Source organism: Barbatula barbatula (genome assembly GCF_947034865.1).
Source record: "Barbatula barbatula genome assembly, chromosome: 1".
Taxonomy (NCBI): Eukaryota; Metazoa; Chordata; class Actinopteri; order Cypriniformes; family Nemacheilidae; genus Barbatula; species Barbatula barbatula.
In genome coordinates this window covers 35243233-35387411 of record NC_136766.1, presented here as the reverse complement: position 1 = coordinate 35387411, position 144179 = coordinate 35243233, and the positions used below count along the sequence as shown (strand labels likewise).

At 39.1% G+C, this 144179-nt stretch overlaps 5 protein-coding genes across 10 annotated transcripts in view; 1 reads left to right on the top strand and 4 right to left on the bottom strand.

Annotated features, from left to right (window-relative positions):
• Nucleotides 1-19666: 19666 nt before the first annotated feature.
• Nucleotides 19667-33311, bottom strand: minar1 (membrane integral NOTCH2 associated receptor 1). The gene is made up of 3 exons (XM_079456484.1): nucleotides 31039-33311; nucleotides 25814-26068; nucleotides 19667-22450 (listed from the first exon to the last, which is right to left on the bottom strand). The coding sequence occupies exons 1-3, from the start codon at nucleotides 33277-33279 to the stop codon at nucleotides 22253-22255; spliced, it is 2694 nt and encodes an 897-aa protein (XP_079312610.1). The 5' UTR covers nucleotides 33280-33311; the 3' UTR covers nucleotides 19667-22252.
• Nucleotides 33312-50262: 16951 nt separating this feature from the next.
• On the bottom strand, nucleotides 50263-113386 carry adamts17 (ADAM metallopeptidase with thrombospondin type 1 motif, 17). The gene is made up of 24 exons (XM_079466878.1): nucleotides 113223-113386; nucleotides 111036-111382; nucleotides 105088-105256; nucleotides 96280-96452; nucleotides 96063-96146; nucleotides 95381-95535; nucleotides 89722-89765; nucleotides 83254-83359; nucleotides 79252-79392; nucleotides 78299-78449; nucleotides 76258-76359; nucleotides 75974-76119; nucleotides 75534-75703; nucleotides 74252-74379; nucleotides 72513-72633; nucleotides 72264-72338; nucleotides 68440-68520; nucleotides 67326-67483; nucleotides 64880-65042; nucleotides 60936-61071; nucleotides 58344-58548; nucleotides 56013-56165; nucleotides 52745-52922; nucleotides 50263-52106 (listed from the first exon to the last, which is right to left on the bottom strand). Exons 1-24 carry the CDS (start codon nucleotides 113293-113295, stop codon nucleotides 51952-51954), a joined length of 3414 nt encoding a protein of 1137 aa, XP_079323004.1. The 5' UTR covers nucleotides 113296-113386; the 3' UTR covers nucleotides 50263-51951.
• Nucleotides 113387-117638: 4252 nt separating this feature from the next.
• cers3a (ceramide synthase 3a) lies at nucleotides 117639-129013 on the bottom strand. Of its 3 annotated transcripts, XM_079470005.1 has the most exons (12): nucleotides 128857-128939; nucleotides 128247-128431; nucleotides 125992-126175; nucleotides 125770-125887; nucleotides 124274-124392; nucleotides 123598-123655; nucleotides 122821-122871; nucleotides 122303-122395; nucleotides 122053-122181; nucleotides 121694-121800; nucleotides 120954-121107; nucleotides 117925-119092 (listed from the first exon to the last, which is right to left on the bottom strand). In XM_079470005.1, the coding sequence occupies exons 2-12, from the start codon at nucleotides 128278-128280 to the stop codon at nucleotides 118961-118963; spliced, it is 1179 nt and encodes a 392-aa protein (XP_079326131.1). In that variant the 5' UTR covers nucleotides 128281-128431; nucleotides 128857-128939; the 3' UTR covers nucleotides 117925-118960. The 3 variants fall into 3 exon arrangements, with proteins under 3 accessions (XP_079326132.1, XP_079326131.1, XP_079326133.1); XM_079470006.1 differs by lacking the exon at nucleotides 128247-128431 and having other exon boundaries at nucleotides 117639-119092; nucleotides 128857-129013; XM_079470007.1 differs by lacking the exons at nucleotides 128247-128431; nucleotides 128857-128939 and adding an exon at nucleotides 127171-127206.
• Nucleotides 129014-132722: 3709 nt separating this feature from the next.
• lins1 (lines homolog 1) lies at nucleotides 132723-142663 on the bottom strand. Of its 2 annotated transcripts, XM_079469982.1 has the most exons (10): nucleotides 142504-142654; nucleotides 142377-142427; nucleotides 141658-141946; nucleotides 141410-141499; nucleotides 141191-141323; nucleotides 139147-139701; nucleotides 138834-139011; nucleotides 137892-137978; nucleotides 136270-137588; nucleotides 132730-132826 (listed from the first exon to the last, which is right to left on the bottom strand). In XM_079469982.1, exons 2-9 carry the CDS (start codon nucleotides 142409-142411, stop codon nucleotides 136979-136981), a joined length of 1977 nt encoding a protein of 658 aa, XP_079326108.1. In that variant the 5' UTR covers nucleotides 142412-142427; nucleotides 142504-142654; the 3' UTR covers nucleotides 132730-132826; nucleotides 136270-136978. The 2 variants fall into 2 exon arrangements, with proteins under 2 accessions (XP_079326109.1, XP_079326108.1); XM_079469983.1 differs by lacking the exon at nucleotides 137892-137978 and having other exon boundaries at nucleotides 132723-132826; nucleotides 142504-142663.
• Nucleotides 142664-142702: 39 nt separating this feature from the next.
• The window catches only part of asb7 (ankyrin repeat and SOCS box containing 7), a 7447-nt gene continuing 5970 nt past the window's right edge, over nucleotides 142703-144179 (top strand). The window contains exons 1-3 of one of the 3 annotated variants that reach the window (XM_079464924.1): nucleotides 142703-142791; nucleotides 143551-143620; nucleotides 143893-144146. In XM_079464924.1, coding sequence (XP_079321050.1) covers nucleotides 143574-143620; nucleotides 143893-144146 — 301 coding nt within the window. In that variant the 5' untranslated portion in view covers nucleotides 142703-142791; nucleotides 143551-143573. Of the gene's footprint in view, nucleotides 143215-143550; nucleotides 143674-143892; nucleotides 144147-144179 lie in introns of all 3 variants that reach the window. The other 2 variants (XM_079464926.1, XM_079464925.1) reach the window with 2 other exon arrangements.

The window sequence follows — 144179 nt, the reverse complement described above, 5'->3', positions numbered from 1 at the left end:
TGGCAAATTGGCTGTTTATTATTACTTATAAAGCACATATTCTGCATGACCAGACCCTCCATCCCTAATCCTACCCAAAACCTTAACCCAACAACTACATTACTAACTATTAATTGAGGAGTTATTGAGGAAGAAAAGTCGTAGTTGATGGTTTGTTAATAGCGAGGATTGCCCCAGATATTGAAGTGTGACCATTTGATTGACTTAGTTTCATTCCTTAAGCCATTTTGTATTTAGATATGTTATTTGGTTATGTGTTTTTGTGTTGCACCAGTTTGTGCATTGAAAACTGCATGATGGCTTGTATTTTTGCCCATTCTACGAGCATAATGCTGAATAGAGGAATAAAGTAAGGAGGAAATAGTCATGAATTAGCTTTATAAAATGCAGGGTTTAATAGCATTTTAACTCAAATAATGCAGCTTTTCCACCCTTTGAGCACAAGATGGCGCGAGTGTATACTGTTTTGAAAAGCTTCGAGTACGAACACTTTATGAGGGGAAAAGTCTCCCAGATGGAGGTGTGATATCAGCTGTGATTCAACAAACACAAATCAAACACTTGGTCCTGAAGGTTGTTCTTACCTCATTCTTTATGTAAAATCGTCCTCTGGTGAACAATTCTATGAACACTTCTTGTAATCCAAGATCAATGTTTCATACTGATTTCAAAGTTGAGTATTCATTAGTTTATATATAAATTGAAACAAACACTATCATGACAAGTTGATCGTTTAATAAACCCCATGTTTTGAGTAGCGATGTTTTGGTAGTGATCACAATATTTAATTTTCACAGCTGAATCAGACTTTTATGTGAACACAAATAACTAAATATGTTGCACATACGCAGCCATCACATGAAGCAAACACACATCTGACAGTAAATATCTCATAGAAAACCTACAGCTCACATACTACATCACTGCTAAAATACTTATGATCTCAACTGTACGGAGTTCTGTTTATTTCCACAAATAATAAAGGATTAAGTTTGACTTTTTGTCACTACCGAAACAATGAGACCCAGTGATACATGTGGACAACCCAGTGAACATGGCAAGCACAGATCTGTACACACTAAGAAAACATTTACTGCTAAATGATAAGACCGATCTACTGACCATGTAACTATTGAGGGACACAGTAATAATTCTTTAGGGGTGTCTCAGCCAATGGCCCAAACGTAGAGATAGAGAAAGAGAGAGAGAGAGAGAAAGAGAGAGAGAAAGAGATAGAGAAAGAGATAGATAAGAAAAGCTATGCAGTAAATGTCAAGAACGAGATGAGAGTGTGAGACATAAAAGCATCAAGTGTGAAAGAGAGAGCGTGTGAGACGAATGACAGTCTGTAAATATAATAATATTGAATATTATTCATTAATTCTACCATTACAATAAACACAATTATATTAAATATAATAATTAATAAAAGAATCATTATTTTTAAATAACAGAAACATTTCACGTAAAGCTGAAAATAAACTTGAAATAAACTGCAGCTTAATTCAATAACAATTTGAACCCAGTGATGTTTTGGTAATAAAGTTCTAGTTTATGATCTGTAAAGCTCGTACCCTTAAGGTCAATGGCAGCTGTGTATTTTGCACAGGAATACATTAGGATGTCAAATTTGCATATATTTTACTGAAAGATTTTCCGAGCCCTTTGAGACCGCGATGAAACTTCTATCTAGGACAGCGTGCTGAATTATTTAGAAAGTATTTTCAATGAAATCTACAATTCGATCTAATTCCTGCCAGATCATTACGGATTGGAACGCTTTGGCACAGTCAAGCGCCTCTCAGAAAATCACATGGGGATGCTTTTGATGGGTTTTTTTAACTGATCCCAGGCCTGTCCTTGCTGTCCCTTCCAAGAACTCGTTTCATGTAGGCTATTAAGAGTAAATAAGCTCCACGGCTGCGACCGAGGCCTCAGGGGGTGATATTGCTCCTCAACGCTATAAAAAATTCATCTCCGCTGTAGCACCCCCTGCGTGGACTGACTAGTGCCTAAATGGCAAATGACCTGCTTGGATCTCCATCGTCCTGTGTACAGCGTTCTGGTGCAGAGGATCTCATGGGGAGCGCGGGTGTTCACCTTCGACACACTTCCATAAACTGATCTCTGGAGTAAACATGTTAAAAAAAGATGATTTCAGTCATTTTTTTGTCTAATATAGACACTTACCTTGAAATATTGATCAATAACTTACTGTCAGTTTTTCAACAAAAACGTGACAATTAGATGAAAACGATAAAATAATTTTATACTATTTTATAAGATAATATAAAGCCACAGGTGTAATCTAAGCATTATGACGAATGTCCGAGACAGTATTGTCACACGTCGAATATATTGTGTCTGAAATCATTCACTCGTTTTCATTCACTTCTTCACCGTATAGTGGACGATTTAGCATCCGCTATATAAGGAATAGTGAATAGTGAACAAGCGAGCCAATTCAGACACAGCTCAGGCTTATGTAGAAAGAAGGAACAAGCGAAACTAGACACAGGTGAGAGTGATCAACACAGCAATGGATTATGGGAAGTGTAGTGTGTAATGGCAGTCCGGGTGATGATCGTGACAGGCTCAGTGCTTGGTGATAAAGAGACAAAGTCAACTGTTGGGGTATCAATTGACGTATGCTGGGTTCTTTTAACCCATTGTTGGGTGAAATACAGTTTAAACATTTCAGGGTTTGTTTAATCCAGTGCCTGAGTTTGTCTTTTGTTGACCCAATGCTGAGTTAACCAAAATCCCGGTATTTTTTACAGTGCATTTGCTGTTTCTAAATGCCACTGTAAAATACCTCAAGAAAACCATCCGGTCCTCACACAGAAGATCAATAAAACTCAAAACCATTGCTTATCACCATGGGAACAATTCAATGAACGTTTTCTACAATTGAGCTTCTGACGGCGAGTCAAATTTCAACCAAGCGACTCAATAAAGCTTGTTATTGCTGTAACTTCTCCAAACTGCAGAAAGATGTTCAAACGGCAATTGGGTTGCATTCCTGGAAAATATAACTGGCACCAGCTCCAACGGCGGAGCAATGAATTCACATCATATGTGGAAACACTTAAACTGTCTCGGCTCAATCATACAATTTCTGCAGCGATTGCGCGCTAAAGTAATCACTTGTCTGCTTCACACACAGAGGACGAGCCATCCGCCAACAACCACCATGTTATCTCATTTTCATACAACGCTGCTTTCAGAATAGATGTGAACGTATTGAAACAAGGCTGTTTATTTAAATGACAAACCCTGATGTTTAGTGCCATCTGTCTGTTTCAGCTGGCACCGATCGACAAACAGCCGTATGGCAGCAGCCAACGCTGGGTCCTGGATTGGTGCCCTGCTACGACGATCCGATCCCATCATCGCTCCGTAAGGTTGATTGTCTCACACACAAGATTGATTACAAGGATATTACAAGCAAATGGGTGTTTCTGAATCACGCTGAATACATTCTCATTAAACAACATTCATAATGCATGAGCCAAGACTTCTGGATTGAAGTGGCCTCCTCAGAATACGTGTTTGTGACCTCAGCTTTATTGCTGGTTTCTAATTTATGCTAAATACATCCAGTTTAAAACAGATCCAATGTCAATTAAATCATACAGATACGGTTGGGACAAAATAACAGGAGTTAAAAATAGAAAGCTGGCAATGTATATTTGGTTTGTTTTTGTAAAAGGAAAACAACTCAAGGTTGTGTGTTGGATCTCAGGGGATTGGAGATACCTGTGTATAAATGTATAGGATGATGCAATGTAAGTCTCTTTGGATAAAAGCATCTGCCAAATGCATAAATGTAAATATAATAGAAAAGTTCAGACAGATTGGATGAAATGCATTAAAGCTGTTGTGCCATACCGTAAACAAACACATCGCTATGCATTATATACCATTTTAACTTTGTGACTTTACGAACCCAGTAAGTATTATATTACTATGGTGAAGAGGAATCTGCATGACGTGGTGCACAACATTTCTGTTTCTTCACTAAATGATAAATGTTTTGTTATGAGTTTTTATATGTATTAGTCATTCGTAGAAGCTGTACGAACTATACATATTTTTTTAGAGATGATGTAACTTTAAGGCCAAACGCTCGGGCGAACTTGTACATTCTAAATGCAAGGAAAACAAAACAAAATAATAATTTTAGCTCGCAAATGTTTTTTTCTTCTTTTGGCTGTGAAAGGCCTCGTAATCTTCGCTTGCAGATGAATTCCATGACGGAAATAGCTGCTTAATGGTTTAATCCGGCTGAACACTGAAGGCGATGGAAAGTCTCTGCGACGAATAAGATCTCCTCTCACTGTTAATGTATTCAGCACCTGGGGTGACGTCTAAAGTGGTGTTTTTATTAGTACTAAGGGACCCCCGCTTGAATGATTCAGATCGATTACATTGGTAATGATCTCAAATCAGCAACAGCCAAGAAGAACTACAGGCAAAGAGCATTTTCTAGACGACTCTGTCTGGTCATGAGCATTCTTCTACATATCTTTCTCTGTGTTCATCAGAACAAACACATTGATACACATTTGGAACAACTGGAAGGTGAGGGAATGATGTAATCATTTTTGGGTGAAGTATCCATTTAATTGTTTGACCAATTCAGTTCAATAGATTTTTTTGACTTGCAGTTAAATGTAGGTCTGTTCGGCTTTTTTTAGACTGTGGAAGCAATGGAAAAGAGGTAGTTAACAACTATAATAATACAATTTAGACAATTAAAAAATAACAATAGAATTATAAATAAGAAATTACGTTTTTGCATAATCTTTTGCTTTGCACATGCAGGAAAACTCAATCTTTTGTCAAAGAGACATGTGTTGTGTTGCATCTACAATGAAATAATGAAACTAGTGTCACCCAGAGGACTGCAGTGACTCGTGAAAGATCTGCTGTTTAGTCGTCTGGTGTTGCACATGCAGGACTGTGTCCTATTTATCAAATGGCCGGCGTCATTCTGAGAGACGCTGCAGTTAATAAAGGTCACTGTAAAGAGGTGTGACCTGCTCTGTGACCTGCTCACATAGAACAACAGACTGAATTGTGGGTAAATCCAGAGAAAGTAAACTTGGATAAACTATATTTCATAACCTGTTCGGCTTCCTCATCGTGTTGTTTATTTTCAAATGCCTATAAAATGGATTACAAGTCTTTAATCTTATGAAATGCCACCTTTACATTTTAAATCTCAATTGTTTGAGTTGTGTACTTTTATCTTTTATATGTGAATTTTAAGCGAGCACATGATCAAAATCAGGTTCCGACTAGAGATAGTCGGGATCACCTCTACGCATGGCTTGGGCTCTGGAACCACACTCCTCGAGAGAGGATGGACACTTCATCACTCTGGAGTTGCCCATGGGGAGAGGCGGCGGGCTGGTGTGGGTCTGCTTATAGCCCCCCAGCTCTCCCGCCATGTGTTGGAGTTTACCCCGGTGAACGAGAGGGTCGTTTCCCTGCGCCTACGGGTCGGGGTTAGGTCTCTCACTGTTGTTTGTGCCTACGGGCCGAACGGCAGTGCAGAGTACCCGACCTTCTTGGATTCTCTGGGAGGGGTGCTGGAAAGTACTCCGACTGGGGACTCCGTCGTCCTACTGGGGGACTTCAACGCCCATGTCGGCAACGACAGTGACACCTGGAGGGGCGTGATTGGGAGGAACGGCCCCCCTGATCTGAACCCGAGCGGTGTTCAGTTATTGGACTTCTGTGCTAGCCACAGTTTGTCTATAACGAACACCATGTTCAAGCATAAGGGTGTCCATCAGTGCACGTGGCACCAGGACACCCTAGGCCGCAGGTTGATGATCGACTTTGTGGTCGTTTCATCTGACCTGCGACCATATGTTTTGGACACTCAGGTTAAGAGAGGGGCGGAGCTGTCAACTGATCACCACCTGGTGGTGAGTTGGATCCGATGGCAGGAGAGGAAGCTGGACAGACTCGGCAGACCCAAACGTACTGTAAGGGTCTGCTGGGAACGCCTGGCCGAGTCTCTTGTCAGAGAGATATTTAACTCCCACCTCCGACAGAGCTTCAACCAGATCCCGAGGGAGGCTGGAGACATTGAGTCCGAGTGGACCATGTTCTCCGCCTCCATTGTCGAAGCGGCCACTCGGAGCTGTGGCCGTAAGGTCTCCGGTGCCTGTCGAGGCGGGAATCCCCGAACCCGGTGGTGGACACCGGAAGTAAGGGAGACCGTCAAGCTGAAGAAGGAGTCTTATCGGGCCTGGTTGGCTTGTGGGACTCCTGAGGCAGCTGACAGGTACCGGCAGGCTAAGCGGACTGCTGCCCGGGTGGTTGTGGAGGCAAAAACTCGGGCCTGGGAGGAGTTTTGTGAGGCCATGGAGAAGGACTATCGACTGGCCCACGAAGAGATTCTGGCAAACTGTCCGGCGCCTCAGGAGAGGGAAACAGTGCCCTACCAACGCTGTTTACAGTGGAGGTGGGAGGCTGTTGACCTCAACTGGGGATGTCGTTGGACGGTGGAAGGAGTACTTCGAGGATCTCCTCAATCCCACCGTCACGTCCTCCATTGAGGAAGCAGAGGTTAAGGGCTCAGAGGTGGACTCGTCCATCACCCAAGCCGAAGTCACTGAGGTAGTCAAGAAACTCCTCAGTGGCAAGGCACCGGGGGTGGATGAGATTCGCCCTGAGTACCTCAAGTCTCTGGATGTTGTGGGGCTGTCTTGGCTGACACGCCTCTGCAGCATCGCGTGGCGGTCGGGGACAGTGCCTTTGGGATGGCAGACCGGGGTGGTGGTCCCTCTTTTTAAGAAGGGGGACCGGAGGGTGTGTTCCAACTACAGGGGGATCACACTTCTCAGCCTTCCCGGGAAAGTCTATGCCAGGGTACTGGAGAGGAGAATACGGCCGATAGTAGAACCTCGGATTCAGGAGGAACAGTGTGGTTTTCGTCCAGGCCATGGAACGCTGGACCAACTCTACACCCTCTACAGGGTACTGGAGGGTTCATGGGAGTTTGCTCAACCAATCCACATGTGTTTTGTGGATTTGGAGAAGGCATTCGACTGTGTCCCTCGTGGCATCCTGTGGAGGGTGCTTCGGGAGTATGGGGTCTGTGGTCCTTTACTAAGGGCTGTCAGGTCCCTGTACGGCCGAAGCAGGAGCTTGGTTCGCATTGCCGGCAGTAAGTCGGACTTGTTCCCAGTGCATGTCGGACTCCGGCAGGGCTGCCCTTTGTCACCGGTTCTGTTCGTAATTTTTATGGACAGAATTTCTAGGCGCAGCCAGGGGCCGGAGGGTGTCAGGTTTGGGGACCACACGATCTCGTCTCTGCTATTTGCGGATGATGTTGTCGTGTTGGCCCCTTCAAACCAGGACCTTCAGCATGCACTGGGACGGTTTACAGCAGAGTGTGAAGCGGCTGGAATGAAAATCAGTACCTCCAAATCAGAGGCCATGGTCCTCAGTCGGAAAAGGGTGGCTTGCCCACTTCAGGTTGGTGGAGAGTTCCTTCCTCAAGTGGAGGAGTTTAAGTATAAGGAAGACCTAGGACACGCTGGTGGGACTATGTCTCCCGGCTGGCCTGGGAACGCCTCGGTGTCCCCCCGGAAGAGCTGGAGGAAGTGTCTAGGGTGAGGGATGTCTGGGCATCTCTGCTTAGACTGCTGCCCCCGCGACCCGGCCCCGGATAAGCGGTAGAAAATGGATGGATGGATGGATGGATGATCAAAATGTAACTAAATGAAATGTACATCATAACTGCTGTTGTAAATTGTAAAAATGTTCAAATATAAGTTCATTTGGTTACACTTTACTTAAAGCCTTTATGCAGAATGCATTATAATTGTTCATAATGTGTGTTGTAATACAAAACATTTCATTATTAAATCAAAATAATTATAAGCAAATAAAAAAAGTGTAATGAATCACTAATGCATTATAAGGTGCATTACAAGGCATTCAAATGACTTTTATAATGCATTATACATACTGTTTATGCTTTAATACAGTGTTTTATGTAAAATATGTTTCGTGTAGGCTATATGAATTACCACAGAAATCATGTATTTTACAGTATTAGACACTAGAAATAAGTATTTCACATAGTATTTCATTGACATTTCCCAGAATGCTTTGCATCATTTCATAGTCAAACAACATGAAGTAGGATTGCATGATGGATAGAGAAACCTAGAGTTTGTAATGTTACGTATTCTACAGGTATAGAGATAATACAGAAAGTAGTTATAATTATTCACTAATAAATGAATGCACTTTTCCTTTTGTGTATTCCCGATTAAACGTATTTTTATTGCTAACACCAGTGTTGAAAAAACCCCATTATCCCATGGTCTGTTTGAATACTTGATTCTGATTGGCTGGATTCAAACCGTTTAATGCACAGGTAGTTTGCAGCACTTCACAGAGACAACCACCCTTCACTTCATTTAAAATCCTTTAATGCACAGCTAGCCGTGTATTATCCCTCGTGTCTTAGTAAATATTGTAGATGTTTTTTGTGTCCGTGCGTGCATGTGTTGTTTTTCAGTCTATTTCTCTTCCTGTCAATTTGAGATTCAACATTCAATTCAAATTCCCATTCATGAACTGAGCAGAAGCACCTAAATTCTCACATTCTGAATATTGCCCATCCAAAATGATTCATACACATATAATTGCATTATTTTGACAGTATGAACGGTGCAGGTGTCTGGTTAGACACTCATGATATTAATACATCAGAAATAAGCTGATGAGAGAAACGATAATATTAAAAAGACGTATAAATGAGGGGGAGAGGAAACCAAAAGTGAATGTGTGCAATAACAGGTATAGAATGATTTATGGTTTTCAAGCTATATGCTTTAACAGCAGTACAATATCCCAACCTTAGGCTCATTTGCTCAGCGCTAGTAATATTACAGGCCAACATGGAGCGATATTTCAAATTGGTCCCATTTGTTTCAATTTGTCACAGACACTGAGTTCCACATTACAATGCAATAAAAGCAAAGAAAGACGCGTCAGGACGGATCGTTTATCCTACTGTCATTCAATTCTTCCTTTTTGCTTAATATAAAGTTATTATTAGAATTCAACAAAAAAAAGTCCAGTGTGTGGAAACACTTAAATTTGCCTTATATATGTTTAGTGTCCAAATTAGATTTTCGTTTATTGAGTGATTTGTCATAACGTGAAAGAAGTGCATTGAGTAAATAGAAAAATAGTAAAAATAGAAATGAGACATATAGAAGTTTACATTATTCAATATATGTCCAGATAGGCGGTGGCTTCCCGCCGTGGTCAATTTCTGTAAACAATATCATGCTGTCTTTCCAGCTTTGCCCTCGACCCCCTGCAGTTCTCAGAGAGGAGGTTTGTGTCGGGGCTTTTCCTTAACATGTAGTTAATGCACACTCCTCAGGTGAAAAACATTCAACAGCACAGCATGAACACAACAACAACGACAACCAACACAAACCTGACCGCATTCACAAGTGCCACACATACACCACCTTACACAAGAGAATGTGTGATGTTAATATACTTCTTCTTCATTAAAAATCTCAGAACTGTATTTAAAATGACACTTAAACTGACAACAAGCCCAAACCATTTACTAAATAATGTCATACAAATATGTAAAATATTAGACATAACATTGGGTTTCCTATTTCAACATATGCTTTCAAAAACTTCAAAAAAATAGTTTTTAAATTGTATTGAAGTAGTACTGAGACGGCACTGCTATCGGTCACAGAATCACTGTGGCCATAGCCAAGGTGGAATCCAAATCCTCAGCCCTGATTCTGCTAGACCTATCTGCAGCGATTAACAAGGTCAATCACCAGATACAGCTAGCAACCCTGTCATCCTTAGGAATCTCAGGCTCCCCTCTCTGCTGGTTCCAATCCTACATCTCTGGCAGATCCTTCAAGGTGTCATGGAGGGGCTCGCTGTCCACTGCTCACCACATGATCTCTGGGGTACCTCAGGGATCTGTGCTTGGACCTCTGCTTTTTTCCATCTACATGACATCCTTGGGACCCATCATACGGACACACGGCTTCTCGTATCACTGTTATGCTGACGACACCCAGATCTACATCCCGTTTCACCCAGACGATACCACTGTAGCAGCTCGCATAACAGCCTGCCTAGATGACATCTCAGCTTGGATGAAAGAGCATCACCTGCAGCTGAACACGACCAAGACAGAACTACTCTTGTTTCCGGCACACCCCACGGTGCAACACCATCTCACCATCCAGCTTGGCAATACCACAATCACTCCTTCCAAAACAGCCAGGAACCTCAAAGTCATATTTGATGAACAGCTGTCCTTCAATGATCACATTGCAAAGACAACGCAATCATGCCGATATTCCTTATTTAACATTCGAAAGGTTACACCCTACCTCACTGAGCATGCGGCACAACTCCTTGTTCAGGCCCTGGTCATACTGCAATGCTCTCCTTGCTGGTCGTCCTGCAAAGGCTATCAAACTACTTCTGCTGGTTCAAAACTCAGCAGCACACCTCATCTTCCAACATCTTCCTCATGTGACACCGCTTTTCATCTCTCTCCACTGGCTACTGGTTGAAGCCCTGATCAGATTCAAGTCACTGATGTTTGACTACAGGATTGCGTCAGCATACTTTCACACCCTACTACACTCCTACACCCCATCAAGAACCCTGCTTTCAGAAAACCAGCGGTGTCTTGTAATGCTTTCTTAAAGGGGGACTAAATCCCTTTCCGCTCATTCTCCTTCACAACTCCTTCCTGGTGGAACATTCTTCCCAATGCGGTCCGGTCAACCACATCTCTCACAACCTTAAAAAAACGACTTAAAACACACCTCTTCTGTGAATACTTGACAGACAAATTATGAAAAAAAGTAAACTAACCCTCTCTCTTCTCTCAACAGGTAGTGGTCTAGCTTTTATTGAAACTAGTATCTTTGTATTAGCACCTATAGTACTATTGCTCTTTGTATGACATATCGCTTATTGATCCCTGAACTCTGTAAGTTGCTTTGGATAAAAGCGTCTGTTAAATGACTAAATGTAAATGTGGTAACATAAAAATAAAAATTTACTGTATATACCTAGTTATGTTAAAGTAAATGTAAAAGTATATTTTTATAAACAAAAATGTTGGCCAGTTTAGTCCCAAGAACACTTACACGTATACTACGTTCCTACACATAAAGTAAAAAACAAACTTGAACATTACTTAAGTATATTTACTAAAATGACGTGGAAGTGTGTTTTACCTTCTTCTTGAAATAAAAACATCTTTATATTTATCTTTATATTTATTGTAATTTTGATTTATCTAATACTTTCATGTGAATATGTGCTGTTGTACAAACAAAAAATACAAAATGAGACGAATGACACATGCTTCCATTTCCCAAGCTGCACTGAAAAAGAGCCAAAGTCCCAAATATAAATGAGATGTCCTGAGCATTGTGCAGTGTAAGCTTTCTTATGTTCTGTGTCGATGGTTAACATCATACTTTTAGTTTACTGTTTATAGACGGTTTCATCTGAACCACATCAACAAGCATTACTGCGCATGCACACTTTTGTGACCCCACCTAAACTTCCAGTACACGTTCACAAATAATAGAGCGTCTGTAGATTATATCTGATAACAAGCAAAAGAAACCGACAAGAAACTTGGCTAAACTTGTCTCTACAATATTTGAATTTAGACTGCGATACCAAACTCAAACGATAGATGTCAGTGTACCATACGGGTTCTTTAAATGGGACCGAACTACAGGACCAATTCAACAAATTGTTTATTTAATAAAATTACTATACAGTACTATTATAAATTCCTATATACACAAAATAAAATAAAATGTAAATAGTTATATTATTAGACACTAGCTAAACACAAACTGGAAGTTAAGTGGGGGTCCGATGAAACGGTCAATATATTTGCCTTTATATATGCTACTCTGTTCCTATCTCTTTTTATTAAAACGTCTACTTGAAGTCAATTTCAATGATCACTAGATCAGCTCCACTTTCACATCCACTTTTTTATTCACATGCCAAAGCTGAACTCTATTGTAACTATATAATCGTATCAAATGTACGCTTATAAGATGTCAAACCATGTGAAAAAATATTTCATAAACTACTAAATCAAAAGAGAGAATACAACAACAAGCCATGTATTCTTGGAAAACTTCACTGCAATGATCATTTGAAGTATTAAAGGTATTTCTCTAAGGACAGCGTGGTATGATTTTGCAGTGTTGCTGCATCTGTAAAGCATTTTTATTTTCCATTAGAAAGCAGCTCACCGGGGTAACATTAATGGCTGAAATGTGCAGAACGGCCACTAATGTTTGTCAAGATGTGACACGTAGAGCTTCATTATCACAGCTGGACATTGACACAGGTTAGAGGTCACTTCAATTGAGATTTTAACAGCATGGAGGAATGAAACTCTCTTTTTCACACACACACCACTTACTGTTCACTGTCGACTTTTCACGTTCTCTTCTCATTTTACTAAAACAACGTTCAAAAGATTGGGGATACTTTAGTATTTTTTTTAATAACAGTAAACTCATCCATGCTATGAAATAACCCAGTATAACTGTCAAATACTACTACTTACAACTAGTTATTAAAATAAAATAAATATAAAATAATTTAGAAAATAATAACAAAAATGAAGCACAATACATAAACGTACTGTGTGTTTCTATGAACTGTGTGTAGAATCTACAGAAATGTTTTATTGTCATTTTCTTAAGGAACTTTGAGATGCTTTTTAAACAATATTGAAGATGTTCACAGCTATCCTGACCTCTAACTGGTTCCTTAAATCCATTTCAAACACCTTTTTGCTGAAATGAAATGTAATGAAACTAATTCCTGAACATTTTCACGATATATTTAAGTCCGGACCTTAAGCGTTATCCCTTTAGATCAAAATTGTCAAAGAAACTTTTGAAGCACCGTTGAACATTTTGATACCATTTAGATTCTTTTCACTTACATATCTCATGAAGATCACAAAGCGCAGAGCAAACGATGTATTTATTACAGCATCAGAACAATAATATAAACTCCTGTAGGCCATTCAGAGACTGGATGACCCAACGCAGATGAAACAACCTTTGACAGCGTCATTACCTTTGTATCGGAGACATCGCCTGCTGGCATCTCTCAAAACACATGTTATCTAATGTAAATATTATAAATAAGCTTTGAAACCCTTTTTGAGGAAACCTTTAAAGGGTATTTAAGGTGAATACTGTTCCCGGCAGCTGCTGTTTATAACTTTTTGTGTTTTGGACTGTTCGCACAGATTGGTTTGAATCGATCAATATAAGATGGCACAGACCTCTTTAGGCCGAGGCACAGCATCTCAGTCGGGTAGAGGTCAGGATTCTAGCACGGACGAACCAAAACACAATTCACAGCATTTGCTTGTATGCTTTGTGGCATCACCCGCCCGTGCTGATGCTTAAGGTCAGAAACTGCTGTTGAACTTCTGCTGTAAAACATAATGATGCACTTTTGAATTCACAGACTGTAAGACATTCAGACCTCAGGCAGCGTTATTGTTCCCTTTCCCTGACAATGCTTTACCACTTATTCTCCCACAGCGGTTTTTGTTTGTTTGTTTTGCAACAGTTCTGACATTTCTTCTGTGAACAATTACCCTTACAAAACCAAAAATGTATGGGAATAAACTAGGATCGTTCAATATAAACAAATATATAAACTATATACACATTTCCCTATATATATATATATAATGATTTAATATATTGACAGTTAATACTGTAAAATATGTTGGAAGGGCAGAAATGCTTTTGTAACATTTTCCAGCTCTGTGCATCTCTTCTTTAAGAGTTCTCATAGGATCAAGATACGCTTGACGGAAACTAAACCTTCTTGAACCGGTTGTTGTAACCCGTCTACGTGTGTTTTATCTAAAGGGCAGATCACTTACGCAGCACACACTTCATCTCCTTTATTAAAGAAGCCCTGAACCCCAATTAGCTTTTGGAGAACTCATTAACACACAGATTTATTTTCTTTTGTAAAACAAGAGTACAGCACAAGAACTGTTTGTGTGTTATTGGCTTGTTCCTGTTATGCCCTTTTAAAGTCACATTTTTAGAAATTAAGACCATTTCCAAAGGAAATCCTGTTTATGTTTGTGAATGCATATTAAAACCAGTTTAATATATAAGACTGGTAGATATTAAACTGGCCATGTAAATGTATTCTTCTTTTCACTATTTGCTTGTTGACATTATGATCTGCAACGTCATTTTGAGTTCAATCCGTTTCCAAAAATGTTTCAGTTAAATGTGACATTCACCTCGGGCTCCTTTTCATACTTTAACACTTGAATGTAATTACATATTAGATTAAACGCAAATGTGAACTTAAATGCAAAACCATAAAATAAAGATGTGCTGGTCCATAAAGCACCTTTAATATCCGTAGAACCTTTCTGTTTCACGGCAGGTTCTTTAGACTAAGAGAGGAAAATGTAATTGTTGAAACACATGAAGAGTCTGGAGGTGCAAAATGAATGTAGATTGTAGAAGTAAAAGCATCTGGATTTGAGTAAATTTGATGAGAAATGTTCTTGACAGATCTGAGCTCAGTTTGACACACTGTTGACGTCTCTTCTCAAACTCTCTTGACGGACACGTTTGTCAGATTTCAAATGTATTTTGTACTGCCTGTGACACAAAAATAGCACCCTTTCCCAAACGCACTTTCCATGAATCTAAATTCAGCTGTGCCAAACTGTAGGTCTCTCTGTCAACCGTTGTATTAGATGAGATGAGTGACTGACAGCAGACATCTTTCCATGCATGCAATGTTTTCATAGCATCGCTGTATGGGTCCAGATCATATAAAAATGGAAAATGGTTCGCTTTCAATCTTCCCAACATTAAGAGATGTTTGTGTGAGCTTCACTGTTACTGTCGCTCGCATTTCAGTAAAGTCAAACTCTTTACCAGGTCACAAACATCATTATAGACTTAAACAGCTGATTTTCAGAAGGGTAGTGCCCTTAAATAAGGTCTGGCACGGCTGATGTGGTGCACACTAGGGAGGCTGTTTACTGCTTTCTTCACTAATTAAAGCCACTCGTGCAGTCAATTACACATTTGTGTTAAAACTAAACTCTTGCTTTCTCTTTATCCTCTTGTTGCCAAACTATTTTAATGACTAAACATTAAGACATTATTCTTCTCAATGACCTCCTGTGACTGCTCGCTCAGAAAGAAGGATGATGCAATCTTGGCTGTAGAGATCACATTACCCACAATCCTGTGCTGAAAATGTATTAAAACCGTGTATAGGCGGCAGTGATGCTGCGAGTTCAGTAATAAATCACACGGACGTACGATGAATGAAATTGAGATGGTGGGCACACATGCTGATAGGAGGGAGACCTGTCTGCTGTGTGGATGTGACACATATTTACACGAACAGATTATAGCACTACTATAGAAATAGTCAACGAATGGCGTTATATGCTGAAATAAACTGCACACAAACTTATAATTATGAAGCACTTCTAGCTCTCGTTCGCAATGCAGAGTGCAACGCCAACATCAATTCCCAAAGAACACACCAACTAATAAAATGTACCTTTAATGCATTACGCATCATCGTGCTTAAAAGCATGTTCCAAAAGCATAAATTCAACTTGTCACATGAAGTGAAATATTGCTGCAACATATTTGCATTTTGCATTTAATAAGGAAGCATCTGAATAACACAACAGCTGAGGGTATGAAACACCGAAACAAATGATCACTTTTGCAAACGTTTTTTGATCTTGTCCTAGTTAAATACTTTGAGTGACACTGGATTACAGTTTTTCTCGATTGTTTACACACAAATATTGGTACTTGAGACACAATGAGCACAACATGTAACTCATTCACCAACCCCCTGAACCAATTCTGCTAAACTACAAGCACAATTCCTGCTTTACACTCACATTGCAGATCTAAAACACACTTTTTTCATAACACTACACACAATTCTCTGCATTTGGCACAATGTTCGGGCAGAAAAATCTCTTGTTTTCACAAGGAACACACTGCCATTCCTATATGAACACTGACTCATCACATGTGTAAACACATGACTGAATACAGACCTTCTGAGCATCTTATTTTGTGCAGTCGTACCAACACAAAGAGCTTCTCCATTTACAGATGTCTGTTGTGTGTTTACTCAATCGATCTTGAGACAGTGATCCAGCTTCACTTAAGCAGGATAAATGCATCGCTCACTTTATGAATCCTCTGTGTGAGCTTTATCAGAGTTCATGGACAATTAAGCGTAACATGACAGCCAACCAGTGCGAGCATGAAATCATTCTGTCCATTTTTAATGTTCTCTTGAGAAATGTTTGAACTTCATTCCTCTCATTCATAAATCATGAACGTTTCTATTAGCCGGGAAGATAAAAGAGTTCTGGAACGCGTTTAGACGTTGTGATCAGAATTTCTGTTCAAAAGACAAACAATGCAAAAGGTTTTGCTCGTAAACACATTTCTCAAATCAAATAAAAAAAAGAGCGTCTCTGTAAAGATTTAATACACACACAATAGCAATGTGTTTTACACAAACTGCAGCGAATGTAATAATTCGTGAGAAAACTGCTTATTCATACTGTATCTTAATATGAGTGTTGCTCGCAAAATCTCTTGCGTGATGTATAAGAGAGCAAAACTTGGTTGCTATGGCAACAGCAAAGTTTAATGCGGCGGCATGTGAGATGGCATTCCATTAACATGAATATCTGTGTTCTTCAAAATAGTTTTCTCTCTCTCTGTCCGAACCTCTAAGAAGGAGGCGGTATTGAAAAGCTGTTGAAGAATAAAATGTGTTAAACTATGGCTTGGGCATCTCATTACAGCTGTGCGGTCAAAGGTCATTTAGATGCCATATCCACTTCACGATGAATGAGAGTCAGGCCAAGTTTATCATATTAATCCCCTTTGAGTAATTATTCATATTCATGGACAATACGATTAGCCTGAGCTAACATTTGGCCACAGTCCATTGCCCCGGATTTGCCTCTCTAGAGCTGTGAACGAAGACATTAGATAACAGAAATCTTAATGATTTCTAAATCTACAACATCCCTTCCAAACATATGATGGTTTACTTTGGGAGAAACGCTGGCGGTTGCAAAACAATATACAGTAGATATAACATATAAATAAGTACACAAAACATATTTCCGTTGTTTTAGAAATGTTGTCTAATTCATGAATGAATGATTCCTTTAATGAGCCGCTCAGACGAATCAAGTGACTTTATCGTTGCTTATTTAAATAGTTTTTAACTGAACGATTATTTCAATTGTTGTTATTATTATTACACAGCTCTCTGGAAATACTTGATTCTGATTGGTTGCAACCAAATGCATCCCGAAAGTTGTTAAAATAAACATTTTCAGGGTGACCTGATCACCCCGTTGGGTTTATTTCCCGGATATTTGAACAGTTTTAACTTTAGAAAAACATTTTATTGCTGTCAGATCGATACTTCACATACAGTATCTATGTTCTATTAAAACATTTTTCATTACTATGAAACTTTTTAACAAGACGGAAGAGCATCGTAAATCATCCAAAGCATTTTATATTTTCATTTAAATAATGTATGTACATTTAGAATGCAATACTTTTTACCCAACTGTGAAGACTTTCGCTGCTGAGAAAATTAGAAACGTGAAAAAGGACGATTGGTCCTTTATTTTGTTTTTTTGCAAACATTTAACCAATAAAAAGTATTAAAAAGAGCTCGTGGATTTATGTTTAATTATTAAATAATTGCCGTTCCTTTTTCAGTTTTGGAGATACGAGCTATCAGTTCGACTGCGGGGATATTTATGATTGGGCTCCTGGACATAAAGACTGGAAACATTTTCGCTCATGATTTGATGTTTGGTCACAATAGTAAATGCTGAAGAGACTTTTCCATGAAAGAGATCTAATGAAGAGCACCCGACACGGTCATTGCTTTAGCATGAGAAGAATCTGTCCCGCACTATAGGATTTATCTACTGTAACATGACTGTCTCCAGTGCGACTGTATATGAACACAGAGAGTATTGTGACTTTAAGCTACTAAACCCACTTCTCCAAGGTCAAAAGGCAAGATTTAATGAGCCAATCAGTTTGAAGATAGAGAATGTTAATTGCTTTTTTATTATTGGGTATATTACACGACCATAAATACATTTGTCATCAAGCTATGATTTTATTTTTGTTGTCTTACCCAGAAAGCACCAGGTTCCACTTCATCCGATTCTCCAAACGCCGCACATATTGGAAGCTGAACAGGGAAAAAACACAAATTCTCTGGTTTGTCATGTGGCATTATCTTGACTAACGCAGATGCCGCCTGCAGATTGCCGGTGTCGCCGCTTCCCAGCTGCTGTTTGTGTCAGGATGATTTTGTTACGCTTGAGGAATCTTCCTCTGCTTAGCTCTGCAGTTCTCGTCTGCCTTCACATGCAAGAAAAATACAACTCCAGCATCCAATCGGTCGGATTGTACACTGCTGAGACAACAATTTTATCATTTTTTCATCTGCATCTTCAGGAAGATTTTCCTAATTTTGCTGTAATTATGTATAGGCCAATATTTACCTATGAAGTCATTAATAAATAGTTAAAGGGGTGATTCGCCGGACATTCGTGTTTTTCCCATGCATGTATTAGACACGTTAAATTGCCAAAATTTAGAAGCGAACGCTCACCCAGACCTGCCTGAAATGCCTCCTGTAACTACACCCCGGAGAATCTACGTCAGTTCGTAACACGATTTGACTAAGACCGCCCAAATCTAAACGCAAGTAAGGAGGGCGTTCTTGTAAATCTCATTGTACCGTCGCTGGCGCAGCCATGTCATGGTGAAGATAACTCCTCTTTGTTTGCCCTGCCAAAAGACGATACAACACAAAACTAATGGTTACATTATATTTTCAACACTGTTCAAGAGAAGTCCAATCCAAATGTTCAGGTTTGTGCAGAGCATTTCACCAACGATTGCTTCACGGATCTGTGAGAGATCAAGATCGGCTTTGCACGGAAGCTTTTGTTAAAAAGTGAGGCAGTTCCAACAGCTAAAACTCTGCAAGGACTGTCGTACATTGGCCCCGCCCCTTGTTCTCGCCCTTAGTGTTTCATTCCCCTCACCTGCCCTTTGTATTTACCCTTGTTAGTTTTCCCCATTTAAAGCCCTCGTGTTCACTGTCCTGTGTTTAATTTACTGCTTGCCTCCATCGTAGGTTTTTGTTTTAATAAAGCCTTTATTGCTACCTGCTGTCTGCATCTGGGTTATTCCTGTCAGTGCATGACACGCTGCTTAATAATTCTGTTAACCAACAGCAGTTTGGCTATTTTTGGCTTATCAATCTAAAACGCAAGAACTACATAGAAAGCTCGCTTTTGATCTATTTTTACATTGACACCCTCGAGCTATGTAAAGATCTTTATAAGTCACCTCAACTTTAACTCCTAAAATACCATCATTAAATATTTCATATTCAGAAACCTGTGCTATATGCTGGTCAAATACAGGGATACATACATGAAAAATAACAGGTGAAGGAAAAGACACACGTTCAACTGAACAGTAAGAGATTTATTAGAATACATTTGATTGACACAATGCTCTTTGAACCTGAAGTTATGTACAGGGTTCTACAGCGTGCTACTACACACAGCTCCCGTGTCAAAGGTCACCGGCCCGTTGAAGACAAGGTCAAATTTAACAGCCAGCTTGATCAAAGGAATAGATCCCCAAAAATGACAATTCTGTCATTCACTCGTAATCATGTTGTTCCAACCCTGAATGCTTTCATTTATCTCCACTGAACACAAATTGAGGATTTTTGCTAGAGATTTAAGAAGCGACCATGAGCGAAAATAGCAAAAGGGTTTAAAACAACACAACGGTGAGTAAATAAAATACCAGATTTGTCTTTTCGGTGTGAACTATTTAAGTAACATAGCAAAATTACAGTGGATATGAATGTTTATAGTATGTATTTGGAAATCTATTCATTGTTAAAGGCGGCATTGTTCACAAACTATATAAAGAACAAGCCTCCAATCGACAACAATCGTTCTTGCATGTGACATTCTAGGTCTCCAGACACCCTGTCTACACCAGACATGAGGGGTGCGACGCGACACGACAAATGCCTTCTTCGTCGCATCCAGTGTGGACAAACTTTAAAATTATAATGGGTTCTAGTGACGGCCGGTGTAGATAGGGTGTAATATTAATAAATATACTCTGTGTGCAAATCCAAATGAACACTGAAAGATGAAGTGTGTAATTTCTGCACCGCTAGCATCAATGCAACGATGTTGACTCCCACCAGCCGCCATTCTCACTCTACCATTGGCTAGACAAAACCAGGTAGCCACGCCCCAAAAAGGTTTGAACACCACAGTGTTTACACTATTTCTGCATATTATAATGGTATAGAAGGAAATAACACACTTTACCCCAAAATGTCATGCTACCGACAGCGCCATGATACAACACGCCAAAAAGGCAGATCATTGTTTTGACCAAAATACACAAAACGGGGGATTAACTTCCCCAAAAACGATGGGAAAACCAGTAACCCTATAGCATTAATGCTAACACTAGTAAATGATAACCGGTTATTTCGAATGTTTTGTGTCTTTTATGTTCTCAGGCTCTTTTCCAAACCCTAGTGAGTTGCCTCGTGAGCAGCAGGAATATAAGGCATCATAGACACACTACCTTCACTAAACCAATACGTTAAAATGCCTTCAGAATATAATCAGGCTGTCTTGTATGATTTGTACTTTAAGCCAAATTCTAAGGCAGCGGTTTATTCTTAAAGGAGAAAATAATGCTGCCATGCACTGAAGATCATTCAAAATGGTCACAGAGCGAGAGAAATGTCGATTATACAAATTCGATCAATACTAAAAAAAAATATCTCTATTGAGTAGGCCTAATCAAATTTTCTGCAATGGATTTGTGTGTGCTAAGTTTTGTTATGCTTGCAACATTAGCTTAGCAACATGCTAACACCACACTCGAGTCAAGTCTCCCATGTGGGACAACTATTCGTGGACGATGTTGCTGCCTATGTAGATCATGATAAATCGTTACTTTTGAGGTTCTATCTCGGTAAAGCCGCTGACTTAGAAGGCAGCTGCTTATGTAGGCAGTAAACAGCAAAGCAGCTCGCTAGCTTTTGGAACAGAGCCAGAGCGTAATACCTCAAAATATTGGATTTGACCAACAGCCAGTTTTTAATCATCTACAGCTCGACTTCTAGGTTAGGCAAGCAGTATGTCTAACCTGAATGGCGTATGTTGACAGTAATTCAATTGAAATAAATCAAAAGAGTGCAAAAAAGCATTCCACTTTCACAAACAAACTGAGCTTGCTGAAAGTGATTCGGCGATTCAAGTATATTATGCTTAGTTATGATATAACAAGGCAAAAGGATCATCACAATCAAAATGTAAGCAGCTATGTGCTACAATGTTTTTAAATTGCTGTATTTGTATTGATTTAGATGCAACTGAACACAATTGTAATCACACTCAGATCCCTCACACGATCATTTCCATTTTAATATGTGGTCTCACTGAATGCACGTAGCACGTAAATTATATTAGCTTAATGTCTGAATATAGCTTTTATAGAAAAAGACATTGCACAACCCAGCCATTCCAGCGTTTCTCTCTTTAAAACGTTCCGCTTGCGTAGTAAAAATAACTCTCGGAAAAAATTCTCATAATCATAGTAAAGTAAAAAATATAATACGCTTAAACGTAAAGCTTTCCCTTTAGTTTCTATTGCAATACCAGAAAAAAATGGACAAAAACCTTAGCAGTACGTACATTGCATGTTGGACTAAAAAACAAGTGTGCATCTGTGAGCCTTTAGTAAGGTTTTCTATCACATAACAAATTATTTCTTCAAGGTATAAATATTAACTACTATAAATAAAGAGACAAACATAAAAATGTCAATGCCTCACAATGAACTCTTTGTTGTAATACACTTTTAAACAACATTCCTGAAAAAAGGCCAGTGGCTGAAATTAGACCTAATCACAAAATCTTAAATCGAGAAGCTCCACAAAGAGTTCACAAACGTCCCAGGTAAGAATACAGTAATACCAACACCACCCAAAAAAAAAACGAGAAACCTCAAGACTTCATGGTGCAAATGGGCACTACGATGACCAGAATCACAGTGCAGGCAGCCGCAGCGATCAGGGCGCCGATTTTGCACGCCTTGGCCCTACGAAACTCCGCCTCTTTGCGTTTTAACAGCGAATCGTAGCCCGGCGTGTAGATGTCCTCCATCCAGTACTCCAGGTTGTTTGGGTTGAGCGACTCCTGGACCTGCGGACGGAATGAAAAAAGGTGAGATGTTCTGAGGAGATTGTGATTGTGAAATAAAGCCAGTGGAAGATGAATGGAGCTACGGTGAGATTACTGAAGCGACACAGTCGGCCGAGATGTCATTTTTTATCATATTGCTATTTGAATTGAATATGTGGTGAGCGAGTGGGACACAGAATGTCCTAGAGAGGGTTTAAAACGGGCAGCCATGGTTGGTACACTAATACTTATACATTGTAAAATGTGAGGTCAGAAACTGGTTAAGCAAAGCACGACAAACAATTGATCAACTGTCGAGGGTTCATTTGAAACCACCACAGCCAATGTCGGCGACACATTCAACACAACGCCTTCCTTTTCAGAAATTCCAGGCGGTCGAGAAATCAATGTCCCGTGAGAGAAGGTCAGCTCATTGATCGTTGGAAGTCTTCGAGCAGAAATGTTTAGACTTTAATGGTGTCTTCACATAGGACACTGGTTATTTTAATACCATCGCTTTAATGTCAAGCTAGCAGGGACGGAACTAACGAACATAAAAACGCTCAAAATGATGCACTGTGAAAGTGCTCTGACAGGTTTAAAGGGCTCGCAATAAAAGACTCCATCAGATCGTAAGACAGGTGCAGTGTTTATGTAATGTCTACTGAAACAGAAGAGGTTGAGGAGGGGTCAATGGAAATATCGAGGGGTCTGCCATAGTTTTTTTCTTTAAATATACAATGTGATGATTTGCGGCTTTCGGTGCAGACCAGTGTGCAAGTTGAGGGACGTTGAGAGAAGTAAAGTTCAGAGCGGCTGCTCAGGTAGAATCCGTACGGTTAAGAGTTGTTCTACAAATGAAATAGTTTTAGACATTATTTTAAGGTCGAAATACTACAAGGTGTTGCTTTAAGTCGTAAAAAGTTAAGTATAACTCGATGTGAAATGAAATAAAAACTGGCCAACTATGCAAAATGTTACAATTTAAGAAAAACTCAAATATAAGGGGGAATTACAAAAGTATATTTAAATCTAAAGTAAATAGTTAAATGAAGACCAATATTTAAGTGTATGTACTTTTGTGTGCCGATTGCCAATTGGTGTTTCATTCCCGAATTTGCTTCCCTTCTTTTGATTTCCTGACCTCTCTTCACTATACTATCCAATAAAGCTATAAAAAGCTGAAACAGAAAATGATGATAAAATGACTTGTAGGAGTACACTATAATATGTCTGGCCTGAAAGCAATTCTATATTGGCTTGATACCAGAAATCTACACGTTTCTCATATTGTCAACTAAAGATGACAAGCGACCATGTATGACTGATTTCAAGGTCAACTTTCTGATGATTTGGGTATTATTTTATTCAGATAGCACCTTTAAAGTATTTCTATAGTATTTCTGCCACAGACAAATCTCCCTCCGCGATAAACTGAGACTAATCCTGTATCAATACTGCTGCTGAGTAAGGAAAACGAATTCAATGATCTCCTATAGAAAAGACCATCTTGATTCTACAGAGAAGAGAATCAGCAGTCGATGTGACCCTGCCTGCTTTGGTTAGCTATATGACATTCTGTACGTGACTGCTAATGTGCAACTGCGATCTGATCGCAAAGCAAGAAAAATAGTGTGAAATGTCTCTTAGTAAATGTGTCTAAAAGTTTATTCACTTTAAGGCCAATCGGCATCCTCGAGGACTAAACATTAACATCAGCACCTTTAAACGCTTCAAATAGAAACACTGATGTAACTCAGGGAATCATGCACATTCAGCAAAGACAAATGCGGTACAATGATCTCCTGTGAATTACTGTCTCTAGGTATTTATTGTTGGAGCAACACAATTTTGAGAACATTAAAGTGATAGTTCACCTAAAAATGAAAATTCTGTCATCATTTGCTCGCCCTCTTGTAATTTCCAACCTGTCTGACTTTCCTCCTTCCGCAGTACACAAAAGTAGTAGTTTGAAGAAAGTTGGTACCAGAACAGCGCTGGACCCCATTCCCCTCACTAGCAATGCCAAGGTTGTGTGTTGGATCCCAGGGGATTGCACATACTTAGAATCAAATGTATAGGATAATGCAATGTAAGTTGCTTGGGATTAAAAGCGTCTGCCAAATGCATAAATGTAAATGTGAATGGGTGCCGGTTAATAACATTCTTCAAAATATCTTCTTTTGGGTTCTGCAGAAGAAGGAAAGTTTGAAATGACACGAGGATGAGTAAATGATGAACGAATCTCTTTTCTGGGTGAATTATCCCTGACCCACATACAGTGGCCAAAAACTCTGAGATTGTAAACATTTCACTGTTAACCCAGTTGCAACCAAATCCTCTCTGTGCCAGACGTCTGTGAAGAAATTGGAATTGGTTGACACCGTGGCCTGAGAATATAAAGCAGGTCTGGAGAACAGCCTGCGGTCTCGCTAATGGGCAAAATAATCATAGCAACAGGGCTGAACCTACAACACAGGTGTGAAGATGCAGAATACATCCTTACAAGCCAGGGAAGAACTGCTGTTAGATTTACTGTAATTGATACCTATATTGTTGAGGCAATAAAATAGAGAGTAAAGATTATGGCTTTTATATGAAGGATGTTTGTGGAGTGATGTCTTCTGCACTATAGCCTCTTATTTTGAACATGTTTGATAGCACATGATTATATCAGAAGTCCGACGGCGATTCTGGCCGCAAGAAGAAAGATGTTATCCGATAGAAGATTAAAAGGTCAATGTGATATGCTATTTATTTGCATATAATGGATAAAAGTGTAGTTCAATTAGCTTAACCTTATAAACCACGTTACTTGAAGTTAAAGGTACAATGTGGGGATTTTGTGGCACCTAGAGGTGAGGTCGCGAACTGCATGCTCTTTCGAAAAACCGACAAAGTTACACTTTAGTATTTATGATTTATGACGCCGCATTATTACAAATATGAGAAAATATTTGGCTTGTATAAAAAACTTTGGAACTTTTGGAATGTTTTTCCCTGGTCGAAACGCAAATCAAACACCATTCCGCCTCAACTTCAATACGTTGACTGAACCAGGCCAAAAACTTTCAAAGGCATTCAGTCATTCGCTGTCAACGCTTTGATGATTTTAATACGCTTTATTAATATTTCACAGCACGCAAGGTCACCTACGGCACTGATGACATCAATCCACACTGCAAGTATGTCAAAAAGCATTATTTGAATGAAAAACCCAAAGCTCAATTCCCACATGCCTTACCCTTTAAAGCTTATCCCATCTTATTATAAGAAACAAACAACCTGCCACAAGCAGCCAACACCAAAGACTTGGACATCAGTGGACAGCGATCGGACAAACTGTGAAGGTCAAAATCAAAGCCGAAAACCTTCATCTCTCACCTGTAAGTCTAACGCGCTGAGCTTGTTCTTATCTCCTGAGTTGCGTTTGTACTCCTCGATGGTCCAGGACGGCTGGGGACGCTTGCCGTCGGTGAGGCCGGTCAGTCGCAGGTCCGTGTAGAGTGGGCTGCTCTTCACGTGAGATTTGACGGCGGGAGGGAAGTGATGCGGGCTGAACACCTGCTCAACCAGGTAGGAGTCCTTGGGCGGCTTTGAGGAGCGATGCGCCTGGTGAGCGTCATACTGTCGGTCTGTCTGTAGGGGAGAAATGGGAGGGAAGGTCACGGGTAAGGAGGCACCTTATCTTTAAGCTGCACTTTTGAGAGCAATAACGCAGGACACGAACAAAGAGTAACATTTCAACCTCTCTCGTAACTGAATGCAGGAGTCTTCCGTAAATTCAATAAACTACCACTTAACAAAACCACCTCAGCAATCCCATAGCAACACCCTGGCAACCGCCCACAACTTCTCAGCATCGTTTCTCCAATAACAATCAAGGAGAACAAACTTCAGAGAGCCAACAGCAGAGGGACACGGCCGGCAGGTGTAAACTGACTGCATCAGCTGTAAGAGTCGCATGACACACAGCGGGCCGGCACCGCATGGGTCTAAGTACCCATAAATACATGACAAGCTGTAATTTTAGTGTTGTGCTTGCAGGAAAGATTCTGGTCTTGTTTGCAGAGCGGAGAATGTTTTTAATATCTTTAGTCAGGGGCTTACTCCCGCCCTGAGGGCCACCAAACTGCTGCAGCTTGCGCTTTTCTAAGATTTTGTTATTATGAGCTAGTTGTAACTTTCCAGAGTTAAGTGTTATTACAGTTTTTCTCAATTGTTTACACACAAATATTGGTACTTGAGACACAATGACCACAACATGTAACTCATTCACCAACCCCCTGAACCAATTCTGCTAGACTACAAGCACAAATTCTGCTTTACACTCACATTGCAGATCTAAAACATGATGATTTTCATGACTGGACTGAAAAACATTGCTTGTGATGTGGATGAGGTGCTGTGGTCAGACCCAAACCCAAGAGAAGATGCATCATCGTTTTTTACTGTAACTGTATACAGTCAATTCTTCTGTTGTTTTGTATGTACACCACTGTATGTGCCACTTTGCGTTAGTTGGGATGTACACTGTACATTGTTTTTGTTGGAAAAATCAAATATATTTGTTATCGTGTATTTGTGTGTTCTGACTTTAAAACTATTTTATATATATATATATACAAAAAATATTTTACAACACACTTATATATGTACTGTCTGTAGTAAGTGTAACACTGAACCAAATAAAGTCTTATTAAAAGATAATTTATATATATGAAGACTTTGTTTCCAAAATGAGGTAACTCTGTTTTCAAAATAATAAATTTATTGTGTTAGTTGGCTGTATTTTTGAGTTATTATGGCTTAAATCAAAACAAACCAACTGGAGTTTGATTGATATTAATTGGAATGCACAATAGAAAACATGATTTATGGAATTATTTTGTAAATAGTGTATATACATGAAGTATTTGTGTTTCTTTCCTCTCTCAGAAACAACACCTGTTCTTCTCTCGCTGTTTAAATTTAAAAGGTGTTACTCTGGCTGGCCATGAGCTCAGGTGAAAATGAAAAAAGCCACAGGAGCCGGACTGTAGACGGGGAGTACAGGGAGTGTAATGTTGATCCACCCCCCCACCTACCGACAGGAAAAGACTCATCAAACCACCACAGACCTCTGAAAGTGAAGCACGGCACATGTGAGGACACACCAGCTGAGAGGAGGAAGATCTTCTCTTGGTGGAATTTATTGAGAAATACGGCTCGTGTCTGAAACTGATTCATGACACATATCAAAGCCATTCTTCATTTCTTCTCTCAACTGCCGCTCTTATCTCGCAGTTAACTGTTTGGCATCGCAGATTCCATCTTTCTCATGGGAACATTTGTTGCAAAAATCATTATGATATATCATGTTCCATGAAGATATTTTCAAAATGACCAACTGTAAATATATCAAAACGTCATTTTTGTGAGTGGATGCTGCAAAATCACGAACAAAAATGGTTGGAAATATGGCTACAAACATCGCTCGATACTTGCCCGCTCAAGGCTTTCAGGTTCATCTACTCCACCACATCATTCCAGCTGTAAGCCAATAGAGAGCTTTAAAACAAACCTGTTTCTTCTTAGCGATGGCCTGATACAGCACCTCTGATGGACAACTTTAAAGGCCATTTTCTTAACGTTTTGACATTTTGCACCCTTGTTCGTCCAAATATCGTCCAATCCCAAAAAACCAAACATCAATGGAAAGCTTATTTATTGAGCTTTCATGTGACGTATGTCAACACAAAACTATAGATCGCTTCATTAAAAGAGACTATAATTGATTTAATTCTGGACGGAATGAAAACATGCAAAACTCATCCAAGCTTGTTTGTTGAGACTGCATTAAATCCATTACTTCTTTGGCGTATGGCGTTCAAGACTATACAAATGGCAAGTGTGTATGTATCTTCAAAATGTCCTACGTTGCTAAAAAAGTAAATGTGGGTTTGGAACAATATGAGGCCAATAATGTTTTGGGGATGTACTAATCCTTTACGTTGAACGGGTACACGTAGTCAAATCGGAAAGCTCATTGGCATTACCTTATGTACAAATGAAGGGAGTCAAAAAGTGTCCTGCTAGCTGTGCCAGTACTGACACGAGCTTATCGCTCGGCTAGCTGGCAGCCTCATCTCAGTTTAAAAGGAAACTTGGTCAAGGGCAACACTGTGAGAAGGCACAAATGTTGTGCTAAGAGCCCCGTGTGGAAATGACAGTTCTCTCAGGTCTCTCGTCCATTTCTAGTTCAGCTTCAATGTCTGTGATCTGTCAAAATAGATGAATCACAGACAGGATGACACAGAACGAGAGTGGTGGGACGCGTACTATAACATATGCATTAACCCAGAAACACATTTACCAAAACTGCTGAACAGATGCTCGGAAAATGAGTTGTTTGCATAGAACCCCATTGACAGCTCTGACTTTAAAACAGGAAAGCCTTTAAGCGGATGCGGAAAAGGAAAACACACGAAGAATTTCTGAAAAGCTTTACGTGACGATTGTGTATACAACAGTGATGTGCATTTATCAACCTGATCTGACTGGACCTTGTAACAATCTTACAAACGCCTAATTCATATGAATTTGAACAATGTGCATTGCAGAAAAAACTTACAATTATTAGAAAAACTATATTAAGGCCCCCAACCCCACCCCTATACATCACTGGCACCAGTGTTGGGCGTAACTAGTTAACAAGTAATTAGTCATTTAATTACTTTTCTCCTGATAAAGTCAAGTAAGGGATTACTCTTATTTTTCCGCGAATTTAATTACAGTTTCTTCTGATGTAATTGGAGCCAAATACCGTGTCATATATACACAATAGTGGAAATGACATCAAAATTCTGAGTCACACTTTGAAATGTACGCTTCCGTCTCACATTGGTAATAGTCAGTTAATAAGAATACTTTATGTAGTTTTATATGATTTATTTGAAGAGCTCTTTCATGTCTATCTTTGAATCACTTCTAATCACAACTAATCAAGATTGATGTAGGATATAGAAAGTAATTAGTGAAGTAATCAAATACTTTTTGCAGAGAGTAATTTGTACAGAAATACAACCTATTGAATATGTAATTGGTAATTATTAATTCATTAATTTTTCAGAGTAACTTACCCAACACTGACTGGCACAAAAGCAAATCTTACTAAAACTCCTTAATACATACTGCTATTGATATTTGATCTCGTCGAGCATGTTCCCACATTCATTACGCCTACACAGCTGAAATGACATGAAACCTCAAAAGAGTCGGAAACGCAGAGCAGGTTCTCCCTGTTGTGTGATTTCTCATTAATGTGAATAGAGTTTGATTAAACGTCAATTCCCTGTGCTGACATTTACTCAAATGAACTACAGCTCGCATCGTCCCAGAGACGCAGTGACATCCTTAAAAAGATCAGAATGGACGATACAGGATCTGCCAGCTTTCAACCTGGGCTAAAGGCCAAACCTGAGAGGCAGTGGAGAAACAAATATGTAAAAAGGAATGTGTCAGTGTTGGTTACGTGTACTCTACTGTTCTATAGGATTTGTTAAATGTATTAAAGATATAGATGGAATAAGGCAATAACAAAGTAGCATACTGTAAGAGAATAGAGACAAATCAAACTAAGGAAAACAGAGTGGAATGGAAAAGCGAAAAATAAAACAATTTAACAGAAATCCCTAACATGTAGTCTGAGTCATCAATACAGTACGGTTAAAATACAAAAGTATACTGTAATGTTTACTTTAGGAAATAATAGTGACATTCCAGGATATTAGTTTGTAGTATATGGTATCTAGGCCTGCCACGATTTCCAATTGTCGTTTTACGGTTACAATGGCCAAACGATTTACAGTGACAATATGATCATGATATCTTTAAAAATGTTTATTTAAAGTCATCTTTAATTTAGTTTATTTGTGTTTTCTCAGTTTTTGGCCAACACATTTCTTTTACAATATTATCAGATGTGTAGAATCAACACGATATCAATGATCAGGGTTTTAAATATCAAGGTTTTTGACCATACCGGTATAGTATGACACCCCTATATATTCTATATATTGTTCTGTTTCTTAACCTTACCATAGTAAATATTAAAGTGTACTGCAGTATTTTTCATTTCTATTTTAAGACGTGTTTAATAATCAAAAGTAAAAATCAAAAAACGTGATGTGATTTTCTGCAGTGGCCTGTGCTCAATCTCTGCCCCCGTCTGGGCTGGAAGTACTGCGAGACGTAGGAAAGAATAAGCGTGTTGTGTGATAATTGCACCACTGGAGACAAAACTACGGCTGTGTTGATAGAGATGTGTTATTAAACACAGCTTGTTTCCTATACGAAATGGCAGCGAGTATTTGCCAAGCAGTGGCGAAGGAAGCATTAATTGAAATAAAGACCATGTACGGAATCTAAATGAAGATACAACATTTACTGGAAACTACATGTTACATCATCTTGACAGATATGACAAACCATTGTTTCAAGAATCTGTTTTTTGCAGTTGGGAGGGGAACCACTATTTAGACAAACACTTTGAAAGATTACATTCTAATATAAATCCAGGGTGCCAGACTCAACACATGGCTTGCAAAGTACAAGTACAGGTATGTTACCTCTCTGGATTTCCTGTGTCTGTCCTTGGCTTCACCATGTCGCTCTCTTTCCTTGCCTTCATCCGCTGTATGGCTGGAGTAAGAAACCGTCCTCCAATCTCGAGGCGAGTTAGTGATGCTGGCCACTTTAGACTCAGTGGCGCTGTTCTCCTCGGTCAACGACCTTGACGAACGGCGTGTGAACATGCTTTTCCTCATCGCCTTTACCCTCAGGCTTTCGCTCGCGTCGGCCTCTGAGCAGCACCAATCTGGACTTTTATCCACCTTCATGTTGTGTCCCGTGGTGTGACACTGGAACACATGAGGCGAGAGGTTCACATCAGTCTTAATCTGTTCGGCAGCGCCGCTGTCTGGCGTTTTCCCATTTGGCTCTGGTTCTTGAATCTTCTCGTCGAGTTTATTAAGTTTGGAGAGCACCTGTGAAATCTCACCTCGCACCCCTGAAAGAGATTCGAGTTTCTTTTCGATCTCCCCGATCCTGAGAACCAGCTTGCAAACGCTGTCTTTGAGGTCACCGTCTGCTGAGTTCTCCAGCGACTGGAAAAGGCGGTCGAGCTTGATGCTTGTTTTGCCCAGCTTGATGGTGTTACATTCGGGCGAGCTGTCACCGTCTGATTTTGTGACCTGAGACAGTGAGCCATTGCTGTTGTAGCACGATGAAGGCACAACGCCGATAGAGTCGCATACGCTCATTTCATCAAGAAAGCGAAATATGTCGCTAATATCGTCGCTGATGATCTCTGAATCTTCATCGGCGTGTTTGAAGGGCGGCCTCTCTCCATATTTGGCATGACTGGTGTAATCCTTTACATTCCTGTGTTCGGGTTTTTCTGTCTGTGTACCTACACTCATACCGTTTTCTATGTTACCTGACTGAAACGACGGCGAGTTGATGCGCTTGTCCTGGTACCTTTTGCCAACCTCTCTCTTTTCAATACTGGGCCCACAAGCTACAGAAGTCATGTCTTTTGTTATTGTTCCATTGGACTTCTTGGAGAAACCTGAGGGGGAGGCAGTGGGTTTTTCTTTCGCACACTGGAACTGTTGATCGTCTTCCCTGATGTTGAGGTTGTGACGCTGATTGTCCTTCACCACTTTGCCGTTCAAGAAGGACCTCTCAAAGTCAGGGCCTTCTTCAGTATTGAGACTCAAGCTCTTCACCGGCCAGGCTTGCTGTTTGCCATACTTGCTGGAAGTCCTCCTGTTGCTCACACACTCAGAGATTGTGGTAGGTCCGAAATAAGTGGACGCTTGCAAGTCATCCAGGCTCTCGTGCTTCACGCGTCCTTTGTTCTGGATGGGCGAGCCGACGGGTTCAAAGTAAGGGTTGCTGTACGGCAGCTCAAAACTGTGATTGAAGAATGTGGGAGGCTTGTTCAGCTCCCTCCGGTGGTAATTTCTTCCCGCTTTGGAGTTCGCTCTGCACTCTGCTGTAATCACACGTGGCGAAAAGGCAACAAGGTTGTGAAAATCCTCTTTAAAAATATTCCGCTTCTGCACACACGAGTCCACGGTAAAAGGCTCACGGCTGGACACGAAGACATCCTTCATCCCTGTATTGACATGCAGAGAATCCTGGTCCGTTGACTCACTATCAATGTCCATGGGAAAGTAAGTGCTCTGCATCTCACAACGAGGACTGATGCTGGAGTACTGCGGCAGATGCTGTAACTTATCTAGTGACGCTGCTCTACATTTCAGATCCTTGGTGACTCCCAAGTGGAAGTTGGGGTCTGAGGTTGGTAAGTATTGCTGGCAGTTGTTGCACTCGGACTTGGGGCAGGGTGAATTCCGAGACACATGATGACCCCTGGCATCCAAGAGGTTGTACGCCCGATCGTTGTCATTGAATTTATATACCTCCGTGTCGGATCGACAGGACTCGAAGGACTGGTTCTTGTGAAATTTGGGCCTTGGAGCCATTGGCAGCTTGTCTTTGGCCATACCTCCGTTCATTTGGATTAGGTTAAACATGGTGACGATATCCGCTGCCACCATGAGCTTCTTGGACTGCTGGTCCTCTACCGAGCACCTCATCTTGTCTTTAAACAAGGTTGCGGGGAAAGCTGGATCCAAACATGCCGTGTAGAATAGCAAACTCCTCAGCTTAGCCAAATGGACCAGATCAAATCTGGCACAGAGGGATTTACAGAGATCTTGATATGAAACTGTACTGTACTTGGTATCCAATTCCTCTAAAATCCTCATGAGGAAGAGGGAGTACTCTGGCATGGCATCCATTGTGGTTTTGAGTCTTGTTTTCGTCAGAAAATGACAGCCTGCGGGAGACAGATGAATGATTAGCAAGCGAGAATTGGGATCCAGCCAAAGATAATGATAGAAACACAAGAGAACAGTGGTCTGTGAAAATGTAGCGGTCAAAGCAATAAATTGCTACGAGACAGTAACATATACCACATGCCCTACTTATAATTACCCGTAGAAACTATTCCAAGTGGTTATTATGAAATGACCATAGTACGTTTGTGGTTCCTTTGGTTTCATTATAAACAAAACCAAAAAGCAATAGTTACTAAAGTTAAACCATGGTTACATTTGGTAAGGGTATTTAATTATTCTGAACATGCTTTTTATTCCCAGCTGCAAATGGTAATTTTCTAACTTGCATCTATCACCTTCTACATGAAACTATGGTTGGCATCAGTATGGAAACACAGAATAATTTCTATTGTGCACTGTAACGTGTTACACATTTGAACGGTGTATGTCCTTGACCAAACAAACAGCAAAAAGAAGCGAAAAGCAACACAAAATACAGAAATCTGATACATATGCGAAACACATTTGTTTATATATGTCCTTTTATCAAATTTCTATGGAAAATAAAACAGCAGATGTAATATATTTAAGCAGTGAGATCAGGGGAAGGCGAGAAGCAAATGCACTGTGAGAAGAATGTCCTATGAGCACATGCAGCTGTGCCGTTTCAGTCGCATAATATAAGGTGCACAAGTGCGAGAATGCATGAATAAAACCACATCGATCTCCTCGCATTAAACAACAGCGAGGATTTGATGCTTACTACAAATAGACGGAGAAATCGATCTGACCGTGAGACTACGCTACTGGACGAAAGATCCTGAATAACTTAACAGAAAAAATACAGGAAAACTTAAATGACTAAATAAAATCATTCATTAAAATGAAGCACAAACTCACATCCGTTTACACAGACACACACCTATTCCACGGTCCCATCTGCTGTCCTCTGGAACGGGCTGAAAAACTCGACGGAAATCGTTCAACTACAAAAAAAGTGCATCGTTAATCCACAGACAAGTCCCGACATCAGCATCAGCACCAGCATCAGTATACACCCGTGCGTGCAGTGATGGGGATGCTGTAGAATGGCCGTCCGTATCCCATCCGGATTGCGGGGTGGGAGTTTGGCGAGCAGGAGCAGCTCTCTCTCTCTCTCTCTCTCTCTCTCTCTCCGTCGCAAGAGCTCTGGGAGCTCAACTCGTCTTTGTTTCCACCTAGAATGACGTCATTTCACCTTAAAAGCAAGCACGATCTAAACAATCCGAATTGAATTCTCAGTATGCGCGCGTCGCGTTGTGTCGAGAGGCATCAGAATGCGCAGTGACGCGCAGGGATGCGGAGGAACGCGTTAAACGCAATACCTGCTGATTACAGCTTCACTTCGGTTTTCAGTATAACATCGAGTCGTAAATACAAAAGTATTTAGATGTAAGTAACCATAGATCCATATTCTTGTTATATTAAACTAAAACATCGGCAAGTTTTTAAAGAAGAATATACTTTAGTATTTCCGTACTGGAAGACAGTAGAGCCCCTCTCAAAACACAATAGAAAAATGTATGGATTTAACGGGAAGCCTGTAATGGGAATCGTATTGGTTTTGATGGAATCTAGAATGGATTCTTCTGGTCTGTGGGAAGATTGAGCTCAAACACAATTAAACAAAATTAAGCAACTTCGAGTAGTCTGACAAAATAGTAGCCTATCATTTAAATGTTGAAGCCTTAATGTAAATACATGAAAGTTATTTTGACTTTGATTAGAAAAACGAAAGACATTTCCAAGAAAGGTACAAGAACGGTTGTTCGTGGTAAAGCATAATGCCTGCAACACGAAGGTCCGGTTCAATCCTTTGAAACACATGACATGAGGAGGTAAGAATGTGTGAGTTCATAAACAGAGAATAAAAATGACAATATTTTTATAATATTCAGGTTGTTTTGGGAAAACAAAACTGCAAAGGGATTTCTAGATGGCGCAAAGGCAATGGGGTCGAGAAGCATTTCCAATGAGCTGTGAACTGCCAAATAAAACATTCGCTTGGGTTCAATGATACGATCGCAACCCAACCTCATTCAGCAGCCGCCTGGAATACAAGTTTGGGAATTGATGGGTTCATAAAATGCTTGGCACGCTAGAGAATACATCTGTAATGATCATTTATTAGACGAACTGCATGTGTTTACTGGATTTGCATAACGCATATAAATAACTATATTCTAAATCATGCATATTTACATATCAACCTTCTATTGTCACAACGGCTTAACATGGTTCCTTCGATGTAAGTATTGTGTACTGTAAGTATGTGTAATGATGAAGCTTCTAAGATGTGAATTCACATAAAAATGGCATGCATGTCCACTTCAAGATTCATCATGTAATGTTTTCTCAACCCACTGGGAATGTTTTCATTACATTCATTTGACAGCCGTTTGACTATCGGGGACTATCATGTGACTTTCTTCACATTAACATCAGCTCCCGACAGTGCTATTATACGTGTGTGTTAACATTCGCCTGGTGTGGCCGTGGAATGAATCTTGTCATGTGCTGACGGTCATTAAAGCATTAAAACACACAAATCAAAGCTCATTTTGAGACCGTAATATTCTGTATATTCAATGTTTTGGTCCCACTTGCCAGAGAGAGAGAGTCTCCTGGGGCATTCATTTAAAATATGAATGATCCAATGAGAAATGATACAACATACAGCCTACAACAGTGCTTCTCAACTTTAACACTGGTTATCAAGCAACGGTGCAACACAGTTTCAGGATTGTTTATTGCACAACGATAAACACAAATGCAAAAATATCAAAGGTGGACATGTGATGAAAATATAGTGAACTGCGTGCAAAAGTTGTAGTTCAGTTTATTTTTCACTTCAACCTATTTTTGGATCATGATCTACAGCAGATTCAACTGAGAACTACTGCCGCATAAAGCCGGTGGCATACTTCTTTTTTTCAGCCTTACAAAGTATACTGCTTTCCACTCATATGCGTACACACCAAACGGCAACCTTCCGATCTCTCTCGTGAAGCTTGAACTGCAATTCATTGACTGTCCGCTAGAGACTGGCTTTAAAAGAGAGCAGAATCTTAAAATGAGAAACTTTTGAAACAAAATGTGTATACAGCCTGGTAAAAAAATATTTTGGTCTATATTAAAGCAATAAGAAGCAGCGGGTTGCATTTTATAAGAGCTAAGGGACCCATTACCTGTTACCCAAATTCACTCGTAACCCACTGCTTAATGGGACTTATTGCTTTTATAAAACCATTATTCCGTATCAGTGGGGGCGCTGGGGGGGGGCTTGATGGGGCTATAGCCCCGTCAGAAATCCTCTTAGCCCCGGCAAAGCACCTCTACTAATATATTCAACGAAGTGTCTATTTACACTGATTGCAAATAGCCCGTCTTGTAAGGAGGCTGTTTACACTGACTTTGCCTACCAGTTTTCACAACAGTAAGCTAGCGTCTCCTGTAGCGTAGCGAGTAAAGCCAGAAAAACACTCATTCATTATGTTGCAGGTTCGAATCTGCCTCATGCCTACTTTTCCCCATCACATATCAGATCAAAGAGCCACCTAATCATGAATAATCCCACTGATATTTATATAAATATATTTAATTTCTTAAAATATGATTACATTATTGATTTTAACGTAATTAAAAACAAGCTGATAACATCCGAAATCAATCAAATGTATTTGTGGATGATGTTTGATGGGCATCAGGCATCAAGACTCAGCCTGTGAGTTTGTGGTTGGCGGCCCAGTTGAACTTTTCCGTTGTTTTGCCCGCCGTGGCCAATCAGATGTGTTGTTTTTGTACGTGAGCGAGGGTGCTATCTGAGCTTACGTTATAGTAATATGTTACAGAATTGTAAAACTACAACAGAGTATATGGAGTTCGGGCCAATTGTCTATATATTCATGCAGGAACTGGGCATACTTTGTATGCGAGGTAACAAAATTCCAGCAGTACATTTTCCCACGTGTACGTTTAAAAAGGGGACTTTACTTCAGTCTTTACATGAATTTTATTAAAAGTTTCTAGAGTTACATGACCTAAATACAGGAAGGAGCTGTCACCTAATCTGTTTTTTTTTCAGTGTAGATGGATGACGGTGCTAAACTGGCCCGCCGGTAACCATCCCACAACATCTCTGATGAATACTCTTCATTTTCCAGCTGACTAAACGGTGTTAACTGAGGACAGACTCAGTGGATGTTAATTCATTCCAACGTAAAAAACGTCAAAGTGCCGCGAGATCTGCAAGTGAGAGGTCGAACTTCTGAGATCTTTTATCAGAAGGGTAAAACAATAGTATGTGACCGTGTAGTTCCTAGCTGTCTTAAATCAATCTTAAGTGTTCTTTCTAAACAAAGAGATAAACCTTAGAGGTCATGATACGAGAATTGAAAACAGAAAATGCGAAACCATAATGCATTGCATCACATGACTTTGAGTTGGCCAAAAAACTAAATTGCACAAATGATCAGTGAGATAGTAAATTAATGAAAAATGATATTTGCAGGTTGAAAACTAGCCTAGTTTTCCTAGAGCATACTTCAAAGTGTACCAGTATACCTATTTGTTTCCTTGTAGTACTGTAACAATCTACGGACAGCACTGGACCCCGTTTGTAGTACGGACACAAAACCAATGCAAGTGAATGTGGTCCAGTTATTAACATTCTTCAAAATATCCTCATCTCTTCAAAACTTTAAGCCAGGACTAAGCCTAAGTTAAAGGTATAGTTCACTCCAAAATAACAATTCTGTCATCATTTCCTCTCGTTTAGCAGAACCAAAAATCATAAAGTTATTTCTTCTACTATGGGGGTCCAAGAACTGTTTCGCTGTGTTCATCAGAACTAAGACATGTATACAGATATGGAGGAGAGGAAATGATGATAGAATTGTCATTTTGGGGTGAAGTATCCCTTTAAATATAGACAATTGTGTTGTTTGTACAATCATCAGTCTTAAGCCCTGCACGGGAAACCATCCCATAATCATGCGCATCATCTTCATCTGGTTTTCTTGACTATAATATTTTATGTCAAATCAAATTCTGCTGGAAAGTGAACGAATTACCAATTCAATTTTACTCACATTTGTACATCCCTAAACTCACTGCAAAAAGCATACTTAAATAACTTTACGTAAGTAAACAAAACCGACATTATTTTCATTGAAACCAAATTCTTTTACTGTTATCAGAACTGAATTTGGCCGGTGAATTTGCTGTATAGTATTTCCAGTCAGAAACAAAATACAGAAGAAGGGAAAATCTCATTTTAGACAGTATTTCATTACGCAAAATGATTGTTTGGGACTTCAAGTTTATAAAGTAATAATGAATGATATCAAATCCCACATTTCCTAGTATATTCCCATCGCATAGCTCCATTCTAGTATGAAACAGCACTTAATAGCCAATATAATTCCATTATGCATGTCCACCGGGTTTCAAACAGCATTTCGTGTTGTTTTTAATGTTTACGCCTGATGTATTGTCAGCCAAATGTCAATAGTCTAAATGAAGAGACTGACCCAGAGCGGACATGTGTATGTGTGACGTATTGAAGTGTTAAAACCAATACATACACTCAAGTGGTCTCTCCTCATTTCTTCTCACTTGTGACCCCAGTTCGATACGTCTGTTTGTGTCATTAGCGGACCTGAGACGAGTGCGATTCAATCTGACACAAAACCCATTATTCTGCTCAGAGAAAACATCCGAGGACTAATCTTCAGTAAATCGCAAGTTCTGTTGGGAATCAGGCGCTCAGGTGCTTTGAAATGCATCTTCAATTGATGATGATTCGCTGCCGGTGAAATCCTTCAAATGCCAAATGACCGTAAAGCGCTAACAGCAGGAAATACTTCATTTTAAAATGCGTGAAAGCTGCTGTAATGAGCTCACAACAACAATGCTCCTCACAATCTGAGACGTTTGCATCATAGAGTGATGAGAAGACATTCCCTTCCCACGGGCACCACTGCTCTAGACAAAGATGTGATGTTTCATCCTTTGGTTTGGTCAAATGAGGACAAACGTCACGGTTGGATTCAATTAACAAAGAATGAACAGAGACTTTAAAATAAACGCTCTATAAAGAGTTCTTTGCATGTAAAAGCATAGAGCTGAAGCGATTATTTTAAAGGTGCTGTGTACAGTTTGTCTAGTGGTGAGGTTGCGAATGCATCTTTTCGATGCGCTACGGAGGCTGAGAGAGGATGAAGATGTCGTCACCGAATGAGATAACGTAGGCTATTTACGAAACGCTACTGTAGAAACGACATGATGAATTCCTTGCGGTGCATGTAGCTCATTCTATGGTAATAAAAACATAACGCTTCATTATGTCAGCTCTTTACACACCTCTGAAGACATTATGTTGAATTTCTGTCAATAGATCCTCCAAACAACCACACGCTGGCCCTTTATATGCCAGCGTTACTAAAAGTGTAGGTTATGCGTTGAAACAAGCATGTTTGGAAAAGTTTAGGCGATGTTGAGTTTGTCCATACTGGACCACCCATAGGTCATGATCCAACCACATCAATATTTTAAATCAAGTTATATATTCCATAACACAAGCCTCTGATTTGTGATGTTTCTGTAAACTTTGACAGAGAAATCAGAATAACTCACATCATTCCCAGTGACATCGTACAGCTTTATTGTCTATGTGTTGTCTATTTAATGATGTAAACACTACTATGGGAGTCAATGGGGTCAAGAACTGTCTGATTATAAGCATTCTTCCAAATATCTTTCTGCTTATTCATCAGAACAAACACATTATACAGATATGTCACAACTGGAAGGCGAGTAAATGATGACAGATTTGTCATTTTTGGGTCCCTTTAAGTTTTTCACAATATTCTTTCTCCGTATCAACTTATTTACATTACGTGATGTTTTTTCCTCACGTTGTGTAATTGGGTTTAGAAAAAAGTCACTCAAATGAAAACTCTGATTATCTCAGAACTGCTCAGAATGCAAACAGAATTATATCATCCCAACAAAAACACAACATATCTTTGTACTGAAGTTATCGTGATAAATAAGTCAAAGACACCTTGTCCCCACGATTCAGCTGTTTCGATTCAGCGATGTATATGTGTTTATTTTAAAGCGTGAAGTTCTCTCTTTCGGTTCAAGGTTTGTGCTTCATTAAAGGACGTCTCTGGATTTAATTCTGAAGAGTCCATCTGACTGAGAGCTGTTCTATGAGTCAGAAGTGCTTGATTTAAAGCACAGCTCCATCTCTATTGCTTTTCACGCCTCATTAGACGTCTCGTTTAACACTGATGGAAACGGACAGCTTTAACACACACCAGTGCGAGTGTGTCCTGCTGGAACACAATACAGGAGTCAGAAGTGCACCTGAAGGAATGAACAAGACTGCAGCGAGAAATCCAATATTGCACTACAACAAAGTGTGCAGTACACACACACACACACACACACACACACACACACACACACACACGCACGCACACTCACACGAGTGTTGTTCCAGCTTCATTTCCCACAGTCATTAATCTAAAGAGGAAGGAAAGAGCATTTCCACAGAGATCTTAGCTTAAGAAGACTGGTTGCCTGGTTCTGTGTAAACTGATAGAGGCTTATAAATAGAAGAAAAACACCATGTGAGCCTCACACAGTCATGACAAAAAACACAGAAACCTTCTTAAAATTATTTGAATGATTTAAAAAATAGATCGTCTAAAACAGTCCCAAATAGTTGTATAATATTATTTGTCAGGACCAAGGCTTGAACTCTGGTCTCTGGTGTGAGAGTTTATCAGATGACCCACTAGGCAGTATCATTACATTTAATGTTCAGTTTTAAGCCTTAACCTACCTAGTTTATATATTTTATTTCATAAAACAAGACTAAAGATCTTAGGTCGTAATTTAAGATGTTTTAAATATTTTTTACTAGAAAACAAGACAAAAATGCTCAGGAAGAATGTTATTTTTTGCAGTGATGCTGTGCTAATGCCGTCTCTTCTTGCTCAGTTTCAATCTCAAAAGTCAAAGTGTTTGATTGAAGTAATTGATACTTATAAGAAAGTTGTATTAAGCAGACATTAAATCTATAAGAAGTTACTGGCAAACCTGTTGCAAAACTACAGCAGTGTATCATTATTATTATGATCATAATCATCATTTTTATTCTCATTATTATTATTAAGAATAATTACAAATAGAATGCATGGGTTGTACATAATCAGAGTCATATGGGTTAAATTCACCCCAAAATGTTCATATTTCAGACAATCACGGGTTCAAAAGTTCACAACAACTCAGCAAAAATGGGACGACCTGGGACTAATATGAAGTAAGATGTTTAACATCTTTATTTCTGACTCAGGTTTCATTGGTACAGTATAAGTAAGACTACCGTTGAACATTCGACGCCGGAGGAGATTGCAAGGTCTCGACAGGAGAGCTCAGATATCGATTCGGCTGAGCATCATATGAAAGTCTGAGAGACAGAGGATGGAAATGACGTGTGATGAGGCTGGACGTCATGTACCTCAGATGCCCGTCTCTGTCAATGTGAGGGTCGACAGACAAACGCGACTAAAGATGGAGGACGTTCATGTTGTGTAACATCTGTTGTAAATGATAGAAAAACACAGAATCTTTCTTTTATAATTGAATCACATACTTTAACTGACGGAAGAACAGATAAGTGTTTGTGTTTCTCTCTCAGGTGGAGTGAGGTTTTTATTAAACACACATCGGATTAGGTAAACAATCTTTTTAAATGTTTGTCTGTGTTGTGTATTTTTATTCTTATTTGAGTATGACTTTGAGATTAGGAGGGTTGAGAAATGTTTTGTTTGCAGATGATATTGATAAAGTCGATGGGATTTGAATGAGATCTCAGAGTCCTCGGACGACCTAGCACACACAAAATAACAGCGTCTTTATTTCAATGAAGCAAAGCCCCAATACTCTGTGTAGAACAACACTGTATTATTCAAACGTTATATGTATTGTGTGTAAGATCAAGAGGAACCCCATAAACCTGAAAATCACCCCGAATTTTAGAGTGCAATGCTACATTTATAGCGCTATTAAACAGCAATATTGTCCAAATTAACATAAAAAAAGATAAGAAAACAAGAAACTGCCCTTCAGACAATAAGTAATGACAATAAAACACCCTAACAACCACCCACAATGCCCTGACAACCTGTCTCTCTCTTTCTCTTTCTCTTTCTCTCTCTCTCTCTCTCTCTCTGTCTCTCTCTCTCTCTTTCTCTCTCTCTCTCTATCTCTCTCTCTCTGTCTCTCTCTCTGTCTCTCTCTCTCTCTCTCTCTCTCTCTCTATGCACGTGACGTCTCTTTTCCTCTTGAACACGCCCAAAACACCCTTTCTTGAGTGGCAAAACACTCCGAAAAATGACAGCTTACAATATTTGAGGAAAGGCTTTGATTCCTTTGTACGCCGCTGGGATCACCATGAAGTTTTAGTGCCGGTTTCTTTGTTTCTCCAATTGAAAGCTTGGGAAAGTGACGTCAATGCACAATCTCATAGATCACTTATCACTTCCCTCAAATGTCTCTGTGGTGTTGTGTTTACATTATGGAAGTCAATGGGGTTCAGTATTGTTCGGTCATCTGGGTACTTCGTAATATCTTCTTTCGGTTTGAAATGAACTTAAAATTCCTTCTGAAGCCTATTTGCTGTAATTCTTAATGGTTTTTAAAAAGAAACAAATCCGTCTCTCTCATCACATCCTTGACTTCTGAATGCTGACAAACATTGAGCAGGGCAGATGGCGCTCATTCATTATCCTGAAAAGCTGTCACTGTAGGGGAGAAAGATGACAGGTGTCAGCGGGTTACCCGGCAGGTCACATGTCCTCCCATGTCTCTGAAAGATGCTACTGTCACTCCTCCATCCAATTCAGATCAAGGAAAATATGATTATTACTGTCTGTTTCAGCACAAAGAGGTCTGTATTCATTTGAACTGGCGAGGAAATATTCAGTGTATACTGACGTACAATCTGTACAAAGTTTCATGGATGATGTTTCATGAATTTATGTACAATTTTGTGTTGTAAATTCTTTTGTCCTCTATTTAAAATGTTACTGACAAGTCAAAACCAGACTTGAATGCCCTGATCTAAGTAAAAAATAAAAATAGGTTTCATAAAGCTTAGCAACCCTACTGATTGTGATTATACAGCAGCCCTACGAGTCAAGCGTTGATCAAATCCATCCTCTAGGAAAACAGAGCGGAGATTGGTGCTCTTCTTCTTCTTATGCGTTAACGGCAGTTGACATCCAGCGAATTGGTGTATTACCGCCACCTTCTGCAAAATTCTGTGTGAAGAATTCAAAGGTATAAAACTGGCAAGAAATTCCTAAATGCGTGCAGTAAGTATTCAAATGTATTCATATAGCCTATTTTAATACAAATAAATGAAATAATACTAAACTTTCTTTTTTATCAAATCGATAACAATACAGTGCTGTGCATTAGATTTCAGCAATGGTATAATGTGCATATATAACCACATCATAAACTCAAAAACAGCCTTTGATAGTTTAAAGCACTAATTTATTGTCAATAAACAGCTTTAGAATTTGTGTTTTAGATATTCAATCTATAACTCAGAATAATGTGTCGTAAGATGCAATCATCACTGTTTGCATGTTAGCCTGGACCACACGTGACGAAGGGAATATTAAGTCATTACAGCAAAATGCAGAGAGCATCCCATCAAATCATTCTCTCCGTTCCAACAGAATAATGCAAAGAAGACAAAGACTGTGTCCTGAGCACTACCTGCTCATTAAAGGGATGCTCTCGATGTAGACGTGCAATATAAAAATGAAGAAAAATAATAAAGTTAGAGGTGAAAATAACTGTGACAAGGGCCAGTTGTTTCAACGCCATTAAAAGTATGTTTTCCCTCCCAGCAAGCAGCCTCGACGTCTAATAAAATAATTTCATTAAAATGAAGGAAAAGTGAAAAATTAAAGCTACAAAAATGATTTAAACATTTATATCAAACTGAGTCCAGAACACAGGACACAGATGGTGTATACGTCCTCCAAAATATCACACACTGGACCTTTAATTGTCTATCCATTACAGTCACTACATACAACCAAGACAGGCATAATTCCCAGACACATGATCATTTATTAACATCAAAGCAGAAGGGCTTATTTTAGAAATCACATTAATGATGTCTTAATGAAACGCTCAGGTCAGGGAAGATCATTCACATTCCCTTTCATTTCCTTAGAAGCCTTTTCATGTGCGTTGAGGTGCGATGTTTACACAGAAAACATGTAAATAGCATGATTTAACTGTCATCTAAAAACCAGAATGAATCATGCTATACATCTATGCTATGATATACATTTACTGTATACAGTATATATGTTGAAATGTATGCAGTTGTAATAACAAGATTTGTTCTGAAGCCCAATGCAAAGCATAAATATGACAATTTTAAAACTGTCCCACAGCCGATACGTAATGACAAAAACACCCTAGCAACTACTCACGGTGTCCTAGCAACCACATAGTAATGCACTGGTCTGCTGGTGGTTTCTCACATTATGCCGTGTAAACACTTCACTTCTTTGCTAAACAAAAAAACGAAGGAAATGTTTACGGGGAAGATAAAGCATCTGACCTATAATGCATCTATATGGTATAAAGATACGGGGCCATCAATTGCAAAAGTAATGTTTGTAGCAAGTTTGATGCTTTTGGGGATTTAGTTTTATTGTAGTTTTCACGCACATCACCACAGAGCTTAACAGCTGAAGGGGGAGGGGCTAACGGATGCTCCGCCCAAGCCGTCTAACATACTTCATTTAAGAAGGATAGTCACTAGAGGGCGGAAGCGCATTCAGATTTTAACTGAAGAGGGTTCATGGATTTGGAAAAGAGAAAGACCCACATTAATAAACTATTGACGCTGCAATATTTCATGATTTTTTTATTTAATTTCACTGGGACTTTAAGCTTTAACTAATGATAGTTCTAACACTTTCTATTTCGTCTAAACAATTTCACATTCCATCAGCCGGACACATTCTGTCTAGTCGACAAAACAATCTGTCATTGCGTTTTATCGCTGCAATGACCTTTGGGTGCATCTGTTTCTCCATCACTTGCTGGATTTATAGCCGCATCCGTCCCGTATAACGCAGCATATTGGTCTTTATGTCACGATTCATTCTATCAGAGCTGAAAGCAAGAGAGAAGCAGGTGAGAAGAGCTGCTGTTAACCTGAGGAAGAGAACAACAGTCATCCGTCATGAGGTTTCACAGATGAGACTCACGACCTTAACACATAACTGATAAAAGAAAGTATGAGAAAAACTGAATCTGTACTTCAGGATTAATATGATTGATTTCTGTACTGTAGCTTATACAATAACAAGTCCTTGAGTAAGTATAATGTGTATTAAATGCCATTTATGATGAATATGAGCACCCGCAGCTTGTGGATGTGAATGATTCTTGACATGGAGTCTGATAATGGATTGCTGATATATGGCAGTGACAGCGTGGATGATACGGAGGGATGAGTGGGTCTAAAGTGCTCTTTAAAGGTCACTGTCTGTAACCGCCTCCCCAGAGCATTAACCTAAGTTCTGTTTACTATTTACTTTAACACCAGAAACTCAACCCTGTCCAATAAATATATTATTACAAAGATTACAGAAAAGCTATTTCAAACCTACCCGCTGGAACTAAGTCATACTGTAGAAGCATTGTGATCTGTTCTTATGTAAAGAAGTCAATCTTTTATCAAAGGTGTGTACGGTATTTCAAAGGAATTGGACGAGGATTTGACGAGGCGGCTTATTCGTGTGAATCTTTTGTTTTTACTTCTATGTAAGTAACTTTAATGTTTTTCTTAAAGTCAATTATTCTAGTAAATGATATCTAAGTCTCCCGCTGGTTTATTTAGGATATTAGTGAACGCTTGACTGAAGAGATGTGTCTTTAATCTAGATGTAAATTGAGCGAGTGTGTCTGATGCTGGAATAGTGTCAGGAAGGCTATTCCAGAGTTTAGGTGCTAGAACATATAGACCTTGTGTTTTCTGTCAGCTTTATCTGTCTTTGACTTAATCATCCACACCATTTAAATGAAGACATCGGCCACAAAAATCTCACAAACACTGTATTCTGGACCTCTGTGGTTATGAAACCATAAAAACCTCTTTACGGACAATGCATCCATCCGTCCACTTTGTTTAAGGTGTGAAAAGATGATCTTGACATCTTCTTCAGGGTTATTCAGTGTGGGCTAAATGTCACATCACCTCGGTCTAAAGGGCATTATCACAGCAATCTTCTCCTCCCCGTTCCATTCACAAACGGACAGAAGCTGATGGACTGCTGGGATCTGTATTATTCCTGTCGTGTGAGGTGAATTGAGGAGTCCGGAGCGAGAAAGCGGTCAGAAATGGCAGATACACTATATAATAGGTACATCAATCTCTTTCAGATGTAATAATGGCTTTCAAACAATGCTGCTCACATTTAGCCTATTTTAAACAATCAATTCATGCCATAGCATTGTGGAATATTTGATTTTCAACGGTTTTGGGAGTTTTTTGTCATCTTAACGTTATTGCGTACATAAATGGAATATTTAATTCTTATATAACATTCATGCGAAACACAAGTGCATGAGTCAGACCAAACCTTATTTGTGACAGTCATGTTTTACATTATATATGCCAACGCTCAGCGGAGATAATAGTTGGCGGTATTTACACAGACGTTCTTTTCTTTTGGACCCATTGGGAGGTCTTTACAACAAAATGCTAAACAGAAAAAGATTAACACTTGAAACAAAAGCATGCATTTAGGCCGTGGAAACCTCTGTTGCATTTAGAGGTTTTATTAGGGAACGCCGTCTCTGTGCACTGAACATCACCGAGCGTTTGATACTATAGAGAATATGACCAAAGTAAAGTTCTCGACTTAACAGAGGTACAGTTTAAAGTTGACAAAGCATGAATCTCTTCTTTATGTGAAAGTATCTGACTTGGTATGTGATTATCCAATGCATCGGTTTTATCGACATGCCACCATGAACCAGACGATTTTGATTTGTTGTCATCTAGATGCATACGACAGCCTCATTGATCATAATGGGAATTTTGTTGTGCTTAAAACATTGAAATGCATGAAAACTGCATAAACGTGTCAGCGGAGAACTGTCTGATTTCTATCTATTCATCATTGGAGACAGTTTTACTACTTTCTTACTGTCAATCGCATTTTTTCTATTTCACTTAATTTAAATTTTGTTCAGTGGTGAATTGCTGTAATTCATGAAAAAAATGAGTTCAATTGCTTAACCTATTTTGATGAGTTAAGGCACGTAAAACATTTAACCCTAAATTCTGTGCTTTTACAGTTGAGTATGCTCGGTTTCTATTTAATGTCAATTGTCTAATGCAATAAGATAACATTCATCAGAAAAAGACTGAATGGTGTTACTGACCCAGATCTTATTGATTTGCTTAAATGTATTATCCACGATATCACCAGGAATGTGTAGTATAACAGACAAAGTGCATTTAACAGAGTAAAGGTGTTTAGGAGGTGTTAACATGAACACAAAAGAGCATTCTGCACACTGAAGCCCTTGAACGTGCAAGCGACCTTCTGCTGATGTCCTTCATGGTCTCACTGTACTCATTACACCGACAGGTTTACAGGTAAGAGCGGCCGGCCGTGCTGCCATTCGTCATGAACACGCTTACAGCACATCTCACTGTGATATGTTCACAGCGGTACGGTGAGATAACCGTCAGGATGAGCAAAATACAAACGTGTTGTAGAATGAGCGGTGGAATTAGGTTCGGTGATGAAAAAACGATAGATTTTGACTAGCGTATCTATCCAAACACATGCTGAGAAATCGCAGCAGACCGTGTGATTTCGAACACACTGTTTTTGCATACAGAGGTATCAGACACGCTACTCATTTTGCATACTATTTAGTATGGAAGTAATTATAATAATTCATTACATTTATATAGCGCTTTCATTTCTTCAACCGCCACCAATGTGCAGCATCCACCTGGATGATGCGACGGCAGCCATATTGTGCCAGAACACCCAACACATAGAGACTCATTGGTGGTGAGGAGACCGAGTTACAAAGCCAATTGGTACGTATCGGGATTAATAGGAGGTCACGATGTGCTGTGTATATCGGCGAATGGGCGAATTTAGCCAGGTTACACCTGTACTCCTAGTCGAAGGACATCCTGGGATTTTTGAATGACCACAGAGAGTCAGGACCTCGGTTTAACGTCTCTGTGGCGAGCAGGGCGGGACGAGAGGCCGGTCACGTGAGTGATAACAAGCGTCAGCTGTGAGTGCACCGGTCTCGCATCTCTCACGGAGGAGCGACAGGGCAGTGCGAGAGAGGACCAGGCTTGGACATTATGTAGCGTTTTATTATGTCGACCGTGAGGGAGCTTCCGGCATTTTACGTTTGTTTTATTGTTTGTTTATTTAATTAAAGATTGTTTTACGTTCGCCGGTTCCTGCCTCCTTCTTTCCTTTTATTGAACTCGTACAGTCGGGAAGTGACCATTTTACACATTAAATCATGTAAGAGATACACACAAAATCATCCGAATACACAATATAAATTGTTTATTAGATTTTTTCGCATGAACAGTTTGCGATGTTTAAATCAGCACCGTTAAAAGTTGCAGTAAATGTAGCAAACATGTGCACAAAAGTACAGTACTGGAATACAAGTTTCACTACAGCTGAATACCATATGAAGCAGGTAGTTACATTTTTATGTATTAAATAATCCTGACATCAAACAAACAAACATGTTTTCTTTAAATACATACAGAGGTACAAGAACAAAATGTGACAAAAAAATTATAATTTCACAGTTGTGAAATTTGTCAAGCACCTGTTGTAACCTTGAGCTTTCAAGGTCTCGAAATCAACAATCTCAGAGGCACAAACACACACACAAACACACACACACATAATGCAGTGTTGCCCTTGGCCATGTGGCTGTTTTATGCATTGTTATATACTAGATGTCCCATTAGCAGCTGTTTCTATGTCCGCCATATTGGAACTTGTTGCCAAGTCTGTTTTTCCCATGGAATTGTGTTATAACTGTTGTTGTGGATCGTTGTTTTTTTCAGAGGGGAAAAGTGGAAGGAATTTAATATTTAGCTGTCAATCTTAAGATGGTTTTATTCGTGAATGTTAAGTTCTTTGTTATTTATGGCTTGTCATGATTGATTTTGTTACGAAAATCGGGCAACCCTGAAAGCCAGTCCATTACTATTCAAAGTATGATACACGTGTACGATTATAGAAAACTTATCCCATTGTTCAGGAATTGAATTTATCTGTGAGTGACGTTCCAAGATGGCGGCCACTTCTACATGGAACGCTCGAATGAGGCATCTAGTTTTATATATCTATGGCAGGGCTGTCCAAAGTCGGTCCTGGAGGGCCGGTGTCCTGCAAAGTTTAGCTTCAACCCTAATCAAACACACCTGAACCAGCTAATCAAGGTCTCGGTAGGCAGACTAGAAACTTCAAGACAGGTTGTTGAGCCAAGTTAGAGCTAAACTCTGCAGGACACTGGCCCTCCAGGACCGACTTTGGACAGCCCTGATCTATGGTTTCCTGGCATTCAAATGTGTCATCTTAAATTCACATTCTTACCACATCCCGACCTTTTTAAACTCGTGTGTGCATACACGCAGATGTAACAAACTTGTTATTACCTCGTTGTATGATCAAAAATGCATTTGTTTATGAAATTGATGGTCATTTAAAAGTTAAAAGTGCTAATTCATGTTCAAGTGTGAAACTCTGCTTAACCCAGAAGTGTCTTTAACCGGGAGTAAAAGAAGAGTATGAATAGATTTATTGTACACTATGGAGACATTATTATCTTTTTCACACGCGGTCTATACGTGTATACATACAGCATATTTCACAAAGTGAGAACTGCAAGAATTCCTCCGGCTACTAAATGCGTTACTTTCTCATATGTTTGAATCGGATGTAAAGACACCAAACGGTGAATTTTAAGAGCAGCTCTCATTGTGAAAACACAGCACCATCAGACAAACACATGAATCTTAAAATCAGACCAACACACGACACTGAACCTTAAAGAAACAACTGTATACTCTCATAAGACAGAAAGTCGAGTGAACATGTTTTAGTGATGCATTTATAACATTGAGAAGCAAAGGTTTTGTGTAAAAGAATATAGATTTATAATATATAATAATAATTGAAAACAATGGAGTAAGAAAAATAATCTCGTTTTTCCCTCTGAAGTATGTTTATTTTTCTTACCTCACTAGCAACTCAGTGAACTTTGATATTTTTAAGTCGTTTTGCTTATCGTACCATAAGAATGTTTAGATACTTGTACTAGAAAAAACAAACCGATGTCATTTTTACAGCGCGACCCCTTTAACATTTGATGTTTTTCACCTTTACACTACACGAGAGCTTCATTTACATAAACAAAATGTATAAAACAACACAACAAACATGTAAAACGTACACAAAGTGTGATTAATAATGTGATTATAAACAGCATAAGGGTCAAAGTTCAATTGCACCATGAATAATGAAGACGACAACAAGCAGTCACATCGCGTGCCGTCTCCAAATGAGCCTCGCAAACGCACTAAAGAGAAAGTCGGGTCACTTTTGATCGGCTTTAGTGCATCAAGATGGCTTTTCATCAATAATCATAACATCAGGCATTATTTTGTCTCCGCTCCGAAACACTTCATGTATCAAGTGGAATTCGTTTGCTACCTATGAATGAAGTTTCATTCAAGAAGCTTGCAGGCACCTCGTGAGGTTTTTCTAACAGAGACTATATACCAACACAAGAAATCAAATAAATGTGTTGCGAACGCTTTTGGCCAACCAGTGGCCTTTAGAAAGCAAACCTGGCTTGTTGTTTTCTCTGAAATACGATTCATAATTCAGCTTCGCCCACAATGCCACAAGCAGGCCAGTGCTGCGCCAGGTTTCATTTACAGCAAAACAAACATGAAACCCTTTCAAGTCAAATCAAACTCGGAGGCCAGAAACATCCATTACGCAAGTACGCAAACTGACGTATTTAACAAGCGATACAGTGGTCTGAAGACAGGGGGCGATAGAGTGACCTTCAGCATTGACTACAGGTCACATGATGCAAATAATAATTAGAGATTAAATTGATTATGAGTTATTATGTGAAGCATGTACTGTAAGTTAGGTAGCCCGGATATGCGGAGGTTATTAAAAATGATAAGACACAACTGACCAATCAGAATTGAGCATTCCGAAGCGTCAGATAATAACGTAACGGCACAATAACATCTGTGTGCTGTCCGTGTGTTGTTTTGTGAATCACAAGCATACTTGAATAATGAATGTTTATGTCCTCGAAAGCACGCTTGCATTTCCCACGTGCATCTTATAAGCTGATTTCATTTTCATTCATCACAAGAATATGACACATTATTCTGGACTGTACAAACGTAACGGGCAGAAATGAAATACACCTCTGCGTGCTGGATCAGGAACTGTTTGTTGGCATGTTGTCGGTGTAAAAGTCTCTGCAGGTTTGGCAGCAGCGTTGATACCAGCGCATGTCCTGGCACAGGTTCTTCTCTCGGATCACCCGGCAGTACACCGCCCACTGGTCACCTGTGCACTTGTACGTCAATGCAGCTGTCAGGAACGACACGAGGAAAAGTCACAGCATTTCATACGTGAAATTATATAGAAACCATTTCTGATAACATAAACCAACGATACTAATAGTAACAAGATCTGGCGAGGAATGCAACGCTCAAAATGGCCGCTGTAGCGAAGGAAGTCCCGCCTTCCGGTAATGAGCCAATCATCAATCAATAAAAACTGATGACTCTCGGGGGCGTTGCTCTTAGCAAACCAAAATTGTGATAAAGTTCAAGTCACGGTTTATTATTTCAATTGTGATTTTTGCCAGCGATTTTAGAAATATCTGCCTTCCCCATTCAAGCACATTAGACTGCGGAAATAACCGCGCAGAAGCTTTTGCAAACATGGCACAACTTCCGTAAAAAGACTTTGCATAAACACAATATAACGGCAACTGCTATGAATTCGTACATACGCTGGTGGTTATGTTTAGGCTTGATTATTATTACTTTTTTGTAATAATAATTTTGGCTCTGTTTCAAACCCAGTGAGCTTTATATGGTAATGAACAGTGAACGCTTTAACCTGTTAATATTAATGCTGAAATAAACAAACATGCTTCTGAAATATCACAATAAGAGCGTCGTGAAGTCTTTCACATCGTAAATAAAATACAAAAGTCTTACCGAGTCGAGGGGACGTGATGGTGTTGACGTTGACTTTTACGTTACACGCCCCCTGATGACACTGTCTGTATGCGGGGGGCTTCAGAACTCCTGGACAGTCGCTGCCATGGCGACCGGTCACTTTGTGCATGCATTGAACCACTCGGGATTGCAAGCCCCGCCCACATGATGACGAACACTGAAATTGACAACACTTTCACTTCCACATCCATATGTCAATCATTATGATTTTTTATGTGATTGTAAAGTGTTACAATGTTTCATCAATCCAAACCAGAAACTGATCACAAGTGTAAATTCATGGGTCTTGAAGAACTGCAAACGGTTCGAAGCATTAAAACAGATTTTGTGTTTGTTGCAGCATACAGTACATGTTGTTTGTGCAAACACACCGGAATGACATAAAAAGATCAAAACATGTTCAGACGTTCATGTTATTCTAATGAGCACTGAATCTGCAAGCGAAACTCCCACTTCACACTGTTCTGAAACAAGAACATTTATTGACATCTCTCTCTACGAGGACTTTAGAATGACATTGCTTCTTATATATATATATATATATTTAGAAACTTCCAAAGCTCGGTTTTTACAAACTTTTACAAACATCATTGACTACAGTTAAATGGTAGGTGCCCGAGAACTCTTTGTCACATATCTCACTATGTGTTCAACGGAAAAAGAAATACAATCTTTTTCCTACTATGGTAGTGGATGATGTGCCTGAAGTGAACATTCTTCCAAATATCTTTCTCTGTGTCCCCTGGAGAGTAAATGATGACAGATTGTTCATTTTAGGATGAACTGTCCCTTTAAAATGATTTTTAACTCAATATGTCTAATCGCAACACTGATCGAATCAGATTTCCAGAACAAGACCAAAGGAGGAAATGTTTTGTAAATGAGCAGGAATCTGATCATCGGCCGTGATCGCCCAGCACTCGAGGGTTATTCCACTAACAACACGGCACTAGATGTGTCCGATCTTCAATAGTATTACTACTTGGAAACATAGCTTTGTGTGCTTATCGTAAGTGATGTTTAGATGTCAAATGTAAAAGTTAAACGCTCCCTCATTTGTATGACAAGAGGCATCTGTCAAGTGAATCAATTTATATTTTGGCTTTGTTGATTTGACAACATTGACTTTGGATTGGTTTATCGTGAAACATTCAGTTGGTCCTCACTGATGAAAGTGAGCTGAGGATGATGATGTATGTATATCACATCTTCCTCTATGAATTCTCTCGGTCACTCTTATTATACTGCGATGCATGTCTCGCCGTCGCTCGTCTCTGAATAAATTGCCTCCGGAAAGCAGCGTCTATTTATCACATCTTTTGCAATAGATGTCTGTGTCAGACAGACGCAGAGGCGTTCATGGGGGTTTAAAATTCGCTGGTAAATTTAAAGGTACAAATACTCAACAACAGCGAAGAAACATTGTTTGGCTTTAAATCATGTCAAACTGATTTCACACAATTAATAAACAGAATATTGAATCGCCACTCTGTGCCAATACACACAACGTGGTCAATAAAAAGAGAACAATCACGTCCAGAATTAAAGAGAAGAGCAGCCAAAGCCTTTGTTTTTGTTTTAAATGGTCTGTTTCTATAACGCAGTTCATCCAGATTAAATGAGTAATATTCATGTGTGTTTAGATCCTGTCCGTCCACTGCGACTCTGTGGATTCCATTAAAGAAAAGAGAAAACAGACACAGAAACATCACACCCAGACTCAGTAATGAGCGTCAGATCTGCTTTCTACGGCTGACTTCACAAGTCAATGATGCAGAACCCTGTACTGTGAATCCGGAGCCAGGACACATGTGTTAAAACAATGAAACGACATTTCACCCTCACTTACAATCAAACACGTGTTCGTATACTTTGAACGTGGTCCCTTACTTAACATTTTTCAGATATGTAATGTGCTAAATTTGACAACTCGACAAGCAAAGTTTTTAAATGGATAACTTGGAGAACCAGCCTGGCAGTTACTATATATATATATCTGAAAGGCACCTCGTGTTGTGATTTTTCAGTGTTGCTTTCATTCATAAAAGAATAATCGGCTGCTTGTAGGAAGTCAAAGATTTCATTACAAACTTCATACAAAACTAAATCAAATGTAGTGATACTGGGAACCTCAGTGCTGTAAGTTCACGTAGATGTGTGTGCTCTGCGAAGCCAGTGCTGTAATGTGGCCAGAGTTTTTCCCCCCGGGAGAAGCCTTCAAGGTTATCTGAAAAATGCAGAACGCAGCAGGGTCCCAACAGGGAGCCCAGCGGACTCTCTGACTGAAGGTAAATAAAGGAGATGCTGAATAAACCTTTTGTGTTTTGAAGGGCTGAGAAAAAACTTTTTCTCCACTTATCTATGACATATTATTTCATGCGAGCCATGGGAGTCAGCTAGCGACTCTAGAGAAGAGTCATGTGAGATGGACTGAATTTGTTTATGGTGCTACACATTTATTTAACGTTCTCTGTCAATACGTTGGAAAGCATTTCTATGATTTATTGAGATATACCATTAAACCTAGTGAGAGTCACATTGACTGAATGATGATTGTGTTCTTATGAAACATGTTTTGTGTAGCTGAGCTGGAGGCAGAAATCACTCTTATTGTGGAGGGCCACCCAAGTCCAATTCCCCAAAACGCTCTTTTCTAATGAGGTGAAATTGCAGCTCAGTGTCAGTAGATGTATTAGAGATCGAGATCTCACAGAGTTTCAGTCTAAATAATGATTTCATTCATTTGATTTGACATTTGCTGTGGCAGCTACACCTGCGCATCGTCACAACGGCTCTTAAAGTGACAGTTCACCCGTACCTGATAAATCAATCATTTACTCATCCTAATGTCATTTTATACCTGTACGAGTTTCTTTCTTCTGCAGAACACAACAGAAGATATTTTGAAGAACGTTGATGACCAAACAACACTGAACCCCATTGACCTCCTTTGCATTTCTCAAAATATCTTCTTTTGTGTTCCAATGGAGGTTTAGAATGACACGAGGGGGAATAAGCGATGAATAAAGCACCTATCAGAGCAGTAATTGAACAGAAAATATACATTTTTGTTTCTTAAATAGAAGAAAATGAGACCCCATGACACATGGTTTTGATCTAAAGGGGGCCTGACAGAGTTTTGAGGTCCCTCTCAATTTGAAAAGGTCCCCTGCTTTTAAAATAACGGATCGCGTCCTGCAACATTTTAGGTTTTGCTGTCTGTGGGATAAATATGTTTTAACGCTACCTTCGACCATTCGCCGGTCTTCCACACGTAACATTTGCTTTGATCCTCACAAGTCTCCTCCTCTGGAGGGCGAGACGCTGGATCACAGAGACCCTGAGGATTTCTGCAGGTCACCGTCCTCGTCCTGCTGCCTCGACCGCATTCAGATGAGCACTGTGAGAGAGAGAAGGAGAGATTACAACATGAGTGAACTATTGGGCGGAAAAGCAAAGGACGGAGAAAAACAGAGACGTAAACAAGAGATGCAGTGAGGAGAGAAAGAGTTGTGGTCATTAAAACAGGCCTCCTGCGGAGCTCCATTAAAGCTTCTCTCGGCTGACTGAATCCACTTTAATGAAGTGCTTAAAACAGTGAAAAGAACACCACCCAGACATCCAGAAACAGCCACAGTGCCCTCCGCAGGCCAGATCCTCTCAGCTCTTCTAAACTTTCATCCAATCAGCATTGTGTAAACTGAGTCTTGGGTTGGTGGTGTGGTTTACCGGGAGAGAGCGACATAATGATATGTTATGATTAATAACCAGTCCTGTAGTCAAATTATAGTCATCCATCAAAACCATCATCAGTCAGCGGTCCGTCTGCTAATCTGTGGACGGATCTCATCACAGCGTCATCTTTATATATACACATAGAATTAATATGCAAATGTTGACGTGTAATCTAAACACCATCTATATATAGACCTATTTGCATTCTGATATTAAAGCTTACTTTCTCAATGCCAATCATAAACCGCTGAAACTTTCCTGTCAGTTAAGCGATATCACTGAGTCTGTTTACGTGTACAATAATCATTTGGATATTTCAAAGGACTGAATCACAGGAACTGTTGAGAAATGTCATCATTCTGATTATGAGGAAAGAACTGTGATGTTTTTACTGCACATCACAGCAAAAGAATTATTTTCAACATCATTTTACAAGATCAGTTTAAAATAGACGGTTTCAACCCTTAACGTCCGGCTCACGTTCACAAACAATAAAGCGCCTGTAGACGATTTCTGATAACAAGCAAAAGAAACCGAGAAGAAGAGTTACTCGGCTAAACTTGTCGCTCCTATATTTTGAATTTAGACTGTGATACCAAGATCAACCGCTAGATGTCAGTGTACCGAAATAAAGGACCCATTCAAGAAATTGTGTATTTAATAAAATGAACATACAACAAAATTCAACAAACGTGTTTTTAATAAAATTATTGTACAATATAATAATAACATAAACTACTGTTAACATAAATGCAGTTAAATAAAAATATTTACAGTATTAACTTCTAGCCAGACCGATAAACAAACGCAGACCGGAAGTTAACTATATAGTCTATATAGATGGTTTCAACGGCAACAACATAAGCAATTGTTATGTGACCCAAAGGTAAGTCCTGGTAGACCTCCGCAGAGAATCACTAACTCCCTTACCCTCACTGTAGTGTCCATTATTTTAGTTGTTATATTATTAGACTGAGCAACAAACACACATGGGAAATTAGCTTCGTGTACATCCGATTAAACCATCTAAGGCAATTCTATTTAAGGCAAAAACTAGTGTACGTAAAAAACTGTGTACAGTGTGATGATGGTTATTATAGTTTTTATTTTTAATTCGTTTTGTGATGTTCATTTGTATTTCCGTTTAGTTTTAGATCTTTTAAGTGGTGCTTAAATAGATTTGATTTAGTTTTTTAAATTAGATTTTTCCCCTAAAATGTATTTCTTTTTCGTTCATTTTGCACATTATAGTCACAGTTTAGTTTTCGTTTCTTTTTGAAACTTTAGTTTTTGTTTTATTTCAGTTAACGAAAGCGTTTTTCATTCAAAGTTTCAGTTCTCAATTACGGTAATAATCCTCGGTCAGACACTGTAGAATCTGGTCACCGGTTTGATACGCTCATGTCAAATGCAAAACTCCTTTTCATAGAAGTATTTAATGGTTATGCCGTGGTGTCATGAACATTGAAATATGACGACAATACCTATAACCTTATGCAAAGAAAATGGGCAAGTTGCACAAGATGGAGCCGGTGAGCTTTTGCCACGCTAGGGTTGGCAAACACATTTCCGGTCGTATAACGCTATCGAGATGATCACGTTCTTCTTTTTATCTAAAAAACACCCATATTTGTCGGCCAAAAATCCTCCTTCTTCTACAGTGTTATACCATTTTTGTGTGCCGACCCTGGAGTCCAGAAAACTCACCGGCGCCATCTTGTGCAACTAGCGAATTAACTGTCAATTATGAAATCAATATAGATTAAAAACATATTGAATAATACACAAGGACGCTTTTCATATTTTGATAACTATAAGCACTGTGAATGCCTTGGACACAAACCTTGGACCACTCGGACGCCTCCCACACGGTGAGACAGTCTCGGCCCTCACAGTGTTGTACGACGGAGGGTTTGGAGCTGACGCAGTACAGGTCTCTGGTGGGAATGTGCGTGCCGTTCTGAAGCTGGTACACGCAGCCGACGTCCCTCCGCTGGAGACCTTCACCACAAGATACTGAACACTGTCCCCACTCACCGGTTACCCACCTGACAGGATGACAAAAGAGAACGTTAAGAAGATATTTTGAGAAATACATTGAAGAAAAGCATTGAAAGCCTGAGGATACAGCCATTCAAACAAGACAGATTTGTTGGAAGGGAACCTTTTTTCAGTTCTGTAAACGCAGCATTTCCAGCAGGACGGTTGTTATGAAAGGTCTTATGTGATGCTATCTGGAACACTTTATGAGGAGGTCACGTGAAGCTGACGTGAGTCTGATCGAGCACTAGAAAGACTAAAAGATTCAAACGGAAACTCTCTGCATTCAGAGAAGTGGCTCTTTCCATAAATGTTGCATGTGTACGTTTTGTTTTTGTAATGTATATACTGTAAATCAATAAACTGCAGATATTGTGAGGTAAATAAATGATTTTTTATGCCCTTGTATGCGGTTGCGATGTGACTGATCCTAAGCAAACTCCTGCATTTCTGTTCTAAATAAACGTGGAAACCCATTCCGCGAAGCTTCAGAAGAAAGGTTTGTTGCTTCACGTTGCTTTTACAGGCTGTTTGGAATTAGTTTGTGAGTTTTGGATGTGAAGACAGACAGTGTTTATGCGTTATGCACTCGTCGCTCGAGCTGTTTACATGACTGCAGGAGACATTTCACATATCGAAAGACAATAACACAGTGAATGTTCTTCAGTGTTCATATATGAAAGCTGAATGACTGACACTGAGAATCGTAAACAGCATTTAAAAACAAAGCAAAAGTGGATTTAAAGTCAACGCACAGTAACGGAAGAGACTGTTTTGCAACAGGAGAAAATGAAAATGGTGCACTTTTTTATTCTAGGCTATTTTGATTTTAAACGTAAATAATAATCAAATAATTAACATTAACACAATTATCAAATCACTAAATATTGCATCGCTGATCATCTTTTACAAACTTTAAAACGTCTGTTCATCATATGTATTACTAAGTGGCATACGATTGGTAATAAAATAAATAAAGAACAAAATACAAATATATAAAACATTTAACAAAACTTAAATCTTTCTCTGCCCTGTCTAATAAAGCTTTTAAAGGTTAAAAATATAAACCTATGTGAAAAGGTAAGATAAAGAGAATATTAAGAGTCTTACAGGTGACCTGGACCGGTAAGCAAACAGCCTGAGCAGTTTTAAACAGGAAACAGCACCGTACGTCATTTTCTACAGAAAACGTACAAATGTAGTCGACCCTCTTTATAGGTCACGCAAATCGGCCTCGGACGTCCAAACAATGAGATAAGATTGGAGGTGTTGGGTAGCGGCCATCCTATAAAAACTGCCTTTCATGAACGTGTTGTGTGATGTGAACCATGCCTTCACGTGTCAGAACACCTTGCGTAATCCATCGGACCATCAGATAATTGTTTGGAAATGGAGAAAAACTCTGTAAAGTGCCGTTAATGCAGAATGCTTAACAATGTAAAAGAACAAGTCGGCGGAGCAGCTGCATGTTACATCTCTTTGATTTATTTTCATGCTGCGGGATACTGACTCAATGTTTTTCATCTTCACACTGAACAGAAAGAGGTTATGCATTATGTTATTCATGCGTGTAATACTGCTTCTTGGGAGAGAGAGAGAGAGAGAGAGAGAGAGAGAGAGAGAGAGAGAGAGAGAGAGAGAGACAGAGAGAGAGAGAGAGAGAGAGAGAAAGAGAGAGAGAGAGAGAGAGAGAGAGAGAGAGAGACAGAGAGAGAGAGAGACAGAGAGAGACAGAGAGAGAGAGAGACAGAGAGAGAGAGACAGAGAGAAGTGGAGAGAGAAACAGAAAGAGAGAGAGAGAGAGAGAGAGAGAGAGACAGAGAGAGAGAGAGAGAGAGATAGAGACAGAGAGAGACAGAGAGAGAGAGAGAGACAGAGAGAGAGAGAGTCACAGAGAGAGAGAGAGAGAGAGAGAGAGAGAGAGAGAGAGAGAGAGAGAGAGAGAGACAGAGAGAGAGAGAGAGAGAGAGAGACAGAGAGAGAGAGAGAGAGAGATAGAGACAGAGAGAGACAGAGAGAGAGAGAGAGAGAGAGAGACAGAGAGAGAGAGACAGAGAGAAGTGGAGAGAGAAACAGAAAGAGAGAGAGAGAGAGAGACAGAGAGAGAGAGAGAGAGAGATAGAGACAGAGAGAGACAGAGAGAGAGAGAGAAAGAGAGAGAGGATAATTGTCATCCTGTATTCATGAGCATCTGCCCTTTACACTTCTGCAGAGTCACACATTTCTGTTCATAATATTTCTGTGTCCTTCTGCAAGGATTCATTCACAACACTAGATGGAAATAATCATTTGACTCTTTTAACTGGAAACTCTACGTTCAAGTGACTTGATTGGAGAACATTTAGCACGTTAGATTATTTAGAGTGTAGTGAAAGAGGACAGAACACATTCATACCTGTACTGGCAGAGGTGCGTGTTACACTTTCGTATCTGTGGCGCTGGTCTGTTCTCTATCTGACAGTAGCTGGCGTTCACTTGGCTCATGGTCTTGTTGAGGATTCTCATGCATGACACCACAGTCCTTCTCTCTCCTGAAACGATAACCAGCATCAGGAAAGAAACACAAGACTGTGAGCGTGAGCTGTACACGCAGACTAATTCAATTGGACAAGATTCACCGAGCGCAGAGACCAGATAATGAGATGAGCGATGCTAATTCTGAACACTGTGCAGGTGTAAAGCAGAGGTGGGGATGTACAGGGAAATCAAGACATTTATAAAATCACTGGGACGAGCCGAGGTTCTCCTTTGAGAGATTGACACACGTGATTTATCAAGAATCAATCCAGGATTTTGAATTCTCTGGGTGTGATGTTTTTAAAAGGACAAAACTAAACGTCAGTCATCTAACGTGACCAGATGCATGAATAATACAGGTTATCACATAAACAATATTTTTTTACATTTTCAGAAACACATGTAGAAATAGGACTGTTGTGTTGCTTAAAAGTGAATGTGAACTTGCTTTCTTTGCCATAAAACACAAGGTGTTTTTACTCACCCTTTTGTCATTTCAAACTCGTATGACTTTCTTCTTCAGAAAATAACTTTCTCCGCGTCTGTAGAACTGAATGACTGCCATAAACAGTCATATTTTCTTTGAATAAATGATGTAATAGTAGATCCGGATATTAGAAAACATGTGTTAGTCCTAAGCTTATAAGATGCTTACAATAAAAAATACATGTAAGTATAACTCTTGTTATGGTGGTCTACGGCAGGTGTTCTCAAACGTTTTTGTTGAATGGCCCCCTTTTTATTTACAATGCTGGAACATCATTACCTTTGGTTGATGGCCTTATTGTTCTGGTGTTTGACTGCATAAAATGTATGATAAACTTCAAAAGTTCACATGCCACACAATCTGTGCCCCCCCGAATCCATCCTGGGCCCCCCCAGTTTGAGAACCACTGGTCTACGGACATTGCGGTACATTTACAAACAAACCATTAACACTGTTAGTGTTTATTCATTATAGTCATTCATTAAGTGCGGTTTTAAATTGACCAAACCAAACCTTGAGCAGACAGAGAGAGAGAGAGGGATCCGGTGAAGGACAGGCAACCGGAGATTGTGTTTTCTGACCTGTGAGGAACACCCAACACTATAAGATGTGATGCTTCCTCGTGCTCGTTTCTAAAACCTTTGCTGTACATTTCTTTCCACATGTTATTATTATGGTCCAGCATTCAAAATCGTTCCAATACTTGAGGCTTAAAACTCACTGAGCTGTGTCTAGTTAAGTAACAGCCGTCCTGACGTTCAGTAGACAGTGGTTAAGCCGGCCTTTAACAGCAGTTTCCATGGCAACAAAGACTTTTACCCCGGTAAGAGTAGAGTGCCCTCAATACAATGCACATCTCCTGATCACTCCTGTGTTGAAATGAGGCAGACCAAAGCCGTGCACTGTCGACAAGGACACGATGTTTTCACTTAAATGTACACAGAAGTTTTAAAGGACACATTGTAAAAAAATGAAAGAAAAGGATATTAAAATAAATAATTGCCATTGGGTATGTTCCAGGCGAAGGGATTTGAAAAAATACATCACAGGAGAACCGACTGCAACGTTGTGCCAACAACGATCGTGTAAAAATAGCTTTTATCGATCGATTACAATTATCGGCATATATGTGGATGCATCTCTATTCACTTGTTGCTAAGCGATTGGAGATACTGTACCATAAAATGACAGATGACACAAACCGATGGTTAAACCGAGTTATACTTATCGCTTAAGAAAGATTGTTTATCAACGATTTTCATTAACAAATCATATTTGAAGGGCTGGTTCCAAAATGAGATGATTTTTTTATGGGGTTTTATTGTGTTAGTTACAGATAACAAGAGCTGCTGAGTTTGACTATAACTTGACTGTTGTTATGCATATAATCATTCCAGAATAATTCTGCAAATGCAATGTTTAGATCAAACTTTATATTTAATTGTGTTGCAATGACCAAGGAACGATAATATATTTAGTATTTTTTGTGTGTTTAATTTGAGTTTTAATTCATTTAAGTTGAAGTCTGTTACTAAAACAATAATATAAAAACTATTATTAAAGGTCATTTTCGGCCAACTGAACCCTGAATTTTCGGTATCCGTTTCAGTCCAGAATTTTCATTTCGGTGGATCACTACCACATATAATACCACTGTGGATTTTGGATAGAAGGAGTTTTTGATAACAGAATGATCATGTTTCCCTTCCTCTGTCAGATTATTCCTCTGTTAAACCTCATAAAACCCCTCAAATCTAAACCAAACAAAAAGATTTGGATCAATTTCCTACTAGAATCCCTCTTTAAAAGGACAAATCAACATTATTTATATAGCCCTTTTTATCATTATTATTGTTGCAAAACAGGCTTTACATGATAATAATAATCATAATTGATCAAATGAAATATTATGCTGGAACGCAAAAGACAATAGAACTGATGCAGCGCGGCACAACAATCCCATTAGAACAAGCCGTGTGTCGCATCACGCTGCGTCCGGTGTAGAATATAATTTACTGAAGTATATTATTTTAAACATATCACGACTGGAAACCTAAAGCAATACAATATTACAATATACCAAAACGCAAAGTCTCAAGCACACTTTTTTCTTCAGTAAGATGGTAAAAGTGAGATCTATAAATATGAATATGCAGCTGGTGATGAAAAGTGTATCCGTTCTTTTCTATTCATCACACCACAAGTAATAAAAACGATAAACTTTCTTACTTAGATGCAATAACACATCTAAAGTGCTTGTAACCCGCAGGCACGTTTACTGTAGAGATGCTGATGCTGCTGCACCGGCCGTTCACACATCTTCAGACGCAATTACCCCACAATTCACAGCTATTAGAAAGCACTTAACCCGCTGAAATGAAGGAGTTAATCAGTTGATAAAAGCCTGCTATTTTAGGTGATTTTATTTTGAATGCGTGCTGTTGTTTTGTCTCGAGAGAATTGTCACAGTCGGGAAGCCTTCTATGCATGCGGTTGTCATGTGGCTCGGTCTCGGGTGAATAACAATTCAAGCACACTGAAGAACTGATGACAGATAATACAGAGCATCATTACAGGGCTGTTCATTCAAACATATCAATCCTCACGTTAATAGTCATGTTTGTTATTGTTATTATTTTCTATGCGCTTTTATTTTAGATTTTATTTTGTTGTGTGCGTTTATCACTTTATTTGTTGTTGTTGTATAAAATGAATTTGTTTTTATTTTAATGTTCATTTATTTTAGGTTACAGCTTTAGTGCCTCAACTTAAACTTATTTCAGTTTAGTCCTGTCTAGCCAATATTGTAATAAAATTAAACGTTTTAACAGGTTTACTAAACCATCATAACCTCGAAGTAAAACAGCAGACATGTTCCTCATTTGTTTTGTGTTCATCTCAGGAAAGAATAAAAATACAGATCCATTTTTGTAAATAAAAGTAAGATTTGTCGTTTTCTTTTAACTTCAATAACACTTCCATAACACATAAAAGCAGAATGCATCTGTTCTCTATTCTCAAGTACCTTGATACCATTTTATTTCTCGTTGAATCATCATACCAGTGATTCTTTTAGGGGGGGTAGAACCACACAGATGTGCTGACCATCACAGAAACACAGCTGGACAGCAGACCAGCGTCCCGCATGCTTTCTATCAACACTTCCATCATGACCTCAGTGCTCCTAAAATGAAACTCAGCGGTTGCGTGGCGTTTTTTTGACAACTTTTGGAGTGTTCCAATGTAGACATCGAACGGAGACGATGCTGTGTCTGCATGTTTGGATGTAAGGGATGATCTGCAGGGGATTGTGGGTAATGTGTGCAGACACTGACCTCCGCCGCAGTGGACGGTACAGTCCTCCCAGCTGCTGTGAGTCCACAGGTACATGTGATGGGCTGCTTTCACAGTCTCGCCGCTCTTCTCCTGCTGCGACTGATTCAGAGCAACAGTGTACTCGTAGTGAATCCCGTACGTCTGATCGTGAAACAGAAGAACCTGCCGGCAGATGGGTAACAGTCAGATCAAGAGCATTTATTCCTGGAGAAATCTACTGCTCCACTAAGAAAACAAGCAGCAGATGGCAGAAGTACAATTTCCCGACACTGTTTTTGGTTAAAAACACACGTTAGACACTAAACTGTGAACAAGCGTGAGGTCCGATTCCAAGTGGCAACCAAAACGCCAGGAGAAAATAAAGAGAGATCACTAGCGATCCCTTCTGCTCTCTCACAACCTTCATCTGTGAGAACCATCTTCACCTCATTTACTGCTCAGTCTGTGGAGGTTAGTTTTTTGGGGAGCCATTCTTTCTTTGGACAAGCCCTTGTAAGATTAGGTAGAAAGAAGGCTTCCCAGGAACCCCGCAGAGGATTTGGCACCGGTTAATGCACATCTGATCAATACCTCACATCAAGTGGGAATTTTACCAACTGCATGGAAAGAAGCTAATATATGTCCAGTCCCAAAGGTTGGCCGACCACATGAAAGATCTGACTGGAGACCAATCTCCTTAACTTCCTGCACTGCTAGAATGGGTTGAAGAAACGTACGCCATCAGTTCTGAATGAATGCAACAATCTGTATGCTTATTTGCCTAAACACAGCACGACAAATGCTTTGGTTAAGAACATACAAACATGGCTAAGAGAGACAGATTCTCAACAACCAACTCTTGCCCGTGTTTATTGGCAGATATGTCAAAAGCATTTGATCGATTTGACCATGCAAGGCTTTTTCAGCATTGAAGAACGCTCAACCACAGATGACTGGTTGCAAACGGTAAAAGCAGTGAATGGAAGGTTGTGACATCAGGGGTTCCCCAAGGTGGAGCCGTGTCACCATATCTGTTTTTACTCCATATGTCAACTCGTGAAGTCATTTTGGCGATACACTGGATACAGTTTATACAGGGGATATCACAAGCTAAAAGACAGAAATAGACAAAAAGATGGAATTTTGATGTTATTTTGTGGTCATATGTGGCCCATACATGCCATACTTTTCAAAGATTCACTCTAAATGTATAATAAAAAAAAAGATAATATATTAGTCAAATAGTAATCTAAATAACTAAAGCAAAAACTAAAACTATTATTTATAATAAGTTGAGGCACTAAAATTATTAACTAAATAAATGAATGAATTAATAAAAATGTAGATAATCAAAATTGAACTAAAGCTGAAATAGAAATAAACCTAATAAATAAATGATAAAAAGGGCATTAAATATCTTAAACACATAAATATAATTACATTATAAATATTAAAACGACAAAAAATAATAATAGAAATAGTCTGGGAGTTATTGATGCTGACTTTTCCTTTTTGTAACCGAATTATTCTGCAAACATTATTTTGCAAGACTGCTTTGCATCTATTTATTCAGTCAAGGTCAGACAAAACCCTGCGATGACCCGAGGCGCATTACCAATTTAGCTCGAATGTTCTAGGTGGGGACGTAAACACCTTTAAACCGTTTGAAGTCGAGCATTTGTGTGCCGAAGCGGTTCTCAGCGGCTGGCATCTTCTAAAGCTGGCTTCACTGCTCAATTGTACTATTAGGGATCTCTCAGGACTCCTTCTGGCATTCTAGACTAAACAAACCTTTTTTCTTGAAACTCTTTGACCGCGGGGGGAGGTGAACTGGAGATTATGCACCCAATCTCTTCATCTTCGAGGGTTCAGGAAGATATTAACTGAAACAATGTGCTAAGAAGGTTGCATTTAATTTGATAACGAGCTGTAATGCGTTACCAAAGCCGTAACGTTGGATGACGTCATGAGCACAGATGATGTCTGAGCAGGCACACGGGGAGGAAAACCGTTCCAGATGTTGGTGAAGGTGAAGGCAGCAGATTCAAAACATTTCAAGCATGTTTTCCGTTCATTTCATATATTTATGTTGGATTAGGAGGCTAGTATGTTTTCCACATATAAACTGGCATCTTGTATTAACCAACTTGGAAGAAACTCTTTGTGGCGAGGAAGAAAAGCACTATAAGGATAAACATGGAATCACAACTGACCAATTTATTTGGCAAAAGCTAATAACTTCTTCTTGGCTGCAATCTGGTATCAATTTCCCATAAATGATCAATTAAACAAATCCCGCCCAAAAGTCCTCTTATTAAACATCTTGTTTCAATCCTAATCATGTCATAAAGTAAAATGGGTTGCAAATGGCATTAATGTTGAGTTGAAAAGCACACCTCATTAATTAGAATGTGATGAAAAACACGGTGTGCCCCAAGGTTGTAGGTTAGGACCTAACGGTTTTACCATTAGGTGGAGTGGAGTCTTGGTGGGTCCCTTGGCAGACATCTTTTCCCACAGTCCTCTCCTCACATAGCGGACCGTAGTGCCAGCAATCTCAAACTCCCCTGGCAACTCGATTTTCCAGTCATTGTTTATGGATCGCTTGTTGGAGTCCTTCAGAGCTAAACCAGCCAATCCGAAATAAAAGAAGTACATTCACCCAGATGGAAAAGCATAACACATAAAAAAAACGGTTTATACCAAATATACCATACTGCAGAGGGTTTAAAAGGTGAGCTTTTTTGATAAATCCTTTCTACATTTCTGCATGAAATGCATCTGTCATACAAATAGCGCTTATCAAGTGAAGGATGTTATGCATTCTGGGCTTCTCCTCTTCGGGAAAGAGACAAAATGTTGTATCTTTGAAAGCAGCATCATGTTTTAAAATCGGCGGGTGCAAATTATGTTCACTAGGAATTATAACAGAAGCACTTGTTTTACATTTAGGGGTAACCAGACTCCCCCTGTGATTCATGACACATGTCATAACGTGTAATCAAGGCAATTGCGTGATAATAACCCTTGGAAAAAGAGACGTCTATTTAAGAATATGGAGTGTGAAAACGTATTTCTGTTGTAAAGTTGGATTCAATCTACAAAGTAGAAGGAAAACTTCAAGCTGATTAGAATGGATAACATTACCCATAAATACGCTGGACAATTCACATCCTCATTCAGTTTTACATCAAATGACTTCCAGTAAGTAGAGTCAATCTCTCGAACACAGTCAAGATGATGTCTGGGTGATATTTCTAGCCACATAAACAATAGTGACAAATTATTAGGACTGGAATCTATTTTGAGCTTATTATAATCCAAATTAGTTGTACTCGTTTTTCGTGAAGATAAAAAACAAAACGATATTTAGCATATAACATTAATCTGCTTGTGTGTTACATCATTAGCGTGTGTGTAGTGAAATGCACAGTCGGCGCAGTAAAGTCATTTGTCACGTGTAGCGCAACACCAGCCGTATGCACCGTGTAAAGCCTGTTCTGTTCTGCCGAGCCTAACCTGAGATGCACGGTGAGGCGGTTCGGAAAGCAGTCGTTATGGCAACAGCTCAAGTAATTACCCAGAAAGCTATGGGACGGCTTGTCCTCCACAACTTTGATTCGCCGAGCTCCCTCTGGAATGACAGCTGCCTCGATGTAACCTTTGAGGAGGAATGAAAAATAAGACAGGAAATGACAGCAAGATGGCTGGGAAATGAAAGATATAATGACGATGCACGTTCTCATAGCATTTAAATACATCCAATTGCGTTCTCCCTGGCCAATCAGAGCAGACTCTTCAAGTCTCAATCATAACTAAACCATGCAAGGCTAAATTGACCGTAAAGCTAATATTGAACTCTCTTGTAGCTTGATTTGGATGAAAAGTGGTCAACTCTGATTGGATACAGGACATTTTCCTCTGAGGCACGCACACCATCTCCCCCTCCAATACACGACGGGCCACAAAGTGTCTGGGCAGTAATGATAAAACAAATCTCCTGTTGCTTATATACACAACGGCCTGATTTAAAATGGGTTTTCCACGTTGGGTATAAAAAAAGAGGGCATTGAATAAGAGAGTAACGGTTCACACATGGTCGATGGTTCTTTTGTATTGCGATGTAATTGCAATCCCTCCGTCTCATTTTGAAGAACAGAACCGGATTGTCAATATGACCTCTGATGTTGTGATGTGAAACTTTATCAAAGATCTTCGGTACACTTCAGATGAAATGCTGTGACCTGGATTGAGAGGAGTTGACCTGTAGTTTGGATGCTTGCTCAGGAAATATATTGCTTTTCTTTACTGCCCTACACTTTGCACCTAGTCAAAATTCCTTCTGGCGGGATCACAAACATGTGCTCACTCCATCACCACCACCACCCCTACAAACCCAAACCCAAACCACCTGACCTTTCACCTCCATGTTAATGTAAAACACACCAACCTCAGACGCATTCGGTTGAATCAAAAAAGGTTTTTTTTGGAAAGTGAGGTTGTTTCGTTGATCCCAAAACTAAAGTGAGAAAAGTGAGTGATAGATTTTATTGGCCTCTCCTGGAAGACGGAACAAACTTGGGAATGTCGAAAAGCGTCATTGTAATATTGACTTTTCTTAAACGCGCAAGTAATAGTTCAACCACAAATGAACAGATTGTCATGGGTTATTCAGCCTCATGTCTTCCCAAACCAATGGACACTTCAGGCAGAAGGCTTTTGTTTTCCATACAAGGTAAGTCGACAGAGATGTATTCTGCTAAACTCCAAAAAAGGACAAAACGTTCTTTCTGTGAAAAACAAACCTAGCTTACATCAGTTACTGTATTTACTAAGAATTCCTCAAGTTCAGTTCATAAATTGTTTGTCACGTATGTCACTGATTCTTGTGAAAATCATGCCGTCATATTTGAAAAGATATTTAATAAAAAGCGTGATTCATATAAAAGTGCAGCAATCGAGAGGATTTTATGTAAATATTGACTTTCTGTTCTCACAAATCTGCCGTATGGCTTCAGAATAGTTTAAATACATCTACTGTCAAAACTTTTACAGTTTTACTATTTATAAAAATTGCATACTATTTTTAATTTACTATTATTACTATTTCTGCTGTAATTTTGAAAAACAAGTATTCTGTCAAGCTAGTGTAAAAATATAGGTTGCTGATCACATACTGTTATGTTTTAATATGATTTTGATATGAAAGAAAAGTCATGAATGAGATCTCAATTATTTCTCTCAAGAAGATTCAATTGAAAAAAATGTGTCATTTGTTTCTGTTTTTATTTTTTTGAGAAACTTCATCAAAATCTCTTGCGCTGTAACACTTTCCTCCGGGTTAGTTTATATATTTGTGATTGAATCCACTACAATATCTAGCACGACACAGTGAATCGAGCTTCATTTTTGTTTTTACAAACATCAACAGTCAAACCATGACTGCGTGACATTATGTGATGTATTTAGTTAAATGCAAATGAAACGTCGTCTTGCACAGAAAGACCTGATCATATAGTAAAAAAACTATTTGGAGCATCTTCCAGGAGAATCCAAAGAGAGGTTTTTTATTATAAACACACACAGTCCATTTCCTTGTGTAACCTTTATACAACGCCAGTTCCAGAAGTAAACATCCCATTCATTTTCACAACAGAGAAACTTTATATATCTTATAAGCCAAATTCTGGGTGAAGAACTATGCTGCGTCCAAATTCGCATACTATGCGTCCTAAATAGTATTTGAGTCCCAAATGGTAGTATGTTGAAAAGAGTAATCCAACGATTCCTGGATGGTCTACTTCCGGTAGAAATACCAAGTTCAGAATGATGCACACTCAAACGACAGACATTACCCACAACTCACCGCGAGTAGGTTGAGTTTAGTGACGCTCCACTGCATTAATAAATTAAAATTAATTGAACAACTAAAGTGTCACTAAATTAATAAATATAACTATAGAGTTAACATGAAACAATGAATGAATAAATACTTAAATGGAAAGAATTAAGTAAATGGGCACAATGTCGCCTACGCAACAACAGCCACTTCTGTTTCCTGTTAGTATGTCCCAGTGCTACGCACTAAAATGTATTTACTTTTCCATAAAATCAGTACATACTATGTGCAGAGTATAAGTATGCGAATTGGGACGCAGCAATACACTGCCAATCAGAGAAGAGTTCATCAGCAACTGCCCACTTCATAATTGAATCAGTCTGATTTCAAAACAAAGTTTGGCGTATAAAATGAATGGAAATAACTTTTGGAACCACATGTGAACCATCACTGCATACAGTCATGCATCTATCTACTGAAGATCTGTTAAACACACCTTTAACCAGAGACACCTTTCATACTCGAAAATCATAAGCATCATTGCATCCATTGGTTTATAATTTCTTACGTTTTCCACACGGTTGTGCTTTTTTGCCATCGTTAGCCAGGTTTACATCTAAACGTTATGCAAATCTTTTCCATGTTGGCAAAGACTAATGCGAAATCGGTGCGTTTCCATCAAGTACCTCGAGTGGATCACGGTGGTGTGGGTGATCTAGTAACCAAAAGGAAATCTCTGTAATCTCGTCTCGTGGTTTACGCTACGTCAGAATTTATTCGGCAAATGCGTTTCCATCTCCCATTATTCGCATTAACTGTGCAAAAGAAAAAACACCGCATTTTATTTCGAAATTTGCTGTTTACCTCGTTTCTGTTGCGAAACTTGACATCAAAAACAAAATGCGCTTGAAACCAGGGTGATGGAAACCAGGCTATTGAGAATGTCACACTGAGCCATCCAACATCTGAACTCCACACCAAAAACGTATGGCAAATTGTTGACTTTGTATTAGCACCTATCGTACTATTGCTCTTTTATGATCGCTTATTGCTCCCTGAACTCTTTGGATAAAAGTGTCTGCTAAATGACTAAATGTAAATGTAATGTTGACGTCCTTGGTTTGGTCCCCTCATACATTCAGTGACATTCTGCATTGCAATAAAATGATGATGGCCTGAAGCGAGAGGATCTGTGGGCCGCTGAGACTTCTCATATTAAAGCAGTATTGAGTCGTTGGGACTGAATTCAGTGCATGACAGAAAACCCAAGAGTGCTGGGAGACGTTCTGCCTGCCCGGCTGAGAGGAGCAAGACAAAAGTTTCATCATGGAATTTCAGACCAGATTGACCTTCTGGAGCAACCGTACAGCATCTGACTCCAAAGCTGATGAGTGTTCACAGTTTCACCAGTCTTAACACAAAAGAAAAAAAGTGTAGCAAAGTTTTGAAAGCATGTCATCTCTCGTCGAGTAAAGGCGTGTTTAACAGAGCTAGAGTAGTTGTGAATAGAATGAAAACACCCGGACCGAAGAACATTCACACGCACACCAATCCATGCATCTTACATGAGAAACACTTGAGAACAGCTCTGGGTTTCGACATCACACACGTAGAAACCTTCTTACAATGGCTACGGTGGACTGAGAGACACAAACCAACACTGTCAAACTATAAAGAAACTCAGATGACATCCAATGACGGCCTATCAGAGGAGATATTGCACTAACTTATTATTGAAACGTAATAAGGCTGAATTATGTCCACATTCATCTTTTTTTAATCCTCAGAAAATAAAAGTTCTTCTTAAAACTCACCCATCCCTCTGGAGTGATTGAAGTCTCCTTTGATGATTTTGCAGGATTTGCCGTCGCCGTTACAGACGCCGCACCGATCTTCTTTAGAGGACGAACCGATGATCCCGTCACAGCCAATTTTCTGTATAACATCACATGGAAAGAAGAGTTCTGTTGATTTTTGCTTCTCGAACCTCCCACAGTAGTCTGATAGACACTTAAATCAATCAAAATGTAAAGTAAAGCTGCGAAGTGCTCTCTATCGCCATCTGTGTTTGAAACAACATCTCGAATGACATTTCCTGTGAAACCATATCCAAATTATTATCATAAGCGTACTGTTTCAACACTTGTATGCTTGCTTCATTTTCCACGGAGCCCCTTAAGGGACAAGGTGGTGAATAATATATAAGAGAAGGAAGAGAACTACATGTTCTCGCACAACTTTTGCGTTTCCACAAGAAACATTGTGTTCCCTCTCAAAACATTCTGCGATTTCGGAAAGACACTTCCTGTTTTATAACGCAAATATGTTTGTGAAGGAACGCGAAAGCTTTGAAAAATATTTTTCTCTTCCCTCTCATATTTTTTCCAATGTCCCTTAAGGGGCCCAGAAATATTCCGCTTATTATTTTCCAAAACGTTACAAACATACAGAAAACATGCATTCAAAAGTGAAAAGTACACTACAATCAAACCTGTGTGCTCTTACTCACAAAAGTCAGCTTATCGCTTTCAATATTCTTTATGAGTTTTGTGTGTCGATACATAGATAGCAAATGGACTGTGGGTAAAGAACAGAATGTTCAGAGCTTTTTCTACAAATGCCGTTCAGCATTTTCCTGATGTTTGTTCTTTATTTAACTTCAATAGTGATGTGTAACACTGGATTGGTTTCTCTGTGGTCTCTGATGGAGCTGAGGGTACATTGAGGACATGGAAACAGCCAGAGGCTGAGAGAGACACACATTCTGTGTTTTTACAGTAATCACATGTACAAGAACAGCAAGATCTCAAATACATTTCATCATTCTTCTGTGCGCTCATATTATATAATGTCACTGAATATTTGGTGTGACACGGCACAAACTCACACACACAGACTCTCTGTGTCGTCTCTGTTCAACCCAAATAAACCGTGACCCAGTTTGACAACTAACAGAAGAATTTCAATGAAGTGCAGCTACAGTAAAATCTTCAAAATATTCTTTGTAGTGAAAGGAAAGTACAAAATCGTAAGACTTTTTTGATGAATCTTTTGACTAAGATGTTTCTTGCTTTCCTGTAGCTTTCCTGTATCTCAGTGGTAAGAGCATTGTGTTAAGAACGCAAGGTTGTGTGTTGGATCCCAGGGGATTGCAGATATCTATGTAAGATGTTTTGGCAGATAACTGCGCCCGACACAGCCGTTGACACGTATGCATTTGTAGGAGTTTCCTCTTCGGACGCAAACTTTATGGGAGGAGGGTTTATAAATGAATCAGGCCACGGGTTTCTCTAAGGTTTGCGCTCTTCATACTGGTATTTGCGGCTTTATTTAACGCCCAATAAAAGCGTATTAAACCCTGCGCTAATTTACGCTGCTTTAAGTAGATTGCGTTGGTCACTGTGTTTTTATTGTGCGCCTATAAATCACGTGTTGATATTTCTATTTTTGAAATTTCGCTCTCGTGCCATTTGGCCCTGTTTTGTACATCTTAGTCTGAACAAGCTACAATCCAATAAACAAACAGGAAAACGTGTAAATCTCAAATACCCACCTGACACTTTCCGTTAACACACAGGTCACTCTCGTAGGGTCCGCATGGTGTTCCGTCCTGCACGCGATCCGCCACTAACACTGGAGCATCCTTGCCCACCGGCGTACAGAACAGAGCACACGGCCTCTCTGTAAGATAAGAAATAAAACCAATCAAAGTCATCTCACACACAAGTGGTCGGTGTGTCTTCTGAAGCTGAGCGGCTCGTGCGGTTGTATACTTCAAACTAGAACACGATGAGTGGTTTTCACCGGCCTACTTAAGAAGATCACAGGGCTGTTTTGATTAGAGAGCTCTCACAGTCAGGAGAACATGAACGTTTCTGAGACCTGTTTGATAGAATGAAGGAGAATAAGAGGCTCTCGAGACATGTGTGTTTTGTGTGGGGAGTGATGGAAGGGCTTTCAGGTGCACAGGAGAATCTGAATATAATGCTTTTAGTGTAACCGCACAACTCTAAAGGAACACAACGGCACTTTCAGCTTCTTATGAATGATGATTCACAGCAAGCACATGGAATCTAAGTCTTCCTGCACGTTCAATATGTTTCAACGGATTATTCCTGTCTTTTACGGTGTTATACAATGTGTTTCCATTTCCTCCTTTTGACATTATATTTTCTGTTTTTGAGCTAAAATGTTTTGTGTAAAGCTGCTGAAACAATGCACACTGTAAAAGCGCTTCGGGAATCAAATTGAATTACGCAAAACATCCGACTGAGACGACAGGAACAGATAGACAGAGATAGAATAGACAGACTGACAGATCCATAGAAAGACAAAGTTTTCAATACAGTTTATAACCCTACTTTTTCTAACTTTATTTTTCAAGTCCATTGAAACTATGATACTTTTAAAACATTTACATTAATTTGAAAAATGTACCAAATATTGTTTCTTTCAGCAATAAATTGATGTTAACTATGAATAAATAAAAACTGGACTAAAACAGACATTCGTATAAACTTTTATGACGTATATAGTAATATTAAAACTAAATAAATACTTAACAGAATAAAAACACATGATAACAAATATACAATGAACTTTAAAAGCTAATTTTAGGGAATAAATGCTGGTTTATAGTTTAAAGGAACATTTCAAACAAGTTTTGGTTATGACAGAGTTTGCTAAATTCTTCAAAATATATAATTTGTGTTCAACAGAACAGAGAAATGAAACAATCATTTATTCCTACTATGGGAGTCAATGATGTCCGAGAAGTGAAAATAGTTCATTTTCATGTTGGAGTGAACTATCCCTTTAAAGTATTTTAATCTTACCATCATTGATCACAGCCGTCATCATTTGGCTTTTCTTCTTAGTGGCCTGTCGGTCATGAGACTGACACTGTTGGTTTCTAAAGGTGGGCAGACCTTTGGAACACGGTGGTCCCTCGCAAACTTTGTGTTCCACGCTGGCCTTCTGACAGTATCTTCCTCCTGGACCGGGCCTGACGCACCACAACCAAACACAAAACATGAACATAAACATTATCTTTATGAGATAAATATAGACCAGATTAGCTAAGACTATTGAATGTACAATCGTAACGGAAACCACACACACACTATGACAGAAGTCACCAATGTTTAAGAAACATTCATTATAGAATTCTAATTGATTTCTATTTAATCGCCAAGACCAATATATCAGTCCACCCATGACGCTTACCGGATCGGGACTGAAGTGAGGTTTGAGATAACGGATAATAAGAGCTTACGGGGGGTTGTCACATTTCCTCTGTCTGAAGCGAGCTCCGGTGCCACACGATCGACTGCACATGCTCCATGAACCCCATGAACTCCAGTCTCCATCCACATGCTGAGGGATGGGAGTCTTACTGACACACTCACCCGCTCTGCACCACTGACACACAAACACACGTATATGTGAATATGAACAAACCTTTTTAAATGACATGCTATTACAAATATCTATATAAATGTGTACTTTGTAAATGTGTATTTCGTGGCTGTATTATTTTTATCTTTTTATCTACTTCACCTTGTCAGCGCCACATTCTGTGCCGTCCAGCGGTGGATCCAGTTTGGTCTTACATGACGCGTCTCCTTCCACCAAACACCAGAGACCCGCACACATCAGATGCTGAAACCACAAACAATATTATGCAAATGAGCAGCGATGCAATGAGCCGACAATCAATAGAAGTGAAGATCCAGTGAGACGGGAGGGATTTCACTTCTCCATATGAGTTACCCCCGTTCAGACCGCCAGCGACACAGCGAGGTGTTATCATTCATTTCAATGGACAGCTGACGGCATCCGGCGACACAAGCCGTTGGCGTGTCTAGCGACATAACAAAGTTGAGATTTGCTCAACTTTATGTAAATAAACTCTTGGGAGCGACTACCAATAGGAGTAAAGCAGCGGAGCTCACGTCATCCGTCTCTCGTCAGTTACAGCAGGGTAAAGATAAAGATACTAAAGATAAGAACGCCTTCCAACCACCTCGTAGCGAGAGACTAGCGGCACAGTCGCTGACGGTCTGAACGCACAGTTATGATTAAAAAATGATGCATGAAAATCTTCAATTTCAAGAACGCAATCTTTTTTTTTGAACACTACTCATTTCCGAGTAATGATCAGGTAAGAGTGAAGGATTTTATCTTGTTTAAAACCTCCCGCTTTTATATTTGGAATCATTCACTGTTGCCTGGTTTTTCTGTCGGGGTCACATGTGATTCATTAAGACATTTATTTGAACACAACCACCATGTTTTTACTATTGTAAGCCCATAATATATCTTTATAAAGTAAACAAATTCAGCGTGCACATTTCACATAACCCATCTTAAACAAAAAGAGCATTGAGATGGACAGCGTTGGCGTGGCACATTACCCTGCGAACGTCCATTAACGTCTCAAAGCGAGAAACACGTCAAAGACGGATATTACGCCGCAATAATTACTGTACACCTCCGTAGACGTCTTTAATGTTACGACAACGTTTGACGACTCGTCGTTTTCACATATTGTTTGGTGTAGAAGCATACTCCGGCGTCTAAATGTTCTGATTTGATAATCTGATGGAATCAAACACCTGGCATCCGCTCGGCCAACTTCAGACCTGAGATCTCCTGGGATCAACACGAGATTGTGCGGGAGGAGGGACTGTGAGGATAAATGTGATTTATGATTGAACGTGGCGTCCCTTGATGTTTCTCAACGGCCGCAAATGTAGCTTTGATAGTTTTATATCTTCACAAGGTGCATGGGGAAATGATTTCAGGGCCGGAACGAAAACATGACAGCCTGTAGGGGCAGGGGCGTCATGAACCTATTTTTATTTGTGAGGGGGCACGAGTGACAGGCCTGGCTTACTTTCTACCCTAGGTGAGAGAAGCGAAACTTTTTAACACTTTCATTTCTGCCTTCTCAGCTGTTGTTTTAAGCTTTTGATCAATATGAACATTCCTTGGGATTCGAACCCCATGACCATGGAGTTGCTAGCACAATACTTTACCAGATGAGCTTCAGAAAAAAGAGAGATAGATGACGTTTAAAGAATAGTTAACCCTCTTTCACAACAAAATGCTTATCTTGGTAACACTTTTCAATATGGTACTATACACTCACCTAAAGGATTATTAGGAACACCTGTTCAGTTTCTCATTAATGCAATTATCTAATAATCCATACGACTGTAAATAAATCTCTCCTGAAGCAAAACGATAAGTTTGTGGGAGAATATCCTTAACGTTTTGAGCGAATTGGATTATTGATACGATTTGTAAAATCAAATATAGATGTATTTCTGTAACATATAATCTCATTGGTTCTTGTGATGGAACACGTCGCGTATGAAAGCGATTCACGATAACATAAATCAACGCTGTGTGAATGATGCCGAGGCAGTGATTTAAAATGGAATGATTTGTGTCCAGCTAAAAAAATGAAATAACACACATGTGAGATGGGATGAGGCGTGAGTTAATCGAAACCATTTTCATCTTAAGGTGAACTACGGTTACTCGTGCGTAGGATCGGGGTAGTGATGCCAATCTCTTGTTGAAAGACACGAACCCCCATATCAGTACAGAAGGTGGCGTTGGTGCCGAAGAGAATCTGGCACTGTTCGTCTGCGCTGTAGTGCATGCCGGGCAGTTTGGCTGGCAGATGAACAAGGTAGCGGTTACGCGGGTCTGTGTGCAGCAGACAGGAACTGGCCTTAGATCTGAAAGAAAATAAGATGCTGGAGAAACAGACTCTAGATTGGTTTTACAATGAGTGTAGAAAGTGTGGCGAGCTTGAAGAAAGCACCGCCTTCCAAATGAAGGAGCCAATCAGAAGAGTCTTCACAGGGAATGCTAGTGCCAGTTTAAACCAAAAAACTATAAAGGTATATAACTTTAATGATAACTACTGTATATTAGCATCCACACCAACAGATGATAATGATGTGTTTATTCTTAGCTTGTGCACTACAGTTGTACATTGTTATCGCGCTATTTCTTTAATTGAACAAAAGATGGAATTCGCTAGTTGCACAAGATGGCGCCGCTGAACTTTTTGGACTCCAGGGTGGGCAGATTCATTTTCAGTTGTATAACACTGTGTGGGAAAAGGAGGATTTTTAGCCGGCGAATATGGGTGTTTGTGGATAAAAAGAAAAACGTAATATATCAGCGATATGACAGATCCTCTTTACATTGCTAACTCGATAGTGTTATACGACCAAACATTTGTTGTCGCCAAAGCTCATCGGCGCCATCTTGTGCTACTAGCCCATTGAAAATGTAATTTTTTGGGTGGCATTTGAGTCCTCATCAGAGAAACAGCAGCTGTGAATCACCTGTGAATGTGATGATCCTTGGCCTTTAAAGTCAATGATACTGGCGTGTAAAATAATCCCGCTGTGTGAGAGCCAATCAAAAGCCAGAAACCGCAGGCTTCCACACAGCAGGGGTGACTGTGATTTTCCAAGCGTAAAACATCATGAGTTTCCTCATGCGGTGAGAGACTGTGCCCAATCTCACCTGAGGAACTTTTCCACGTCGTCACGACTGCAGGTGGACCAGGAGAGGTCACTGGGGTTACGACCTTTGACCCATTCACCAGACATGATGTGGGAGTGGCCTGTGCAAGTGGCATGATCGTCGTCGTGGCTTATGCCCATGCTATCAACACAAAAAACATAAACACAATCTCAGGAATGACAAACAAACAGATAAGCACAACAAGATCGCTCTCCAAAAGCTGCTGCATTGAAGTCTTGAAGCTGCCAATCAAAATATTATAGCCAGTAAAAATGAACGAGGCCACGCACATGAGAGGTTTGAGTTAAATTCAACAAAAACACACTGGAACTAGCAGCTAATTAGACCGAAAAAGTGTATTGTTTTCATTCGGCTCTATTTGAGTTATTCTTCTTTCTCGCGTGTTTCATTAAATACCAGCAAAAACATGAACCGTATTGTGATGTGAGATTTACTGGAACATGTATGTACTTAAATCAAACCCGTGCCGACCCGCTGAAAACATACAATACATGTTATAATGCTTGTTAAACATGATCTCTAATGCAGACGCGTATCCATGACTTTAAACTGTAAAACCAAACAAGTTCTCTCAAGCGCTGACCTACATTTACCAAATTAAAAACAACGACCAAAACTGAAGCGGATCACAGGATCTAATAAAGAGAACTGTGTGGATTTTCAGTCAAATCCAAACGCACACATCATGTCAAAAACACATGAACGTTACAGCTTAGATATGGTCGGGTGACCTTTGAAGTTAATGGAGTGATGAAACACAATCTAAACCTCACCTCTCACACGCACACCTCTTTAATAAAACAATAGCGGCGGTTCTGCGAGGATGCCAAACGTCTGTTAGCATGTATTTGTTTAAGAGGGGAAAAACTGTTTTACTGCCAAGCTAATAACACTGTAAGACAGATAAAGAGTCTTCATAAGCCAAACATCAGATAATACACAAAACCTGAAAGGTATGCACAACCATTTGGTAACCGAGGTTGTGGGTTCAAACCATAATGTTACTGTACATACTGTCATGTTTACATTTATTGAGCGATTGATTTATTGTGTATCCATAAACACACCATGTTTAAAAATGGCGGCATGTCAATGACGTGATCTTGTAATCCTACTGGTTTGCGACTAGCCGTGCGAGAATATTTAAACTTGGCATGCAGATCGGTACGTTTACACGACAATCGCTAAATACACTCAAACTAGTTTTATAACCAAATATGCTAATAATTTACAACAATTTGTATTGTTAACAAACAGTTACAGTGATGTATTAGCTAAATTGAACTAACACTGAACAATACGTCAGGAGCATTTTCTTATCTTAGTTCATGTTATATTCAGCGTTTACTAATACATTTGTATAAGTTACGGTGTTACTTTTGTTTAATTTGTCAAAACCTCTGAAGGGCGGTGGATGTCCAGACTTTCCGTAATACTTTGCCGTTTCGGACTTCCGGCATTTGAGATGGCTTGGGGCTAATGTTGTGATTGGTATTTTGGAATAAAACTTATTGTTGCAACGCTCCCCTCATTCTCCCTCTTGTTTGTTCCTCTTCCCTCGCGGGCGTAACAATCGTGCTATTTAATGAGCCCACCCTCAAGTTAGGGTTAGTTCTGGTCTACAGAACATTATTATGCTCCTTCTTTCAGGTAAAACCGCCGTAACGCTAAACTTCAGAATGCAGAGCGCTACATGTATGGGCAGCAACCAGAAAAACATTAAAAAAAGGTTTTATTTAAACACAATGGATATGGAAGTATTTGCACTGTTATTGCTGTTTTTGTTATTTTAAAGCTATACTGTTTGAAAATGGATTGTATGATAATGATATTATTAGCATTTCCTCCAGCTGAAAAGGTCGCAACTGGCCATATCGATCTTATATTGGTCACACGTCATCTAATGATATGAATTGGCAGAGTTCACCAAATTTGACTCCTGAGATTCAACAAAATATTTTGTCATGTTTTCAGTTTAATGCATTTGCATGCATACGAATAGAAGTCGATGGAAGGACAAGTCTAGCTTAACTAAGGCATAAGTGTTCCCCAGTGAAAACTGTCGGACTGCTTCGACAAATAACACACAAGGGAAATTATTACAGTATTTCGTTCACTGAAACGGACTATTGGATTATTGACTTAAGTTGAGCAGAACTATACGACCTACGCTAGCAAAAAGTACACACATTCATTACAAAGAAATACATTTATCTTCTACTGATGATCAGCCAGTGACGACTCTCTAATGAGGGATTGTGGGTAGACTAAAACACGGACTACGCGGTAGATATTTACATTTTGAATGATCAATAAGACGAAGCCCAAGAGTGTTTTGCCGATGTTCAGAGATGAAGATAATTATATTTCACCGGTTGGTATTATCGGAAAAAATGAACATTGACGTCTTGATGAAGTAAGACAAATGATCGGTGCTGAAACGAGACGCTCATTAAACCTTGTCGTGCATACGCGAATTAAAAGGTCACGGCTACGTTCCTCAGGATAAAAGATGAAAAATGTAGCTGAGGCGTAGAGGAGCGTAGAATTAGACAGAGCGTAACTTTACTGGAGCCAATAAATGTCATTCCGACAGTGACGCTAGTCCTGGCGACTGCTTGACACGTCTCGCTGTAGTTTCTATCGTAAAGGTACAAGTGCACATAAAAGCTTCATATACTTCAATCGTCTTTCAGACAATGGAGCTCTGTGTACATGTGATGACTGAGCTAGCCGTGCGGCACCGTCTGAACACTATCGGCACCAGTCGGGCGAGCTCAATGCCAGCTCATTACAGCCGGGCATTAAAGCCGACTCTGGCGTGGTGTCTCGCTGAACGCTACTTGAGCCGGTAGAGCGATAACTCGGGAGTCTGGCGCAGCTACAGAAGACACTTTCACAGATGTATTATGGTGTTGGCTGCCCATCATTGTTTCATCAAAGGAGGCTTTATGCTAGCAAAGACATCAAGGGCAGTGATTGTGAAGAACAGCGATTGTGTAACACGGGTGAAGCTCGTACGCCAATAATTCATGTGAATGATGTGTGAATGTGAAATTCTTTACAGTCAGTTACGTTTAGGATCTTCGAGAGACGTTCCCAAGAACTGTTAATGGCGAGGATGGACGTTTGAGTCTGGTTATGGTTTTGAAATGACCCGTTGTTCAACATCACATGAGTAACCTGCGGTCAAAAAAACAACAGGTGCAGAGCGGGTCCCATTTCAACGAGATACGTACACATAAGTGAAGAAGAGTCTGAGGATGGATGAGGACGGCTGTTCTTTCGGGTTTCATTTGTGACAGGGGTCATTTACTCACCAACCTGTATAGGTTTCTTATAGTCTGTATAGACTTCCATTGTATATGAACACATTTCTCAAAATATCTTCTTCTGTGGTCCACTGATGAAAGAGTCACATACAGATTTACAACCACATGACGAGAACTTTTTTGGTCGCATTGAGCCAGGTAAAAACACATAACCTTCTATAGTAAAGTGGGATGTCTTGATTAAATCTAAGCATGTCCAATTCTCTGATTGTTTTCTTGACTGTGCATTTATGTGCCAGTAAAGATTACGGATTCCTGTGAAAATTAAACGTTGACATTTTTTGACGTCAAACAAGTTTAAATACGCACATGCAGCCATTTACAGCAGGTAACTCATTTTAACAGCAAGTGTTCCTCACACAATGCTTTCTTGATGAATTTTGTTTTGTTTTGGACTTGTGCTGTGCTGTCACGGTGCTTTTTTTGTACTATTTAAGTTGATGGAGTGTGACAGTTTATTTAAAATATGCTCATATTATATGTAAAAAAAATATACCTAATCTGATCGATGTCTTTTGTGTTATGGGGTTGGGTTAGCAGAAAGTAAATGACAACAGAATGTGTGTTTGTGGACAAAAGTCTTCTTTATCACATCATCATGTGAAATCTAATGAGCGGCATTGAAGACGTGTGAATGGTTTGGACTCACTTGTGTCCCAGCTCATGAGCGATGGTGAAGGCCAGGTTGAGTCCGTTGTCCTCCGCCAGTACACACTTCCTCTTGGGACTGCAGGTGCCGCCCAGATAAGCAATTCCTGGAGGAAGACCAAGGCTTTACAATGACACCATAAAGAACATCTGAACCATCATTTTGTACACTTTCGTTCTTAAAAGGTACAGTGACCATGTGTCTTAGATTTGTTGACTGCACATTTACAGTATGTTGTAGGTTCATGTTTAACATCTGATGATTTAATTTGGTTTTGAAACAATATACATGTTTTTGTCTCTTGGTTTGTGACTTTGGTCCATTTCAAGTTGAAACTAGCAAAAACACTTGAGCTGCGTCTTGCACCGCATTACGCTGGGTGTATAATAGGGCCCATATTGTTTTAACCAAATACAAAAGTCGTTATTATGAGAAAACATATGGTTAAACAATATATTATCTTGTTTTAATGACATAATTGAGTTTTACTGTATGAAACAGAATATGACCAACACATTTTCTAAAATACGGACATTGACAATAATTGGATTTTCTATGCAGTCTTAAAGCAAACACACATCCTCGGATTTCAGCGCTTTTCCACCATCCACCATTGGAACGCTTCGATGGTGGAAAAGCGATATTTGTAACTTCAAAACTGAATGAAGCCACATATGTAACATCTGAGGGTCTACAGACCATTTTGCAAGATGTAAACAACTCCAGACGCACTTCCTGTTTTAGTGTTAGAACAAAATAAAGCCAACAGAATATTTTCAACGGAATCTGAACATTTGTAAGACTTCCAATGTTAAATAAATAGCTGATAAACTGAAACCAGAAGTGCTTCTGGAGCAGCGTTTACGTCTCGGTCTATATCACCTTTCCAACGTGTCTGTAAAAACACACGGTTTGAGTCTGACGCTGGACCAAACCCACACATCTCACTTAGCATGTGACCCGCGTAAATGAAATCAATAATAAAAGAAATTCAGTCCAGATGCTAAAAGGAAAACATGCTATCAATCCGTAATAGTGAAAGATCAAGAGCATGTGTCCTGTATGGCACACGTCATTTTCGTTTAGAGTAAAGCATTGAGGGAAAACTGATGTATCTGATGATACGGCACGTTTAGCTGGACAGCATGTCACGCCAGCAGCTGTTAATACTCAAGAGGCGGTTATTCCTGTATGTATTATGATTGAAGGCCGTGGGGAGTGACCAACGACAGACACGACAGGTGTGCCTGTCAAACCTCTAAACGTCAATCCGAAAGGACAGAATCCCATCTGATAGCATGCTTTAAATGCGATCATAAAAATGCACCGTGTCACTCATTTGACAAAATTCACGAACAAAGATCAAGTGTTGCTGCAGGACAGGTCTCATTCAAATATACAAATAGAACGCAATAAAGCCTTGAGCCCTTAAAGAGAGGTCCCGATGTTTCTTCTCTATTGGGAATTGCACAGAATTAAACCCAAATCAAACATCTTGGCGACAAGTGTGAATTGTTGGCATCTTGTAGGTTTTGGAAGAAAGTTACTTCACACAACGACAGCAGGAATCAATGCAAGGTGTATCTAAACTATATTACAAATTCCCTTGAGAGATAAATATATGTACACACACACACACACACAGAGAGATGCTGGCAGATGCAATGTTTGCTTGTAAAAATACAGCCGGTTATTATAACAACGTGATAAAAACACCGGCGATCCCCTTGTAGGCCCACAGGATTTTCCTCACATGTTTAAAATCGAACATTTGAAACCTTTAAGCTCCATCCACTTTCATCAGTGCAGAAACATCAGGGACGTGGGTCATTAAAACAATGATTAGATTAACATACGGTATATAAACTAAATCTACAGCAGTGAGCCGTCTACCTACGTACGCAACATCTGGTTACATTTGGTTACAATGAGATCACACTCATTAACATCAGTAAACACATTTGCCAACATGAACTAACAATGAACGATATCATTTTACAACTTGTATTAAGCTTTGTTAATGGTGGTTAATAAAGCTGTTTATTGTATATGTTCATTTGTTGTTTAGTAACTAATGCTAACAGATTTGGAGTTAACGATTAATAAATGCGGCAGAAGCTTTGTTCATTGTTAGTTCATGTAACAAACGATTCTAAATAAAACCTCTTAGGAAAAATGAATGACAGACTCTGAATAAAACATGCGAGTCAACTTACAATCGCTTATTTAAAGCAACACTATGGAACATTTGCTCAGGGGTTCCTCCTGTGGTGGATAAGCGCAATGTCGCAAATAATGTCGCTGTATAAGCTTCAACGTGGGCAGCGCAATACATGTGAATACAAAGCTGATGGAATCATTTTTGAGACACTACATAGTGACCATGTTTACATGGACATCAGTGATGGAATGATTTGCCTTATTCTGAGTAAGCGAATACCACGATTAAGGTGTTTACATGAGTTGCTTTGAGAATATACTTCTCATGTTCCCGTTTTACATGTTACACTACATAGTACCATTAATGGCACACGTCATTACGTCCCCAAGCGAACACGTTCGACGTTCCATAACTTCATTCGCTGTACCACATACAGTTTTCTGTGTTTCCTTTATTTTCAAGAATTGTTGGCATCTTTCTTGTTTCTCGTTCGGACCCAAAATGTGCTTTCTTGCTTGAAGCCATGTTGTAAAACGAAGCGTCTGTCCACTGCCGTGTCGCAAAGTGGCGATTAAGGTGATAGTGCGATTAAGGTGTGTACATACTATAGCGCACTTCCATAATGCCACTAAAATACTCCACCCGTCTTCATTGGATTTGTGTTTACTGAGATTAATCTGATCACAAAGCTCTGTTCACATGCTCCATTCTTAATCAGAGTATTGTCTTAACCGTCTAAATATACGATTATTGTTGTCCATGTAAACGTGGTCAATGTTGCTTTAAAGACTTTGTTCTAAAACACATTCAACAGGGACAGGACAGAAGAAAGTATTTTGATTTAAAACTACTCATTATTTTTAAGATGTATCTGCAAGATTCAAGAAATCATTCAGACAACTTTGTTCAACGTCATAGTTTTTCAGTTTTTTCACTGTTATACAACAGGAGGAGGTGTTACGCATCTTCTAAAAGAGTACAGCATGTACATAAAAAAACTGTGGCCACTGTGTTAATCTTTTGTTTATCTCATCATTAAAACATTTTTTTAATATGTCATATGTTTGAACATTTATCCAAGAAAATGTTTTGGGACCATGAACGCTTTGCAAAAATGTTGGTAATGCTGACTGGCCACTTTCTAAAAAAGCCCTGGTGGGAAAATCTCTCCATCACAGTTCTTGGAATCAAACTTTCAAAGTTGGAAATGAATGGGCCGTGCCGGAGATCTATGATGGCAAAATGATTTCCCCTGAATAGCAAATAAAAACAGCAGGTTGATTGGAAACCAGATGTTGTCCTGAATTCCTTTTTAATTCTAGCCGTCTTCATTGGTTTACAGTCATGCATACTTACACAAGAGCTGTAATTATGTCTGCCGTGTCTGTCATCTGGTTGATTTACACTTCACCAAACTCTGCACTCGTATTATGTCGTGTAACACGCTGGGGAAGGTATTTTAATAGATCGCTGCGAGTTTACCGAACGTAATCTGTGCAAGTCAAACTTGTAATGAATGTATGGATAAGAAAACTACGGATACAAGTCAAAGACGCAGACTTAAAATAAGTAAATACAAATTACATAAACTACGCACACTATAAATATTTTATGATGTACTTATATACAATACATTCAATTCTTATTTGTAAAAAGACATAATATTAGCACAGTGGAAGTTTTTCACTTGAATAGATCTGCCAACATTTTGGTAAGAAAAACACCAGTAATGTGTCTGACCTCAGATGAAGAGATATTAAGATGTGTTTGATTTTGATCTTATACTGTTGTCACGCAGAACTCTGTAGAGGTCAGAGGGTCACCCTCACATCGCTAGTTTTGTTTGACTCAGCGTTTGTGGGACCGCAGGGTCCTGCCAGACGGACTCATGCCTAAATACACATGGAACGAGAGATATGTTCCTGATTATTTCTCTGGGGTTAATTTGCCGTTAGCTCATGAAGCATGTTTTGCACTCACAGGCAGAAGCATCTACCAGCTCAGCAGTCCGGCTGAACCCAGATCAATTCTTTGTCAGCTGTTTTCACTGTCTCCAATGACAAACACAGCCGTCTCTTTCAGAATTCATGTGTGTTTGTATTGTTAGCCTGTAAAGTGACTTGATAAACACAATAGAAGATATTTGCAGAAATGTCTCAGTGGTGAAAGCCATATCTGACAATAACACGATGGCAAACTCTTTTTTTACAAAATACTGTGGGGACTGTTTTTTTTGTCCATCTGCTCCATTGTTTTCTCCAAATGTATTTACACGACCAAACAATGCATCAGACTCTTGTGTGGTGGCTGGAAAAGTTGAAAGTCTGCTATCAGATCTCACATGAGTTACCGACCGTTGCTCAGGGCGAAGAGCTCAAAGAAGCGTGGACTTCAAAAGCCAGGAAGTGAATGTGAGACGGGAGACGTAAAGCCTGAGGTATGAGCTTATCCCTTCTCAAATCAAACCATTCCTCAATGGCATCCCGTCTCCGGTCCTGTGCCCCTCCCTCCACCTGACCCAACGGTGCAGTTCCTCTCATTTAATAATGATAACCTTTAACCCGGTCACAAGGGTGATTCCCAACAGGAGAAGCTTGAAAACACAACCAGATGATGTAATGTGATGTTTTCATCAAACTGGATTTATAATCTCCTGTAGGCCAATCCTTCTTCTGCCGTAATCCCATGAGCACGCTTGGCCCGTGTTCTGCACGTTTATAAATCATAATGATTTACAAAAATGTCCTTTTGGCTTTTAGCTTCGAGGGCTTTTAAACAAACGAGTTGTAGTTTGCGTTGGGTTATTTCCAGTATTGCATAATCGGGCGAGGATTCCTAGGTGTTTACCTAAACCGCTGGATTTGGAACCAAAAAGAAAACACAGAGAGTAAACGTTCTGCTTACGTGATGTAAAAGCAAGTAGAAATGATTTTTGTTTTTAAGACCCATAAGAGATTTAACTCACACGCAGGTGCTGATATATGTATGTGTCTTCTTTACAAACGTCACCCAAATGTTTCGAGTTACAAGCTGATAAGGCGTCTCATTCTACCTTCAAGACACATCAAGCGTGACGCCTCACATCGCAATCTTTTGAACAATTCCTCGAGCCTGGACGGTCTGTTTTCTTAAGTTAACGCTGATGGTGAGGAATTAGGTGGGTTTGAATCTTGTGACATCATCGCTGGCGTTGTGAATATCGCTTTCTTTATCCAACGGCTGTCACCACGCGTCATTCGGTTACTCTCAACCCAACACCAATCCACTCGAGACAACCATATACAGTCAAATAATTGAAGAATTGCATCATCTAAGTGCTAAATCAGAAACAAAGACACTGAGCAGAAACAGAAAGTTTGCTTATCTAGCGTGTCCGGACGGCCAGTTTTCATGGTACATGTCAACGTTCCCCTGAGGGAAGCGGGCCACCCGTATAGACTGACATCGGCTCATTCTACAAATGCCTTTCCAAGCTGCTGTATAATGATACCACTGCGACCCAATTATTTCCAACATGCCGTAACAATTACGTCCCGCTCCGATCGTCTGAAAATAACAATACAGGCTTGGCGTAGAGCCCCTGCTTGGGATCCTAAGGATAAGGACAAAAATATTCGGATTACAACTCAACTGCTGAATGTGAACTATTGTTCAAACGTTAAATAATCATAATGAAAAGATTATAATATATGTTGAAAATGTGTCTGTATATGGAATATAAATATTTATATATCTTTAATATGGAGCCAAAGAACGTGTTTACAAGATGGAGACTTGAAAGTCACATTGGACTAAAACACAGGTTTTGTTGTGCATTCCCAAATAAAGAGAAGGGAATGCTGGGATACGCAGAACAGTCAACTGGTTCTGCTCATCAATGGCTGGAATGTAAAGGGTCAGGTGAGAGAAACTGTGTTCAAACACCCCACACGTCATTTTAAAACGGCAGTGGGCTCGGCAGAGTGTCTAGATTCAACAATGTCATGTATTTGTGATCATCACATCCGGGGGATGTGGGCTGAGGATATGTCTGAATTTCAGATTTTAACTGAGGTCTAAAGTCATAAGGTTTCTGTATCATGGTCCCTAGTCCCAAAGTATGGCTTGGACAAAAAACTAAATTCTGTGCATCTTTGAAAAGATGACTTGAGGTTTGTTTAAATTATCAGCAGATATAAGTGATTTTAAGTGCGATGCATGCCTTAGAAAACGCTTTTAAATACAATATGATCATGCATTTTCTTCTTAAAGTCTTTAGCATTATTCACCAAAACATGCTAAAAAGCAGTTCATAAAGAAACACTTACCAACTGTATCACAAGGCTCATCTTTGTGGACGCAAAAATCTGTTCTAGGAAAAACAAGAGAGAGAGAGAGAAAATTAAATTTTCATAAGACCTTGGGTTATTGCAAATATTGACACATCGTCCAGACAATCAAATAATAAAAAAAGACAGGGATAGGGAAAAACAAAAATAGCAAAATGTACCCAAGATGGGGGCAAAGACTAAATCGTCTTCAATAACCAAACACATAGCACCAAATCAAGTCAAAAGAAAGAAAATCGCTTATAGCTTTTTTGAAGTATTAAAAATCATTAAGAATTCTAGATTTGACTGAATTGAAAAAAGACCTTCTGATAAAGTATAATGCTGTGTTCACACCAAACCAGATCACTCGGCTCCACGCTCTTTATTACTCGCAGGAAAAGTTTGTTATTTTCGTGTGAGTGACGCAGAAACTCTTGAAAAGGAAAATGCCTCAAACGCGCCGCCCGATTCGTGTCAATTCGCATCGCCTGCCTCAAGTTGGCTTCTATGCGCATCTTTGCATTGTCTTTGTATGTAATTTACTTGCACCACGTTTGGTGCGTCTGATTCACGTTTGGTGTGAACACAGTATAACTCATGTCTCGCTCAATTTTGTGCGTCCTCGTACTGTAAACAGCCATTTCAGCTTGACACAATAAAACGTTCAAAGGTTGACATTCAAAACATATTGTATTCAATACAACAGACTTTAATTTAGCAGTTGATTTGACATGACACGACACGATAAAAGACAATAGAGCGCATTAGAACCTTTATCATTTAAAAAGTTTTCCACACCGGATGCGGTGGGATGCAACATGACAAACCCATTAAAACCAAGCTGTTGTCGTGTCGCGCCTGATGTAGACACAGGGCACTATTTTAACCATCTAAGCACATGGACTTAACAGCCATTTTAGCTTGACGTGCGAGAGGTTAAAGCGCACGAGTGGACATTTTAATCTTTACGTGCGTGCTGTGCACCTGCCTATAGACGTGAATTACTAACCCGCTCTTTAAAGAACTAGAAAAATATTGCTCTGTTGACTTTAGACCAGGTTTCAGTTGGTCAATGAAACCCTCACGAAACAGGTGCGGGACCGTGGAGGACCGTGGGGAATGAAGTCCGAGCGGGGAAACCATGACGACAACATGGCGCAGGATGTGAAAATGAAAACTGCGTCGCCTGAAATAAGCAACATTTACTAGTAAGAATATTTTACCATTTAATATTTTAAATCAATTTTCCATAAGAACTTTCTTATGTATTTCTTAATATTTACATCGCACACATACTTTCATAAAAATTCAACCACCATTAAAACGTTAAGGTCATATTTCTAATAGTTTATTTAATCCGATTAAATTTTCATTAAAGTATTACAAAATAGCTGCATTCTTTTATTGCCGTTTTTAAGGACATTTTAATATCAAGAATATGGGATTTTCAATATTAGACATTTCTCAAGATTCAACCACCTTCTTTTGGGCCCATCTCACAGATCCATAGATTGACGATTTTTGACTGGATTCCCAGTAGCAGCGCGAACAGCTTTGTACTTCTTTTGTGACCATGCTGAGATAATAATGAAACAAACTGTGAACGTCTCCGGGTCGGGTGTGAAATGGCAAACAGATGCTTCAGAAGGGCCTAGATTCCCACGTACCCCTCTCTTGAGCGAGCGAGGTGCTGACAGCGTGAATCAACGTGAAGAAAACTGAACATATATCAGGGATGAGGGTGTGTGCAGACAGACAGAAGAAAGAAAGCCGGACACACCAGAAACTAGACGAAACCGATGCCAAACAACACTTGATGTCTGGACATCATCCAGCGAAAAGGATCGACGTCCCCACCCCTCGGCTTCCCGACTGGCCTGAATTCAAACAGATTCATCCCCACGTTACAACCAGACATCTGACATCCATCCGAGAGTCTTTGGTTTTGCTTTCTCAAGCTGGCAGGCCGAGCAGGTTCATTTAAGGTCTGCTAGAAGCTAACACGCAATGAAACGGGACGTTGCGAAGGGTCAGTGTTATTCAAGCAGAAGATCAATCATTCAATTATCAGTCAATGTCGAGAGGTGGGGAGGACTGAACACCATTCCTGAATTTACACAAGCATGTCCGACAGACAATAATGGGTTAACGTTGTCTAAGACGCTTCCTCTTGTAATTGTCTTTGGCAGAGCTAAACTCAGAGGAGGCAGAGGTTACAATCTCCAACCCTGTCATTTGTCTTAACCAAAACCATGCTTTTTATCTCAAACGATGACTAACAGGCGAGGAAAGACAGAAAACCTGCAGAGATGCTTCTGCTGCCGTTACTGTACAATTTGAGTTCAGAAGCAGGGGTGTCAGTGTCACCATCACAACAAATCATAAACTAGAAATAATAGAGAAAACGTTGTTCATTAGATGTCAAATAAATATATATTTCGACGTGTGACTTTGGTCTGTTGTTCATCTGTTTCAAATGGTTTTTGATGTGAGCTTCAGGTTTCCTTTTTGTTCCTTCACAGCTTAAGTGAATTTGACACACAGCTGGGTTCTGAAGAAAGATCACGTTCTGGAGGAAACGACTGGGGACGGATGGAGTTAAGAATGTTGATTTCCATTAGCCTGACGTCCTCAGAGGATATGACATGGTACCCGCTCTCTCCAGACTCTCATAAAACAGAGCAAAAGAGAACAGCCATGAGTGATGTAGTTCAGATGCCGTCCTCTATCCCGTCATGACTCTTTTGCACTGACAAGATGCTGGTTCTGTTAACACTACTACATTCTGCACATATTCAAAAGGCCGAACCAGAAACTTCTAACATGAGCATTTCTCACCTAGTCAAGTTGTAAAATGTCCGTTCCTCAATGACTAAAACTATAACATTTTCTTACACTGTACACACCTGTTGCAATGGTGTGACACCATATGAACAAATGCAAGAACGAACGAATGAATGAATGAACGCAAGAATGAATGAATGCAAGAATGAATGAACGAATACCCCCATTAAAGAACGAATGAACAAATGCAAGAACGAACAAATGAATGAGCGCATGAATGAACAAATGCACGGACGAACAAATGCAAGAGTGAATGAATGAATAAAACCATTAAAGAACGAATGAACAAATGCAAGAATGAACGAGTGAATGAGCACATGAATGAACGTATGCATGAATAAACGAATGCACGAATTAACAAATGCAAGAACGAACGAATGAGTGCATGAATGAACAAATGCACAGACGAACAAATGCAAGAGTGAATGAATGAATAAAACCATTAAAGAACGAATGAACAAATGCAAGAATGAACGAGTGAATGAGCACATGAATGAACGTATGCATGAATAAACGAATGCATGAATGAACAAATGCACAGACGAACAAATGCACGAATGAACAACTGCAAGAATGAACAAGTGAATGAGCACACGAATGAACGTATGCACGAATAAACAAATGAATAAACACATGAAAGAACGAATGAATGAACGAATAGATGGAAGATGCTGATTTAACATATATTAAAAGCCCACAAGACACAAAGACCTACAGTATATTATTTGAAGGCAGGTTATGTAGTAAAAGAGAGTTATGTCATTGTTTGGCTCTTAAGTCAATGGAAACACAGAATGGTTCTGTTAAGGGTTCACACCTCGGATTTCCATCCTCAAACCCGGAAATAAACATCTGGAACGGCCCTCACAGTGAGACATTCAACCTCTAAACTCGAGGCAGAACGTTCAACCCCGACCTGAGGACAAGTCACGGCCGAGATGCTTCAAAAGTGAGATTAACCTCATGTGAAAACGTAAAAACTAAGTAACAAAGTCGCAGAGTTACAATGTATCAAACACAGACAACTTTATTAAACAAAATAATATCAAGATCACTTTTACCCTGAAAATCTGTGAACCAGTTCAAATGAAAATAATACTTTAAAAGTCCTTCAATCTGTTGTTCATTACATTTATTAAAAGGACTGAACTATCTTAAATCTCAAGAGGTAAATCAAATAATTGATGCTGTTGTCTGCTAAGCCATTCATCTGTTTTTAATAATAAAATACACAGGCAACCAATAATTGGCAAACATTTCCAAAACATCCAACAGCCAAATTTTCCTCATTTCTGCCCCTGTGGGACACTTTTAATAACATTGTTGGATCATCTCCAGTAGATGTGTTAAGAACATAATCTTTCATCAGTCAGCAAGTGCCGCAGGAACTCAGGACCAGCCGCTAACGTCTCCAGCGAAGCTGCGAGAGGAAAAAACCCAGCCGCACCTTGTCGTACCTTAATTCTCCTTTGATGCATTCTCACCGCCTTGAGTCGTCTTGGCATGCGTTCCGGGACAGATGTTGCTCCTGTACTCCGCATCCTCACAGACAGCCGCTTTTGTACGCTGCCGGGGATCATATTTAACCCGGCACGGCGGGACACAAAGCCCTCACTGTGTGCGATCAGTTCCTCGGCCCCGGGAGGACAGATACTGTCTGACAGGCTCTTATGAGCGGGACGTTTTCACAAAAGGATTTTCTCTGTTCTTGCTTTTCAAAATTACACACCTAATACCTGACCCGCGATGGCAAGTTTTTGGCTGCCTGTAGTGATCTGTCACAGTGAAAAGAGACTTGTCTCGCTGACAGAAGAACGGCTGAGTAGATTATTACGGCCTAACAGAGCTCAGATGGCCTCAAATTGTTATGGATTTCAATAAAAGAGTTTTTTTTATTTTTGTGTACTCTTTCGATGGAGATATACTTAAAGAATAATCAAATATTCTTGGCTTGATCTTTCAGAAAAGGCAAAGTATATTTGCTCTACTGTATGCTCGTACTCGGATACTCTACACTTGTATCCAAGCACTGTTTATGCATGTACAGTATATAAAAGAATACCTCATTGTATTTTATGCATGTAATGCTGCGTGATTTGCGCTAGTAAATGACATACAAATCTTTGAAAAGACGCGAACCCGTGTCAAAACGGGCAGTCGTGAACGTGCGTCAATTGCGTCTTATGCGCACCTTCAGCTCGAGCGAGAAATTCGCAAAAAACACATATGCCAGACACTCCCTGTCACACAATGTTTTTCGCGTCACTAGCAAAACTATTCCCCCGAATAACAAAGAGCGAGGAACATGAGGCTTCGCATAAGACACACAGCATAAGACTCATAGTTGTGTTTACGATTTTAATTGAGGAGCCTATTAAATACTTATAAAGTAGTTTTCAACTTAGAAACAAACTAGTAGAATAAAGGCTATACTTTAAAGTGTTCTTTCATCAATTAAAAACATGCTACGAGTATTTAACTAGTAAACTATCAGAATACTTTTAATACTTGTAGTATAGTTAGTAAAAACAAATAGCAGAGTTAAGTCCTCTAAGTTAAAAGTAATTGAAAGTACTCTTACAAGAATACTAATAGTACATTGATATACTTACAGTCCACATAAAGTATCCTTGAATAATTAAAATATCAAAATCAGAAGGAGCTTTAATACCAAGTATGTTTACACACACAAGGAATTTGACTTGAGGACAGGAACGTAGTGCAGAATGAAGTGTACGCATAGCGCAAACATAGATGAAAGAGATGAATATGTACTTTTATCTTTTAAAAGAGGACATGAGTTGAGAGGTACCTGGTGACCAGCACAGCAGCATCCACAGGAGGTGGGTCATCTCTGCTCCCGGGGATGTGATTGTTGCCTAGGAAACGTGTGCCGTATTCCTCATGCTGCCAGTGACAGAAGCTCTCCAGGGCTTTTTCTCCATGATGGCCCACCTTCAGCTTTTCCTGAGACGCAATATCAGCATGTTACTGTAAAATGTACAGACTGTGGTGCAATAAAACATCATAATAGACTCGTGGTACTTTATTTATGTGGCATCTTCAGTGTCAAACTACTGAGGGTGCTTAAAGGTCTCCATACACTTCTGTGAGTTGACAGCTACTGAAATTCATTTGGGCTTCTAAATCCCTGCATCTATCTTTATAATATCAGAGGTTGCGAGTCCAGAGGGTTTGCCCCGCAGCGGCTCTACATATTTACACTGATGGCTACTCAGTGATGTCCTGACATACATCATCTTAGACTTTAGGTGTGCGCTCAAAACAAAAAAAGCACTCTTGCAGACTCCACGGAGCCTCGGAATGCAATTCAGCAATAAAACGGAGGTGAAAAAACCACACACACATACATAAGGGGAAGATAACATCACAGGTCCTGAGGATACAGACGGAAAGTGAAAACGTACTGTAGAGAGATTTGGATCTCAATTGTACGCTTGAAGATCTCAGAGAGGTTCACAGATGTTACGTACCGGACGGGTGTGCAGGAGAACCAGCTTGGTGACCCGTATGTTCAACCTCACACCTAAACTCGGATGCTGAAACATGTTGTACACCTGTGAGGAGGGCAAGAAGAGATGAGATTACAACGCTGTTTAGTGTTTCAATACTTAAATAAATGATTATACATACAGCCGTAATTTGATTTTAGCAACATGTGGCGTCATTGAAATAAAGTATTGGTCTCACCATGTTCATGACGGTGAGCAGAAAGCGTTGTGCGGCCTCTGCACCGTGATACTGCACCATGTTTTCATCGGCCACCACTACAGTCTCCAGCGTGTACTCTCTGCTCAATCTGATGGCATTCCTCTTGCCGCGAGCCTCCTCTGCTCCATTCACCTTCCTATCCTTCTTCTTGTCTAACACAAGCAGGGACACACAACACAAGAACACTGTAAGATTTGAGTTCTATAGCGTTTGTCAAAATGTTGCATTGTTGCAACGCTACTACAGACAATAGAGACCAGTGCCGATCATAGACGTCTGGGGCCCTTACAAATAATTCAAATTAGATATAGGCCTACACTTAACTGTGAGAAACTATAAGAAATGAAAACAAATAAATGAACACACTTAAACGAATTATAATTAACCTAACGCCATCTGGCTGTCCAAAAAACGATAACACGCTGTGTTTTCTCTACCAAATGAGTGATTTACTAACAAAAATAAAGCATGATAAACACTAAAGAGCGCTAAGCATGCAAAAACACATCAAGAATTCTCTAAATGAATTTGTAAATCTTCACTGGAGAATTGTTTTGCAAGTAGGGCCTAATTCATTGCATCATTTGTTAAAACTAAATAAGACTTCAGAATAGTAGAAAAACATGCTTTATTGTTCTTACGCTTTGCGCCGTTGCTGTTTTTTTCCACTCCCTACGGATAGCTCAGTTATCATGCGCACGTTATTCCTGCCGCCCAGTGCATGATATCCGAGTATATAACAGTAATTAAATCATTTTAAAAAGGACATTTCCAAATTATTCCTCTAATGTTGAATACAATTTTATTTTTATCCGGCACTCAAAGAGGCCCCCTAGTGGAGCAGGGCCCCAACGCAACCTGTGTTTAGGAAGGATCGGCTCTGGTAGACACAAGGAGAAACAGAAAATGATGTAATACACAGAATACATATTACATACATGTCCAGAGATTTATACCAGCCACAATAGATTTCACGTTTCAGTATTCCATTTGTTTCTGCAAACTGCAGTGATGCATTTGCTGAATTTGCTTTGTTTTGTCTTTCGGCAGTCTCTAAAAAGAAACCTGTAATTTCATGCTCTACCTGTTTGTACAATCAATCGCACCACAACTTTATCCCGTTCTCAATAGATTGAAGATAGCGGTAAACACTGCTGCATTCATACAAAAGGGAGGAAAATAACAATGTGTGAATTTGGCTGTGAAGAATACATACATGACGACTGTTCAAACTTGCCTAAGTTATATATGTGGGTCAAAGAAAATGTACGAAGTGATTTTATGTCCCTAGAAAGCACATTAAATGTAAGTAAAATGTCTACTTTAGACAACATTTGGTTGAAATGATGTTACATTGCCATTCAGTGTAACACAATATATATGTACAAATTTAAACAACATGATTATTTAAAAATATTAAAATATACATAAAAGAATAAAGGACATTTTATTGTGCTTCAAATGAGTACAAACATTCTTATTGAGAAATGGGCAAAACCTAGGATAGTTGCAAAATGTCAAATGACAAATAATTAGCATTTATGGTTAAAGTAAATGGTCTTTAAATGTGTTATAAATAGATTTTTGTTGTCAATATGCCTGACAAGATTGTTACACTAAATGATATTTTAGTGAGCGTCTTCTGTAAATGTACAATATTCAAAATGCAATAAAAACCTTGATTCTTTTTTAACAACAACAATCTAAAGCAGTATTACACTTATTGTTTTGATGCTTAAACCCTTTTCGGTTTTGACCCATGTATACGCGAAAAAAAGATACTTACAGCAAAAAACATCTTCAAAGTGAAAGCTAATTTTCAATTAACTGTTTTTAATTGTTGATATTTTAGGTCTACAAAGTAATGAAAATCAAATAAAATCTATTTTGATGGATAGGTTTTGGAATGTCATCAAACTTTCTATAGTTTACAAGAAAGGTTTCTATCTTTTTACAAAACGTCTCTATCAATGAAATACATTTATTTGTATTTCTTATCTATCAATTTCCGTCCATTTTCAAATGATTTATCCATAAATGACTGGGAAAGTCATGGAAGTTCATTTTTGGTGTTGAGAATCTTGAGTCTCAGCAGAGATTTCCCAGAATTCATCTGGACTCTCCTGGAGGTCTCTCTGATGGGGGTCTCCGCTGTATGTTTACAGGTGTTCAGGAGTGGAAATGTGCTTTTGTGTGTTTGTGTAAGAGCGCAGTCAGCGCACACATGTACAGTGACAGACGGCACAACATATGGTCCTAATGTGACGTCGTGGTCTTTTTGCAGCACAAGCATTTTTCCATTCTCAGCTGTCTTCCGGCAGACCAGACCAAAGACAATGGAAACTTACTGTGCCTCGGGACACGTGAACGTCACAGAGAGTTTCCATATTCTCAAGTGGTCGATGATGAAACACTTCAAACCTCTAAACGCAGCCAAACACAACAAACGACACAAAGACAATCGTCCAGAAGAGTAAAAGTCTCTGACTCTCTTCTTAAAGAAACAATACCCTGATAGTGAAAACATGTGTGCTTTATTCCAGGACCTCCAAAAGATATTTAAATAAATAAAGCTCTCCTTCATTCTCTGTTATTTCATCCATGTTCTCACATATTCACACGTTCTCAGATGACACATCTGGTTCAATCTCACACCTTATTTAAAAGATTCATTTTTGTTATTCCTGGAGCGCGATCACCCCAGTCTCTATTATTATTGCATGGGAAAGGACATTTCAACATTCTGCTAAACCTCTCGTTTTGCACCTGACGGAGGAAAGAAATCTGTGGTTTGGATGATCACAAGGTTGATCAAATGTGTCCTAAAACTGTTTTCTATCACTTAAGGATTTTTTTTTCATATCTGTGCAAATAAAACACATATCGTCATGTCATTACACTTGTCTTTGATTATTCCAAACGTCTCTAACTATCGTGGATACAGAACTGCACATAAATCTCAAAGTCAAGACCCTAAAGCTTTGCTATAATGAAAACTGTGGTTGACTATAAATAGTCATAAATAATAGTTTTGTGCTGAAGGCGATACATAAACCACATACCCACACCTGCTCAATCTCCTGTGCCGTCTGTGTGTCAGAAAATCAGAGAGTGGAAGAGAAATGTGTTTTCAGTACAGCTGGAGGAATAAGGAGATAAACACAAAATGTGCTGGTTTCTCCAAATCATTTGGGGTGTTGAATATCAACAAAATCAAAAGTGACATTTGAGATGTGAAAAATACAAAGAAGCTATTCTGTTGTTTTCACCTGTTTCTCCAGTTTACATTTTCTGCAAATAAATGCAAACAACATTTTTATCAGAAATTTGGGAGAAATATTGTTATACTGTATGTTCACAAAATGATTTTTTGCTGCTGTTCAGTTGCAGACACACAGTCAACATTCTTTCGAGTGTTAACAGACCGACTTTGACCTTCCCAATATGGCGGACGACTTGTGTATGACAGCCCACAGAAACAGCATCTGTGTATATACATCTATGGTCACATCTGGCTAGCATGTGCAATGTTAAACTTGTTGTCTTCTCATTCTTGTCAAAAAACGTATTACGTAGTATTTCTGTGCTCAATACTCCCCCAGTGTTTGTACAGGTTTCGGAAAGTTTTTTCAAACATGAAAAATCATTAGGTAATAACTTTTCTCAGTCCCTTATTGGACAATTCTCCCGGAAAAGCATGCATCAACCAAGGAGAGCGGGAGAAGGAGCATGCGCACAAGTCATTTCACTTCTGTGCAGGAGAGAGAGAGAGAGAGAGAGAGAGAGAGAGAGAGAGAGAGAGAGAGTACTATGTTCGACAAAGTTCAGCTGTTCACTGCATTTGGGTGATGGATGTTATATAAACGGTGGATATAACGCTGGATTTGGTTTGAAACTAAAAGATGTAGCGGTCCCAGTGTGAAAGATGCCCGACATGAACCGCACGCGGTAAGTGAAACTGATGTCTGTGTTTTGTTGACAATGTGCGCACATGCTTTAGTTCCGCCCCCCACACGCATCGCATGTTTTCTGAAATAATCCTACAGCTGTATCTGTCTTTTATAAATGTGATCAAACTAAAGACTCTGCGGATATTTGAAGGGTTTGATACTATTCTGTAAGTACTCAAGATAAACATGAGATATACAGAAACTGTCTGAGTTAGGGCCGCTTTAAAATAAAGCAATTGCCCAAAAATAAAAAACCTGAGCTGGTAACAGTAAATAACACTCTGACAAATGAGTATCAAGACACCAAACTAGCCGCTAAACAACCCCCCCACGGTAATCTCATTCCCAGAATCCAGTGGGGGACACGAGTCTATCCGCTGATATTTTGGGCACTTTGTTTCCTCCAAACTCAGATCCTTAGTGTTCCTGCTCTCGATGCGGATACTCGATCCTCTCCAAACCCACTCGCAACGAGAAGGTATCAGCATCTCGGTTCCGTTTCAGACCCTCTGTATCCCTTTCAGGAAGGAGAATCTGAGCTTCCCGGCAGGCACATCTCTGCAGATTAGAAGCGTTAAGTGCATTTGGTCAAGATTGTGTTTCAATGGGCATGGAAAGGGAATCATTGAGGAAAAGCGTCAGCATGCTTTCTTCCATTGCTGTAAACACTTCTGCTTCAACATTCATGCAATATGAACCAGACAGCGTTGTGTAGGACCCCAAGAGGGGCATTCAGAGTTTAATGGATAAAAGGTCTGTGACTGTCTTCCTCTAGGAACCTCTTGGTTTGGGGGTGAGGCTTCTGGGGGCTGAACAGTTTTTCAACTCACCGACAAAAAGACGGAAGACTTTGACCACTAAACGGTTGACCCACTAAACTAGACATTTTTCCCGCAAATCTGGCACCTTCTTCTCATATCGGCCTATCTTCCTGCATGAATGACCGTTGTGCAGACACCAGGTGCTGGAGGAAGCACAATAGCTTGTGCATCTGGAGCATTTTTATGGCAGAGACGAGGTCGGTGGAGTCATACACACACACACAAGTTTCTCCAAAACTACTTATTAAAACTGGGCGGCATATAAAACATTCACAATATATCCATCATGGGATTTGTTTATTATTCTAATTTATTCACCCAAATATCTTTTAAAGACGCAGTTTTGGATTTACAGCAGCCACTAGCGTTGCATTATAGATTTGCAACGAACATCTCTGTCCAAACACGACGGTGGCCACCACAGTACAAAAATATGTCGTCGGCTGCAACAAAGCGTCTTCTTATGTTGACACAGGGAAGAGATCAAGTGGGCATTAGAAAGACTGAAGAAAGAGCGATGTCTTATTAATGACAATAACATTGAATAATTAATTGAATTGACATAAAATGAAAGGTCTGTGTATTTTAATAAGAAGGATAAAAGTCAGGCGGAGCTAATATTTTAAAGACTTTCCAGCAGAGATGCGTTAGGACCCGCGGCACTGAGGCTTTTAGCAGAGATGCTCATAGATATCTATGGAGATACTTTCCAGCAGAGAGACGTTGGAGAGAAAGATCGTCAAAAAATGGCGGCGAATTGGATGCGTGTAGGCCCGCTGTATGTAGACATGAATAGCTTTTTCTAAGGTTTTACAAACATTTCATTACGTAAGGTCTTTATACGCCTCTGAAGAAATCGTTTTTTATATTATATTGCATTTCTGTCAATAGATCCTGTTAAAACTCCATATCGTTCCTTTAAAGCCGGTTACTTCAGTGAAACACAAAAGAAGATATTTCTCAGTTGTTTTGTGTGTCCGGGTTCATTGTTGTTTGCTTTCCAACATTCTTCAAAAATCTTTTTTTGTGTTCTGCAAAAAAAAGTATTTTAAGTTTTGAATAACATGAGGGTGAATAAATGATTCATTTCTGACTAAATGTTTATAACCCGGTGAACTTTTCCCTTTTACTGTTCTTTTTATTTCATCATAATGTTTCATTGACCATAGCTATATTTTAAAAGCGTCTCTAAAAGGTTTGGTTCATTTCTGTGTCAAGAAACAAGGAATGTGCACACCGGGACAATACATAGATTCAACTGTTTTGACATCATTTACTTTACCTAAGCATTCAATTAAACCAGGTCATTACCTTTATTTTCCAGAATATTTTAGTAACTACTGGATATGCATTGTTGCAACATATTAGACGATGAAAGACATGTACCAGTCTCATTTTGACTCAATTCACTCGTTCATTTAGTGAAGGCGCATTCATTCTGTACATTCAACCAATGAAACGCTCTGAGAGAGCTCACACCCAAACGATATTGAGACAGTAATGAATGAGAAATATCTTTCAAAGAAACATATTACATAAACAGTTTTTTAGGGATGCCCATATTGATCGATTAACCGTTAACCGATAGTACAAATCTTGACCGGCTTAAACTATCAGTTAAAATGTTAAAACGTATGTTTATTTAAAGATAAATCAATTTTTTTTAATAATAAAATGATTTATCAATACGCTTTTAAATAATCATACATGTTTTTGGTTTTCGGTATGGTGAAAGAAAAATATGCTAAACATGTTTTATCTCACGGACGGTGACGTAAAAATACAAATGTGAAATATGAATAAGTAAAAGAAACTATGTAAAAATGATGTTGCGTGGGTATAGCAGATCTTTATCTGTTTAGCGAAGACACATTTATGCCCTCTTTAATATTAATCCAGGCAGGTGGAAAGCAAACTAAACGTTCTTCGCGAGGCGTTATCTCTTCATTCCCGGGACATCCGTGCCATCTGAAGGGTTGTTTCCTGCCGCGGGGTCTATCTGTCAACAAGCTCCAGACTGTCAACCCAACACTTAAACATGTTACTTTATTAAATAAAAACTCAAAGCTTCGGATCGAGGTTGGCCTGCTATTTCTATTTGATAAAAAACTAAATATTATTAAAATATTAAAGTTTTTCTCCATTGTCCAAACTGCTGCAGGTTCATGAAAATGTGATATATGAATGCAGGTTCTGTTGTTGATCTATTCGTTATGCTGCTTTATGCGTGTCAAAATAAATCTGTGAAAAAAATGTTTGTATTTTTAACATGTCACAGACCCTCGCCAACGTTTGCTGCATCTCATTTCAAAGTCTGCGTCCTCCGGATGTTGCATGTTCAACCTCCAGTGGACGCCTTCCAAATGATATGCAGCAGGTATTTTTATTTTATTCCATTTTGTTATAACATGTTGGGATAAAGAGTGTCGGTTCTAGGTTAGGGAAATGCACCGAAATGAGCATCCCTACTGTATTACATTTCTTCAATCATGCAAATCACATGTCTTTTAGCATGTCATTCAATCTTTTAATGTACAGTACGGCTCACTTCATCACTTCTTTAATCGGTACACTGCTGGTTTCTTTTGGCTTACTTTAGGTTGCATATCATGTGATGCAGCAGCTTACGTTAGCGGATAAATTAACATATATATATATAAAACGTTGGCCTTTGTAATGAGTTTCTGGGTGACTCGCCAGCAGTCGCGTTTCATGTTTGTTGTGTTTTTGTGCTTTGTTTAGTCACGAGGCGTTAAACATCGGCTATAAACGCACGCGATTATCGTCCCGCAGGGAAAAAACTGCTTTATATTACCTTCACTTATATTGTGATTCAGTTGTTACAGTAGACTATTACATCAGTTTCTCTGGCTGAAAACACTCACCCTTTAAAGCCAATTCAAAGCAAACACATAAACTGTATTGTCAAAAGGCTGAACAATATCAGCCAGCCCTACAACAACATCAACCTTTTATTAAAGCGGTTTGGGTTACTTAAATTCCCAGATTGACATATGGAAAAAATCTTCTTGTCAAACGTCCCGGTGGTCTTCTCATCTCTAGGTTATGTAATATTCAGAGTCGAAGCCAAAACATTTGAATTAAAACACAAGCAAAAGGTTCAAGGGGAATTCAAGTCTGCGTTGAGAATAATCAGACGCGAACTAGAGCGGCGTACGACTGGAAATTCCATAATCTGTTTTCATTGGCCAGTATGGTTGTATATATCCATGCCGTTTAGATAACTGCATCTTCGCTTTAGGTAGACCAAGACTAAACTACAAATCCAATAATGCAATGAGCTCATGCAAAATGTCCTGTCCCGCCACCAAACAATAAAACCTTACAGATGCTAAAGGCACAGAAGAAGAACAAGTGCCCGTTTTCAAATATTTGAATTCCTTACGACAAGAAAATCTAAGATCCTGGCAAAGAAACACCAGCAGGGCTGGAAAATATGCCCAGTGTTATTAATGTACACAAGCAAGCCAAAGGGATTCTTGCCTTCCACAGTAATTCAACGGCACGTTCCAACAGGAGTTTACGTCCAGTTTACCAACAAGATAAAAGCTCTAAAGACCCAAACAGCTGATCGTTCTCTCTCCCAACATCTTTCAACACTGTTAAAAAGATGAAGACATCAAAGAGTTATAAACGATACTATGAAACGCTTGATTTATGAAGTTGACAACTCTCGAATTTTAAGCAGTCCTGAAGGGAAGAGGAAAGTGCACATGTGTAAGGGAGGCGCGGGCCGTGCGACTAACCATATAATTGTGCATAGTTAGAATTGCAGTTAGGCATTTTGGAACAAATTCATCAGTCAAAAGCTAGCAGATGCCACAGTGGATAAACTGATATGAAGAAAAACCACATATTCTAGGGCAATGTAATAGAAATAAACCAGTAAACTGCACAAACATACCATGTTTTCCACATATAGAGCTATGAATTGACCTGTAAATCGGTTAGCCACACTTGACTTGTGTAGTTTTTCAGCCCGCTGACCTCCTCACCTTGGATGGTTTGGCAGAATTCGGGTCGGCCGTCTACAGGAGAAGCAGATTTGTCTGAGGAAGAATGCTTTTGTCGGATCAGTCTGTGTTCAGAGCCAGAGAAGGAATCCAGGGTCCGGCCCACTGGCTCGATGAACAGGCTGTCGTCTGCAGTCTGAACCAGGCCCGTCTGCATGAAAACACATGAGGAGAAACCATCAACAATGGCATGGAAAGAAACTGTTAGCATTCGTGACTGTGTCAGGTCAATGCACTAGCAGCGCAACGATATATCGCAATACAAAATGGTATGTTGCGGTCTCCGCACTTGACCTGCGTTTTAATATTTAGTTTTTTAACTTTGTGCTTTAACTGCTTAAGGAACTTCTCTTATAAGAATTAGCATTCTTAATTTCGTTGCTAGTTTTTGAATGTTGTCAATTCCATGCGTTGTTTGCTACTATGGCTGTCACGATGATGAAACGGGGCTGACAATTAATTGTCTATTAAATATATGTATCAGGGAGTGCAGAATATAGGATGGTGGATGTAGAACGCTCCAGATACTGCAGATCACCCTTGTTTACAAGGATTTACAATAATTGCGGTTATCTGAAATAAGTGAAATTACGTCAAATAATTGCGATTAGACAATTACAGTATGAAATAATTGTGATAGCCAAACCATAACAACCATAAAACAATGTCATGATTTACCAGAACATTCCATAGACAGCAGCGCATCATAGATTTCCTCTTATATAAGTATTAATTCGATTTGCTTTACTATTAGACAGCCATACTGAACATTTTTGGTTCTCTGCAAAAGAAGACATAAAATAATGAAGGACTGGAACCCCAGCTGACAGCTGAATAACATAGGACTTGAATAAAACAACAATGTTAAAAAACACTGAATCGCTGCAATTTTTTAACTATTATTGATTGATTGATTTAATGTATAAGTGTATTTAAGTTATGTTACAGTTATCATTTAGTTTTATTTTGCTTATTTAATTTCTGCTTGTATGTTTTTTTTTGTCTTGATAAATAGTTGACATTTACACATTTGGCAGACGCTTTTATTCAAAGTGATGTAATTTCACATTATACTATACATTTGTTTCTGAGTGTGTGCAATCCCTGGGATCAAACCCATTACCTTGGCGTTGCTATGCTCTTACCCCTGAGCTATAGGAAAGCTTATGACACAAAATGATAACATCAGAATTGTTGCTTGCATCAGAACGTGTGCTAACCATTGCGTTAAATCATTCCTTTGATGATTCTTACAAATCCTTGCAAACGTTTCGAGCACCTCAGATGATCTGATTTGTTATGACAGCTAACCAAAACGGATTCATCATTAGCCCTCACGACGAGCTAACATGGTGGCCTCCATCTAACTGTGATGGCTCTAGTGGCTTCAAAGTCACCATAATATCAAACCATAAGAAGTGTTTGTCTCCCGACGGGACAATAATAAGCGAGAACTGGAGTCCAGTGACAGTGTTAAATAATGCAAGTAATGCTTGACGAAATTGTCATTGGGGAAAAAGAGCTGTAAAACAGCCAATTGATGGCGGCTGGAGGTGAGCGATGTGTGGTGCCTTCGGGCGGGTGTACAGACACACAGAGACAGGAGATAGAAGTGCTGACAGTAAGCTGCCCGCAGAGGCTGTAAAGCACACACTTTCATCACGACGTGTACAGACAACCCTCCGTGTGTGCCGGGTTAAACTGAGTACAGTTACATGTGGCCCGCGTTCGAGGAGCAGTAAAAATGAGCTGTAATGACATTTACAGAGCAGGAAAAGCTTTTTTGTTCCTCTCAAACTTCAACTTTGTTTAATGGAGTTTACTAACAGCAGTGATTTAACCCAGAACTCCTGATTCCTCTCTGGGCTGAAGGGTTGGTTATGCTGGGGCCACACCAAAAGATTTTTTTAAATCTCATAAGAGTCTTAAACGGTGAGAGACCACAAACAAGAGAAGAGGAAATCCTAGATTGAATCATTTTGCTCCTATAATGTGTGGTGTTCAAACAGAGACCTGACTGTGAACACATGCCGGAAATCTCGCAAATTCTCTCGAGACTTCAGAATGAGTTATTTATTATTGCACTGTAAGCTTTGCTTATTTTTTTATTGTTTGATTTAAACAAATGTGTACATATAAGCTTTTATGTCATTTTAAAGATATGATTCATCATTCAAGCAGCGTCGTCTAAAGCATTTAAGGTGGCACAGCACTAGATATCATTTGATTGAAACTCAAATACTGTGGTATTTATGTCGTCACAATATTAAAAAAGAATATTAATACAGTTTTGTAAGAAATAGCTGCTGACATTATCCCCCGAAAGAGTCTACTGGCTTCACTGCCTGGGTGCTGAGTCTGACCCTGTCGCGCAACCCATGTTGTTTTTCTGCAGACAGAACAATCTGCTGTCAGTCACATGGTGCTGGTGAACACATCCAGCTCTGTCAAACTCACGTCTGCTCACTGTCACTATGCATTTATGTGTCAAAAACATGTCTGCACCTCTCCTTCATCACCACATATGGACTATAACGATGATATTTATTTCCCACAAATCAGACCACAGACACATGACTTTAAGTGCTTCAGTGGTTCTTCAGTGGTTTTTGGGGTGTAGATTAGATTAGATTCAACTTTATTGTCATTACACATATGTAACGAAATGTAGTTTAGGTCTAACCAGAAGTGACATTAGCAAGTGCAGGATATACAGTTAGAATAAATAGATGACTGAGATGTTCTGAAGTTCTTTCTACGGAAGCGGTGCTGTATGGTTCTTCAGCGGTTCTACATAGCACCGGTCATCTCAAAGACCCCCTGAAGAACCTCTGAAGCACCAAGATCTGCATTGCATGAAAAGTGGTTTGCCTATTTATAGTACTTTTATATGTAAAAATGTGTAGTACAGTACATATATAGTAATGTATTTCCGAGTTACTTTTGAGTTTTGATTTAGCTAATTTAATTTACATTTTATGTGGTAAAAGGCTAGTGGCAAAATTACAACTTTTTGCAAAGAGGGCAATAAAGGAGGATTGTGAAGAGTGACAGGTTATACTTGTGTCTGATCATTTCATAGCCAATGTATAACATTAATATATAAAACTAAATAATAACAACTGTATAAAATAACAAATATAAAGTTACTTTGCATTTATTTGCATTAAGTGTTACAGCGGAAATAAGCAGTCTGTAGCTGACTATTTAAAAAGACAGAGTGACAAATTAATAGAACGATTCATAAGCTGAGGTCATTATTATGTAAGGTCATCATGATAAAAAAGAGAGTTGGTGCGAGCAACTGGGAAAGTGGGTCGCTCTAGTGCGACCAGTGGGAAAAATGAGTCAAGAGCCCTGTGTCAATTGCTTTGGAACCTGATGTTCTGGCAAATATGGCATTACATTTCGGTCACGCTTGCAGTAATCGACCAATCAGTACGCACTGGTTAACTGACCAATAATAGCACACTTCGCTTTTCAGAGCGATGAGCTTTGTAAAAAATCTGTGTGTTTCAGAGAGGCGGAGCAAAGAGGAGATACAAAACATGCACAGTATGTGGAAAATACACATTGCATTACATCAAAAACAAACCATAATATTTGTTTTAGCCATGTCATATGACCACTATAAGGTCAAGTGGAGTGCATTGCATTATGGGATACAGAACTGATACAGCACGCTGGCTTTGTTGTTCGCTGCATTTGAACTCATTTGAGATAACTGTGATCACAGTGAATTTTAAATCTAATCATACAATGTGTGGGATGCAATTAGAGGGTTTGGCAACACAGACAAACACAAAGCTGACCTTTAAAGTCCCAGTGAAATTAAAAATGACAATTCTTATTTTATCATGAAATATTGTAGTGTTTTAGTAAATAGCTTATCAATGTGGGTCAATGTGGGTCACGCTTATTCTCTCCTTTGAAAATCCTTTTCACTCGGAAATGTGTCCTAATACGGAGGTAAAAACGATTGCAACTACCTGTTCACAGGGACTTTAATGATTAATACACAAAAAATGTAATTGAGTTGATATTTAAAGCGATGACAGTGAAATGCTGAACCCTGGCCTATTAGAATGGCTGTAAACCACTTAAGACAGTTTGACAAGTCCGTGCCTCATTTCTTAAACCAGGGGTTCCCAAACTTTTCAGTCCACGACCCCCAAAATAACAGTGCAAGGGTCTCGACACCCCAACTATCCTCGCTTGGTGCCCAAAAAAGGGGGAGAAATTTCAAATAACAATGTTTTCGCTATATCAATTCTGCCGTGTGCCTCTCTGGCCGGCACACACCCAAGTGCGCATTCAAAACAGTGTTTCTATCGTACACAAGTCTGTCTCTTGATTTAGTAACTTTTACAAGCCCTTTTGTTCAGGAGAAGCGAAATATCCAGCGAAATATAAAGCTTTTATTCAGTGGTAAAATGTCGCCAGTGCTTTCCCGCTAGCGCAAGGTCTCTCTTTCCCCGCGCAGGGATCGTCTCAGTGAGCGGCAGGAAGAAGCAGCACATTCAACAGGTGACTCCTGAATGAAATGAATACAAAATAGCATTTTGTACAAAAAAAAACGCCGCTTTTTATGGTGGTTTGTTAGAAGATCACAATCTTCAGAACTGACAATAGAAACTAAAAATATGTCAATGACAAGGGCTTTATTGTGGTAAATATAATCTTTAGGCTAAATTAGAATACCCTCACGGTTGTCTTTAAATCTGACATACATTGAAAAATGTTTACTTACACAACCTGACATATAAGCTAAAGAAATATACCTATAATATTCGTTAAAGCCGTTTAACACATTACACGCTTAGTCTACATAAGAACATGTTGCAAGGTGCTCGTTACACAAAGAGTTTAACAAATGGACAAATTACTTTTATAGTATAATCATTGACATAATCTGCCCTTTTATTCTTAGAAAAATTAAGATGTTTATAAGAAAATATTGAATATTTCTAGAACGGGTTATAATGTATCTTAATAAAGTTCTTATATTTTCTCTTAAGAAGAGTATTGTGAATCCGGGTGTGAATTAAGGAAGAATCTGATAGAACTGAATGAATATAGGTCGAGGTGAGGCAGCATTGTTGTGGTGTAAATCCTGTATGATGGAGGATGTGTACAGGTGTTGATATTGTCCTTCAGGTGGTGATAATAGTTTGTAACTTGACAATATAATCCTGTATAAAATATACACGTAATACCCTGTAGGCTATTTCAAAACTTTATTACCTGTGCGTATGGGGGGGTTCCGAGCACGAGTCAAATATAATATGACTTCATACATATTTACTCATTATTTTACTCTTTGTTATATATAAACCATTAACTATTACTACAGATGGTCACATTTCATCAAACTGATTCGAGTGCTGATGGATTTCCTCTTTTATGCAAACGCCGGCCTCTTTTCGTATCTGAGGACGATCTCCTTTCTGTCTGCGACGCTTCTCTGCCCTCCTCCGCTGGCCTACTTTGCCTTGTCTTTGGTCGATATTAACCAACGTTTCGTTCCTAAACTTGAAGCCTGAAAAATAATCTGCGTGCACATATGGGAAATGAGAATGTTTAATGTGGTGCTGTAAATTGACTTGCTGCATCTAACCTAATGCGGTTGCTAATATGACAGAGTTAATTTCTAATTGCTTATTTGCATGGTTTAATTTTAAACGTGGTTTTATTTTTAACTTAACTACTATTTTTATGTTTTTAAATTACGTTAAAAATCATGTCTGGGGTCTCGACTCCTACTTTGGGAGCCCCTGCCTTAGACAGCGATTTACTGATTATTTTTAACATAAGCAGCTAGTCTCCCACGGGTCAGCCAAAACACCATATAGTTGCATGAAGGTTTTGGAGTTCAAGTCACAGTGACCCCAATAGCTCTACTCACACACATGAACATCAAGCTCACTCACCAGTCCACCACAAGCGTCCAATGAGGCGAAAGAGTCTGTGTGATTAAGAACAGATCCGGTATAGAAACACCGCCGGACCCTGAAAAGCGGCTCGTGCTGGACGCTGCCCTCAACGCTCCTCTCCTCCGTCACAAAGCCCTCGGCCAGAAAAGAGTCGTCCCTCTGGAGTTGCAAATACAGTTCCTTTCCAAAAGCGGGAAGACGCAAAAACAGGCGGTCTTCCCGCTGAGGGTCCGAACGTCGTCTGCGACCTCCATTCCACCTGTAGGCTCCCCGGAGCAGGTGCACCTCCTCTTGTCGAAGCTCCTGCGGGATGACCATGTCTGTCTCGTACATGACAGATTGTGCTGGAAGCAGAAAACCACACATGAGTGCTGGAAGGTTCAGTTACCAGGCCTGTTTACAGAAATGAATGGTAAGGTATACACAAAAAGTCCATAAAATGAGAGTGGATTAAACTTAACGAGTTCTGGCTGCGTCTCCAAATCCAGCCGTCTAGAATAGACAACCTCACAGAGAGAAAGTGTATTTTTAAGTCATGTGACTTATCATTGCACGTTTTTCAGTGTGTTTGTCTTATTTGTGTTTTTAAAGAGTAAATCATTTGTGTCCTACTTTGGTTTATGGAGTGTAACCGGTGTACTTTCATTTCCTAATAATAAGCAGTTATTATTATCTTACTTGACTGATTCTCAAATGATTCGTTTGGCAATTCATCTGTCTAACCCCTCCTTTCTGTCAGGCTACCCTGATCTGATTGGTCAGATAGTCTAGTCTGCTGTGATTGGTCTACCACGTGCAGTGTCGCAAAAGGAACTTAGGCGGGCATTACATGGAGTGACGCAAATCCGACCCGGAAATAAAATGAGAACGCCAGACAACTCTTTTGTGTGATTCAGAGTTGACTTATTTTTTTCTCTAGCCAATAACATTGTTATTTGTTCACTTTCAGCTTTACAACACTACACAGATTACACACTGCAGGAAATGTCATTTAAGTTACTCTTTATGTAAAAAATAACCTTAACCATGGTTTTACTACAAATACTCTACGGTACTATACTATACCCTTGCGTTATTTTCTAAGGTTCGTTTTTTGTTCTCCAGGAAAGTTTTCTTTACAGAAACAGTACGTTATTTTCTAGTTTAAAAAAAAAACAATTAATAAGCATCAGGAAACTTTATTTTCTTGTTGCAAATAAATAAAAATAAAAAATATCAGGAAACTTTATGTTTTGTGTTCTTTTTGAAGAATTTTCGGAATCTGATGAAATCGGTTTAAATACGTGTTTAATACTGCACATTTGTAAACGACTTTTCTTGGACTTAATTAAAAAAAATGTCGATGCCGATTGGGCGGCCCACTAAACAAGAGAAACTGTTTCTCAAACCCTGTTGCACACCGTTTCCAGGAAACGTGTCATCGGAAAACGCAGCAAAACGTTGTGCACCGGTTTGAGCTTGAACGTGCCCCAGCCTGCAAGATTCTGGGTAAGTTATTTTCCTGAATAAAACCCGAAAAGAACGTGTGAGGACGTTTCCGTGTAAACACCAAAGTGCGGTGGAAAATATGAATAGCATACAAAATAAAACGCATGCATTCAACATATTAAAACGGTTTCAGATGGAGCGGTCCGCAAAATTATTTTACGCCTCCCGGGTGCAAATTCACGCTCGGCGTCCTGTGACGTCATACGCACACGCTGCCAAGAAGAGATCGCGTGACGTCACTCTTCTGCTTACGATGCCTCGAAGCTTTTGAGACGCGGCCAAGATCTCCGACGTAACCTGGAAAGTCAAACTGTGTGGCAAGACTTTTCTGGCTCTTAAATAAACACTTTCGTGCTAATTGAAACAGCATGGCTGCAGAGCAGCGGGACAGAGCTTCAGTGTGCAGTTTACAACGCGTTTAACATCGCAACAGGAAGAAACGAGTCGGTTAATCACTGCCGATTGATCCTTACGCAAAATGACCATGGTTACCGCAGTTTCCGCAGTTGCGTTTATTATCGCCACCGTCAATAACTGTTAACTGTCACACAACACATTCATATAGCAGTGACACTCTGACGTGTAATTGACTTCTTTTCCTCAAACAACAAAAACCGTGCGACTTGTTTGGTCAGGAGCATGTTGAGCACGGCGCGTATCTGTAAGTAGAATCGCAGATGCTGCGCGCGCTCTTACCTGAGGTTGCTTTCAGGCCGATGACGAGAAGAATAAAAGACAAGATTTGCGGTAGAGCGCCATTGCAGTGCATTATTATTGCTTTAATCAGGAGATCGTGACGCAGAGAGCGCCGGCGGAGCAACAACAGACTGAACTGAACTTTCACAAAGTTTCATGACTGCAGATTTTTGGAGGAAAAGAACCCGCCTCCTGTTTCCGGATTGGCTGGGCTCGTCTACACGGATGGACGTGATTGGCTGATGAAGCTGTCCTTTTGAAAAGTGGGCTGGATCCACACACGCGGTCGGTAAAGTGAAGGCGCGCGCGCAGGACAGAAGTCAGTCAGTCAGTCAGACGTCGTCGTCGTCTCGCGCTGCCTCGGTGAGGTAAAAATGAATTTAATAAACTGATCGAATGACAAAGAATAAAAGAAAGAAAGTTTTTTATATTCTGCAAACAGCAGATCCTGAACGAGGTGTCTCAACTATTTACTTTATTACCTACAAGTTAACTGTATTTAATTGTAGTACACTACGGTATAATATAGACTCATGTCATTTGATCAACTGTAGTAAATACAGGAACACAGTTGGCTATATAGGAACAGTGACGTGTATGTTTCACGTGGGGTATGAATATATACTTTCTTGTTCTAATTAATCAATGAATATGGGTTAATAAATGATCAATAATGTAGCTAGTGGGAAAGGAAATTGTAATCGTTTTTTTCTGTTTTTACTCTCACAGGGCTGTGTTGGATAAACACAATTCAACAATAAACAGACATCGTGTACAGGTTTGTGCAAATCCACTGTATCTTTACATACCGTGGCCATCGTCTTTATTGCCTAAAGTCAAGGACAAACTTTATAACGTTATACATGGAGACTGCTTGTGAAAAGAAATGACTTCATAAGGAGAAAAGAAGGACCACATTCTAATTAAAGAGTATGTTAAAAAAATTAACCACGGATCTAAAAAACCATATTATTCCTTTAATAAATAAAAACAGGAGAAATACAATATCATACTTAACTACAGATAAGACCTTTTCGTGAATAACACAAGGAAATCTCCGTACGCTATTCTGGCAACATCAGACACGACATATGTGACGCATTACGACTAATGAAGAGCATATGTAAACTCAGATGATGCTATGGATGTTTGATGGGAGTATTGGATTACGTATATATCATATATTTGAGCTGAAAATGGCATGTTCAATGTGGAAAGTAGCTTTTGTATTGTAGATGTTTTCCATAAAAAGCCTTTATAATCAAAAGCCGGACTGTGAAGATTTGCCTCATCGGTCAATGTTCAATACGCAATGCGTTTGAATCTGTGCGTCTAGAGCTGTGATTCTCAAAGTCTTTTGTTGTAAAGCCCCCTGTGTGTAAAGTGCATCGCTCCCCCAAATAAAAGCGTATAATCTTACATGTAGGAAACCAAAAACAAATTCTGGTCGGTGGTCTTATTTTTCCGATGTTTGATGGCACAAAATGTATGATAGATGTCTATATTTCATATATTGCCACGAAATATGTCGCCCGACCTGGATGCATCTTGTGGCCCCCTTGGCCACAGTTTGAGAACCTCTAGGTCAAATTCAAGTCATGTGGTTTGACACGAGGGCTTCCAGACATGTGACCTTCACTGCAAACTTTGTGCTAATCTTCAGTAAGTCACATTAAAAGGATTGTTCACACCGAAATTACAGTTCTTTCATTTACTCACCATTGTGTCATGTCAAACTCATATGTTTTTCTGCAGAACACAAAATAGGATATTTTGAAGAGGGTTTATAACCAACACAACACAGACCCCCATTGACCTTCATTCTAAGGACACAAAGCCACTGAGACATTTCTCAAAATATCTTCTTTTGTGTTCCACAGCAGAACGAGTCATATAGAGGTTTTCAATGACTCGAGGGGTGAATACATAAGCAAATTGTTAAAGACACAGCCGTAGAGCAGGCCATTGTAATGTTCTTCTAGAACTAAAGAAACCTTTCGTTTAAGAAGATCAAGCTGTGTTCAATGAATTAATGTTGTGAAATAGTTTTGTTACGTTTAAGCAGGACCCTGTCATATATCAGCCCAAAAGAGCAAAGCTCTTCATTTCAGTGTGTCAGCAGAGGCTATAATCCTATTTGAAGTGCTTTGACTTCTCATTATTCTTTGCCAAAGCATCACAGAAGAGCAATCTCTGCTTCAGTCGGATGGCGGTGCAGCTGGCACGGCCGAGCGGCCCAGAATGAACGACGGCCGAGCTGAAACTGTCCAGGCTGGATTCAGAGCAGCTATAGAGAACTGAAAAACGAGCCGAACGCTTACAGCAAAACACCATAAATAACCTCGCTGTCCGTTTGTCTGATGGAGTTTACAAGCACCGTGCCCAATGCGATGGTCATTTACTGAATACGCTGTTGTCATTTTATTTGTACATTCATCATTTTCTCACACTTGTGTCATTTCAAACCTGTATGACATTCTTCTTCAGAATTTATTTTGGAAAACTTTGGGAGCCAAACAACCAGTGGAGGCGTTTCGCCAAAACCTAGGGTATGGCAAAATGTCCTCGGGCCATACAACGACGACATTCCAAAGTAACAGAGCCATAAATTATACCACATCATATCTAAACGAAACGTGTACAAGAATCCACGAAACTGAATGAATGCACGAACATGCACAAAGACTTGCAGATAACAATCCCTATACCCTCATATCGATAAAATATCTACTGAAACATCTGCCATTTATACTGTGTGTGACAATCGATCGAACTCACAGACAGATGTTGGCATTAAAAACTAACAACGTTAATCGGATCTAAAATATAGGCCAATCATGAAATTAACAGAACAATGTCACAGTGTAGTTTATTGCATAAATTGTCCAAATGAAAACACATGTAACGTTAATCCAAAAGACGCACGGATATTTAGTGCAGTCAACTACGACTGCGCAACACAGGCACGTAGAGTACATTTTTAAAGATAATGTAACAAGTATTATTCATCTTGCAATATTTTTACACCAGGCTTGAGCAGATGAGATTGTTTTGTGACTGATAATTTCGATAATAAAGACCTCCCTGCTTATATCACCATACACTTTATTATTAAACACCTGTTGCTTGACAGTTTCTTCGATTTGTTGAAAATAAATGCCTGTATGATACACGCTTGAAGCTGTTGATGACTAAATGTCATTTTGACACTCTAAACATGCTATAAATATACAATAGTCTCAAATATTAGAATTCTCTTTAATGAGCATCTATATGCACACTTGTTGTGTGTCTGATACCCAAACTCCACCCCTGCAAACAACACAGCCCATTGACTTCCATTGTATGAACTCAAAACCACAGAGACATTTCTCAAAATATCTTCTTTGGTTATCCACTGAAGAAAGAGTCACATACAGGTTTTGAACAACATGACAGTGAGTAAATGATGACAGAATTTTCATTTTGTCTTTAATTCTCTTTAATTAATCTAGTTCATAAATAACCTGCCTTCATCTTTCCAGGCCCTTAATGGAGAAATCTGCAAGCAGTTCTTCAGTCTCTCCAACATGAACATGAAGGGACCCAGCACGACACCTCCAGCATCCTAGATGTGCCTCACCACGCTGTGTTCCTGTATGACATCAACAACACATCTCTGAGGTGCCACATTCACAGTCACCCCTATCAGCATTTGAATGTGATGAACACTAGAAAACACTGATTCATGAACACAATCACATATAAACTCAGATTAATTGAAGTATTGAAGCCATTACATCATTTTGTGTTACATAAGAGGAACTGCACGGGTCAACAGTATGGTCGACTGCTCCCCCTAGCGGTTAACAGAGGTAGTTCAATAAATCGAGCACATGCAAGTTTCAAAAGTTACTTTCACTCTTTATAGGGCACAACGCATGACCGTAATCGACACAAATACAATTTTCGAGAAAGTTCACCCATAGATTAAATGATGTCATCACCTACTCATCGTCTCGATGTGTTGAATGTATAAAGTAATTGTCTTTTAGGACAGTATGGCTTCAATTCATTGTGTTCCTTGCCATCACATGGCTTAGAAAATTTTAAATGTAGATGTAAGGAGTGCTTTGATGCTTTTTTAATGATTGTTTTTGGTCCTTTTTGTACAATAGTAGCAATTTACATTCATTGCATGGAAAATAATAGCTTGGGTATTCCTGATGATACAAAAACTGTACACATCTCTGTGTCTAGTTAAGGTAAAAACATTTTGTGTTATTTTTTATTCAACCTTCTGTTGTCCCTTTTGAGATAGTAAATAGTTAATATAAAAAATATATACAAGGTGCTTTTTGGATTTTCTATTGACAGAAATGTAATATAATATGCAAAAGTGTACATGTATAGAGCAGTATAAAGACCTTACACAATGAAGTTTTATGTTTTTATTATCTTAGAATGAGTTATTTCTTTCTACCACCCGTTTTGTAAAAACGTTATCTCAATCAGCAAAGAAGTGAAAACGTGACGATATATTTGTCCAGTGTCAGCCACCGTAGTGCTTCAACAGCTAGGGGTGGAGCGAGCCGTTGGTTACATTTCACAACCTCACCACTAGATGCCGCTAAATTTCATACACTGGACCTTTAAAATGTGAAATGGTGCTGAAACACTCGAAACTATTGAAAACCAACAGCCTGACAAAAGACAAAATATTGGAAACAAATTTTTATTACAACAAAATTCAAAACATTTGAAAATATAAAACATATCCTTCACACAGTCAGTGCATAAATCATTTATTGGACTACAATTCTCAAAGCCATATTTGCTCATTTGTGAGTCTCACTAAAATACACTGTTCAATGTTTTTCTCTGACCAAATTAATTCACTCATACATTAATCAGTCACTCACAGATATCAAAGTTAAACCAGCGGTTTCACATTCATAAAGTGTCATTAAAACATTTGAAACATTCCCAATAGACATTCAACATTCTTCACATATGTATGATTAGTTATACACACACACACACACACACACACACACACACACACACAATAGCCTAAATTCTATAACACCCTGTTTGTAAAAGACACATCAAACCTAAATGTACCTGAAGCTGTCAACACTGGAAGCATCCATTGCAATGTTTGTTTAGTAAGCGGATGCTCGCTTCTACTTTTGGTGACTAAACGATGAACAAATTCTCTCCCTTTAATATTGTCCAATGAAAATGTACCTGAAAGACAGTAAAGTTTAAAGATGTTCTTTCACAAAATCACGAGCTCCAGATTTCACCGCATTTGTTCTTCACGGACAGCAGTGGTTGATATAACACACGGCACTATGGCCAGCGGCCTGTAAAAGACGAGACGTTGTTGAGAAATGCCGAACGGCGAGGATGTGGGTGTGACCTAAACCGTGTAATCCCGTATATCCGTGTAATACCATAAAACACTGTTATTAGTTCTAAAAGTTTGGCTGCAGAAAAGTGGCCAAGCCTCATCTCCACCGAAGTGGAAAAGCAGTTTTCTTTATTTTTGTTCTTTTTTTTACTTATGAAAGGATGAAATTTGTTTCGACAGGTCTCTGACATATTCTCTAAGTGGCAATAATTTAAAAGCGTGTTTTACTGTCAGCGAGTTTGTTTGTCCAACACCCCAGCGTGGGAGTCAAAGCTCCATGCATCCCTGTGTGCAATTCAAAGTCATCCACGGTTTATTCAGGAAGTCTCGAGGACAAGAGGCTTCAATGATGGTTCGACCCGCCTCCTCCGCCATTGTTGACTTTCATGTGTTCGTCATGGTCCTCTGTCGAAACGGCTTCTCCATCTTCATCCTCGTCCTCTTCATTGTCGCTTCTCTCATCTTTGGTTAACAGCTGCAGGTGCATTGTGGGAAACAGAGAAGGGGGAAGATCAAATAAAAATACAAGGAAATCCTGCATAACAGCTCAACAAAGAACCTGCTCCAACAATGATGCCATGTTGTTGCTCGTTGCCAGGGCGTTGCTATGCAGTTAATCAAGTGTTTATCTTACTATGTAGATGCAAACAAAGTTTTAAAATCAAAATAAAAAGTCAAGTGTTTTGCGGTTAGTATGAATAAACTACTAACAACATTTCTCTCAAATGTCAAATTAAAATATTGTTTCTATTTGCAGAAACTGAAAAGATGCTCTGTGTTTTTTAGATGTTAAATACTGCAAAGAAAACAAGTTCATATTCACTTTTAAGCAACACGACTACATAGTAAAAGTTAAAAGATATTTTTTGGTGTTATCATGTGTCTTGTCATGCTGTCAGTCTTTCACATCGCTGTTGATGACTTTATGCGTCTCATGAGGTTTGATTTGGTTGAAATTCAACAGACACTGGACTGGAATGACCACAATACATCTAGAAATTATTATTTAAAATATTACACATTTGGAGTGGTCTCTTGATTCTATCCTCGGCTGTAAATCATTTTTGCCAAAACGAAGCAGCGACATTTAAAATAAACGTAAAATAACATGTTTTTGATTACAAGTGGATGTTTTAAGGTCTTTGAACCCCTAATTTAAATGATGAGCAATAGAAGTCGCCATGATACTCTTTACAAAATATAACCAACATTCTTGTTCTCACGAAATCTTTCTTAGCTCACGAAGCTTAATACAATCACCGGTACAAGCTCCTTCAGTCATTTCGGTTTGCATAATGAATTATTCACTATTATCTTCCATCATAAAATGCAACAGTTCATGCTGGATATGTATCCAGGTAGCCAGTAATTAGACAAAAACGTTTTCTTTTTATGTCAAGAAAATGTAAGTTGTTCATCGGTCAAGCCCAAATAAAGTCAATTTGAATGGAATTAGGAAGAGTATTCATTAAAAAAAACATGAATTATCAGCCAAAACCAAATGAACTCCAGCATGTAACCGCCCACCCAGTGCTTCGTCAATACAGGTGGCATGAAGACAAACGTGTTGTCGGGGTGTATTGTCTCCACACTGGTATAACCAGCATTATAATGCATTACTATGAACTAGACCGGAAAAGCCAGAGATCATGCAATGAACATCATGAAAGCCCTAGTCAACTGAAACTCCAGCTCCCTTTATGCCAAAAACAACATTGCTGCAATGTTAAAGCATACAGTTTCCTGGTAAGACCAACCAGGAAAGTGGATAGATTGAAAAAAAAAAGTTAAAAATACCAGTTCTACCACTGCGTATTATTACCCAAGAAACGGCTCTCTCATGCCTGTCAGCTGAAATGTGATTGACCTTTAAGCCGAGGGCGGTGAGGTATCTGTGGTAATGGTATTTGTTAGACGTGGCCTACAACCTACAGGCTACAACACTCGTGTTTTTAAGGGTTTGAGACGTGGTTGAGAGCATCTGTTCCTGGAATGATATTTGCACAGAACATGGATGGTATTTTGCAATACGTTTAACCCTGGACAAATGAGGACATGAATCACAAATCACAAACCTATATTACTGTCATTTATGTATTTCATGTTTTTATTTGCACTGCCCTTTTTAAAGAGTCGCACCGTAAGCTTAGCAACATGCTAACGTTATTCTATTAATGTCCATGCGCCATTCGTTTTAGGCTTTGAGTTGAGTTATGCGCTACGATTCAAAAGGGAATAAATCTATTGCAAGGTCATCCAAGACCACTGACAACCATATGCACACAAGATGTACATTTATGCAGATATTTAAGATACGTTAGTACAGAGGGACTTACGCTTCCGAAGAGGAACGTCTTCACCATGCGCATGATCAGATACCCCCAGAATATGTGCAGCAACAGAAGAATGACGAGCACGGCATTAAAAAAGTAATATCCAAAAAATGGATCATAATGGTCATGTGGATAGACCCACGTGCAGTGAATGATCCTGCAAGACATACACATACTGTTACTGTACATACTGTAAACTACATCTATGATAGTTTGTCACGATTTTGAAATAGGGCTGTCACAATATGAGATTTAAATTTTTCGTGCCCAAAAAGAAACGTGCTTACAATATTATTGTGATATCTGTTTGGAAAAGAATTGTAGTGCTATTAGAGTACTAGCTTTCCTTTGGCTGAGTGGTTAGAGCAGGCGCTATCAACGCCAAGGTCATGGGTTTGACCCCTGTTTCTTGCATACAGTAAGAAACAAATGTATAGTACAATGCAATGTAAATCGCTTTGGATTAAAGCGTCTGCCAAATGCGTAAATGTAGACAAAGTCATATTATTTTTCTGGACAATGATTCTCAGCCAAATACGGGGTTGTTGTAAAAATGTTGTGTTAAACGGTACATTGAGTGTCAACCAGATACTGGTGCGGAATTAGTTACGATATTATCAAAATATCAATAATCACGGTTAGTAATATCGCTGTTAATTTCAATTCCGGCACATTGCGACAGCCCTGTTTTGAAAGTGGTACCGCAGTACAGTCACAGAAACACGTTCAAACATGACACTTACCAAAATGGAAAGATTATGATTCGTGTCACCATGAAAACTAAAGCAAATACGACAAAGATGCCATTAGAGAATCTTTCCCACTTGGCGTAGTTGAAGATCTTGGCAGACTGTGGAAAAGTAAAAAAAAGTGATGATGCACCTACACAATACAACAATCAATGAGAAGATCAATAAGTTGATTGATTTACACTGTTTCATAGTGACTGTGAACTGTGACGCTTATGAACAGGTTTGAAAGGTATAGCAAAACTCTTTGGAACATAATAAAGAGTTGTGTTAACATGGTTGGTATAGAATCGATCCCCTTCCCCCTCTTAATTTCCTGTCACTCAAAAATAAGGAACCCAAAAACTATTTACCTCCAAAAGGATGTCAGAGGCATCATGAATAAGCATAACGATTGTCCCGATTCGGATGTAATTCGCACACCAGGAGAAAGCTAAGAGTGTCAACGTGGCCCAATGGTGGATGATCTGCTCTCTGAAGTCCTGATATAACAACAAAGCAAATACATTTCCGTCATCATTTCCTACTGATATTGTTCAGAACGCGCAGATGAAGAAAAGACGAGTGTCGTCACTTTACGTAGCGTGATCATAGGATACTCACCTTTCGCTTGACATCAAAGGTGATGCTGAGCACTAGCGACAAATAGAAGCTAATCTCCAAAACATAATACCTATGCTGAGACTCCAACATAGACTGTAGAAACAAACAACAAGGGATTATTGTCATTACAACTTTATGATGGAAAAACTCTTTGATTGATCTAAGCCTCAATGTGAATTTGATTACATTTACTGCGTTTGGGAGCATGTACATGGAAATACAACGTTTTGGCTGCCAATCTACATGACATCATTGTTCTCCGAATTACAACCTGGAACTCGAATAACAAGCGTGAAGTGATCCAGCAGAAAAAGTGGTTGTTCTTCTAAATATGGCGATGTTTGAATTGGAACTAGCGTGAGCCTTATCAGCATTATTTATTAGCCCTGCTGTAAATTTGAACATTACATCAATCTTTTACCAGGGTCGGAGCAAAGTGAAGAAAACCTCGCAGGCCTCTTAGCAGTGCTAGAATAATGCATATTCTGTGGAACAAATAAACAGTTCTGAAAACAAACCTGTTTGGGAAAGCCCATCCATATTTGTCGCAAATCATAAAACCAGGGTTTCTGTAAAAGATATAAAAATGCATGTCAGCTTCATTTCAGTCATTAAATAGAGACAAATGATCTGTACCAGTGTCTCGGTATCAACATTCAACATGTTAGAAAAACAAGGTAGCTTTACTCCAAACCCGACTGATGCATTTTATGCCATCCCAGAAAGTGATTGAGTTTGTCATTTAATACAAAACAAGAGATTATGCACAACTCCAATAGCACGCATACATCTAGGAGACGTCTTTTTAAAGTCCGCATTTACATCTGCAAGACGTATTTGTTTGATAGATTGCTCATCTACAATATGTCTCGAGACGTTTTCTGTCAGACGTTATATAGATGTCCGTAAGATGTGTATGATTTAGAATGTGTGTAAAACAGTTTTTTCTAAGACGTTTAATCATACGTCTTTACACAGCAGATGTTTTCATGACCTCCAGATCTTCAGCATACGTATTACAGACGTACCTGTGCTATATTTTATGTTTATTCAAGCATTACATTTTTAGCTTAGCAACGTGCTAACAACTCTGTTGACATCACTTGTAAGTAAGTCTTTCATGTTTCGTGCAATGGTTTCATTGGTTTATAGGCCACACGCAGCATAAAGGGGTTTTATAAAGCTGGACGTATTTCTAAGAGTGCTCAACTATCCGAGACTACAAACACAACCCCAGAGAGTTTATCACAGCTCCGTTTCAAAGACCACAGTTGAGGAAAAGAGGATATACTCACATCATACAGCCCTATAATTCCACTGGTAAATGAGATCAGGTAGAAGACCAATCGCCAACTAAAGACAAAGCAAAAGTCATGTGATCAGTGAAATGATGCATGGATCAAAACGACACTATCAGGTCCAAGTGACCATTTGTGAAGTTAAGGACTGAGCCTTGACTAGCTGCAGTGTGAATTTTCTTGTTCCTTTTTAATCCATTTTGACATGATCTTTGGCACGATACACTTGATCTTTTGTATAAAGCGCAACAGCTGGGAAAGATTTCTGGGGCCGGTTGCATAAACTGCTTGGACTAGTCTTACAAGTTGATCATCCGATTTTTTTCTTCTAAACTGCTCATAGCCTCTTTAAGTCAGATAGATAGATTGGTCTAACCTTATCGCCATTATCTGACGGCACGTTATGCCAAATAAATATATACAGTAAGTGAAGGTTAAATATTGATTTTATTTGATTTAGTTTCCTGTAGCTCATTTGGTGGAAAATCATTGCAAATATTTTGGGTTTGATTCTCATGGATAAAACATCTGACAAAAAACAACTGATAAAAACATTAAATGCACTAGAAGTCGTCAACCAATCAAAGTCAAGCATTTAATGACCAACAAACGTTCAGCAATTGCTGAACAATGTAGTTCTTGAGAAGGATTTATGAGTGGTTTGTGGTTGTACCTGGCCTCTCTGAATTTTTTCAGCACTCCAGGCCGGTCCTGGTTCCGTCTCTTCCTGAACCAGCGCTCCACCTGCATGCTTGACATGCTGCATTTTTTAGACAGACCGTCTATGTCCGCCTATAGGAACAGAAGGGTGAGAGAGCCACGTTCAGTATCGAATGCACACAGGCTGTAAACTACAACCATTAACTTACAAATCGTTAAATTTCACAGCCATCTTATATACTTCAAAGTACTGTTTTTTCTGATGAATGCTTCAGAATTATGGGAAATTAAAACAAAAGCGTTTTAATAACACTTAACATCCTCGGTATGGCACATTAAATTAAAGCGTGATTCAAGTGATTCATTTACATAAACAAGTTGAATGAAAGATGCAGTTTCAAGACTTCATATTTGATCATTATAGTTTTCGTCCTTAATGTGAACTGGCCTTAAAGGCACAGTATGTAAGTTTGATAGAGTTTGCAAATTTAAAACCACAACAAAAGGATTAGCTTCACTCTTAAAAAGTGCTTCACGAAGCAATAGAAGAACCATTTTTGGCTGAATGTTTATAAAAGAACCTTTAACATCCAAAGACCTTATTTACAAAAGGTTCTTTGAATGGTGGAAACGTTTTTTTTTAGATGATATAAATGTAAGAAAGAAATGGTTCTCATAAGAACCTTTGGGGAATCAAAAAGGGTTCCTCTATGGGTTTGCTGTAAAGGACTTATTTTCAAGACCGTTGTTGACGCTGCGAAAGATCGCTGAATGAAATAACGCAATGAAAAGTAGAGATGCACCGAATGTTTGGCAACCGAAAATATTCGGCCGAGAACAGCAATAGAGTTTTCTATACAATATAGTTTTCAGCGATACAGTACATTCTTTCAGCAGTCAGTTATGGGCCTAATAAAGGCTATTTGGGAAGGGAAAGGGCTCCATTTTGTTTAAATTTAGTCTACTTGTTTTGCTCAATATTATTTTAAGTTGTATTGTATTATATTGAAAAGCAAGACAAAATATAAAAAGCACATATTGACCATTCAAGTTTATGCAATAGTGAAAACATTGGCCTAATAAATAGAAGAAATATGAAAAGCCATGTTCGACAAACAGTGTTTTATTTTTCTACGGCTTCGGCCAAGAATTTTCATTTCGATGCATCCCTATTGAAAAGGGACGTCACACTAGATAAAATGACTAAACTCTTTTGATTTAAACATTGTTAAAAAATACAAACACAAATGGACAAAGTGTTTAAGACTGTACTTTTTATGACATTTTAAAACAAAAATCTTACGTATTTTACCTTTAAGACTTTCATTAATATTTATCTGACTACGGCAACTATTATTACTACTTGCAGTAATATTACTGTTACTACTCATATTTAATAAGAAAGCAAATATAAAATAAAACTACATTAAAGTGTAAAATCAGTTTCAGGATGACGTTATAGGCTACAGTTTATGTGGTGTTGTCGAGTCTGAGAAAGTAACCCATTACCTGCCCTGGGTTTTTTGTCTTTGTGGTAAAGGAACACTCTAGAATAACATTGTGCTCCACTTTATGTCTGGTCTTCTCTGTCACCCCAAGAAAGGCTGCGACCGGTGTTGCTATTAACCTGCAGAGATCACACACGAATCAATACCCTTCAATACATTTCTATAGTTGAAGTCACCCCTCATGCGAATTTATACTTCCTGCCATAAAATATCAGAGACTCACCTTTCAAACACGTATCTGACAAGGAGGAGGATTAAAGCTATAGGTACGGTGACGTAGAGGTGGGATACTTTAGCGTAGATGAACTCATCATTGTCCTCAAGATCCGCCCATGTCAGGTTGCCCGGCAGCCAGAGGCGGTCGTGCCAAAACCACTCGTTAAACGTCTCAATCATCCCGCCGATGTCTGTGGAAAGACAAGATGTCACTCATTGTCGAGATAAGCTTTTTCATGTCAACATTCTCAACGAGACTCTAGAACAGAGATATGCATTTCTGATTTTGTTTATTGAAGCAGAACCTAATGAGAGAAAGTGAGAGTGTTTTCTTTGTGTGTGAGAAACTGTTTTGTAACACAGGCCTCCGCCAATTTAAAACTATTTTAAAGGCTAATTTGTATAAATCCGTACAGTGTGAATCGTACTAAAATAATAATGACAAATAATTAACCTTGCTAACCGCCACTGACACAAAAGCAGTGTCGTCCTAAAACACTGGAATAAGATCTATTGAATAGTTAAAGATTTCTGTAAAATGCATCAAAATGTTAATTACTTATTTACCAGTGCACAATATAGTAAATGTAGTATAGTAAGTCGTTTATTATAATGAAGATAAGTTTTAGCACACATCTACTTTTCTGTATTGTTTAAAGTCCCAAAAGACCTTTATGAGAAACTTATGAGAATTGAGGATATAATTATAATAACAATCCTCATTTAACAACCCATAGCATTTTTATAAAATAGCGTCATTCTGTATCAAATGACTATTTTGTCAAGTGTTGGCGTAAGCGACTCCTAATCTGTGAATTCAAGTATGACTGGTTAGACGTGTGTTTGTTACGTCTTATTTGACATTTAAATTCATTTTGCTTTATTTTCTAAGCAAACCTGATTTAAAACACAGTTCATGAAAGAAATCCACCGAGAAATGGAAGAATGCTTTTTTAAATCAGTCTGTGGGGTTACCGACATTAAATAAAACAGATAATGTTCACGCTTAGTATTTGATAGCTCTGTTGTATGCATTTACACCTGACAAACGTGCCAACAATAGATCGACATACTCTGGAACAACAAACACAATAGAGAAGGTTGATCAATAAAAGTGTTCAAACTTGTTGCTGGAAAAACAGCATTGCTGCTACTTAAAACTTTGTGAAATGGGGGCGATGCTGACCTGAGGCAAAACCACAAGCCTGTGTCTCGGTACGCCTGTCACCTGGGCAATACAAGTCCAACAGGTCCATGTCATCATCACATAAAAGACTTCAGATTCATTTACTCATGCAGTTTAATACTGTATTTATAAATACACTCTTTAAAGGAAGTTCCTAAAAGATCAGACATAAGGCTGTAGGGTTCCTAGGGCTGTCAAACGATTCATTGCGATTAATTGCATCAATAAAAGTTTGTGTTTACGTAATAAATGTCTGTGTGCTTTGCATATTAAAGGAGTCATATGGCACAAATACATGTTTTTCTTGTTATTTTTTTAAGAGTGTACCAAAAAGAATCCCTCAATGTTAGATCATGAAAATGTGAGGTTGATGACATCATAAGGTGTCTTATTGGTGTGTCTTTGGCTAATAATAATGTCACCTTTGCAATAGGCCTTTCCTGATCAAAAGCCAAGGAATATACACACACACATATATATATATATATATATGTGTGTATACAGTATATCACATCCAGTAATGTGTTAACGTGTATGTCGTGTGCAAAATATATGAATATTCAATGGCCCCAAAAAACAGTTTAGATGTCGTTATTTATAATAAAAAAGTGACGTTTTATTTCTTCCGTTTTAGACTATAGAAAATGTGCCCACTTTGATTTTTGATTGTACCATAATCTGACCCATCATACATTAGCAGAATGATTTGTGGTTGATGACAATCTTTCTCAATATCAGTAATACAACCAAAGAGAATGAACAGCGAGTTCAACAAAGAGCTGCGAGTCTGTTTAAACAAGACACTGAGTAAACACTGCAGGCTCCACGTGTATAAGTCACATGGAAGCGTATTATCACCCGACCCAACAACCGAGAGATTCTCTCAGTTATCACAAACTCACACATTATCTCACACGTTAAGCATTTCTGATAACAGCAACACATGCGGAGGAGTAAGAACTCAAGAACTGATTAACTTTAAGCACCCAAAATGAGCTGAAATTCCAAATATTTGGACATATTCAAAGACATCGTGGCATTCTGAAAGAGGTAATGTTCAAGAGTATAAGATTTACATCCTTCACTTTGACCGTCATCTTTCAGACACATCACAAGTATTTTAGCGACCAAAATGTCTTCAAGCTGGTGTGGAACTTCTATGTGTTCCAACGGAGAGATGTCTAAGAGTGGAGAGATGTTTTTCTTTTACAAAAATCCAACAGATCACAGCAAAGAAGAAACCTCCAGTAACTTAACTTTTCTGGAAAAATCTCAAAACTAATTAAATTCAATATACCATAACAAAAAAGTATTTGTTACTCGCGCGAAAAAGAATGTTATTTTCACATGAGTTACACGATCAGACAAATATTTTCAACCTTCACGGAAGACAAGATTGTCTTTATATACGTGTCTTTGCACTTTGCACACAAATCACTGAATTTGCGTTCGGTGTGAACCCAGCATTAGAACAAGCCGTGTGTCGCATCGCGCTGCATCTGGTGTACACGCGGTGTTAAATTCACTCGTTTTCAAAACATAAACACGTCAACTTTCCAAATCTCATTCACTTCTGAATGTTCCTTTCTGTTCGAGTCTTAATGTCATTGACGATTTTCGTAAAGCTTGTGATCTAAACACTGATGTCTTTAAGGTCACAAAAACAGAGCAAAATAAGTCCCTCACCTCTGAGTGGTTCAGCGTCGGTTCTGATGAATCACTCCACGTTGTGTCGGCCGCAGTGGAAAAGTGCGCAGCATGACAGCAGCGCCGTGGCACACAGGAATGCTCTTTGTTTGACATAGTTTTAGGTCACACCCAGCTTAGAAGACGGCATGTCCCCTCCCTTACTACCCTCCTTATACCTTTAAAGGTGATCAGCCATTCACTGGGTGAGCCTGTTAATGCACACAAAAACACTGCTCCCTGTAAGGACTCGCCTCATTTGCATTGTTGGACCAATAGAGATGCGAGATAGTGTGTGAACACAATAGAGCCGCTAATGTAGACAGACAGGTAAAGTCAAGTCAACTTTATTTATATTGTGCTTTTTACAATTTTCATTGTTACAAAATAGCTTTACAGGAAACATATAAATATATATAAGAAAAGACTATAAGCAAAACATATAAGGTTATAAAAGTAACAAAAGGTGAAAACACAAGAGACGGACACACACACATATCACAGAGAATCTTTTAAGATAAAGGAGAGAGAAACACAGGTCAAATATTAAACAGACTCAAAATTACAATATGCAATATTAATTAAGTAAAACTTTAAACCTCTAATTCTAACAAGCTCGACAGTGCTTACACAACAAGGCAAAATAAAAACAATTAGGAATAAGGTAAATTACAGATATGAAGATTATCATTAATCATCCAATATCAGTTGAAGTTTAGTAGTGAAGATGTGTCAAGTCGCCGCGTCCTTCTTTATCCATCTCTATCATCTCAGCTTTTGTCAGGTCTGGGTATGAACTGCATCCTGCCCGCTCTGGTAACCTTGGAACAATGAGACAAGACCGGCTGAGAGTAGAGTACTGTTCTACACTCTTTGATGCAACAAATACATCAGTTGTTATTGGAGGTGTTCCTGGTTCCGGTTGATCTGACTAATGCAGCCTACACCCTCAGTGGATTTATATTAGGATAGTGTGTGCAAGATTATAAAGATGCGTCTTTAGTCTAGATTTAAACTGACAGAGTGTGTCTGCCTCCCGGACAGTGCAGGGAAGACTGTTCCAAAGTTTAGGCGCTAGATAGGAAAAGGATCTGCCGCCTGCACTTGATTTTGAAATTCTAGGTATTTTCAACTGACCGGACGCCTGAGAGCAAAGTGAGCATGAAGGATTGTAAGACAAGTTCACTCAAGTAGTGAGGAGCTAAACCATGTAGCGCTTTATAGGCAATAAGCAAGATTTTAAAGTTAATGTGATCTTTTTATAGGTAACCAGTGCAAGGTAGACAGAACGGGGCAAATTTGCTCATACTTTTTTGTACGTGTGAGAGCTCAAGCTGCTGCATTTTGGACCAGTTGGAGTTTTCTTAGATGACGCCGAGGGTTTTATGGAACATCCGTCAATAGTTAAGCAGTATTCTTGATTGTTATGCACACTTTTATTTTTTCAGAGTTCAGTAATAAAAAAAGCTTACTTAACTCATACAGTTTTATATCGACTATGCATTCCATTATTCGATGGAATTGTTGTGTTTCATGAGGCTTCGAGGAAATTCAAAGTTGCGTATCATCTGCATAACAGTGAAAGCTAACTCTTTGTCGCTTTATTATATCTCCTAGAGGTAGCATGTACTGTATAATGCGAAGAGCAGAGGCCCAAATACTGAGCCCTGTTGTACACCGTACTGGACTTGCGTGACACCTCATTGTTTATTGCTACAAAATGAAAACCGACGGTTAAATAAGATTTAAAACATTTCAAAGCTTTTCAAATCTTCATTGATGTCATTCCTTTGGAGGAAGGAACATAATTGTGTTAAGACTACCTTTGGGAGCATCTCTTTCAAGAGAACAGAGAAGATTAAAAGAGAAGTAGTAAAGAGAAAAGAGGCACGCGGCGATGCTGAATGAACAGGGTGTGTCAGGCTTCACATATTCCACTGTTGTGTCTCTACACGCACCTCTTTGGAATTTAGGAGACAACTTTAATTATTTACAGCGGTGGATCTGAACCGGTTTCACTTCAGAATTTCACGTCCCACAAACTGGCAAACAGAACACGGGTTCTTAATGACTTAGAAATCTACATTGTTAATATTAGAGTGAAACGCATGGGGTTAACTTCAATTATTAAAACATTTCTGGTAAATTAAGTCAAATAAAAATAGGCCAATTTTTTTTATTTGTTTACCAAAAAGAGGCACTAAAATTTTAAACAAAATAAAACTTTTAAAAAATATATAGCTTTTTTGCAATACAAAAGATAAATAAATAAAATACAAAACTGTTTAAAATTGTATTAACATGCAAAATAAAAACTATAAAAGGTAAAATAGGAAAAAGTCTGAAAGGAAGATGGCATTCAAGCCAGGATGAAGATTTTTTTAAACTAGCGTATATGAAAACACTGGCAAAATTCACATTTAAAATCTATAAACATTCAAAACTTAGTCTCTTAACTTCGTCAGTATGGCTCAGGTATTTTGATGACATCATCCTGTACTTCAGGTTCTCATCACATTCCAGACGTTGAGATTAAACACTATTGGTTGTTTTAAAAGGGGGAGGAGCCACCTTACTGCTAATCTACTGCAGATGTTTTTGAATGATATACAGAGCTTCACAGTAAAAATATGATTATACCTACTTTTTACTTTTAAAAATCATATTATTTTACAAGAAAACAAATGTTTAATCTATTGCAGTTTTAGATTAAATCTTTTACTTTAGTTTTTATGTAGCATTTTAATTTTTATTTATAAGTGATTATTATTTAAGTTTTTTACAATTCATAGGTTTTTAAAGTAAGTACTAGTCAATGTGCAAACCTTGCCACCACAATGCTAGAGTGTAGCCAGAGGGTTTCCTAATGGCCTAAATGAAAAGAGCCCATCCCAAACCTTGACATTATGATCTCGAAATACCGCTCACATCCGTCAATCAATCTCTATAGAATAAACGGCTCACGTCTCTTTGACAATGCACCACACAATTCAAGGCATCAATTATGGTGCAAAAATATCACACAAACCAATATGAGTAATGAGCAATAGTCTGTTGTTCTAAACCGTTATATAGTCTACAGGATAAAAGGTCCTGAAATAATATTCTTTCTTTAAAAAAACTATTATTTGTCATCTTATACAAGGTGGTTAGTTTACAAACAACTACAAATGATCAATTTATATTTTAGATTACATCATTAATACACTATAACTGATTGATCCAAATGGTAAAACATCCAGTTATCAACATTTAAAATTAATTGAAGATATTTTCATTCAATAAATTGAAGTTTCATCTAACAAGTCAAATCATGAGAAGAATGTGAGCGGTGATCTTCTGTACTGATGCCTTTCCCTCTGAAAAGCCTTTTCTGAAACACGTCTCGTCGTGGATTCTGGACATTTGCATGCAAACCGATCCATCCATTTGTCATTTGAATGCTAATGTTGTTGTTGTGTTGGGGCCAGTCGCATAGACATGGACACTAAGTTAAGAGAAGTGTCTTAACAACTGGTCTCACTGACTAGCAATTAGTTAGGATAATAATTCTTACTTTTCAGAATTGAATAAGACCAATCTAACTTTTTATGTGACCGACTTAAAGAAGTTATGACGAGTCTTGAAGAAAAAATTGTATGACTAACTTGTAAAACTAGTCTAAGCAGTTTATGCAACCGCCCCTTGGGCCTAATCCCTTTAAGATTGACTATCAGTCTGTGGAAAAACCTGCATGTTTTATAAGTCAATATTCAATGCTTTAAACTATAGTATCCTAATAAGGTTGTTTTCCGACATTCAAATTGTGTGTTTTTATCACAAGGTCCAGTCGAATTGTTGTACACTGCAAAAAAACACATTTCTTTCCTGTTTGACTTGTTTTATACAATTCTTAAATCAAGTTACATTTCCTTAAGGAAAGTCACTTAAAGGCATAGTTCATCCAAAAATGAAAATACTGTCATGTTATGTTTATTGTTTATTGTAAAAAGGATCCCCATTAGCTGTCACCAAAGTGAACAAGCTAGTCTTCCTGGGGTCCACAACAAAAAAAGAAATCACATAACAATGTTAATGTACAACAGTATAACATTATAATATTATAGACATCATTACCACATCATCATAAATTAGTCTGAATAATTTAGTAATATTACAAAATATGTCCTTATTCACAATTTAAATAGTACATTCTTAGATGGTACCTAAAAGAGTCTTTGCCATTCATTTTACGTATATTCAATGGGCAGTTATTCCAATGACTGATGGCACGAACAGTTCTCTTTAAAGCATTGGATTTTGGCCGTGGTAACATCACCAGGCCATCATCCGCAGACCTAGTCACATGAGAATGTAACTGATCACACCTAACAATTTGGTTATCTAAAAAAACTGGTTCGGAAGAATAGACAATATTTCTAAAAAACTTAGTTGTATTAAAAACAAGCCTTTTCTCCACCATTAACCATGAGAGCTGACAGTGCATACTTATAATGTTTGTTCTAATCGGACAATGTAATACTAACCTGGCAGCTCTATTTTGGGTTGTTTGTAATTTTCTTAGTTGACCTTTAGATATAGATGACCACACAGGGGCACAATAATCTAAATGACATAAAATTAAAGATTTAGCCACCTGCTCCACAATGTGTGTAGGGACATAACTAAGACATTTCCTCACCATAGAGATTCCACTACCCATCTTCTTCACTATGATATCAATATGTTCTACCCATGACAGCTCACTATCCACTATTGTGCCGAGTAATTTTACTTTATCTACCTGTTCTATAGGTTCCCCAGACAAATTCAAACTCATCTTTGGTGTAAATGACAATTTATGACTCGATCCCAAGATAATTGATTTGGTTTTTGAAACATTCAGCACCAACTTATTTCGTTTTATCCAATCAGAAACCATTTTTAACTCAGCTGATAAAACATAATCCAGTTCACTGACAGTTTTTGCAGCATAATACAATGTGGAATCATCAGCATACATTTGTACAGTTGCTTTACATAAAACAGATGGTAAATCATTAGTGAAGATGGCATATAAAAGAGGTCCCAGGCAGCTCCCTTGCGGGACCCCACAGTCCAAGACCTTAGAGTGAGACCAGCTGCCAGTGTAATAAACCCTTTGCGTCCTACATGTGAGATAACTCTTCATAAAATGAATGGCAGTTGGACTAAATCCATAGCATTCTAGTTTACTAATGAGTAGATTGTGATCTATGACATCAAATGCCGCACTAAAATCAAGTAATACAGCACCAGTGATTTTTAAATTATCCATTTCCTTGAGCCAGTCATCTGTCATTACTGTAAGGGCAGAACAAGTTGAATGGTTATGTCTATAAGCATGTTGGAAATCTGTGTTCAAACCATTACATTCAAAGTATTCCTTTACTTGTGAGTGAACTATTCTCTCCATCAGCTTACTAAGAACTGGGAGAATAGTAATAGGTCTACTGTTCTTCCCAGTAAGTGCTAGCCTGCCATCTTTAGGTATGGGAATAATTTTACCTTCTTTCCAAATAGTGGGAAAAACACCTTTCATTAAGCATGCATTTAATATTTGACATAATGGACCGCAAACATAGTCAGCTGCCAGGCTAAGTACTTTACTGTCCATCAGGTCAGTACCTACTGAGCTGTGGTCGGGCAGAGACTTCAACAACTTTCTAACTTCCGGCTCCTCTACACTATTAAACTGGAAAGTGCAACTCTTATCTAACATCACATGATTTTTTATGAGCTTTAGGTAATTCGAATCAGTATTGTCCATATTCTGCCTTAGTGCATGGACCCTATTTATATAAAAATCATTAAAATAATTCGCTATATCAGATGGTTTGGTCAAAAACTTGCCTTCTGACTCCACAAAGGAAGCCCCTCCAGATGTTTGCCTCCCCATTATTTCATTAAGGGTTTTCCAGAGCTCTTTACCATCTTGCTTTACAGCATTTATTCTCTTCATATAATATTCTTTTTTCATCGATCTATTCAGTTTAGTAACCTGGTTTCTCAGTTGACAGTACATGAATCTGTCCTCCACCAATCCAGTCTTTACTAATATAGATTTGGCTTTGTCTCTTTCCTTCATGAGGCTCATTATACTTTCATTCAGCCATGGGGCTGTTCTCCCTTTTACAATACACTTTCTCATAGGGGCATGCCTATCAACAATCTTCATAAATCTTTCCATAAATATATTTAAGGCAGCCTCAGGCTCCTCAGCAGCATACACATCAGTCCAATCGATACCACCAACATCTGCCAAAAAACTCTCCGGAATAAATTTCTTAAACATCCTTTTATGAACTATATTGACTCTACATTTTGGAATTTTTGTTTTTCTGGTAATTGTTATGATATTATGGTCACTAAAACCCACAGATCGAGAAACTGGTTTAATGCAGGATTCAGGAACATTTGTATAAATATGATCTATGCAAGTGGCAGAAATATGTCCAGCACTATTAGTAAAGACTCTGGTTGGTTGAGAGATCATCTGAGAAAGATTACAAGCAGCAATCAATGAAACTATCTTTTGTTTCATTGGACATTGTTTCGCAAACCAGTCAATGTTCATATCCCCAAGTAAAAAATATCATTATTCACATCTGTAACTCTGTCAATTAACACACATAAATCATTCAGGTATTGCTCATCAGCCCCAGGAGGTCTATAGCAGCAACCGATTAGCACCGGCTTTAGGTGAGGAAGATGCACTTTAACCCATAACATTTCTAAACCATCTGAGATAAACTCAGAGCATAGTGTTGCCGGAAAGTTCTCTCTGATATATAATGCTATGCCACCCCCATATTTATTCCTGTCCCTTCTAAAAATATTATAGCCATCAATGGAAACCTCAGTATCAAGAACAGTAGCATCTAGATAAGTCTCTGATACTGCCAAGATATTAATGGTGTTTTTTGTAATTAGGTTATTAAGTTCAAATACCTTATTTCTGATGCTGCAAACATTCAAATGGGCCATAACAAGACCCTTTGAAACAGAAAGGAGATGTTTATCATCAATAGGCCTACTATCCATAATTATATATATATATTTTTTTCTTTAAAATCAGTTCAGTCTATATGAGCTCAAGTTAAGGAAACCAGAGAACTAGTCTCTCGCTCCAGCTCTTGGCTCCAACTCCTGGCTGTTGGTGCTTTTCCTATCCTTATGCTTTTGGGCAGGGGGATGGACAATAAGCTTGTCATGTCGGATGTAGGCTATGTCACCTCGTTCTCTGGCAGCTTTCATGGATGGAATGAGTGCCTTACGCTTTTGCCTGACGGCTTCAGTGTAGTCCTCATTCACATAGATGTTGGTGCCTTTAAGATCCTTAGTCTTTCCCAAAACAGCCATTTTATCTTTATATCTGAGGAATTTGACCATGATGTCAAACCTGTATGAATGACTTTGTTCAGATGAACACAGAGTAAAATATTTGGAAGAATGTAAGTCATTTTCACTTCAGGGACCATAGTAGGAAGAATTAAATGGTAGTCAAAGGTGCCCTTGAACTCTAAATTCTCCAAAATATCTCATTATGTGTTCAACAGAACAAAGTAATATTTAGTTTGTCTACCATGGTAGTGAACTGAAAAGCCAAACATTCTTCCAAATATATTTCTCTGTGTTCCTTGGAACAAATACAGGTTTGAAACAACCTGAGGGCGAGTAAATGATGACACATTTTGTGTAAAGTATTTAGTCTTGTTTTGCGAGAGAAAATAGGAATTAAAAACATAGAAGAAAAATCTACTTGATTTGCGCCCTGACATAACAAAAAGAAAAGAAGACCTGCTAGAGTCTAGCAGCTAGACTGAAATGTTTAGTCTGAGGTCAATGATGGGTTATCACTCCTTTCCTCCACAAATGTTTTGCATAGTCAATGTTTTCAGAAATGCACTAAACAATGTGAAACATTTGAACAGCTTTTGAAGACGTGAAGGCAAGCATTCACACTGACCATCAACCCTGAAGCAAAACACCTTCCATGATCGTTGAAAAGATAATCAAAGATCAGATTGTTTAATGGCAACAACATTAACTTATGGGGTAGCGGACGTTTGGATCTGTTCATGTTTGGGTACACCAGTCTAATCTAACCTACCAGGCTCTTCTTGACTTCGACATTGTTTAAGAGTTTTAAAAGCGAGGCAGGGTTGTATGGAAACAAACCCCTGTTGTGCAGTCGAGTTATTGCCATCTTCAGCTCCTCAAGACACACAAGAACTTTATCAAACGGACATTCAGACACATCTGTGCTTTCCACTTCCGTCCTACCCAAATCTCCGTGGCTATTCCTGACGTTTCTGTTGGTGTGATGGTCAGAACCGCTCGCTTCCTCCTCAGATTCATCCGAACTGCCGTAATCGACCAATTGTAGAACTGGGCAAGCTGTGACATCACTTCCTGTTGAGGAGGCAGTCATGTCCGTCTGAGCTGATTCAAGTGTTTGGGACGTATCCGAGCAGAGAGTTGCTCCTGTTCTAGCGTTCCCATCTTCAATGTGATGACAAGACGTACAAAACCCCGTCCAGTCGTCACGGAGGAGCTTCAGGTAGCGGACGCAGTACTCCAGAAAACAGGTTTCCGTGGAGATGAGGAAGTCCAGCAGCACGGTGCGGTCGAAGGAGATGGAGTGGAGAAAGAGGATGAAATGACAGTGGGGGTTACAGCCCCAAAGGCAAACAGGAACCGAGGAACTCAGACTGTGAAGGACAATCACACGGAGCGTTAACTTAACATCGCTGACATGTTTCAGATGCTATAAAACATCAATGCAGGAAAATCAGGGTGTGGTAAATGACACCGCGCCTTCAGGCAGATTCTCTAGATGACGTAAAATTATAAAATGGTTAAACTTCTAAAGAACTTTGTTACGTTTAAAAACAAGCAGAGTCATTTACCTGCTCAAACCTGTCTGCTGTGTTTTTAAGACATAAAAATGCAATTTGTGTGAAAATTACAAAAAAAGTTATTGAGCAAGTTTATATTCACAAAATGAAACTTACAAGACTGCTTTATCATTTCGGCTTTCGCTTATGATTTTTGATGTTAAGTCATCTGCAATTTTATATTTCAACGGAGACGGCGATACACTGTAAAAAACAAACTTCAGTTAAACAGCTTCATTCATTTTTTTAGTTCAATCTAATTAGCTTTAAGAGTCAATTAAACTATTCAATTCTATTATTATTACATTAAATTTAATTATTGTTTTTAATTATATTGAATTGACTTTAAAATATCTAGTTGTATTTTACATTACTATGGAACTTTAAGTCAGTTCAGTATAAATAAGTTCAATTAACTCATAACATTGAGGCAGCTGAACCATTTACAGAAACAACTGAAACATTTCAAAGTAGTTTATAAACTTGTGTCAAATTTCCATCACATCAACTATCCATCACTATATATACATATGGATCCAAAAATGTTCTTACATGTCTTGTTTTCAGTAAATAAGCTCGAAATGTACACGGTTTAGGTTCTAAAGACAAAAAAATCAAAAGAGCACTTTAAAATGATTACTGACTATTTATAGTAGTGTTTAGGTAAAATGACGATTTTTGTTTCATTTTGTGAACTAACAATATTTCTTCCAAATTTATAATAAAAGTATTGTTTCAATTTGCATTTATTTGCAGACTATGAAAACTGGAGAAATTTACAGAAAAGATGATCCAGACCTCAAATACTGCAGAGAAATCAAGTTCAGGTTCAAGATTCAGATTGTACAAGTTCAACAAACACTGGACTGGAATGACCAAAGACATCTACATATGATATCAAATAAAAGTGTGGAATGGTCTCTTTATTTTTCTACGGCTACATATTGTGTGTTCGACTGAAGACGGAATGACACAAACAACTTTTATTTTTGTATAGTTTTCAAAATGCTGTGTAGTGTCTTTAGGTTTCTGGACAGCTAGAAATAATAAATGACAAACCGTTTTTGATGTAAGTACAGGAGAAGCAGCGCTTTGGAGGATTCGATCATATCATCATCCTGTTCAGCAAACACAGAAGTCACCCATGAGCAGCTGTGAGCGTCCGGTGACCTCAGAGTCCCGTGACTCCGCAGGAACGACATCAGCTCTGATAAATACAGCTGAACATCGACGTTCCCTAAAGACGGAGAGAAAGAAGTTGGTTATCACATCATAGATGTGCCTTGACCCAATCTATCTTTCCTTTAACCGGGGGATTTTTCAGGGAGCGATCCTTTTAACTATGACAAAACGTCAACAGTAAGAGCGTTACCTCTCTCGCCAGGGGACTGAATGTTTATTTCTAGCGACCTCAGCAGAATCAAGCTCAAAGCTCTGAGCATCACGCCATCTTTCTGCGCTCCACCGACACCCACGTCACAGTTCCCACCAAAGAAACTGGGCTGATCCTTCACAGGGACGTCCTGAAGCCAACCGGCCTTCACCTCCCGTAACACAACATCCGCCACAACCCGCACATCTTCATTCACCCCTTCATCCTCGCGTGACGCAGACCGCACATCACCCAACACCCAGTCCTCTCCGGCTCGCCGCAGAAGAGTTCTCTTCAGAAGAAGTAACGCTCGCTTCTTTACGAAATACTCCACATCACCCCTCACGACATCGAGGAGCGCCCGAGACTCCACCAACCTCCACGAACAGACCCGGGCGGCGCTCAGGACTTCAAGGAGGTCAAAGAAAGCGCACATGGTTCGGTTAAGCTCCGTCATTTTTGTTTTGTGAGGTTTCATTGAGTCTTGAGAGAGGAGGCTGGTGTATAAGCAAGAGAGAGACGCATCTAACTCGGCGAGAAGCTTCATCAAAACACCTGTGTGACAAAAAAACACTGAATGTTGTTTATTCACAAGCAGCTGTGTGTGAATGAGCAGCAGGAGTTTACTACACACACGTCATTATAATAACAGTTATTATTGAATAAACCATCTGCGCAGCTACAACAAACTGTTTTCATGTCAGCTATAGAGATTGAAAAATGACATTTCTGTCATCGTTTACTCACCCGCATGTTGTTTCAGGTCTGTCTCAACTTCACAAAAGACGTCAAGGTGGAACCAAACACTTCAGGGGCACCATTGACTTCCATATAGGAAACAAAACCACTACGGTAGTCAATGGTGACTCAGAGTGCTTTGGTTTCCTACATTATTCTAAATATCTTCTTTTGTGTTCAACAGAACAAAGAAGACTTGAAACAACATGCGGGTGAGAAAAAGATGACAGTAGGTTTATTTTAGGACGAACTCCTTTCTTCAGTTTCCTTTTACGTGAACATAGGGCTGGACGATATGGCCAATATTTACATTGAAATATATTTCTTCATTTCGGTCGATACGATATAATTCCGATAACGATATGAACAATATTACAAAAGGCAAAATGTAAGATATGAGCTGAGAGAGCCCTCTGATATGAACACTATAATGCTGATCAAAATCATTCTAGATGCCAGCGGTGTGCAAAGCTGCAAATGATAAGAATGTAATCTTACCCTGTGTAGCAAACATTAGAATCATGTAACCATTAAAAAAAGAGAGAATAACTTCTGTTAATGTGCTTCAAAGCATAATTCCATAACTTCAAGAAACAAATGTATAGTATAATGCAATGTGAGTGGGTTTGGATAAAAGCGTCTGCCAAAATGAACACATTTAACATTCAAAATGAGCCTCCCATTACTTGACACTGTTTTCTTGAAAGCTTTTGAAATATTCATCTAAATTAATAATTTGTATTTATAAACGTCACTGATTTTATGTATTTTCTTTCCTGTATTTCTTTTTTGTCGAAACTTTATACAAGATTTGCGACGCTCTCCTGCAAGTTGACATTAAGAACCATTGAAATTTGTTTTAGTGTCTTTCATACAGTATGCTTCTGTTTCTAAGCTATAAAAAACTGCTAAAAATGTCCATTCTGTCCCCGAAATTGACATCGAGTGTGTTTATTTTCTGACAAAACTTGTATTTAAGACGACATGAGAGGATCCATCATGGCTGTCGCATACATAACAACATTTAATCCTCAAGTCAAGACTTTCTTCACAAACACCACATTTATGCGGCAGTGGCCACTGGACGAGAAGCACAGGACAGTGCCGGACGTGTACCCTATGCATGCGGGTGCTTCATCAAGTTCCAAGTTTACTACCTACGCAGGACGGGTCACATTTAACTTTATTTTTATTCTGTTTGAGTTCAGAGGTGTGGCTCTTAATCTTTAATCAATGAATAGGTCAGCTGGAGGCTGCACGTACACAGACCCACGCTGACATGGATTTCTGTGTGTAAGTACCGTACCGTTGTTCTTTCCTCTCAGCAGTCTTTTAATAACAGCGGTGACGGACCACAGACATGAATCCAGTTCATGACCGGGATCTGATCGGTGAAACACGTCGGCACATGTGTGTCTCCAAAGTGAGCTGATGCTTCCCTACAACCAACAATGACAAACACTTTAAATGACACGAAAATAGTGAATGGGTTTTTCATTGTTTTATCATGAGTTTGCATACTTACAGTCATGCAGACGTCACTGATCACATAGGCTGACATACACTTGGCAGATAAATGTGACACCAGTTGGTCCTGACAGTCGAGGAGGGAGATCTACACAATTTTATCCAAAATTTAAATAAAAATGAAAATGACTCTGTATATGTGAAATAGTTTGTATGTAAAAGCCAAACCTCTTAAAGCAAAATACACTTGTTTTGTGTTGTGACAGGCTTTTAAGAATAACCCGTAAAACAAGACGTGTAACATACCAGCTTTTCCATTAGATTCATTTCACCCAGACTTCCCACAACAGCTTCATAGTACATGCTGACATCTTGTGGCAGACTCTGTGATGACAGTCTGGCAGTGATTCTTTCAGAAAGAGTCAGACACAAGCAGATCCGGTCTGTATCTGTGCCAGATCCGGCTGTTTGAGGACTAAGACGAGATGAAATGCCGCTGGCGAGGTCTTCACTGCTCACACTGGGAGAAGCTCCTGCATTCACCAGACTGAACAGGGTTTGAAAATCCAAACCTGAAGCATCCATGATGTGAGATCTGCATCCAGAAGACAGACGATGTGAGGCGTTGGGTGTAAAGGATGGGAATGGCCTACTGTACTGTATATACTGACAACAATTCTGTATGAACAATAATGCTTCGGTCTCCTTTAGAAATGTTCAACATTGTGTCAAGATCCATATGAAAATACAGTTTGCTATATTCATTTTAACAGGATAACATTTAAAAATGATAAAGGTGTGTAAACAGGAAGGAGCGTTCATTATTAATTCCATCATAGTCTGAAAGGACGTATGCAAATGAATCAAACGTAATTGTAATTAAAGTGCTTAAGTCAAGAGAGATCCCTTGGTCTACTTGATCAAGGGAAACTAGTTTTATTATACTGCATTGTTAATGAATAATGCAATTACATTTAAGACACACACACACAATGTTATTGACAAATAATCACTTAATAACTTACCCAACACTGTTCATGGTCAAATAAAATAACTGCATATTAATCCACGACACTCTGTAAATGCAAAGTCCACAAGAAAAGGAAAAATGCACAAATAATGTGTCAAATACAAAAGAAGGTTTACACATACAAACTAGATACTGACGTCCAATGACAGCCAACGCGGAGTTAAATCAGAGTTAAGAGATCTTAAAGACAACACTTGTGTGTTTAAATGTCATATCTACAGAGAGAAACGCGCTTTACAACCCGCACGTTGCACTATTTGCCGTCAACCAGCCAGCGCCGTCGCAAAACGACGTAACACGTCAGGTATTTTCCTGCAGCGTGACGCGTTTGACAGCTGAAATCCGATTGGCCGCTGCTGTTTGAAGCCTGGAGATGATGTTCATGGCCACCTAACTGTGTTTTTAAATATGTATGTATACTACATGTTTATATGTCGCTCTGCCCGAGGCGTTGGGGTCGTTGTACGCGTATTTATATTGACGTGCATTCGTTAATTTCACGTTAAGAGAGTTTGAGTAACTTTAAACGCAGTGATGAAATAACCGCTGGCTAAATGCTAACTATGCTAATGCAGTTCCAGTGCATGCCAATGGCAGAACTGAGCGATTTCTGCATCACTTTTGTCAGACGTGTTCAACATATCGCGATGTAAATATCGGTGTTAACGGCATAAAGTCGTGTTGCTTTTGAAAAGTGAAGATTTACGAGTTGAATTCAAGCTCAGTTTGGCTGCTTTAGCACAGCAGCTAACAGCTTCATTGTTCTCTGTCCAGCAGCCACAAACATGTTTGTTTTACCAACGGTTGTTTATTTTAACACACCGGATGTTTAGGTGAATAGAGCCGTTGTTATTGATCAATGTGTGTGTGTGTGTGTGTGTGTGTGTGCAGACGGTTGTTTATTCAGAGGCTAAGAGACAATAACATTGTAAATGTGTACTAACTACCGTCTTCTGTCATCTAATGCTACACATTTATGACTATACACAAGGATTTGTATTCATACACTATATATATATATACATATATGCAAATTGCATCATGTGCATTGAAAAAGAATGACAGTATAAAGTCTCTGACATAGACTGCTGTAAACATATAAATAACGTTTAACTTTGTTTACATGTTGTGAAAACATCAACACTCTCTTATTTTCTCTCTTCCTCTAGGATGGAGTTGGATGTGAATATTGATGCAGAACACAAGGACTGGTTCAGATCTACGAGACGTTAATGAACGGTATTGACACGGCAGAAGTTGCTTGGTTTTTGATGCTCAAACAAAGAAAGCCGGTATTTCAAAAGCACTACTGAGATTATGCTTTTTATAGGACTCATCTTACCAATAATTGACTCTTTAATGTACGTCCCATTGTCATTTTCTGTTATATCGTGTTATGTGTAGTAGTCTTAATCTCTTATGGATGTTTTTACCTTGATATTAAATAATAATATGTCAAATAAGTTTTATGATTAAGTATTCCGTAATGTCCGAAATGTGTTTGACCGCAGGGACATCGGCGCGTCTGACTCTCGTACTGCGAGATGTGACAGGATGCTGAACCATCACTGCAGAAGGAACCCGGAGTTACAGGAGGAGCTGCAGATCCAGGCAGCGGTGGCGGCCGGCGATGTCTACACCGTCCGCAAGATGCTGGAGGAGGGCTACTCGCCCAAGATCAGAGACGCCAACGGCTGGACGCTGCTGCACTTTTCCGCAGCCAAGGGCAAGGAGCGATGCGTGCGAGTTTTCCTCGAACACGGAGGTAAAATAGGGGTTTGCCTATTTAGAACCATGA

Bases quoted from the DNA above. Each gene is read 5' to 3' on its own strand.
- minar1 (XM_079456484.1), bottom strand. From the start codon at position 33,279: ATGGATGCCATGCCAGAGTACTCCCTCTTCCTCATGAGGATTTTAGAG. The intron at 26,069-31,038 runs GTAACATACCTG...TCTCCCCTACAG, and splicing joins GACACAGGAAATCCAGAGAG to ACAGACCGACAGTATGACGC. The intron at 22,451-25,813 runs GTGAGAGATGAA...TTCCGTCCGCAG, and splicing joins TCAGCGCGTTAGACTTACAG to GTCCAGGAGTCGCTCAACCC.
- adamts17 (XM_079466878.1), bottom strand. From the start codon at position 113,295: ATGCACTGCAATGGCGCTCTACCGCAAATCTTGTCTTTTATTCTTCTC. The intron at 75,704-75,973 runs GTAAGCTCTTAT...GTGGTGCGTCAG, and splicing joins AGGAAATGTGACAACCCCCC to GCCCGGTCCAGGAGGAAGAT. The intron at 72,634-74,251 runs GTGGGTATTTGA...GATGTTATACAG, and splicing joins GTGTTAACGGAAAGTGTCAG to AAAATTGGCTGTGACGGGAT.
- cers3a (XM_079470005.1), bottom strand. From the start codon at position 128,280: ATGTGTCTGAAAGATGACGGTCAAAGTGAAGGAT. The intron at 122,872-123,597 runs GTGAGTATATCC...TATCTTTTACAG, and splicing joins GAATTATAGGGCTGTATGAT to AAACCCTGGTTTTATGATTT. The intron at 119,093-120,953 runs GTAAGTCCCTCT...ATGCACCTGCAG, and splicing joins AGACGTTCCTCTTCGGAAGC to CTGTTAACCAAAGATGAGAG.
- lins1 (XM_079469982.1), bottom strand. From the start codon at position 142,411: ATGCAGTTATTTTATTTGACCATGAACAGTGTTGG. The intron at 141,500-141,657 runs GTATGTTACACG...AAAATTGTGTAG, and splicing joins TGAATCTAATGGAAAAGCTG to ATCTCCCTCCTCGACTGTCA. The intron at 139,012-139,146 runs GTAACGCTCTTA...CTCCGTCTTTAG, and splicing joins TCAGTCCCCTGGCGAGAGAG to GGAACGTCGATGTTCAGCTG.